Source organism: Sciurus carolinensis, chromosome 11 (assembly GCF_902686445.1).
Source record: "Sciurus carolinensis chromosome 11, mSciCar1.2, whole genome shotgun sequence".
Classification (NCBI taxonomy): Eukaryota; Metazoa; Chordata; class Mammalia; order Rodentia; family Sciuridae; genus Sciurus; species Sciurus carolinensis.
This window is the reverse complement of record NC_062223.1, coordinates 94,756,685-94,888,519: the sequence shown is the minus strand read 5'-3', so window position 1 is coordinate 94,888,519 and position 131,835 is coordinate 94,756,685. Positions and strand designations below refer to the sequence as shown.

General features: G+C 42.1%; 1 protein-coding gene across 10 annotated transcripts; it reads left to right on the top strand.

The window, feature by feature from the left end:
• Positions 1–67,564: 67,564 nt before the first annotated feature.
• Smco4 (single-pass membrane protein with coiled-coil domains 4) lies at positions 67,565–128,062 on the top strand. 10 transcript variants are annotated; one of them, XM_047517482.1, is made up of 3 exons: positions 67,565–67,691; positions 105,992–106,068; positions 127,384–128,062. In XM_047517482.1, the coding sequence occupies exon 3, from the start codon at positions 127,389–127,391 to the stop codon at positions 127,566–127,568; it is 180 nt and encodes a 59-aa protein (XP_047373438.1). In that variant the 5' UTR covers positions 67,565–67,691; positions 105,992–106,068; positions 127,384–127,388; the 3' UTR covers positions 127,569–128,062. The 10 variants fall into 10 exon arrangements, with proteins under 10 accessions (XP_047373438.1, XP_047373431.1, XP_047373437.1 ...); XM_047517475.1 differs by having other exon boundaries at positions 127,307–128,062; XM_047517481.1 differs by lacking the exon at positions 67,565–67,691 and adding an exon at positions 67,860–67,990.
• The last annotated feature ends 3,773 nt before the right edge of the window (positions 128,063–131,835 follow it).

Below are 131,835 nucleotides of genomic sequence, written 5' to 3'. Positions count from 1 at the left end.
ACACAATAAATATTTAAGAGGTACAGTGTGACATTCAATACATGTTTCTGATATATAGTGGTTGGATAAGGTAACTGATCTTTTTCTGTTTTTCCCCCAGGGTTCTCTAATACTGAGCTATTTACTCAGTACTTTCCATTCTTTATTTTGAGACAGAGTATTGCTAAGTTGTCAAAGCTGGCCTTGAACTTGCAATCCTTCTACCTCCCAAGTAGTTGTGGTTACAGCATGCACCACTACACATGCCTGAGAGTAACTGATTTTAAACATTAATCATCTCTCTGTGTTAAGAACATTCAAAATCCCCTCTACTAGCTATTTTGAAATATAAAATTGTTGTTAATCATAGCTATCCTCTCCCCCATCCTCTTCCCAGGCTCTGGAAACCATTGTTCTACTCTTTACTTCTACCAGTTCAACTTTTTAGCTTTTGGTGAGTATTTGCTCATTGTTTTCACCAATCCTATCTTTGAGAGGTAGAGATGTCACTATAGTAAGGCTTAAGGAACTAGTGCAACTTTGGATGCCTGGTTTTCAAATTGATCTTAAGTCACTTATTCAGGTCTAGTAACTGTCAGGATCAGATTGCAACTTGGGGAACCTCTTCTCTGATGAAAGAAATAAAGAAGCTTGGAGTATCCATGAGATGTGACAACCTGAGGCAGTTCCTTTGAAGAAAGTTTCACTGTGAATGAATGAATGTTCCTCATGATTAATATACATTTTGTGCATATAAAGAGAAAAAGATTGCTGAGGCAATGTTATAGATTCAAAAGAATAAAAGGAAAAAGGAACAGGGGCAAAACAAAGAAGGAAAGAAACAGATTGGAACAAGGGATGAGACCTCTACACAAGAGTAATACAGGTACTTAATCAGTCTACTTTTCATCTCAGAATAAATTCTTCAACCTCAAAGAAATAATGAACCAACCCAAAGGTGGAGAGGTCAGCCTGAACTGTCATAAGGCAAGTTCACAAGGCAAGTTACCTTTACTTAAAAACTCTCTTTTGAAGTTTAGTTTCATATATATGCATGAATGCATGTATTCCATGTATATGTGTACATATTCAGTTCTGTTTAGCTAATTTATCAGACATTTATTGAGTCTCACATTCTACTAGGCCTATTCTGTCAATGCAATTTATTAAAACTGTCTCTTACAATTAGTTTCAAAATCTATGGATATGCTCTCTCACTTGTCTCTCTCTCTTTCTCACACACACACACACACTCTCTCTCTCACACACACACTTTTTCATTAGTTTTAAATGACATTTATAAAGTACACCATTTCCTTCTGATCACTCGTTTTTCTTCTGCAAAATTGCAAAAGAAAAAAGTTAAGTCACACAAACAGTAAAGAGCAATTATAACAAAACTGGTTCAAGAAAATTTTGAAAATGGCTTGTTTGCTTTTCTTTGCCTTCACAAGATGTCCTTCCAGTAACAGCATCATTTAATTTACACATACATTGAGCACTGACTATCTGTCAGACACTGGAAAATCCGTTCTCAGACAGTATTTTGGTATCAATATTTATAAATTAATATGTGTGTGTGTGTAAACACCCTGTTATTTGTGAGGCTAGGGTCTAGTTTCTTGCCAATAAACAAGATAGATACAGTCTAAGGGTGTAGTCTGTAAGTCAATGTTGCTTTTCCTCTTGAAAATAGGGCATCTGTCTTGCAAGCAAATCTGTTATTTATATTTTCTCAGATATCAGAGTAAAAGCCTTTGTACCTAATTAAAGAATTCTAGGACAGGAAGAAGTGAAGCTTGGGGTAGGGTTTGGAGATGTGGACCATTTCCCTGCCTGGATGAAGGAGCTAGGGAGGAAAAGGCTTTGAGGGCTTTATTCCTGAAAGGGTTATTGTTCCTCTGCACATCACACTCTGTGTAACCCTTCTGCCATGGTTTCAACCAGGCCAAGGAACTTGCTGCCTTTCTCTTTCCATTATGCTTCTCTGGACTTCTATCCATTGAACTCCCGAGCTCCATCCAGAGTGTACCGTTCCCTGTTCATCTCCCTAGCCTTCTCCACACTGTACTCCCCAGACCTAGTGGGCCTGATTTCACTGGGTTGTGTCCTTTCCTATTGATTATAGGGCTGGTGCAAAAAGAGTACCTCAGAAACATCATGTTGTCACTTCTCCCTCTGTAACTTGGTGACCTTAAGCAAGTTACTGAATCATCTAAATTTATTCAGTTATAAAATGGGGTTAGTAACATCTGTCCCAAATATCTCTGTGATGATTATATATACGTGAGAAATTTTAAACTAATAATTAATGTTTATCAAGAACCTCTGGAATGCCAAATGCTTTCCTAAATACCTGACATGTATTCATATCAGCAAATCATCAAAAACAACTCTGTAGAGTACAACCCATCACTAATATTTTCCTTTTGTAGAGGAAAATAAGGTGGGGGCGGGGGAGGCAGAGACATAAGTAACCTGCCCGAAGTCTATGGTTGAGTGTTGGAATTGGATGTGGGATTCAATCTGCCCATCTGTAGATGTTATTGGCAGCCAGCATGGGTTCATTTTCTCTCTCTTCTCTGAGTGTTCTCTAGCATTTTCTTCCAGGCCACTGCCTTCCCCAATCAGCAATTCTTCTATTAGCCCCCACTGGACACCAACGTCACAGCACTGGCAGTTCTCTGCTGCAGGCTGAAGGCTCCCTTTAATTAAAGCTTGTGTTACTGCAGACAAAACCAGACAGGAGCCAACTTCTCAGGGACCCCCACTGCACCACATCAACCTGCTCACAGATCTACCCATCTGCAGAATGGTCTCTGAGCCTCTGGAAATCAAAAACTAAAGGGCACAGTGGCCTAGCATTCAGACTTCTCTCCCAGTTTGACCCCATTTCAGGTGAATCACTTACACAAACCTAAGGTAGTTTGATGAGGATTTCTAGGTTCTAGGTTTATTGTCTTTCCCGTTAGCTATTCTCAAGCCTTTGGAGGCCCATGGAGCAGAAGAGCAAAAGAAACTTATTCCACATAGCCTATTGAGAAGCAGCACTGGAGTAGGCAAATTTCAGCTCACTGTAGAGAAACGTTCTTTCTTTTTAAAAACAACAATGCACGTTTCCGTAAGTAGAGTGGGCCATTCTCTAAAGGACAAGTTCTCTGTCTCTGGAGCTGTTCAGGTCCAAAGAGGGCTTCTTGCGAAGGGTACTACAATGATGGAGCTAAACCTGAGAGCAACATGGACTTCTAAGTTTGAATCCGAGCAGCACCACTTACTAACAGTATACAGTGGACAAGTCCCTTAATCTTGCAGAATTTCCTCATGGTTAAATTGGAGAAAGGGCCTGTGTGTGAGAGGGTTAAATAATGCAACATCTGTACAGTCCATTGATTAGGGCTTGCACTTGGTAGGTGCTCAACAAGTGATGTCTACTTATTTAATTGACACCCTACAGGCCTTATCATATATCAGACACTGTTCCAAGTGCTTGGCAAATCTGACAATTCAATTCTCAGGACAGTACTGCTGTTATATATGGGTGGAACTTTGGTTGCAGTAGTTTCTATTCACTGGGAATCTATGGTCAAGCTTCTGTCCTTGACAATGCTCATAACGAATGAAGTTGGGCAACTGAACTGAATTGGTGCTTGATGAACTGTTGGACTATGTTAGCTACCAACTGTCCTGGTCCTAAGGGTCAGACATTAGGTTGATGCACCCTATAAGTCCCATACAGCTCACGCCCCATGAAAATGCCCCTAATCAAGCATTTCCCCTTTATAGATGTGTCCATTAGCAAATCCTCCCATTATCCTTGAAAGCATGCTCTGGCTGCCAGGAAAATGGTCTCCCTGTTTCTTCTCCTAGTTAATTGCTGCCAAATACTTAATGCATAAAGATCCATGTTAAGCTCTATATATGTCTGTGCACATATTCACACACATATATATGTATATACACATATTTGAGCAGAAAAGTGATAAGATACAGTTATGTTTGGATAAGTTATTAAATAAAAGTCCAACTTGATCTTGTGTAGACCCTTGCTTATTTACATAACTACTTTAATGTGTCTGGGATCTATTCATGTCCCTGAAGATCTCTTACTCCCCTCTCTCTGAACCCCTGCTAGAGCTATGTAAATAGCACAACTGAAGTTTTCCATGACAACAACTTCTCATTATTTAAAAGGAAAAAATTGCTTTATGATGAAAGGTGATAAAAACAAGATTGAGGTAAAGGGCAAGAATGATTATAAAACAGAAAATGAATATGGTATCTAAAGAACCAGATTGGGCTATAGATGCCAGGTCATTACAAGCTGGCAATTATATGTTAAAGCTTACACAATTTATCTGCATCTCTCACAAACTAACTTTTTGCAGGACCAAATTTCTGTGAATAAATGCATGCATTCTTTTATTTTCTTTCTTATGGGAGTTTTTAAACCACAAAAAAGTAGAGCCAAGAAGGAAGAAATGGACAAAAGGAGCATCATTCTTTCATTTATTCATATTATTATTCAATAATCATGCATTCAATTTTTATTATGGTTATTTGTGGTGTAAGGTAGGAAATATTTGGAAATTATAAAAACCAAACTCAAAAAAGGGTCAAGAAACAGACTTTACTAAAAAAAAAAAAAAAGTTGTTTTTTCAAGGAAAAATTGAAATTTTATCAGTCAATACTTTTAATTACATGAAGAGTTATTATCAACAATAGTAGTCAATTATTTTTCTTCATCAGGCAGAGAAAATGAAGAGACAGGCTTTATCTACGGCTAGAAGGGTTTAGAGGGTACAGTGCAACCTCATTCTAGAATTACTAAGAGTCCACGTGACTGGGCTGTATCAGCAAAGGACACAGTGTAGGCATGGTTAAGAGATAAAGGGCTCCTTGGCCTACTTTCTGTCAGTCTTTGTTACCTACCACACCCACACCCCCTCAACCTCAGTTCCAGGGAAACATTGTTGGATTATTGCTGTGATTACCTACTCCGCATTGCTGCAGTCTTTGCTTCCAGTCGAGCTGTCACTCAATAGCAACTTTCCAGGCCTTACAGGGGTCATGGAAAAAACGGCAAACTCTGTGCTAGAAGGCCGGGTTTGCAGGTCCTTTCTGCATATTGTTTTCCTCCTTTGAATCCTTGTTTCTCATCTGTAAAATGAACAAGTAGTCTTAATACTACTAACTACTAGTTCTCCAAACTTCAATGTAGATGAAAAACTTTTTCTGAGGGGGTGATTATTTAAAATCCAGATTTCTATCCCTTTCCCCACTTACATTTTGATTTAGTTAGTCTAGATGCAGTACAGGTCCCAAGATTCTTCATATTATTAGGATCACCTATATGAGTGATCCTAGGCTAGTGTATTAGTTTGCTAGGGCTTCTGTAACAATACCATAACAGGTTGAGTTGCACAAACAATACAAATTTATTTTCTTATTATTTTGGAAGCCAGAAGTCCAAGATCAAGGTGTGAACAGGTTTAGTTTCTTCTGAGGACTCTCTCCTTGGCTTGCAGATGGCCACCTTCTTGCCATGTCCTCACATGGTTCTCTCTCTCTGCATGGGCACACCCTGTGTCTCTCTGTATGTATTAATCTCCTCTTCTTATTAGAAAACCAGTCAGATTAGAATTCGGCCTTCCATAAGGCATCGTTTTAATTTAAGCAATTCTTTAAAGGTCCCATCTCCAAATTCTGAGTACTTGGAGTTAAGGCTTGAACACACAAATTTTAGGGGACACAATTTATTTCCTAATACCACATAATCTCTAAAATTCTATGACCAATGATGGCAAGAGCATACCTCTCTGCACACTAAACCATCTTTTTTGAGTCTTCTTGTAGAACTCTTGTAGTATAGCTAAGCTCCTATTTTATAGCAATTCTACTCTTCCAACCAGTTTCCAGTCTTAATCTGGTGACATTTGGCCTTGATATCCTATCCCTAATTGGTATTTCTCCCCTATCTAAAGTGCCTACCCCACCTTCACTCACCCCCACTCCCACTACCGATTTCAGAGCTGTTATAGCCTTCTTTATCTGTTTGTTTCTTGTCTTTCTCCCCTAACAGACTGTATCTTCCATAGATCAGCTAACCTATGTGGTATGACCTGTTCCCAGCACCCTGAACAGTGCTTGGTATACCGTAGGCATTCATTAACTATGAATGCATGCATAAATGAATGAACGAGTGATATGTGTTGAGATGACCCTAGAATTTGATTATTTTTTCATTCTTTATTTTTCTGCTGGGATGGCATTTAAGAGACTTCTCCCTAGCCAGAGTGAACAAGATATGTGGAAAACTGAACCACAGTGATATCTACCTAAAGGTCTGGGAGGGGTGAAATGATGCTCACCATCCTGTAAGTTTCTTCATCACCAATGCCCTGGACCTGGAAAACCTGAACTGTATTGCTCAGGGATAGGACAGGGACAGAAGGTGTTCATCAATCAGCCGAGAACAAATATCCACACTACACGTGGATCACTGCACGTGATCTGCAGGTGGTCAGCCTCAGTTCACAGTTAAAGTCTGGTGTGGCCATCAATCTTCTCGAAGGTGGTTAATAATTCCCATTTAGCCAGGTGTAGTGGCACATACCTGTAATCCCAGAGGCTCCAGAGGCTGAGGCAGGCGGAGCAGGAATTCGAAGCTAGTCTCAGCAATTTAGCTAGGCCCTCAGCAACTCAATGAGACCCTGTCTCTAAATAAAATACAAAAAAGGGCTGGGCTATCCCACTCTTTGACCTATACCCAAAGGACTTAAAATCAGCATACTACAGTGACGTAGCCACGTCAACGTTCATAGCTGCTCAATTCACAATAGCCAGATTGTGGAACCAACCTAGATACCCTTTGATAGATGAATGAATAAAGAAACTGTGGTATATATACACAATGGAATATTACTCAGCCATAAAAAAGAATAAAATTATGGCATTTGCAGGCAAATGGATGAATTTGGAGAATATCTTGCTAAGTGAGATAAACCAAACCCAAAAAACCAAAGGACAAATGATCTCGCTGATAAGCAGATGGGGTGGGAGGGAGGCAAGAATGGAGGAAAAAGAATAGAGGAAAAAGAGGGGTGGGAGGGGTTTGGGGAAGGAAATATAACAGAATGAGTCAAACATCATTGCCCTATGTAAATGTATGATTACACAAATGGTATGCCTCTACTTCATGTACAACCAGAGAAACAAGTTGTACCCCATTTGTTTACAATAAAAAAAAAAGAAAAAAAAAAAAAAGAACTGGGGATGTGGCTCAGTATTCGAGTGCCCCTGAGTTTAATCCCCAGTACCCCAAACAAAACAAAACAAAAAAACCTCCCATTTATAAACTTTGGGCCTGAAACATTTGCTAGAACAACAGAAGTGGCTAAGCCTTTTAATTTATTTAATTCCTTTAGGTTGGATGGAAAATGCTGAAATGTATCAATTAGAATGAATGATAGTATAGTAATAATAAACAAAAAGAAAAACATTAATAATACTTTAAATAGAGAAGTCTGATGTGCACTGAAATTATGAATTAAAAATCTCTAATTGTGTTGGATCTATGTACATGAACAACTATATTAAGACCATAGAAAGCTATTTCAAAATAGTTTCTATGTATATCTTCATTGAAGGTCATGGTCCCAGGCTGAGTTGTTTGCTTTTTCCTTATACTTATCAACTTTGAGAGTAAATATGTGTTTCATGACTGTTTTCTCTACTATATTGGTGGTTCCTTGAGAGCAATGATCATATTTTACTTAGTATTTTCTGCACCTGCTATATGGTCCTCAAAATTGTTTGTTGAAGGAATGACTGGCAAGAAGACTTAAATATTATTGACTAGCAAATATTTTCAAAATGTGTTAAGACAGATTAGACTGAAACTCATTAATTATTGTCATAATCATTCTAAATGGTTTTTGTTATATAATTTTTTTAAAACTGGATTTTAGTCTGAGGACAAAATTTATTATAATAGGAAGAAGGAAGCATGCAGAAGGGAAGAAATTATCCAGGGAGGAATGCTTGCAGGGCTCACCTCTGAGAATGACTTCCAAACTATCCTAAGTCAGAATCAGAAATGTAAATATACTGTAGAGGAGTCAAATACTTGTAAAACAATGGAAAGCATTTTAAAAATGATCTCATGGTCTCTGGATTATACACATTTTTGCTCCACTCAATAGTGTATTTAATAGTAAATTGACTCTAATTATTAATTCCAATAATGTCATTCACTGAAAGATCAGTTTATAATAGAGAATTATTTAGCCACCATGCTCCTGGGGCCAAGCCAAGCACCTGCCAGAAGAGCATGAGGGCTTATTATTAATTATCGCCCAATTGTTCCCCTCTCCCTTAGCAATAGGAACAACTTGCATTCCACATCTAATGAGGGAGGAGGGGTCTCCCTGTGTCCTCTCTGTGGCTCAGGGTCCTCCTAACTCAGAGACAGTCCTAGAGCCTTTCAGCAGGCAGCACAGTCCTGAAGCCTTCAGAGCCGACAGAAGCATGTGCCAATGGGGGGAACTGATAGAAATTTTCTGTGCAGAAGAAATGGTTCCCCTCTTCCTCAGTTATTTTTCCTTTTCCTGGCTCCCTTCCATCTCCAAACATGCTCATCTCTGCCCATTCTCAGGAGAGTCATACCTTAGCTCTACCACCTCTGGAGCTAATCTTTCTCATTGTGCTCACAAGCATTTTTTTTTTTAAAACACAGCTTGGGAAGAGAGAGAAAGGGCTACAAAGCATCCTTCAGTTTAATAGGGATTTTAAAATAAAATAGTTGGAAAATACATATAAAATCTACCATATAAACCATTTTAAAACACAATTTAGAGGCATTTAGCACATTCATAGTGTTGGGCAACCATTACCATTGTCTACTTCCAGAACATGTTCATCAGCCCAAAAGAAAACCCATGTCTATACCCTCCTGCCCCACCTGCTAGCAATCATGAATCTGCTGGTTGTCTCCATGGATTTGCCAACTCTGAATTTTCATATTTAGTCCTTTTGTGCTGGGCTTCTTTCAACTTAGATTGGTTTGTGCATTTTGTAGCATGTATCAATTCTTTGTTCTTTTTTATGACTCAATGATATTCCATTATATGGATATAACACCTTTTGTTTTTCAAGTAATGCACAAAGCAAACATTTTAAGGGTAGCCCCATGCATTATGTCTATTTTTAAGTCTAATGCCATTTGGTTTCTGCTCTAACAAGAGTAATAATCAGTACTGATGACAGCCTGTGGTTATGGAGAGTTCACCCTATTCTGGGCACTGTGCAGAGTGCTTTTCAAGCATAATTTCACTTAATCCTCCTGAAGCTTGTGAAGTGTGGTCTTACATCACACAGCCTGGTATAGAAGGGTCAGGGATGGAAATCCAGTCTGGACCAATGGGGTTAGCTAAGAACCTCACTCAGGTTGTTTTTGGGTTGAGAGAAAGACAGGTCCTGGGCTCCAGTGTTCACAAAAGCTGCCTATCAATGCCCTTTGATGCAAATTTTATTATTGTTATCAATCTGTACTTAAAGAAAGCGAGAATTGGAGAGTTTCCATGGCTTACTCAAGATCAAACAGCTAAAAAAGAGGAAGAAGCCAGAATTTGAAGCCAGTTCTGATGGAGTCCCGAGTCCATACCTTTAGTCACCACCTTTTACTAGGATAACATTAGGGAGGACATCTGTGACCTCTTCTCTTCTTCACAGATTTTCTTGTACTATTGTCCAAAGAGATATCTTACAATGTGACTCAGTATATGGTGCATGTATAAAGAGAAAAATTTCATGAAATTGTACTTAACCTTAATACCTGCAGTACACTTTTCTATTCTTATTTTGTTAAAAAAAAATACTGGTCAAGATTCACTAAATTGATTTCTAGCCAGTTGTCGCTCACAGTGTTAAAATCACAGCTGAAATCCACTTTCTGTTTTTATTTTACTCAATTTTTCTTTTTGACATTTGACACTCTTAGATGAGTCTGTGTGTCTTGAAACACAACCTATTTGCAGATCACTCTCTCTTAGGACCCCAGAATATTTCCAGCTTTCTTCCTGCATCTCAATCAAAATTTCTTGTATGTGCCTAAAGCATAAATGATTCAAAACTGAATTCATTGTTCTTGCCTCCCGTCCATCTATATAAGACTGTTCTTTCTTCACTAAGTTAATGACTTCCCTAGCTTCCCAGGTCCATAAAGAATTCTTGAAATGACACAGACTGAATAGACATTTTGAGAAGCACAAGAAGAGATGCTTAACATTACAAGTCATCTGATAAATAAAAATCAAAGCCACAATGAGCCACCTTTATATGTCCAAAGAATGTCCAAAGTTGGACAGGTTGACAATGCAAGTGTTAGTAAGAATACAGAGCAACTGGAATCCACATACACTGCTGGTAGAAGTATAAGATGGTACAACCACTTTGGAGAGTTGACTGGAACCTTCCTGTACAGTTAAATTCACACTTACATGTGCTCTAGCAATTCCACTCCTACCTATTTCCCCCATGAGAAATAAAAACATACCTACACAAAGACTTGTACATAAGTATTCATAACAACTTCATTCATAATAGTCCCAAATTGAAAACAACTACATCATCCATCCACAGGTGACTGAAAAAATAAAATATTGGTATATCCACATAGTAGAACATTACTGGACAATATAAAGGCACAGACTACTGATGTGGACAACAAAAATGGGTGAAATGTGTGGTGTGGTGGATCACAGATGTAATCCCAGAAGCTCAGGAGGCTGAGGCAGGAGGATTGCAAGTTCAAAGCTTACCTCAGCAATTTAGCTGAGGCCCTCAGCAACTCAGTGAGACCTGTCTCTAAACAAAATACAAAAAGGGACTGGGGATATGGCTCAGTGACTGAGTACCCACTACCAGTACCCAGAAAAAAAAAAAAAAGGTGACATATGCTGAGTGAAAGAAAGCAGGCACAAGGAGAGAGCATACTGTACAATCCTGTTAACATGAAATTTTAGAAAAGAAGAAATTAATTTATAGTGACGGAAAGCATATCAGTGGTTTTCTGGGTTGGGTGAGCTGGGGGAGTCTTTTTCTGACTGTTGAGAGCATAAGAGAACTTTCTAGATTATGGAAATATTCTACACCTTGGTTGTGGTTGCATGAGTATATACATTTGTAAAATTTATCAGACTGCATACTTCAAATGGATACATTTTAATTTTATATAAAGTATATCATTTTAAAATTGATTAAATGGGCCAAATGGGATTAGATTACAAGGTTCACTTTCTCCTTTCTGTCACTCCCTACAACACATACATTATCAAATTCTCCTAATTCGACTCCAGACATTTCTTCCAAATGACTCTACTCTTACACTCTCTCCTGCCTAGTCTGAGTTCAGGTCCTCAGTATCTCTCCACTGCGCCAACGTGAGTCTCTTGTCTTATTCCATTCTGCCACTCAACTCTACCTAACATTTTCCTTCTCAGAACTTCTAATCATATTCCGGCACTCCCTTGATGAAATACTTCCCTTAGCTGCCTTTTGTCAATAGGGTGATACAGATTCCTTCCTCCTACATACACATTTTTTCTTTTGGAAGAAGCAGGCACGTAGCCCAGCGTGCAGAGCCTTCTCCTAGATCAGTCCCTCTCAAGGTTCATCTGTAGTCACTTTGAACTTTGACAACTCCACACCTTTATTTATGCTGTACCCATCACCTGTTTTGCCCTTTTTTTCCACATTTCTATTTATTTCTTAAGATCTAACTTAGATGCTTCTTTTCTGTGAAGATTTTCCCAGTTATCCAAGAAGACACAGATGTCTCAGACCCTTTTAAGTAACCCCTACATGTTGTTGGCTGGTTATTACTTCATGTGTCTACGAAGTCTGTCTCCCTTCTAGATCATTTGCTTTGGTGATGCAGACTGTGCCATAGTCACACCTGGTCCTCTAACAACGCATTGGGTCTTAATAAACGCTTATTGAATCAAAAGAACAAGACAACTTCATTGCCATATTTCTATTAGTTAGTAAGTTGGCAACATAAATTCTCCCGTTAGAATTTTCTTCCTTTTTAAATGTCTTCATTAATTGTTGGTGGAACTTTATTTTATTTACTTATTTACATGTGGTACTGAGAATCGAACCCAGTGCCTCACATATGCTAGGCAAGTGCTCTACCACTAAACCACAACCCTAGCCCTTTTTTATATAAGTGCCTTTTTTGTACCACTTACAATTTTCTCACGGGATTGTGAACTTTAAAATGTTTTAAAGTTTAAAAGTATGCTTAAGCATCTAGAAAAGTATAGAGAATAATACGATAAATTTCTTGGTACCCATTCTTTTAAAATTTGAGCACTTTTGCTTTATTTGTTTCAGATGTTTTTTAAAAAGTAAATATAACATTTATAAATATAATTGAAGTCTTCTGGGTACCTCTTTCCAATACCATTCACTTTCTTTTCTTTCAGAGGAAATTGCTCAACTAAATTTGATGTTTATCATTTATGTGTATATTTTTGTAGCATGTATGTACGAATTTATAAACAATTGATGGTATTATTTTACATACTTTAAAACTTTATACAAGTAATATCATGCATATATTCAGCAATTTGTATTTTTTTTGTTCAACAATATATATTTAGATTTATCCTTGTCCGTGCATTTAACTCTTATTTAAAGAATGTAGGCATGCACGAGTGTTCAGTTAGATGCAGTCGACTCTGTAAGCAGAGAGCATGTTACATAATGCAGTCATGAGTCTTATTGTTTGTTTGTCACCACATTTTATCAGCATCCCTTTGGCCAGTGTACTGGCGACCACACTCCAATATAGCAGATGTTTCTGAAGAGACACTACAGCAATACATCAAGAATAACTGCTGGAAAATATCCTTCATAAGCTGTGGAGATGGACTAAATCTACAAATCTGACATTTACCCTGGGAAAATGTAAGTCTCAACATTTGGGTTAAAAAATGCCGAATCTTACATTTCAATAGCACAACTAGAATGAAGGAGATGTGTCTTAGAAGTAGAACATAAACAGAAAGCAGGGTGTTCAGTTAGCAAGGTTGTGAAAGGAAGCTCCAGGGGAAAACCACTGAGATGGGGACTCCAGAGCGAGAATGTTTGTGCTCATCTGGTCTGTGTGCATTACACCTGGAAGAAAGCCGTAGTGCCTAAGTAGAATTTGTTCGAAGGAAAGTAACAAGCATAGGTGAAGGAAAAGTATGTTTCACTTTGAGAAAAGAGGTAGAGGCCCACTAGGATCTTAACAGTTGATCACCATCAGAAGGGTATTGTGTGTGGCCTTAGACGGGGCTGGATCAATCCTGCTCCTCTCACTGAATTCCACCTCAAAACCATCTCTCACCCTGTCCTCCACGTTGGTAACCTGGGAGGGGTCCTCAACTCTCCCTCAAATTTTCCCCCTCCTTCCTACCTGATGATTTCCAGGTCCTGTCAGATTTGCCTTCTGAATGTTACCTTGCTTCATCATTCAACACCCTTTACCGCCTAGAAGCCGTTCCTCCTACGTGAGACATTCTCTTCTGTTGATTTCGTATGTGTGTATTTCCCTCCATTTCCTCCTACCTGAAGAATGCCAAAGCGGGGCTGGGGTTGTCGCTTAGTGGTACAGTGCTTGCCTAGCATGTGCGAGGCACTGGGTACGATTCTCAGCACCACATATAAAAAATAAAATAATAGACCCATCGACAACTAAAATATTTAAAAAAATAAAAGAATGTCAGGGTGCATCTAGATTTCATGGGGCCTGAAGCATTTTCAATTTGGGGGTTGTCTTTAAAATAATAAAAAAATTATGAATAAAAGGCCTTGAAGAAAACCTGTGTAAAGGAGACTTATTTTATGGCTAATCCAACCTCAAGATTTTTTAAATGCTTATCTTTTACCAAGTCACACAGTGGAATTTCTAAGGACACATCAAAGCCCGTTTCTGTTTGAATGCCATATACTCCCCTGGCTTTGAGGATTTCAAGTCCATCTTAATTGTTCATTTTTAACTGATGACTCCCGAGTTTATGTCTCCAGCTCTGATCTCTTTGGATACCATGTGCAGACAGGCAACTTGACGTGGATATTTCAAAGGCACTGTGAATTTCCTATGGCTGATTCATCACAACCTTTCCATCTGGTCCTCTTCAAGGGCTCCATCTTATCAATTGGCACCAGCATCCACCCAGTTCCAAAAGTTAGACACCTCGCACTGTTCTTTATACCTGCTTTCCCCCCAGTTTAATGTCCAATTCATTTTCAGTCCTGTCACATTCAACTTAAATAATCCCTTTTCTTTTCATTAATTTCATTACCATCTGTGTTAGCTTTTCACCACTAGGACAAAACACCTGAGAAAAACAACTTAAAGAAGGAGATATTTATTTTGGTTCACAGTTTCAGAGGTTTCAATCCATGATCAGCGGGCTTCATTGCTTTGTGCCTGAGGCAAGGCAGAAGATCATGGTGCAAGGGTATTATGTTAGTCAGTTTTGCATCACTGTGATCAAAATATCTGACAAGAACAACTTAGAGAGGAGGAAAAGTTTATTTGGGCTCATGGTTTCAGAGGTTCAGTCCATGGTAGGCTGACTCCATTACTTTGGGCCTCAGATGAGGCAGAGCATCATGGTGGGAGGGCAGAGGAAAACTGCTCACCTCATGGTGCCCTGGAAGCAGAGAAAGAAGGGGAAAGGGTGGCAGGAGAGAGGAATCCTTTTCAGGGCATGACCACCCTAACCCACCCCCTCCAGCTATGTCCCACCTGCCTACAGTTATCACCCAATGAGTCCATTCAAATTAGGATGGACTGATCAGTTATGGTTCTCATAATCTAATCATTTCAACTCTGAATATTCCCATATTAACACAGGAGGTTTGGGGGACACTTCCTACCCAAACCACAGTAGGCATGGTGGAGGGAGGAAAACTTCAACTCATTGCAGTCAGAAAGAGGGGTGGGGGAGAGAGAGAGAGAAAGAGAGAGAGAGAGACAGAGAATGACTAATAAGAGTTCCCAAGGGCATGCCACCAAAGACTGGCTCCCTTCAATTAGGTGCCACCTCCCACAGTTTCCACCACCTCCTAACTGTCCATTCAGCTATGACATGCCGGGGTCCAGCCCTAGCAGGAGTCCATGGGTTCCACACCGGTAAACGGGGCGCGGGGAGACAGCGTCGGCGATGGATGGAGAATGAAAGACACAGACTCTAGTTCTGGTGCAATCAATCCCACTTTATTCTGGGGAGGGCTGGGTTTATATACAGTTTTCTTCAGGCTATAATGGCAGTCTTGTGGTTAATATTAAAGAAGTTTTCAAAGCACAGGCAGAAATTGTTTTTAACAAGGAACAGAAAATTATGAGAAAACAGTAACCTTACAGATTATCCTTACCTATTCACAATTGTTTTAAAAATATCAAACTATTATTATCTAAACTCTATGTGACCTAAAACTATTCTTAATATTCTCGTGGTTAAAACAATAGACAAGTAATCTCATGTGACTATCTCTACTAGGTCCATCTGGTTAATATCTGAATTGCTGAGTTAAGGGGTACAGGAGGGCAGCGGTCTCAATTGTAATTGTGTACCAACGTTTATTATAGGGGTGACATATTCTTTGTAGGAAGGAAGGAATGTTATGAAACCTTATTCTCTTACCTCACCATCACACATGAACAAAACCATCGTTAAAATTTAACCAGCCTGTTGGAGACAAAGGCAGATCTACAACTATTTTCTCCAGAGGCTTTCAGGGACTCATTGCACGGTTGCAAAATTATTTTTAATTTTGTTAATGGTAAAGACCCATTGTTTTTCAGATTGTAGGTAATATTTTCTAGAATTTTTGTTGTATTCCCTTCATCCCCTTAAGCAATCCGTTCAGACTGAAATGAGTAATATATTATCAGAAAAACACAGCAGAGAAAACACCATGCTTTGGAGCAAAACATCCGGCAATTCCTTTTAGGATGAGCCTTTGCAATCATCCTCCAGAGGATCTTTGTCAAGCACTGGATGGAATTCCAGATGCCCCCGCAATGACAAATTAATTCATTGGTGAGGATGGAACCCTCATAATCCAATCACTTCCCCAAAACCCTATCTTTTAATACTGCTGCACTGGGGACCAAGCCTTCAATGCATGAGATTTTGGGGGACATTGCAGATCCAAACTATAACACCATCATTCCAGGCCAAGGTACTGTCACTTCTTGACTGGACTCCCATAGTAGTCTTTTTTTTTTTTTTTTTCCTCCAAGGTATTTTTATTTTAATTTAATTTTATTTTTTTAAAATTTATTTTTATTGTACACAAATGGGATACACGCTGTTTCTCTGTTTGTACATGAAGTAGAGGCACACCATTTGTGTAATCATACTTTTACATAGGATAATAGTGTTTGATTCATTCTGTTATTTTTTCCTTCCCCCCACCCCTCCTACCCCTCTTTTCCCTCTATACAGTTCTTTATTTTTATTTTTTTAAAAAATATTATTGTAGTTATTGAAGGACCTTTATTTTATTTATTCTTATGTGGTACTGAGGATCAAACCCAGTGCCTCACACCGGCTAGGCACTCACTCTACCATTGAACTACAGCCCCAGTCACCCTCCCACGTATTTTTAAAAAGTACTTTTTTTTTTGTCAATTTTTTATTATTGTATACAAATTGGATACATGTTGTTTCTCTATTTGTACATGGAGTCAAGGCATACCATTTGTGTAATCATACGTTTACATAGGGCAATGATATTTGATTCATTTTTTCCCTTCCCCCCACCCATCCCACCCCTCTTTTCCCTCTATACAGTCCTTCTTTCCTTCATTCTTACCACACTCCTTATCCCTAACCCTAAACTTAACCCTAACACTAAACCCTCCCACCCCCCATTATATGTCCTTATCTGCTTATCAGCAAGATCATTCGTCCTTTAGTTTTTTGAGATTGGCTTATCTCACTTAGCATGATATTCTCCAATTTCATCCATTTGCCTGCAAATGCCATAATTTTATCATTCTTCATTGCGGAGTAATATTCCATTGTATAAATATGCCACAGTTTCTTTATCCATTCATCAATTGAAGGACATCTAGGTTGGTTCCACAATCAGGCTATTGTGAACTGAGCAGCTATGAACACTGATGTGGCTGTATCTCTGTAATATGCTGATTTTAAGTCCTTTGGGTATAGGCCAAGGAGTGGGATAGCTGGGTCAAATAGTGGTTCCATTCCAAGCTTTCTAAGGAGTCTCCACACTGCTTTCCAGAGTGGCTGCACTAATTTGCAACCCCACCAGCAATGTAGGAGTGTTCCTTTTTCCCCACATCCTCGCCAACACCTATTGTTGCTTGTGTTCTTGATAATCACCATTCTAATTGGGGTGAGATGAAATCTTAGGGTAGTTTTGATTTGCATTTCCCTTATTACTAGGGATGTTGAACATTTTTTCATATATCTGTTGATTGCTTGTACATCTTCTTCTGTGAAGTCTGTTCATTTCCTTAGCCCATTTGTTGATTGGATTATTTATATTCTTGGTGTAGAGTTTTTTGAGTTCTTTATAGATTCTGGAAATTAGCGCTCTATCTGAAGTATGGTTGGCAAAGATATTCTCTCACTCTGTAGGCTCTCTCTTCACATTACTGAGTTTCCTTTGCTGAGAGAAAGCTTTTTAGTTTGAATCTATCCCAGTTGTTGATTCTTGCTTTTATTTCTTGTGCTATGGGAGTCCTGTTAAGGAAGTCTGATCCTAAGCCAACATGTTGAAGGTTTGGACCTACTTTTTCTTCTATAAGATGCAGGGTCTCTGGTCTGATTCTGAGGTCCTTGATCCATTTTGAGTTGAGTTTCTTGTAGGGTGAGAGATAGGGGTTTAATTTCATTCTGTTGCCTATGGTTTTCCAGTTTTCCCAGCACCATTTGTTGAAGAGGCTATCTTTTCTCCATTGCATATTTTTGGCCCCTTTGTCTAGTATGAGAAAATTGTATTTATTTGTGTTTGTGTCCATGTCCTCTATTCTGTACCATTGATCTACCTGTCTATTTTGGTACCAATACCATGCCGTTTTTGTTACTATTGCTTTGTAGTAGAGTTGAAGATCTGGTATTGCGATACCCCCTGCTTCGCTCTTTCTACTGAGGATTGCTTTAGCTATTCTGGGTTTCTTATTCTTCCAGATGAATTTCATAATTGCTTGCTCTATTTCTGCAAGGTACATCATTGGGATTTTAATTGGAATTGCATTGAATCTGTATAGCATTTTAGGTAGTATGGCCATTTGACAATATTAATTCTTCCTATCCAAGAACATGGGAAATCTTTCCATCTTCTAAGGTTTTCTTGAATTTCTTTCTTTAGTGTTCTGTAATTCTCATTGTAGAGGTCTTTCACCTCTTTTGTGAGATTGATTCCCAAATATTTTATTTTTTTCGATGTTATTATGAATGGGGTATTTTTCCTAATTTCTCTTTCTGAAGATTCATCACTTATGTATAAAAATGCATTGGATTTATGAGCATTGATCTTGTAACCTGCTACTTTACTGAATTCACTTATGAGTTCTAAAAGTTTTCTGGTGGAATTTCCAGGTTCCTCTAAATATATAATCATGTCATCAGTGAACAGGGATAGTTTGAGTTCTTCTTTTCCAATTCGTATCCCTTTAATTTCTTTGGTTTGTCTAATTGCTCTGGCTAGAGTCTCAAGGACGATGTTGAATAGAAGTGGTGAAAGAGGGCATTCCCTACCTTGTTCCAGTTTTTAGGGGGAATGCTTTCAGTTTTTCACCATTTAGAATGATATTAGCCATGGGCTTAGCGTAAATGGCCTTTATAATGTTAAGGAATGTTCCCACTGTCCCTATTTTTTCTAGTGTTTTGAGCATGAAGGGGTACTGTATTTTATCAAATGCTTTTTCTGCATCTATCGAAATAATCATGTGATTCTTGACTTTAAGTCTATTGATATGGTGAATGACATTTATTGATTTCCTGATGTTGAACCAACCTTGCATCCCTGGGATAAAACCCACTTGATCGTGGTGCACTATCTTTTTAATATATTTTTGTATGTGATTTGCTAAAATTTTGTTGAGAATTTTTGCGTCGATGTTCATTAAGGATATTGGTCTGAAATTTTCTTTCCTCGATGTGTCTCTGTCTGGTTTAGGTATCAGGGTGATATTGACTTCATAGAATGAGTTTGGGAGGGTTCCCTCCTCTTCTATTTCATTGAATACTTTGAGGAGTATGGGAATGAGCTCATCTTTAAAGGTTTTGTAGAACTCGGCTGAGAACCCATCTGGTTCCGGACTTTTCTTTGTTGGTAAGCTTTTGATGACCTCTTTTATTTCATTGCTTGAAATTGATTTATTTAAGTTGTGTATGTCCTCTTCGTTCAGTTTAGGTAATTCATATGTCTCTAAAAACTTGTTGATGTCTTCAAGGTTTTCTGTTTTGTTGGAGTATAGATTTTCAAAATAGCTTTTAATTATGTTTTGTATTTCACTCGTGTCTGTTGTGATATTTCCTTGTTCATTCCGAATTCTAGTAATTTGAGTTTTCTCCCTCTTTCTCTTTGTTAGTGTGGCTAAGGATTTATCAATTTTGTTTATTTTTTCAAAGAACCAACTGTTTATTTTGTTAATTTTTCCGATTGTTTCTTTTGTTTCAATTTCGTTGATTTCGGCTCTGATTTTAACTATTTCCTGTCTTCTACTACTTTTGGTGTTGGTCTGCTCTTCTTTTTCTAGGGCTTTGAACTGTAGTGTTAAGTCATTTATTTGTTGATTTCTACTTCTTTTGTTGAATGCGCCCCATGAAATAAATCTTCCTCTAAGTACTGCTTTCATAGTGTCCCAGAGATTTTGATATGACGTGTCTTTGTTCTTGTTTACTTCTAAGAATTTTTTTATTTCCCTCCTGATGTCTTCTGTTATCCATTCATCATAAAATAGTGTATTATTTAATCTCTAGGTATTGGAGAAGTTTCTGTTTTTTATTCTGTCATTTATTTCTAATTTCAATCCATTATGATCTGATAGAGTACAAGGTAGTATCTCTATCTTCTTGTATTTGCTAACAGTAGCTTTGTGGCATAAAATATGGTCTATTTTAGAGAAGGATCCATGTGCTGCTGAGAAGAAAGTGTATTCATTCTTTGTTGGATGGTATATTCTATATATGTCGGTGAAGTCTAAATTGTTGATTGTGTTATTGAGATCTATGGTTTCTTTATTCAATTTTTGTTTGGACGATCTATCCAGTGGTGAGAGAGGTGTGTTAAAATCGCCTAGTATTATTGTGTTGTGGTCTATTTGATTTCTGGAATTGAGAAGGATTTGTTTGACGTATGTGGATGAGCCAATGTTCGGGGCATAGATATTTATGATTGTTATGTCTTGCAGATTTATGCTTCCCTTAAGTAGCATGTAATGTGTTTCTTTATCCCTTCTGACTAGTTTTGACTTGAAGTCCACATTATCTGAAATGAGGATGGATACTCCAGCTTTTTTGCTGTGTCCGTGTGCATGGTATGTTTTTTCCCATCCTTTCACCTTTAGTCTATGGTTATCTCTTTCTATGAGATGAGTCTCTTGCAGGTAGCATATTGTTGGATCTTTCTTTTTAATCCAATCTGCCAGTCTATGTCTTTTGATTGATGAGTTCAGGCCATTAACATTCAGGGTTATTATTGTGATATGATTTGTATTCCCAGTCATTTGACTCATTTTTGTTTTTTGACATGATTTGGTTTCTCCTTTATTTGGCTATTCCTTTAGGCTAGTTCCTCCACTTGCTGATTTGTATCGTTGTTTTTCATCTCTTCCTCATGGAATATTTTACTGAGAATGTTCTGTAATGCTGGCTTTCTTTTTGTAAATTCCTTTAACTTTTGTTTATCATGGAAGGATCTTATTTCTTCGTCAAATCTGAATGTAAGTTTTGCTGGGTATAAGATTCTTGGTTGGCATTCGTTTTCTTTCAGGGCTTGGTAAATGTTGTTCCAGGCCCTTCTAGCTTTTCGGGTCTGGATTGAAAAATCTGCTGATACTTATTGGTTTCCCTCTGAATGTAATTTGATTCTTTTCTCTCACGGCCTTTAAAATTCTGTCTTTATTTTGTATGTTAGGTATTTTCATTATAATGTGCCTTGGTGTGGGTCTATTGTAATTTTGTATATTTGGAGTCCTATAAGCCTCTTGTACTTGGATTTCCATTTCGTTCTTCAGATTTGGGAAATTTTCTGATATTATTTCATTGAATAGATTGTTCATTCCTTTGGTTTGTTTCTCTAAGCCTTCCTCAATCCCAATAATTCTTAAATTTGGCCTTTTCATGATATACCATAATTCTTGTAGATTCTGTTCATGATTTCTTACCATCTTTTCTGTTTGGCCAACTTTGTTTTCAAGATTAAATATTTTTTCTTCAATGTCTGAGGTTCTGTCTTTCAGGTGTTCTATCCTATTGGTTATGCTTTCTATGGAGTTTTTAACTTGGTTTATTGTTTCCTTCATTTCAAGGATTTCTGGTTTTTTTTTTTCAATATCTCTAACTCTTTATTGAAATGATCTCTTGCTTCCCATATTTGGTCTTTTAACTGTTGATTGGTGCGATCATTTAATGCCCGCATTTGCTCTTTCACCTCCTCATTTGCTTCCATGAATGTTTTAATTATGTACATTCTGAACTCCCTTTCTGACATTTCTTCTGCTGTGCTGTCATTGGGTTTTATGTATATAGTATCTAGGTTTGTTTGGGACATTTTCTTCCCTTGTTTTCTCATATTGGTCAGATGTCAGTGGTACTCTGAGATATTGCAGATTTCCTCTATTGGCTTATAGTATCCCTGTAGATTTCCAGTGTATCACCTCCCAGCCTTCAGTAGCCTGAAGTCTTGGAGGAACTTGATAATGCAGTGCTTCTGAAGAAAGCTGCCCCTAGCCCCCTACTGGTTCCAGGGCTTGGAGCTGGCTCTGTGAGGAAAGGATCTCACTGGGGGGCCTACACCGCGCAGCTGGCCATGTGGGAGGAGCCCATCACCGGAGTGTGCAAGGCTACCTGGGGAAGACTCTAGCTGCCCTGCCCTGCTCTGATAAGCTGTCCCTATCCGGGCCTGCCGCCCAGGCCGAGCTTCACCCAGTGGGGGAGACTCACCCCGTGACTCTATTTTAGTCCAAGTCTCTTAATGCCTCCCCTTCTTGAGTCCTGGGTTCTGGAGCGACTGGAGATGCAGTCACCCTCTAGTCCACCATCTTGGATCGCCCCGTGGAAAGAGCCTGCGGCCGGAGTGGGCAGAGCCGCCTGGAGAAGTCTCTGGCTGCCCTGCCCTGATCCCAGAGGCTGCTTGCGGATCAAAGCTCTCCGTTAACTTGGGGACTTGTGGCTGGCTCTGTGTAGAAAGGCTCTCACTGGGCGGTCTGCTCTGAGAAGCTAGCCTTGAAAGGCGCCTCTCGCCGCAAGGGGCCGGGCTGCTTGGGGAAGTTCCTGGCTGTCCTGTCCTGGTCCCTGAAGCCGCTTGCGGGCCGGAGCATGCCGCACTGGCTCCGGGACTTGGAGCTGGTTCTGATCAGAAAGGCTCTCACTGGGGGGCCTGCTCCGAGAAGCTGGAGAAGCTGGCCGTGTGGGAGGGACCCACCGCCGGAGTGCACAGGGCTGCCTGTGGAAGACTCTAGCTGCCCTGCCCTGCTCCGATAAGCCACCTCTATCCGGGCCTGCCACCCAGGCCGAGCTTTACCAGGTGGGCGAGACTCACCCGTGGCTCTATATTAGTCCGAGTCTCTCAGTGCCTCCCCTTTTTGACTCCTGGGTTCTGGAGCAACTGGAGATGCAGTCACCCTCCTGTCTGCCATCTTGGATCACCCCTAAAAAGTATTTTTTGTTTGTTTTTATTCATATTGGATATTGAATCCAGGGAAGTTCTACCTCTGATTTACATCCTCAGTCCTTTTTTGTTGTTATCTTTTTAATTTTGAGACAAGGTCTTTCTGAGTTGTGAAGGTCTGGCTGAGTTGCTGAAGCTGGCCTCAAACTTGTGATCCTCCTGCCGTAGTCTCCCAAATTGCTGGGATTATAGGCATGTGCCTTTGCACCTTGTTTAAAGTATTTAAAGTTTTAAGAGCAGTTTTAGGTTAAAAGGAAAATGGGGCATGCTCCAGAGATTTCCCTATTGGACCCTCTTCCCCCAACATGCACACCCTTTCCATTATCAATATTCCCCATGAGAGTGATACATTTGTTATAATGGACCTACGGTTGGTTCATCATAATAACCCAAAGTTCATACTTTCATTAGGGGGCATTAGTGTTGTGTATGATGTGGTTTAGACAATATTTACCCAGTATTATAGTATATGGAATACTTTCACTGCCCTAAAAATATTCCATGCTCTGCCTATTCATTCCTATCTCCAGCCTCAACCCCTGGCAATCACTAATTTTTTACTATCTCTATGACTTTCCTAGAATTGTATATAGTTAAAATCACCCAGTATATAAAATTTACATATTGGTTTCTTTCACTTAGAAATATAAGTTGCTTCCATATTTTCCAGGGCTTGATAGCTCACTTCTTGCGTGCTAATTAATATCCCAACATGTGGGTGTACCACAACTTATTTACCCACTCATCTATTGAAGGACGTGTTTCTTCCAAGTCTTGACAATTATGAGAAGAATTTCTATAACCATTCCTGTGCAGTTTTTTGATATGGACATAGGTTTTCAACTTCTTTGGATAAATATCCAAAATATGATTATTGTACTGCATGGTAAGAATATGCTTCATTTTGTAAGAAACTGCCAGATTGTCTTCCAAAGTGACTGTACCATTTTACATCCTCACAAGCAATGAATGACACTTCCTTTGTTTGACATCCTCACCAGCATGTGATGTGGTGACTCACAATAGTCTCTTAATTGGTCTTTCTACAGATTACCTGACAGCCTCCCTCTCCCTTCTGTTCCCTACACTGTCATTAGGCCATCTTTCCAAAGGCATATCTGATCACATTATCTCCTGCTTAGGACACTCCAAAGGCACCTATTGCTCTTGGATATGGGTCAAATCTTTAGCTAGACCCTCATGCCCTGCCTGGTGTATCTCTACCCACTCTCAGATCTCTCTCTCCATGCCATTCTCTCTAGGACCCTTCCATAGCCCAATCGTTGCCTGGAAATCTCTTTCTCACCTTCCTTATTCCTGATTCTTCAATAGAGGACAGGTTCTTTTATTATTCATTCTTAAAGAATCCTGTTTCCCTCCTGAGTCTATTTATCCCTATTCAGTATTACATGTTCACTAGTGTGATCAATCTGTGCCTAGCTCTCCTCTGTCTCTGAGTTTCATGCATACTTGGACATGCATATTTGTGGTCGATTTTCATTGTGCCTGGACCTTACTCAGAGCAAGCCTTCAACTGGACTCAGCAAAAAATAGATCTTCAGGATGATGCAAATCTGGTTTCTAAGTCTTGGGTCAGAGACTCATTCATTCACTTTGAGTGAACAAGATTCGAGGATACTATAAATAAATTGCAGAGGAATGCACCCTTTGGGGCCAGGAAACATATCCCTCCCCAAAGGTTAGGACTTAGCAATTCATATTACCCTGTGTTGGAAGCCAGCTGGCTGCCTACATTTTGGAAAACATAGTGATACATTAACCCTCAAAGGCAAAGTCCAAGGGCACATCTTTGCTGCAAGAGCTGCCTGTCTGCCTGACTGCAGCTTTAATAGCCTATTCTCCAAATGTGTGCTGACGTCAGTGAGAGTTCCCTGTGCTCAGTGTGTCTGACTCAGCCTTCACAGTGCAATTTGGAGAGAATGATTTGGACTGAAGATTTCACCTGCTACCTGTTTGGGGACTTAAAATGAAATTCAACCTTTTCTGCTTTTTTGACCCTTATGTAATTTCTTTCATATGCTATCACATTTGTATTTTCTCCTATTCTAGATAAAAATCTAAATAGAGCTGAGACTAGGGAAGGGAAATAGAATCAAGCTCTTTTTAGTCTTTTGCCAAAGTTCCAAATTGGAACAGTTAAAGATACAAGAAGAAGTATCTTGTCACTTTAGGATACAACACGAAGCTGAAAGATTTAAAGTATTTTTTTTGTTATTAAAAATATTTTTCACCTTAAAAATAAAACGTGTTAGCCTAAAGATCCCAGAAAATCCTCATTAAGTGAATTAATCAGAGCATTGTATTATAATACAAGAAATATGCTGTTAATGGAAAAGAGTTTCTGCCAACCTTAGTTTCATACAGGATTTTTAAAGAACAAGTGCAAGATATTACAATGCCATTAGAAATGTTTGCAAAGGCCTCAGAATTAACTTCTTCCTTCTTAGTGCTCTCAAAGTGCCTTACACACACCTTGGCATGCTGCTTATCAGGCATCATGATAAATTGTTTGAGTGCCTCTGCAGAGATTATGAGCCCCTGCAAACCAGAGCACATTTTTTTCAGCTATCTGTGATAGGTTTGGCTTTGGTGGGCATATAGGAGATACAAAGAGAACACAAGAGTTGGAATCAGGGAGCTCTGTGCCAATCCTGCTGTCATATTTTCAGAATATAGGACCATGCAAATATTTAACCTCCTCAAGTCTCATTATTCTGTAAAATGGGGAATCACACCTGACAACATGGTGACTAAGGGAATGAAATGAAATATTTGTCCTACATGCAGTAGGTTCTCTCCAAGTTATTATCAAGAATCTGAGAGCTATTAGGTCCCTGGGGTCACATCCAGTCTCTGCCTTTTTGCCAGATGTGTGACCTTGGGCAAGTTACATGAGCACTCTTAGTCTTGACTTCTCACCTAAAAATGGAATAATAATATCTACATCTCAGATTTGTGGTGAGGAACAAATCTTAGACTTTTGGACCTTGTGGGCCCCAATCAAAGTTCTAGTGACTAATACAGGGTTGTCAACTTCTATTTTTCCAAGTACAAATATTTCAAATAAAAGAGATTGACATCCACCATCACTGTCAAAGAAAGTATTTAACACCAAAAAGTAGGAAAGACAAATTCCTTTAAATGGAAATGTCTTTAAAAGGAAAAAGATCTCCCACTGTCTTTATTGTAGTCTAATGAAAACTTTAACCTTGAGCTGGCACTAGTCAAAGGCCAGTCTTTGGAATACACTAATTATGAAGAGTAAATGAGGCAACATGTATAAATAGTCAAGTGTACAGCCTGGCATACAGAAAGTACTAAATAAATATTACTGGTTACTATTTTTTTGAGACAGGATCTCACTATATTTCTCAGGCTAGTCTCAAACTTCTGGGCTCAAGTGCTCCTCCTACATTAGTCTCCCTAGTAGCTAGGATTATAGGTATGCACCACCACATCTGGCTTAATATTATTTTTGTCATTACTTTGATAATTTACGTCATGAGTCAACTTTACTGGGCTAAAGAGTGCCCAAGATAGCTTGAAAAACATGATTTCTGAGTAACTCTATTTTGGGAAAGAATTAGTATTTGAATCAGTATACTAAAGAAGATTACCCTCACCCATGCAGGTGAGCATCATTTAATCTATAGATGGCCTGTGATTTAGTCAGCTTTCCATTGCTGTGACAAATACCTGAGATAAACAACTTAAAAGTTTATTTTAGCTCCTGGTTTCAGAGGTATCTGTGATGATTTGACCTTGTTGCTTTGGACCTGTGATGAAACTGTACATCATGGTAGGAATGTGTGGTGGAAGAAAGCTGCTTACTATGTGGAAGCTGGGAATCAAAGAGAGAGAAGAAGGGATTGGGTTCCTGATATGTTCTTCAAGTGCATGCTCTCAATGACCTATCGTCCTTGCACTAGGCCCCAATCCCTAAAGATTCCATCACCATGCACGTGACGGTGTAAGATCCAAACCATAACAGCCCGAATACAATGAAAAGGTGGAAGAAAGAAAATTTTGCTGTCTCTGCTTAAACTGAGACATCTGTCTACTCCTGTCTCGGACATTGACACATCCGGTTTGTGGGCCTTTGGACTAGAACTTATACCATCAGTTCCTTGGCTCTTGAGCCTTTGGACTTGGACTGAACTATATAGCAATGACTTTCTAGTTCTCAGGTTGGCAGAAAGTAGGTCATGAGACTTCTCACCTTCTCTACTGAGATGAGCCAATTCTGATGATAAATCTTCTCTCATCTATATCTGTACCTGCCTGTATCTCCGATTGGTTCTGTTTCTCTGGAGAACTCCTTCTAACACATTATCATAAATTAAACACTTAATTTGATAAATGAGTGAACTAAATGCCTGTTATATTTATAATCAGTAGAGCTGAGGACAAAAAAAGGTAATGATATGAGTAACTAACATCAGAAGCTTTGGGAATAAGAACATTACAGACAAATATTCACTGAGGGCTTCTTGTGCTTCAGGTGCTCCTTTAAACATTGTACATGCGTGATCTTTTTGGCACTTTGTAAAAATCCCATTTATCCCATTTTTACAGATAAGGCAGCTGAGGCACAGAGCAGTGATGATTTGCCCCAGGTGGCTAACTAGTAAGTGTTGAGGCTGGCATGCCAATCCAGGCAATCAGACTACTTCATTTGAACTTTAAGCACCATGATAGTCTTCCTCCCTATTATAAAGGTTAAATGTAAGATAAATTATAATTTAAATTAATACATACATATATATATATATATATGCACATTCATGGAAAAAAGAAGTAATAGGAAATTGAGAGGAAGAGCAATAGATCATATTGCTGAACTAGATTTGGGGCAGCATTAGAAATGAGTAGATAGTCCCATAATCATATCCAGTTTTCTATAAAAATGTGTTCTAGAAATGTGTCAGATAATGTTTAAGTTGAAGATTGAAGTGTCAAGGGCTAAGCACCCTTGGCTTATTTTCTGCTGGGCTTCAATGGTTGACTTTTCTGAACTGAGACACCTTGAGTTTGGAAAGAGTGAGGGATAGGAAGGAGAGGGAAGAAAGATTGTCTCTGTGTCTTTTTAGCATTTTAAATCCATGGTGTTACCAAGACTGCTAGAGAAAAAGCTGGGAGGGCACCAATTCCTGCTGGAATAGAGGTGAGAGTCAAGAAAGCAGGAGTAACCTGCTTGTCACCAAATTACCCAGGTAGAACACAGGTTAATGAACCAATATTCCCACAATGCAACCACTGCTTCATCACTCTGTACCAGTTCTATGGCAGAGGACAAGATCCAGCTCTGGAGATAGGCCTGTGCAGAATACACAATAAGAGGTCACATTTTCCCAAAGCCTGCCTGCCAGCAAGTAGCTAGTGCCCAGCTGAAATTGGCAGTAGAGGCCATCCAAACCTTCTTCCAGCTGAAAGCAGAGTGACTGGCTTCTTGGAGATGGTTCAGTCACAGCCATGCCTTGGATCATTCCCAAGCTGACACTCCAGCAGGGACCTGTGCAGGACCCAGACAAGGTCCCAGCTCTGCAGCAGGGTCTGCCAACACAAGTTGCTCTTTTGGAGACCAGAGACTTCTCTCTGCTGAGTTGAGGTTAAGCTCACAAGGTTTATAGGGTGCCAAAACACACCTACTTTCCATCATCTCACTATTAATCTTGTTTCTTATTAACCCAGACAAACATTTTGGCCTTGACACCAGTGCTACATTGATGTCCTCTTTGGGGTTTAAATAGTAGTGTTTTCTTTGTTCCAAGCACTGCTGTAAGCACTTAGGTGCATTATTTACTTCTCACAACTGCTCTTGGCAGAAAAGGAAAAGGAGTATAGAGAAATAAAGTAACTCTTCAATGTATACACAGAAGGAGTTCTTAGAGCTCAGGCTAAATCCGCAGTCCAAGAGCTTTGATCATCATTGTATCTCTCACTCATGACATTTGTGAAAAGAATTAAGTGTCATGTCTCTGCTTTCCTTCCAAATGGACTACAAGCTCCTTGAAGATAAGGAACAATTTCTTACCATGGAGTTTCTATAGTATTCATTCATACATTTGGAAAATGTTTATTGAACAACTGTTATGGCCAAGATTTATACTAAACATTTGCTAGTACACACACAAAAATCACTGTGATGCACAAAAAGCATAGCCTGCTCTATGGGAGCACATAATTCTATGAGACCAGGGAAGTCAATGATTTATTAGAAAATAACCAGATGGGCCTGGCTTGATGTAAGGTATTCTAGCAGTTATTGATAGACTACTAACATATTATTTGTTTATCCATATATTTGATTCTAAATGCAATTGGCAATAGCATGTTCTCCTAAAAAATACTTAAATTAATCCAATTGTAGGTGTGGGATAATAAAAACATATATATTTTGTCTTCATCCCTGGTTCCTGACAGAGTTCCTAAATCCCTTGGGATTTGCTGAGTGATTGGAGTGATAGGAGCATTTTTTGTTCAATTGAGGCAGCTGTTGGTGGGCCTCTTGATGGCTTCGGAATGGGGGTGGATCCACAGAAAGATCAAACCTTGATTAGAAACCTGAAATTTTCAGCTCTACTTCCCAACCTCTGGGGAGGGGGGTGGGGATGGAGATTAATAATCAGTATGCTTATGTAGTGACACCTCTATAGAAACTCCTAAATCATAGAGTCTGGAGAGCTTCCAGGTGGGTGAACACATGAAGGTGCTGGAAGGGTGTTACATCTGGAGAAGGCATGAAACTCTCTGCCTGCCTCCCTTGTCATACGTACCTCTCCCATTTGGTTGTTCCTGAGTTATAGTTGCTACAATAAATTGATCGTAGATGCCTTCTGGGTTCTATGTGTTATTTTAAAAAATTATCAATATGAGGAAGGGGTTGTGGGACCTCCTGATTTATAGCCTATCATTCAGAAGGAAGGGTGCCTGGGGACTTCTAACTGGTATCTGAGGTGGGGGCACTTTTGTGGGACAAAACCTCTAACTTCTGGAATCTGAGGCAATCTTCATGTGGTGTCAGAATTTATTGGAATTGTAGGACACCCCATTGTTGCCCTGGAGATTTAGAGACTTGGTCACTGGTGTTGGAGAACAACTCCATGAGGTTCTTGAGTGAGCAACATAAATTTGTCCACGACTTAAACGCAGCATCAGAAGATGTACAAACACCTTCTGTCAAAGTATGTAACAGACTCAAAAGCACATGGAACTTCTTTGTATGTGTGTTTGTATGTGTGGTACTGAGGATTAAACCCAGGGGTGTGCTACCAACCCTTGTCTCATTTTTGACAGGGTCTCTCCAAGTTGCTAAGACTGCTTTGAACTTGCATTTTTTTTTATTGTTGTTAAATTCTAAATTTCTTATCATGGGGTGTGGCATCCTGTATGATCTATTTTCTATCTTGGTGAACTGATATGCTAATAAAGATGATGGTGGTGGTGGACAGATAGCATTTGTTGAGCTTCCACTAAGCCCTTTAGATGCTGTCTCTCATTTAATCTTTATGACAACTCTATTTCACATCCTCCCTAATTTACACAGCAGCCACATCATGCTCCTTTCTATTTCAAATACTCCCAGAACCCTTTTCCCACTCTGAGTCTTTGTACTAAGGATGCTCTTGTTTCTGTCTCACCACACACGCGAGGGGAAGGGTTCCTGAAGGAGGAATAGGCTGGCTGCGAAATAAAAACTATGAAATTTATTTATCAGAAATGACAATAGAAGACAGAATTATCTTAAGAGCAGGGGCATGACTGAGTGAGCCATCCAGAAGGATCTGCTCTAACAAAGGAAGAAGCCTGAGTTTGCTTTATTTATAGCAGTACAGATCCAAAGGGTACCAGTAGGAACTTCTTCCATGAAAAACAGGTCGGGGATGGAGTTAAACAAGTCATTTGGCTCTAGCAGGTCACTCCCACATCCAGGGCTTGCATCTGAACTTTTACGGTGAACCAATGCAGAATAACCACATGACTCAGGCAATTCCTGAGACCAGATCCTCCTGTCTAATAGCTCAACCAAGCTTGGTTTGCATACAAGCCATGGATGGCTTCCTGAACTCCAATTCTTCTCTTGACTGGCTCATGTACATTCATCAGTTATCAGGTCTAACATCACCTCTTTGGAAATTCTGTCCTTGACCACCCAATCTAAGCAACTCCCTCCAGTTATGATATCCCTTCTTGCTGATGGGTTTGTGCCAAGAAGGATGTATTGGAGCCTTTCATGGTCACAATTATTAATTTTTTTAATGTTTCTTTATTTCCCCACCTACAATGTTTTGTAAGCTCTATCGTGACAGCTTCCTCACCACTTTCTTGCTCTCTATTTCATCACCAGTGCCTGGTGTGTATGTACCAAACAGGTGCTCAGCATGGATTTGGTAAAATAAATGTTAAGAATATATATTTTAAGAGTATACAGTAACAAATGCTAAAAAAAAAAAAACCCATACATTTCTTATGAATAGTGACCTGTGTCAGTATTTATAACTTAACAGGCCTGGTTTTCACATGGTCACTAGATGTGTGTACATTTGTCGGCTCAGTGATTATTAAAAAAAGAAGACAAAGTGAACCTCAGGGAAACATATCTGTGTTTTAGAGAAAGCTGGATGATAAGGTGAGCACTAGCTCATAGCTGAGAGCTGTGGGAGGAAGTTGTGCTGAGGCTGTCAGAAAGGCTGACGATTCAGGCAGCAGGTGATTTCTCTTAGATGCAGAATAGTTTGATGCTGGCTGGTGCTTGGGATAAAAAGGATGAGAAAGGAGGGGGGGGGAGTGGAGAGAGATGAGGTTGAAGGTTAGGCTGAAAAATGGTAGAAAAAGGCGGTGAATGCCACACTAACAAGGACAGAGTTTGTTCTGGAAGCAATGATGGCAGAAGTGGGGCAGGGCTTAGGAAATCAGAATGACTACATTAATGCCATACTGAAAAGGGAACAGAGATGGCGGGCATAAAACCCCTCTCCACTAGGAAGAATGAAGAGGATGTTGTGTGCTGATTTAATGCTCAACATGGTTGTTTAGTAATGTCAATCATTTAAAATATGCACATTGAAAATATAACACACCTTTCATGATTTGATTGAAGCACATTTGTTTTAGGTGGCCGCAGTGGTACGTGCTTCCTCAAACTTCAGCATGATTCTTTGCATACAGATAAGCATTGCATGTCCTAAAATGAAGGGTCATAGATACAAGTTTTAGGTAAATGACAGCACTAAGACCTAAAAGGTGCTATAGAGCAGGCCTGTGCCCTTATTCCTCATTTTCGCCTACATGGCCCTGCTTATTCCTCTGGGGGCTTCTTTGAGGTCCCTGTCTCTGCCATAGCTCCAAATATTTGTTCTTGCTGGTCCTTCAGTTCTCTGTGAAATCCTACCTGAAGACTAAAGCTCAATCTTGTGGTAATTAGTAGTGTGGACTCTATAAATCCAGGCTGCCTTGGTTGTTTGTGATTAGCCACAAGACTTTGTTAAGTCACGGAAATGTTCCACGCTTTAGTGTCCTCACTTGTAAATAATAAATAATAGTATCTATGATTTTATCTTAGTCTGATCAAGCTGCTATAACAAAGTATCATAGATTGGGTACCTTATAAACAATAGAAATTCCTTACTTATAGTTCTGGAGACTGGGAAGTTCAAGACCAAGGGGCTGGCAGATTCAGTATCTGAAGAGGGCATGCTTCTTCATAGATGACCATCTGCTCACTGTAAACCCAAATGACAGTTAGAATAAGAGTTTTTCCTGTGCCTTTTTTAGAAAGATACTAGTCCCATAAACATTCATGACCTAATCACTTCCCAAAGGCCCCACCTCCTCATAACATCACCTTGAGGATTAGGATTGCTGCAACTTAACCTTGGGGAGACACAAACAATTCAGGCCATAGCAAATACTGCTACCACAAATGATTGTTGCAAGGAACTAATGAGATAAAACAGTAAAGTTTAGGAACAGTCCCTGGTAAGTACCATGTTGCTATCTTCTCCATAGGTTTCTGAGGGTAGAGGGTGCAGGTCTTATCATCTTTGTAACTCCAGAGTCTGGCATAGTGCCTGGTGCACTATGGTCCTCAAAGGGTACAGTTGAATGAGAAGGTTATACAGATGAGGAAACTGAGGCTCAGAGAACTTACATGACATGCCCATGGTCCTATTGGAGCATACACTAAGGGCCTCTGACTTTTAGGCCAGTGTTCCTGTGTTGGCTATTGTATTGATTACACTTGAATTTGGAATACATTATTCTGCCTATGAACTGTTAGCAAAAAAGACTTGGTGCATATGAATTCACTTTTCATGAAGCCTTTTATGACACCTAGGAGAGGGACATTTACAGTTATAGAACATTAAAAAAAAATCCAAGTGTAAACTGAAATTACTGTGATTTAGGGAATGATAGGTGTTTTTTTTTCACAAGTTTTATATCATGTGAGTCATGCTATGGAATAATCTGAACAAAAGTTGTAAATAAACCTGAAGAATACTTATTTTTAAGATGGGACATGATGGTAGTATATGCCTATCTTTCAGTACAATAGTACTTGCAATACATGTAGTATTTATAATAGTTGAAATGTGAGATATTTATTTATGATATCTAATGGCATGAAACTCTGTAAAATGGAGGCATATCTATGTTTGGGGCTTTGATTCAGAACACTCAATTCCCTAAGCATATGCACTAGGGAGAGGTAAGGGTGAGGAAGGGACTGATTTCTTCCCTTAGAACTGAGACTTTTTTGCTCTCTACCTGTAGATAACTACCCTATCCTGCATTGGGCCCAGGTCTGATTTGAGGGGCCATTTAAGGAGTCTTGATTCATTGCAAGTTTGCATTGATGCTGGGTTTACCTGATCTGGGACCCAGTTCTAGTAGAGGTAACCAACCTGTTGATTGTTTCTTGAATGCCCTCCCTTTGTCAGGAAGTTACATACTTTATCTCATTTAATATTCATCATTTCACATATGATGAAACAAATGTCCAGAGAGGGTAAGGAATTTGATAAGCCACTCTGCCTTGTGAGTGGGAGAACCAGGATTAAAAACCTGATGCATGATGAAAACAACCCAAATGTCTATGAACTCATGAATGGATAAATAAAGTATATTTCCATGTAGTGGAATAGTATTCAGCCATTAAAGGAATAGAGTACTGAGACATGCTATAAATTAGGCTTCTTCAGAAAAAACAGAAAGAGAGAGAGAGAGAGAGAGAAACACAGAGAAGCATATAGATGGAGATTATATGCCATTGCTTGAGGAACCAGCTCAAGCAATCATAGAGGCTGAGAAATCCCAAGTTCTGCAGCTGGCAAGCTGGAGACCCATGAAAGTCAATGGTATAGTTCCAGTTGTAGTCCAAAAACCTAAGAACCTGGAGAGTTGAGAGATGATGGGATAATTTCTAGTCTGAATCTAAGGCAGGAGAAGACCAATGTCTCAGTTAGAAGACATTCAGACTAATTTTTGCTTGCTTGGCCTTTTTGTTCTGTTCAGGCCTTCAGTGATGAGACCCACCCACACTGGGGAAGACCATCTGCTTTCCTCCATTTACCATTAAAATGTTAATCTCATCCAGAAACACCCTCACAGACACACCCTCACATTTCGATTAACATTGGTATCCTGCGACCCTGTCAAGTTGACACATAAAATTAACCATCCTATGTCACAATATGGACAGAACTCAGAAACATCATGACAGACACAAAGATGCTCACGTGTTGTGTCAGAGGATGGCATATTGTATGAGTTTCTATAAACATGAAAAATCCAGAGTAGGCAGATGCACAAAAACGGTAAGCAGGTTAGTGGTTGCCAGGGGCTGGTGGGGAGGGAGGAATCGAGAGTGATTTCTTAATAGGTGTGGAGTTTGCATCTGGGGTAATGAAAATGTTCTGGAACTACAGAGTGGCAATGGTTGCACAGCACTGTGAGAGTACTTCCTGCCACTAAATTGTACATTTTAAATCGGATAAAATGATACATTTTATGATACATGTATTTATCACCATAAAAAATAACAAACAAATGAAAACCTGGTGCATCTATCTTTGAAGGCTTTGACTTTTCTCTTAGAGCAGGATGTATTTCTGCCTCGTTCTTGATTCTCAGTCCCTACCTCATACCTGGATGTCTCTATGAAGAAACTGCTCAGTCCCACAATCCCCCTGCTTGTTTTCTCAGACCAACTCCTCCACTTACCCTCTCACAAAGGCTGAGCTGGAGCTTTGTCCTACAGTGGGAACTGTGACTGGTGTCACTCATCTGTACTTCATGCCTGCTTATACCTCTTGACTGCTGTTCCTTCATCTTGCCTTTGGTTCCACTGGATGCCAGTCATTTTTCTAAACTCTCATCTTTTGACTGACATTGTAGGGACTGGATGTTCATGGTTTGGTGCTGGTTCCAGCTTGGGCTTGCCCCATCTCAGGGAGCTGGTTAGACTGACCTGTATCAAATATAGAACTTCTTTCTACTCACCTTCAATCCTTCCCTCTGTAGACACTTCCTTGCCATCCTACCCTACTCCTGACTTACTGCTCTTCTGACTGCCTATACCTGTCATGATGTTTCCAAAGTGACAACTAGTCTTCTGTAGAAATTGAAAAAAAGCAACTCATGATGGTCTTCCATGCCCTTCCACATTGGGGTCCATTTTCCCAGAAAACACATGGGCACTACTTACCCTACCCTAATTTACCTTCTCAACATGTGGTCAGATTGTTTATTCTATTTGGAATCTGTCTGTCTGTCTATCTATCTATCTATCTATCTATCTTTCTATCTATCTATATTGGCAGCTGAAGTGATATTTCCATTGTTTTCTGGAAGCTTAGCACCTCCTGAAAGCCTTTCTACATTTAGGGAAATTTGCACACTGGGAGTTCTGCCTTCCAAGGGCAAATGCCATAAACTCACGTTCCCAGTCTCCTTTACAACATGAGCACAGGGACATGACTTTTGCTTTGTCAAAAGACTGCCCCCCGGGGGAGCCACAGACTCAGAAGCAAGCTATGGTGAATGGAGTCCATTTTCTGGAGATGAAGGTGGAGTGTCTAATGCCTGATGGTGGCAACTGTTGCCTTCATGAAATGGGTAGATGGGATGGTTTAGCTGCTCAGTCTCTAAGTTTGGTTCTCTGCCCTTTTGGAGTTCCTATAAATTACCCAATATCCCAAAATTTTTACCCAAACTACCCAATATTTTTAAGCTTTATTGAAGTAAAAATAAAATACTAAGAAAAAATAGGGATAGTAGGAACATACCTCAACATTGTAAAAGCTATATATGTTAAACCCAAGGCCAACATAATTTTAAATAGAGAAAAACTGAAAGTGTTCCCTCTAAAAACTGGAACAAGGCAGGGATGCCCTCTTTCACCACTTTTTTTCACCATTGTCCTTGAAACTCTAGCCAGAGCAATTAGACAGAAGAAAGAAATTAAAGGGATAGAAATAGGAAAAAAAGAACTCAAACTATCACTATTTGCTGATGACATGATTCTATATTTAGAAGACCCAAAAAACTCCACCAGAAAACTTCTAGAACTAATAAATGAATTTAGCAAAGTAGCCAGATATAAAATGAAAGCCCATAAATCAATTGCATTCCTATACATCAGTGATGAATCAACTGAAAAAGAAATTAGGGAAACTATATAATTTGCAATAGCCTCAAAGAAAATAAAATATTTGTGAATCAATCTAATGAAAGAGGTGAAAAACCTCTATAATGGAAACTACAGAACACTAAAGAAAGAAATTGAAGAAGATCTTAGAAGGGAAAAGATCTCCTATATTCTTGGATAGGCAGAATCAACATTGTCAAAATGATCATACTACCAAAAGTGTTATATTCAATGTGATTTTTATTAAGGTTCCAATGACATTCTTCATAGAAATAGAACGAGCAGTCATGAAATTCATTTGGAAAAAGAAGAGACCCAGAATAGCCAAAGCAATCCTTAGCAAGAAAAGTGAACCAGGAATTATCACAATACCAGACCTTAAATTATACTACAGAGAGCTATAGTAACAAAAACAGCATGCTACTGGCACTAAAACAGACATGAAGATCAAAGGAACAGAACATAAGACACAGAGATATACCCACATAAACACAATTATCTCATACGAGACAAAGGCACCATAAACATACATTGGAGAAAAGATAGCCTCTTCAACAAATGGTGCAGGGGAAACTGGAAATCCATTTGTAGTAGAATGAACTTGAACCCCTATCTCTCATCCTGCACAAAACTCAACTCAAAGTGGATCAAGAACCTAAGCATGAGATCAGAGACCCTGTACCTAATAGAAGAAAAAGTAGACCCAAGTCTCCCTCATGTTGGCTTAGGACCAGTTTCCTCAATAAGACTCCTAAAGTACAAGGAGTAAAATCAAGAACCAATAAATGGGATGGTATCAAACTTAAACGCTTCTTCTCAGCAAAGGGAACAATCAAGAATTAAAATATATATTATTAAGAATACAAGCAACAATAGGTGCTGGTGAGGATGTGGGGAAAAAGGTACACTTATACATTGCTGGTGGGGTTGCAGATTGGTGCAGCCATTCTGGAAAGCAGTATGGAGATTATTCAGAAAACTTGGAATGGACCCACCATTTGACCCAGCTTTCCCACTCCTCGGTTTATACCCCCCAAAAACTTAAAATCAGCATAGTGTAGTGACCCAGACACATCAATGTTTATAGCAGCTCAACTCACAATAGCTAAACTATGGAACCAACCTAGATGCCCTTCAATAGATGAATGGACAAAGAAAATGTGGTATATATACACAATGGGATATTGTTCAGTCACAAAGAAGAATAAAATGATGACATTTGTAGGTAAGAGAATGGAATTGGAGAATATCATGCTAAGTGAAATAAGTCAATCCCAAAAAACCAAAGGCCAAATGATTTCTCTAATTAGTGGTTGATGATATATAACGGAGGCGGGAAAAGGTAAGGGAAGAATGGAAGAAGGATGTTGTGTAGATGGAAATGAGAGGTGGGGAGGATGTGGGGGAAGGAAAGATAATAGAATGAGACAACATCATTACCTATGGGGTACATGTATGAAGACACAAATAGTATGACTCTACTTCTTGTACAACCAGAGAAATGATAGTTATATTCCATTTGTGTACAATGAATAAAAATTAAAAAAAAAAGAATGTGAAGAGAGAGCCTACAGAATGGGAGAAAATCTTTACCACACAAACCTCAGATAGAGTATTAATCTCCAGGATATATAAAGAACTCAAAAAACTTAACACCAAAAAAAAAAAAAAAAAAAAAACCCAATCAATAAATGGGCAAAGGAACTGAACAAGCACTTCACAGAAGAAGAAATATGAATGGTCAATAAATACATGAAAAAATGTTCAACACCACTAGCCATTAGAAAAATGCAAATTAAAACTACACTGAGATTTCATCTTATTCCAGTCAGATTGGCAATTATCAAGAACACAAGTAACGATGTTGGCGAGGATGTGGGGAAAAAGGTTCACTCACACATTGCTAGTGGGACTGAAAATTGGTGCAACCACTGTGGAAAGCTGAATGGAGATTTCTCAGAAAACTTGGAATGGAACCACCATTCCCACTCCTTGGTTTATACCAAAAACCCTTAAAATCAACATGCTACAGTGATGCAGCCACATCAATATTTAGAGCAGCTGAATTCACAATAGCTAACCTATAGAACCAATCTAGGTGTCCTTTAACAGATGAATGGATAAAGAAAATGTGGTACACATACACAATGGAATATTACTCAGTCATAAAGAAGAATGAAATTATGGCATTTTCTGGTAAATGGATGAAACTGGAGAATATCATGCCAAGTGTAATAAGCCAGTCCCAGAAAACCAAAGACTGAATGCTTTCTCTGATATGTGAATGCTAACCCACAACAAGGGAGGTTGAGGAGAGGAAGAATAGAACCATTGGATTAGATAAAGGGGAATGAAGGGAAGTAAGTGGGGAGGGGAATAGGAAAGACAGTAGAATGAATGGGATATAACTTTTCTATCCTTGTGTATGCATATACAACCAGGGTAACTCCACATCATGTACAACCACAGGAATAGGATCCTAATTAGAATAAGTTATACTTCATATATGTAAAATATGACAAAATACACTCTACTGTCATGGATATCTGATAAGAACAAATAATCATTAAAAAATTTAATTTTTTAAAAAAAAAACAGAAAGAGAGATATCCAGAATAGGTAAATAGATAGAGATAGACATTAGATTAGTGGGTAAAATGTTTAGGGGAAAAGGGAAATGGGGAGCAAATACGAAATGGGGGGATTAACCTCTTAGTGGGTGCAGATTTCCTTCTGGAATGGTGAAAACGCTTTGGAATTCGAGGTGATGATGGTCCAGCACTGAGAGTACTAAATGCCACTGGATTGTACACTCTAAAAGGGTTAATTTTAATGTTCCAAGAATTTTATCTCAATAAAGCATAAATAATTTAAAAATTCATAACAAATTTTCATGAGAATTATTTAAGGACCCATTTAGGGGAATAAAGGGAAAATTTTTCCAAAGTTTAATGGTATTTTGTTTCCCTCTTTTCCCCTCAACCCACCCTCCCCCCAAGTTGCTCATGTACACTGCAATTTTAGATCACTTATGAAATTGCTAATGTGTACTTTAGCCTACACATTAAATTCTGGTTTGCACTTATGCATATTAAAACACACCACTAAATACTCATCTGACAAGCTATATTTTAAACCTCAAACTAGATTTTATTGTGCCTGGATGCATTTTTAATATACCTACTAAATTTCACCTGGACTGAAAGAATGGCTGACAATGATGATTGGAAGGGGGAAGGGAAAGAGGGGGAAGGAAGAGTCATCCCTATCCCACACATTCTGCCTCTGTTTGGGGGACCTACAGGATGGCAACCCAGCTGCCTGCTGGCTTTGGAGTGCTTTCAGGAAAAGATTCTAGACATGGTCTCACTGCCTTGAACAGGCTCCAAGAGATCACTGAGTGGCTTCCTGTTCTGGAACTTGCCCTACCAGGGACCTCAGCATACCCCATCAGCACCTCCAGTCCTCCACAGACTGGTCACAGCAGACTTGGTTACCTTCCTCAAGCTCCTCTCACATTTTCTCTATCCTTTCCTCTTTGCCAGGGTTTAAAATTCCATTTTCTGCTCACAAACCCTGGTAAGTTCACAGCCCAGGAAGGAAGAACCAGCATTTTGGGGAACCTGGGTAATACCAAGTTTGCATATCAAATATCCCATTTAACTTTATGGTGAACAGCGTTATAAGACATTGTATGGCCGTATGGGGATAAAGAAACCAGGGGCAGGGTCATATAAAGTCATACACGCCACTCTTTCCCAAACTTTTCTTATCATTTCTGTGTTATTCAGCCAGGCAGGCCCCTGCTCACTTCCCTTGATTGTGTCACACTGTTCACAAGGCGCCTCAGACTAAAATGCCTCTCCCTTGCACATTCCAAATCCATCCCTCCTTGTTCCTTAAGCTTTGGCTCAAATTACCTCTTCTCCAAAAAGTTTTCTCAGATTCCAGTTCCCTTTCCCTTCCCTCAGTGACCATTGACTACACCAGTACTCACTAAAGTGCAGGTTGAACCATGTGTCTGGCCTCCTCCATTGAACAATAAACTCCCTGGGGACAGGACTGCATTATATCCTTCTTTGTATTTACTGTGGTGCTCAGAAGGATCAAGAGCTAAAAACTGCTTGATTTTCTCATGAGCAGGAAACTGAATTTTTTCCCCCCAGGCCAAAGCATCAATCTTTTCCCATCTTCTGTATACCTCTTATTCCCCCAGTGATGTCTCATGGGGTCCCGGATATTCTGGCCAGCCTGCGCTAAGCAGGAGGCCTATCTCACTCAGGGCTTCTTCCCCACTACACCCACTCCTAGATGCAGCCAGCTTCCTTTGTAGCTAGAAGATGAAAAGGCTCTCCCCCACTTTACTTGTCTAATGATATCATCCTTTCCAGACAGAGACTTTGGGGAAAGCCATGGCAGGTAAAGTATAGCTGCTTATTCAGAAAATGAGCAGGTCCTGCCCGTCTCCAGATGTCCAATAGCTACTGAGGGGTTAGTATGTGGATTATGTTGGCAGGAAGAAGGGGTTTTGTGGCATTAGGCGCATCCAGGAAAGGTCAGGGTCCTTGGGATGGGATACACAGTTGAAAGGCAAAGCAGCCTGCATCGTGTGAGATCAGGGTTGCTGTAAGACCTGAAGCATTCCAACCCTTTAAGCTTGTAATTTCTTGCAATGGTTTCTTTTTCTTTCTTTTTGTGTACAAAATCTCTAATGGTTTAGTTCTTCTCTGTTCTGAATGATGTACTTGACTAATTTGCTACGATTTATGATTTTTTTTCTTTTTTTTTTGTTTTGTTTTTTAACCTCTTCTCCAACAACTTCCACAACTACCTTCTTTTTTCAGAAAAAGTATGTGAGAAGGAAGAAAACATGGATTAGTCGGTAAAATCTCTAGCCTTTGTTTTCTAAAATCTGCTGCCCTTGGAGACCTAAGGTCCCATGTCCTAGGTGTTCCCTTTAACCTAATAAAGGAGGTTTAGGGGAAGAGGAATTCTCTTAATAGCCTGAGTGTGTGGAGCAAAGTACTGAGGAGAATGGAGGATCCTACCAAGATGAGACAGATATTCGCAGGGCTAAGGCAGATAAGGAGGAGGCAGTAAGATTCTGAAGAACAATAGCTGTGAGGTCACATGCTCAAATGTCTCTAAAGAATCAGGAAGGTGCTATAAATGAATGCTGCTGGAGAGACAAAAGGGGGTAGTAGGGGCTAGGGACTGTGTCTGCCTGAGGTTGTAGGCCCTAGGTGCATTAATTTTGTTTTTTTTAAAAACGTCAATTCTCTGTTAGTCAAATAAACACATCCCTCGGTTTCATTCTATTCATTGTGGATCTCTGACTCTAGCTAGTTGAGATGGTCTTGTTAAAAGATTTGTGTACCTCAAACAAGAAATAAAAGCTACAGATAGACTCCAGCTCCAAAAGGACTCTGCGGACAGTGGAAAACTCTGAGAGTCGATTACCTAGAAAGAAGGGAGGCATCTCCTATGTCAGATGCTTAAAGAATGTGAAAGACCCAGAACTTGTAAACCATCCCTGGGCTTGGGAGCAGCACAGACAGTACAAGAATGACTTAAGCAGCCCTTTCTCAGCTACCAGATCAATGGGTAGTGAATTTGGTCATAATCAGAAAATAAGGAGGAGCTGTAGAGTTTGAGGTTTCTTGGTTATAGACAACCATTCCAAGTAGTTTTAGTAGAAAATAAAATTGACTAAAAGTATTGCAGATTTGCAGTTATAAGACAAATAAGTTCTGGAGGCCTAATGTACTGCACAGTGACTACAGTTAATAATAATGTACAAATACTTAAAATTTATTAAGTAGATTTTAAGTATTCTCACCACACACAAAAAAAAGTAACTGTAATATGATTGATATGTTCATAAGCTTGATTGTGGTAAACATATTACAATGCATACATTTATCAAAACATTATGTTTTATACCTTGAATGATGCAACTTTTATTAGTCTTTATTTAGTATATTTTTTATTTGTTCTTTTTAGTTATGCATGACAGTAGAATGTATTTTGACATATACATACACGGAGTACACAGTCCCATTCTGTGGTTGTACATGATGTGGAGTTACCCTGGCTGTGTATTCATATAAAGGATAGGAAAGTTATGTCCCATTCATTTTACTGTCTTTCCCATTCCCATACCTGCTCCTTTCCTCCCATTTCCGCCCCCCCGCCCCCGTCCAATTTGGTGAAGCTTTACTCCCCCCAACATCCCTCCCCCACCTATTGTGAATCAGCATCCAGAATACCAGAGAGAAAATTCAGTCTTTGGTTTTTTTGGGACTGGCTTAGCATGATATTTTCCAGTTTCATCCATTTACCAGTAAATGCCATAATTTCATTCTTCTTTATGGCTGACTGATATTGCATTGTGTACGTGTACCATATTTTCTTTATCCATTCATCTGTTGCAGGACACCTAGGTTGGTTCCATAGGCTAGCTATTGTGAATTCAGCTGCTCTAAACATTGATGTGGCTGCATCACTGTAGTATGTTGATTTTAAGGGTTTTTGGTATAAACCAAGGAGTGGGATAACTGAGTCAAATGGTGGTTCCATTCCAAGTTTTCTGAGAAATCTCCATACTGCTTTCCACAGTGGTTGCACCAATCTTCAATCCCACCAGCAATGTATGAGTGAACCTTCTTCCCCACATCCTCACCAACATTGATTGTTACTTGTATTCTTGATAATTGCCAATCTGACTGGAATGAGATGAAATCCCAGTGTAGTTTAAATTTGCATTTTTCTAATTGCTAGTAGTGTTGAACATTTTTTCATGTATTTGTTGACCATTCATATTTCTTCTTCTGTGCAGTGCTTGTAAAGTTCCTTTGCCCATTTATTGATTGGGTTTTTTTTGTTGTTGTTGTTAAGTTTTTTGAGTGCTTTTTTTTTTTAATTGTAAACAAATGGGATACATGTTGTTTCTCTGTTTGTACATGGAGTAAAGGCATACCATTTGTGTAATCATAAATTTACATAGGGTAATGTTGGTTGATTCATTCTGTTATTTTTCCCTTCCCCCACCCCTCCCACCCCTCTTTTCCCTCTATACAGTCCTTCCTTCCTCCATTCTTGCCCCCCTCCCTAACCCAAACTCTAACCCTAACACTAACCCCTCCCACTCCCCATTAGGTGTCATCATCCACTTATTAGCAATATCATTTGTCCTTTGGTTTTTTGAGATTGGCTTATCTCACTTAGCATGATATTCTCCAATTTCATCCATTTGCCTGCAAATGCCATAAATTTATCATTCTTTATGGCTGAGTAATATTCCATTGTATATATATACCACAGTTTCTTTATCCATTCATCAATTGAAGGACATCTAGATTGGTTCCACAATCTCACTATGGTGAATTGAGCAGCTATGAACATTGATGTGGCTGTATCTCTGTAGTATGCTGATTTTAAGTCCTTTGGGTATAGGCCAAGGAGTGGGATAGCTGGGTCAAATGGTGGTTCCATTCCAAGTTTTCTAAGGAATCTCCACACTGCTTTCCAGAGTGGCTGCACTAATTTGCAGCCCCACCAGCAATGTATGAGTGTACCTTTCTCCCCACATCCTCGCCAACACCTGTTGTTGCTTGTATTCTTGATAATCACCATTCTAATTGGGGTGAGATGGAATCTTAGGGTGGTTTTGATTTGCATTTCTCTTATTACTAGAGATGTTGAACATTTTTCCATATGTTTGTTGATTGCTTGTAGATCTTCTTCTATGAACTGTCTATTCATTTCCTTAGCCCATTTGTCGATTGGATTATTTGCATTCTTGGTGTAGAGTTTTTTGAGTTTCTTTATAGATTCTGGAGATTAGTGCTCTATCTGAAGTATGATTGGCAAAGATTTTCTCCCACTCTGTAGGCTCTTTCTTCGCATTGCTGATAGTTTCCTTTGCTGAGAGAAAGCTTTTTAGTTTGAATCTATCCCAGCTATTGATTCTTGCTTTTATTTCTTGTGCTATGGTATCGCGCTCCCTCTGCCCGCAGAGAGAGACACGACAAACGTCTGAAGCTTTGGAAGTTTATTGTGCACAGTCCCTCTCCTACACTTCTCTTACTCCTAGCTTCCGCGCACTCCCAGCTTCCCTTCTCTCAGCTTCTTCCAGCTTCTGCGCACTCCCAGCTTCCAGCTCAGCTTCAGCCTCCGCCTCCGCCGCTTCTTCCGCTTCTGCCGCTTCTGCCGCTTCTGCCTCTCTTCCGCTTCTGCCTCCTTACTCTCCCACCCACCAGGCTTATATACACTTCAACCAATCAGGGGAGAGTACACGAGATAAACGCGGACAGCTGCAAGCATAGGATAGGTACACGAGGGGGGCATGCTCTAGTCACATCGTTAACTAGCCAATCATTGGAATTCGCTGGTTGTTTACTGTATAGCTGGCCGCTTTTGGCTCAGCATCAGGCGCCATCTTGACCATGCCCAAGGCTGGGGGTCCTGGAAACCCCGACAGATCCCCCTTCTTTACTATTAAACTAAGGCTCGGGACCGTGTCTGTCTTAGGCTGAGTGGTCAGCATATGTCCTTACCCGTCATCAGAGCCTGCAGAGCATGCTGCAGCTCCTGTCTTAGGTTGGTACACAGCCACCTCCTTCATTACCCGTCTTTGACTACCGGTCCAGCATCAAGAGCCATACTAATGGGGGGCTGTCGGCCTTTAGGGCGGTCATGGCCTGATGAAAGATAATTTGATCTCTCTATTGGCTAGCTCGTAGATGCATGCCAAAACGAATGAAGAGAAGGAGGGCCAAGGCAGAGGAGTACCACCATAGCTCCTAAGCCTGCCCGCTGTTTGACAAATCTATAAACAGAAGAAAAACCATATAGCCATATTAAATACAGAAACAATATACATCCCAGTAGAGTTACAATACGGGCAACACAAAACAGCTCTCAGGGAATAAACGCATCCCAGTCCCAAAAGTTCTTGCAAGGTATCCACTTGTTCTTATAGTGAGTCCACTTTCTGATAGAGTCTCTATGGTCTGTAAGGCTGCAGCTGTATCTTCGACCAAATGATCGTTGTTATGGTTGTGTCAATGCTGCTACTGCAAGGACTGTGATGACAATGATCGCGGCTGTTGCAATGTCAAAGCCTCTCCTGCTTCTCGACAATAGCACTGGCAATTCTACATCTGCAACAGAAACTAGGACTGGTAGGAAGATAGAAATGTGCAAATTGCACGGGTGGCAAAAGAACCATTCCAGTATTGTGAGAGATAGCACACGGTTAGTGAACAGTTAAGAGGTGTTATTAGAAATGTTAGTTGGTAGAAACATAAAAGGGAGGAAATACACAAGCTGACGTGGGAGGAAAAGCAATATTACAGCTAGGGTCAGCAGAACGAGTTGCTCTACTCTGGGTCTGATTTGTAGTATGATTCCAACGGCAAAGTGCAGAAATTCCTCCTGTTAAAGCAAAGAAAGACTAGGGATATCCTTGTCACCAAAAACAGCACGACCTGAAAAATCATCAGTAGAATTGACAGGCTTGTAGAGGAATTGGTGAAAAACAAGAAAAAGAAGCATAAAAAATGTGTTAGTTAGAAGTGAAAAATATGGCCAGGCTAACAATGGCCCATAGGTTCCGGGTTTGCCTTTCCGTCTGAGTTTTTGTTATTGGAGGAAGGCTCAGACTCGCCATTGCGAGGAGGAGCAGCATCACTTGCATGCTGTAAAACTCTGATTAGCCTTTCTGGAATCCAGACTGGAGTCTGTTGATCCTGTAGGAAAATACAAACAGACCCTCGGACCCAACGAAGGACTGGATCCGGTCCTTTCCAACAACCTGTCAGGATATCTTTCCATTTTGCCCATACTTGAGGAGTATTATGGGGATTATAATGTCGATCAGCTGCAGAATGGCCGTCCCTATCCAGAGTTAAGAAATTTAGAATGAAAAGAACTAAATTAAGTTTATCTTTAGGAGACTTGTAGGAGGCTCCTATTCCCCCTTTTTGTTTATTTAGACAATTTTTTAAAGTAAGATGTGCTCTTTCCACAATGCCCTGTCCCTGAGGATTATAGGGGATGCCAGTGACTGATTGGATGTTAAATGTTTGTAAAAACAACCGGAAGCTTTTGGAAGTATAAGCAGGACCATTATCTGTTTTAATAACTTTAGGTATGCCCCAGCCAGCAAATGCTTGTAGGCAGTGTTGAATGACATCTTTCACCTTTTCTCCAGAATGAGCGGAAGCCATAATGACCCCTGAAGCAGTGTCTACTGACACATGTACATACTTAACAGTACCAAATTCAGAAATATGGGTTACATCCATCTGCCAAATATGACCAGGCAGCAGTCCCCTGGGGTTAACTCCAAAGGATTGTACTGGGATTAAAGGAGCACAATGTTGATAATTTTTTACTATTTGTCGAGCCATACATTTAGATATAGGAAATTTTCTGCTCAAAGTAGTGGAATTTACATGGAATTTTTCATGAAAGAGTTTTGCTTGTTCCTCTATGGAAAAGACAAAAATTGATTTGGTGGCCATATCTACCAAGTCATTAGCATTGGCCAAAGGTCCTGGTAAATTAGAATGAGCTCTAATATGTCCTACATAGAATAGATGTTTATGCTGTAGGATAAGGTTTTGTAGCGTAGTAAAATAAGAAGCTACCGTGGACATGGAAGAAATATGAGGTACCGTTTCAAGAACCTGTAAAGCGTTAACGATATATAAGCTATCAGATAGAAGATTGAATGGCTGATTATCTGCTAATTTAAAGGCTAATATTACAGCTGCAAGTTCAGTAACCTGTGCGGAGTTGGGTGGAACTATTATGGTGTGAAGTTGTTTACTGATAAGTACTGCACCTACTCCATTTTGGAGCCATCAGTAAAAATGGTTACACAGTCTTTAAGAGGCTGGACACTAGTCACTTTTGGAAAAACTATGGGAGTATTTTTACAGAATTGAATCCAGGGATGTTGGGGATAATGGTTATCGAACTGAGCTGAAGTGGAACAATATAATACTGACCAATCATCATCATTATTAATTAGCCATTTAATTTGCTGAGTGGAATAAGGAGTTATAATAATAGACGGATGGATTCCAAAAACAGTAATGCAAGATTCTATTCCCTTGAATATTACCTGAGCAATAGCTTGGGGATATGATTGCAATGTTTTAGCCAGAGAGCTAGGGAGATTTATACTTTGCAGAGGTCCTCCTTGCCAAACTATGCCAAAAGGGGTATGCTTCTCTGAAATTATGATTAAACTTAATGGTTGAGTAGGATCACAACGATCAATGTAACACTGCTGAAGTCTATTCTCTACTAGCTGTAAGGATATTCGTGCTTCGGGAGTAAGTTTCCTAGGGGAATTCAAGTCAGGATTACCTTTTAATATATCAAATAAAGGTTTTAATTCCCCTGTGGATAATTTTAAATAGGATCTGATCCAGTTAATGTCACCTAAGAGTTTCTGAAAATCGTTCAAGGTATTCAATTGATCTGTCCTGATGGTCAACCTTGTTGGTCTGACTGTAGTAGCAGTGAGCCTTGTACCCAGATATTCTTGGATCTCCTCTAATTGTAATTTTTCAGGAGCTATCGTTAGTCCTCTCTTTTCTAATGCTTGAGTTATAAATTGTAATGCTTCTAACAAAACTTCTTTTTCTGGATGGCAAATAAGTATGTCATCCATATAATGATAAATCAACAATCTCTTAAACTTTTGTCTAGTAGTTGTTAACGCTTTATCTACGTATATTTGACATATAGTAGGACTGTTAGCCATACCTTGAGGCAACACGGTCCATTCGAATCTCTGGTCAGGCTGAGTGTGATTAAGAGAGGGCAAAGTAAAAGCAAATCTCCAACAATCATTTTTGTGTAAGGGTATAGAGAAAAAGCAATCTTTTAAATCCAGAATAATAGTAGGCCAATTTTTTGGTAGTGCAGTGACAAGAGGGAGTCCACATTGGATGGGTCCCATAGGGTACATTTGTTCGTTTATGTCTCTTAAATCATGTAATAACCTCCATTTTTCTGATTTTTTCTTTGTTAAGAATATTGGAGTATTCCAAGGAGAGGTAGAATGTTGTAAGTGACCTGCTTGTACCTGCTCTTGTACTAACTTATGAGCTGCCTCTAGCTTCTCTTTTGTTAGGGGCCACTGTGGAATCCAGCGAGGCTTATCATCTTTCCATATTATAGGGATTGATGGTTTATCAGTGGCCCCTAGGAAAAACCCAATCCATGAAAATCATTTTTTGGTGGAAGTAAAGGCAGTGGTTGGGTAGATCCTTGACTATGTTTTCCTAATCCTTTTTTATCATCATAGTTCATATTTTGTAACATATTTCTTACAGGAGTCCCTTGGTAAGTCTGATCAGTGGTGAGTTTCATATCCATTTGCTGCAGGACGTCTCGTCCCCATAGGCTAATAGGAACATTACAGACATATGGCTGAAATATTCCTGTGTGTCCCTCTGTATCTTTCCACGATAATGAGGAAGCACTTTGATTGGGGCTTTCTGCTACTCCTAAGCCTCTCAAGCTCTGAGCTGCTGTGATCAATGGCCAGTGCTTTGGCCAGACCATTGCGCTAATAATACTTTTGTCTGCTCCCGTATCTAATAAACCTGTAAATTCCATATTTCCCACTTTTAATTTTAGGAGGGGCCTCTGTCCCATATCCATAGTAAGGTTTATTAAAGTGGTTCCTGTTGATCCAAAACCTCCTTGTCTTTTATTTGTATTTTCACTGGGCCACAAAGAATGTCGACTAGGCAATATAAGCATTTGTGCAATGCGATCCCCTGGAGAGATGACCGTAATTCCTTTTGGTGAAGAGACCAAGGCTTTTATTTGTCCGGTGAAATCAGGATCAATAACCCCTGGGTGTACTATAAGTCTTTTTAGTGTTGAGGAACCTCTACCTAGTAATAGTCCTACACTGTTCTGTGGGATTTTTTCATGCCAATCACTATCAATCATCTGCACCCCCATATCTGGGGTTAGTATGAGTCTGGAGGTGGCACAGATGTCCAATCCGGCACTTCCTGAGGTGGCTCTGCGCTCCCCTTCTCTGTGGGAGGATACCACCGTCGGGGAACTTGTTGAATTACCCCGTATATTTGTTGCGGGCCCCGGGGAGGGCCCTGTCTCCCGTTTTTTTGAAGTTTAGGATTCAACCCTAGGAAATTATCCTCCCTATCTCTAATAGGCTGACAGGCACTATTCCAATGACTTCCTCTTCTGCATCTTGGACATAGCCCTGGGGCATAAGGTGTAACAGATTTTACTATAGTTATCTCTTATCTTTTGTTAGGGCATTATCTCCTTGCTGCTGATTTTGTGCATCTATTGAAACGTATTGGCCTTCTCATCTCAACATTTCTATCGGGAAACCTTGCCACTGTGTTTCTGCAAGCAGTTTCAACAGCTATTTCTTGCTACTGAGCTTCTCCAATTAGACATTGTCCTCCAGATAACACTGCTCTGCATAGCTGTCTCCAATAGTCTTAACTGCCTCTTTAAAGTTTTTCTAATGGTTGATGGTATCTCCATTTGCTCCTCAAATACGGGCAGGTTCTACAAATTTTGAAGCTCTTTTTATTAGGCTTAGGTTTCTCCTACCTTTTCCCCTTGTTCTTAAGTTTTCACTACCACTTGGTTATTCCTTTTGGGGGTTCTTTATGTTAGACTTAGTTCCCTTTTTCCCCTTGTTCTTAGATTTTTTGAGCAATTATTTTCTAGGTCACCACCACTCAATTTTTCCTCACTTTATTCTTTTTAAGCGTTCTTTTCTGTTACTATTAGATCCTGTTCATGAAGATCCCCCTTGTGGCACACTGAGCAGCTTTTCTTACTTTACCTGTTTTTTCTTTTAATGGCGTTCCATGATTTTTTAATAGCTCCCTGAGGGGTTGCTCTATTCTGAATTTAGACGTTTCAGACCCCATTGTTACTAATTTGAATAGCTTTAGTTATGGCAGTTACAATAACAAACAGTGGCCTAGCTGCCAGGAGCAACGAGATTACTGAAAGGAAAACTATCAAGTGTGCATTAGCATTTTTATAGCGGCTTTTCACGTACTACCTACACCCTAATTGGACCGCTTCAAACGTGTTTCTACTTTCACTTTAATTAGACCGCGTTCCACACGTCAGGACCGCCGACGGCGCATCCCGATACCTTTTAACCCGCGTTCCACGCGTCAAGACTGCTGATGGCGTATCCCGATACCTTTTGACCCGCGTTCTACGCGTCAGGATCCCGATACCTTTTAACCCGCGTTCTACGCGTCAGGACCGCTGATGGCGCGTCCCGATACCTTTCAACCGGACCGCACTCCGCGTGTCCCCAGGACCGCTGATAGCGTATCCTGATACCCTTTAACTTTTTTATAACCGGTTTAACTTGTATACAAAAAAAAATTTTCAAATATCTTACCTTGTTTTCTTTTATAAGGCCTTCATCTTCCCTTCATGTCCCGGGTTTCGGCACCAGTTATCGCGCTCCCTCTGCCCGCAGAGAGAGACACGACAAACATCTGAAGCTTTGGAAGTTTATTATGTACAGTCCCTCTCCTACACTTCCCTCACTCCTAGCTTCCGCGCACTCCCAGCTTCTCTTCTCTCAGCTTCTCCCAGCTTCCGCGCACTCCCAGCTTCCAGCTCAGCTTCAGCCTCCGCCTCCGCCGCTTCTTCCGCTTCTGCCTCTCTTCCGCTTCTGCCTCCTTACTCTCCCACCCACCAGGCTTATATACACTTCAACCAATCAGGGGAGAGTACACGAGATAAACGCGGACAGCTGCAAGCATAGGATAGGTACACGAGGGGGGCATGCTCTAGTCACATCGTTAACTAGCCAATCATTGGAATTCGCTGGTTGTTTACTGTATAGCTGGCCGCTTTTGGCTCAGCGTCAGGCGCCATCTTGACCATGCCCAAGGCTGGGGGTCCGGGAAACCCAGACACTATGGGAGTCCTGTTGAGGAAGTCTGACCCTAAGCCAACAAGTTGAAGGTTTGGTCCTACTTTTTCTTCTATAAGATGCACGGTCTCTAGTCTGATTCCGAGGTCCTTAATCCATTTTGAGTTTAGTTTTGTGCATGGTGAGAGATATGGGTTTAGTTTAATTCTGTTGCATATAGATTTCCAATTCTCTCAGCACCATTTGTTGAAGAGGCTATCTTTTCTCCATTGCATATTTTTGACCCCTTTGTCTAGTATGAGAAAATTGTATTTATTTGGGTTTGTGTCCATGTCCTCTATTCTGTACCATTGATCCACCTTTCTATTTTGGTACCAATACCATGCCGTTTTTGTTACTATTGCTTTGTAGTAGAGTTGAAGATCTGGTATTGCAATACCCTCTGCTTCACTCTTTCTGCTAAGGATTGCTTTAGCTATTCTGGGTTTTTTATTCTTCCAGATGAATTTCATAATTGCTTGCTCTATTTTGGTAAGGTACGTCATTGGAATTTTAATTGGAATTGCATTGAATCTGTATAGCACTTTTGGTAGTATGGCCATTTTGACAATATTAATTCTTCCTATCCAAGAACATGGGAGATCTTTCCATCTTCTAAGGTTTTCTTTAATTTCCTTCTTTAGTGTTCTGTAGTTCTCATTGTAGAGGTCTTTCACCTCTTTTGTGAGATTGATTCCCAAATATTTTATTTTTTTCGATGCTCTTGTGAATGGGGTATTTTTCCTAATTTCTCTTTCTGAAGATTCATCACTTATGTATAAAAATGCATTGGATTTATGTGCATTGATCTTATATCCTGCTACTTAACTGAATTCACTTATGAGTTCTAAAAGTTTTCTGGTGGAATTTCCTGGTTCCTCTAAGTATATAATCATATCATCAGCAAACAGGGATAGTTTGAGTTCTTCTTTTCCTATTCGTATCCCTTTAATTTCTTTGGTTTGTCTAATTGCTCTGGCTAGAGTTTCAAGGACGATGTTGAATAGAAGTGGTGAAAGAGGGCATCCCTGCCTTGTTCCAGTTTTAAGGGGGAATGCTTTCAGTTTTTCACCATTTAGAATAATATTAGCCATGGGCTTAGCATAGATAGCCTTTACAATGTTAAGGAATGTTCCCACTATCCCTATTTTTTCTAGTGTTTTGAGCATGAAGGGGTGCTGTATTTTATCAAATGCTTTTTCTGCATCTATCGAAATAATCATGTGATTCTTGACTTTAAGTCTATTGATATGGTGAATTACATTTATTGATTTCCTGATGTTGAACCAACCTTGCATCCCTGGGATGAAACCCACTTGATTTTAATATGTTTTTGTATGCGATTTGCTAAAATTTTGTTGAGAATTTTTGCGTCGATGTTCATTAAGGATATTGGTCTGAAATTTTCTTTCCTCGATGTGTCTCTGTCTGGTTTAGGTATCAGGGTAATATTGGCTTCATAGAATGAGTTTGGGAGGGTTCCCTCCTCTTCTATTTTATGGAATACTTTGAGAAGTATTGGAATGAGCTCTTCTTTAAAGGTTTTGTAGAACTCTGCTGAGAGCCCATCTGGTCCCGGACTTTTCTTTGTTGGTAGGCTTTTGATGACTTCTTCTATTTCATTACTTGAAATTGGTCTATTTAAATTGTGTATGTCCTCCTCGTTCAGTTTAGGCAATTCATATGTCTCTAGAAACCTGTTGATGTCTTCAAAATTTTCTATTTTGTTGGAGTATAGATTTTCAAAATAACTTCTAATTATGTTTTTTATTTCATTCGTGTCTGTTGTGATATTTCCTTGTTCATTCTGAATTTTAGTGATTTGGGTTTTCTCTTGTCTTCTCTTTGTTAGTGTGGCTAAAGGTTTATCAATTTTGTTTATTTTTTCAAAGAACCAACTATTTATTTTGTCAATTTTTTGTATTGTTTCTTTTGTTTCAATTTCGTTGATTTCAGCTCTGAGTTTAACTATTTCCTGTCTTCTACTGCTTTTGGTGTTGGAATATTCTTCTTTTTCTAGGACTTTGAGCTATAGTGTTAGGTCGTTTATTTGTTGAGTTTTACTTCTTTTATTGAATTTGCTCCATGAAATAAATTTTCCTCTAAGTACTGCTTTCATAGTGTCCCAGAGATTTTGATATGATGTTTCTTTGTTCTCATTTACCGCTAAGAATTTTTTAATTTCCTTCCTAATATCTTCTGTTATTCATTCATCGTATAATAGCATATTGTTTAATCTCCAGGTGTTGGAGTAGTTTCTGTTTTTTACTCTTTCATTTATTTCTAACGTCAATCCATTATGATCTGACAGAATACAAGGTGGTGTCTCTATCTTCTTGTATTTGCTAACATTAGCTTTGTGGCATAATATATGGTCTATTTTAGAGAAGGATCCATGTGCTGCTGAGAAGAAAGTATATTTGCTCTTGGTTGGATGGTATATTCTATAAATGTCTGTTAAGTCTAAATTATTGATTGTGTTATTGAGATCTATGGTTTCTTTGTTCAATTTTTGTTTGGAAGATCTGTCCAGTGGTGAGAGAGGAGTGTTAAAATCACCTAGTATTATCGTGTTATGGTCTATTTGGTTTCTGAAATTGAGAAGGATTTGTTTGACATACATGGATGAGCCACTGTTTGGGGCATAAATGTTTATGATTGTTATATCTTGCTGATTTATGCTTCCCTTAAGCAGTATGAAAAGTCCTTCTTTATCCCTTCTGACTAACATTGGCTTGAAGTCCACATTATCTGAAATGAGGATGGATACTCCAGCTTTTTTGCTGTGTCCATGTGCATGGTATGTGTTCCCCCATCCTTTCACCTTTAGTCTATGGGTATCTCTTTCTATGAGGTGAGTCTCCTGCAGGCAACATATTGTTGGATCTTTCTTTTAATCCAATCTGCCAGTCTATGTCTTTTGATTGATGAATTCAGGCCATTAACATTCAGGGTTATTATTGAGATATGATTTGTATTCCCGGTCATTTGGTTCATTTTTATTTATTTATTTATTTTTATTTTTTTAAATTTTTTAAAAATTTAAATGGTTTTCTTCCTTTATTATATATATATATATATTTTATTTTATTGTAAGCAAATGGGATACATGTTGTTTCTCTGTTTGTACATGGCGTAAAAGCATACCATTTGTGTAATCATAAATTTACATAGAGTAATGCTGTTTGATTCATTTTGTTATGTTTTTCCCTTTCCCCCCACCCCTCCCACCCCTCTTTTCTCTCTATACAGTCCTTCCTTCCTCCATTCTTGCCTCCCTCCCTAACCCTAACTCTAACCCTAATACTAACCCCTCCCACCCCCCATTATGTGTCTTGGTTCATTTTTAAAATTTTATTTATTTATTTATTTTTTTGACAAGACTTGGTTCCTCCTTTATTTGACAGTTCCATTAGGTTAATTCCTCCCTTTGCTGATTTGCTTCTTTGTTTTTCATCTCTTCCTCAAGGAATATTTTGCTGAAAATGTTCTGTAATGCTGGTTTTCTTTTTGTAAATTCTTTTAGCTTTTGTTTATCATGGAAGGATTTTATTTCATTGTCAAGTTTGAAGGTAAGCTTTGCTGGGTATAAGATTCTTGGTTGGCACTCATTTTCTTTCAGAGCTTGAAAAATGTTGTTCCAGGCCCTTCTAGCTTTTCGGGTCTGGATTGAAAAATCTGCTGATATCCGTATTGGTTTCCCCCTGAATGTAATTTGGTTCTTTACTCTCACAGCCTTTAAAATTCTGTCTTTATTTTGTATGTTTGGTATTTTCATAATAATGTGCCTTGGTGTGGGTCTGTTGTAATTTTGTGTATTTGGAGTCCTAAAAGCCTCTTGAACTTGATTTTCCATTTCATTCTTCAGATTTGGGAAATTTTCTGAAATTATTTCATTGAATAGATTGCTCATTCCTTTGGTTTGTTTCTCTAAGCCTTCCTCAATCCCAATAATTCTTAAATTTGGCCTTTTCATGATATTCCATAGTTCTTGGAGATTCTGTTCATAATTTCTTACCATCTTCTCTGTTTGGTCAACTTTGTTTTCAAGGTTAAATATTTTGTCTTCAATATCTGAGGTTCTGTCTTCCAGGTGTTCTATCCTATTGGTTATGCTTTGTATGGAGTTCTTAATTTGGTTTATTGTTTCCTTCATTTCAAGGATTTCTGTTTGGTTTTTTTTCAATATCTCTAACTCTTTATTGAATTGATCTTTTGCTTCCTGTATTTGCTCTTTTAACTGTCGTTTGGTGTGATCAGTCCATGCCTGCATTTGCTCTTTCATCTCATCATTCAATGCCTGCATTTGCTCTTTCATCTCATCGTTTGCTTCCCTAATCATTTTAATTATGTACATTCTGAACTCCCTTTCTGTCATTTCTTCTGCCATGCTGTCGTTGGATTTTATTGATGTAACATCTAGATTTGTTTGGGACATTTTCTTCCCTTGTTTTCTCATATTGTTCAGGAATCAGTGGGTCATTAAGATATTGCAGATTTCCTCTATTGACTTATAATGTCCCTGAAGATTTCTATTATATTCCCTCTTAGCCTTCAGTAGCCTGAAGTCTTGGAGGAAGTTGATAATGCGGTGCTCCACAAGGAAGCTGCTGCTCTAGGGGTGGTGGCCTTCAGGTGGGGTATATTCCCTGCTAGTGGGCAGAGGTGCCTCCACTTGTTGAGCAATTGTCATCCAAAGGGAAACTAGGCTGCGGGCTGAGGCAAGGCCTGTTTGTGCCTGTGTCTCTGGTTTTACCGTCCTTGTTGGAAAACCTCACCCGGCAGGGAAGACTCACCCGGTGGGGAGGTCTAGCTGGTTAGTTCCCCTCCTAGAGGTTCCCCTCAATCTACAACTACCACCTAGGCTGGGCTGCCTTCCTCTGCAACGTTCCCAGGGGCTTGGACCTACCTCCTGGGCCTGGGAGCCTCACCCTTTGCAGACGAGTCTCCTTAGGCTGCCTCTCCTCAGAGAATCTGCCCGCAGTTCAGGAAACTTCGCTCCGCCCCTACACGTGTCTGTGTGCGGCTCTTCCATCAAGAAGCCGCCTAGGTCCTGGGACCCTACTCTGCACCTAATCACCTGGCTATGCGGCCCCTCCTCTGAGCAGCCACCTGGAGCCCCGTGCAGTCGCTCCGAGGTCCAGCGACCTGCTGCACGCCTCTTCATCCGGACAGCTGCCCAGTTTTCCGGTGCGGTCACTAGCAGTCCAAGCAACTCACTGTGCGCCTCCTCCTCCCACCAACCGCCCGTAGCCCTGGGCAGTCACTCCGAGTCCAAGGGACCTGCCACGCTCCTCCTCCTCCTCCGGGCAGCTCCCCAGTGTTCAGGAGCGGTTGCTCTGAGTCCAAACAGCTCACTGCGCAGCTCCTCCTCTGGGCAGCCACCTGGAGCCCCAGTGGTTGCTCCGAGTCCAAGTGCTGTGCTGAGCAGCCTCCTCTATGATGCTCCTAGTTGTGTGAGTTAACTGCTCCAGCGGGGGGAGGGGTGTCTCGTTGGGCAACTGTACTTCACAAAGTTCCCTGCATTCTGGGACTACCGCCCCATCCTGTACGCCTCCCCAATGGGAAAGACTCACCCGGCTGCTCTGAGTTAGTCCCAAGTCTCTCAATATCTCCTCTTTTGAATCCTGAGTCCTGGAGCAACATGAAATGCAGCCACCCTCTAGTCCGCCATCTTGAAAACCTCGAGTTCTTTATATATCCTGGAGATTAATGCTCTATCTGAGGTGCAGGTGGCAAAGATTTTCTCCCATTCTGTAGGCTCTCTCTTCACATTCTTGATTGTTCCCTTTGCTGAGAAGAAGCTTTTTAGTTTGATACCAACCCATGTATTGTTTCTTGATTTTACTTCTTGCACTTTAGGAGTCTTATTGAGGAACCTGGTCCTAAGCCAACATGAGGGAGACTCGGGCCTACTTTTTCTTCTATTAGGTGCAGGGTCTCTGGTCTCATGCTTAGGTTCTTGATCCATTTTGAGTTGAGTTTTGTGCAGGGTGAGAGATAGGGGTTCAAGTTCATTCTACTACAAATGGATTTCCAGTTTCCCCAGCACCATTTGTTGAATAGGCTATCTTTTCTCCAATGTATGTTTATGGTGCCTTTGTCTCGTATGAGATAATTGTGTTTATGTGGGTATGTCTCTCTGTCTTATGTTCTGTTCCATTGATCTTCCTGTCTGTTTTAGTGCCAGTAGCATGCTGTTTTTGTTACTATAGCTCTGTAGTATAATTTAAGGTCTGGTATTGTGATGCCTTCTGCTTCACTTTTCTTGCTAAGGATTGCTTCGGCTATTCTAGCTCTCTTCTTTTTCCAAATGAATTTCATGACTGCTCGTTCTATTTCTATGAAGAATGTCATTGGACTTTTAATAGGAATTGCATTAAATCTGTATAGTGCTTTTGGTAGTATAACCTTTTTCCCCTTGTCATATGGTATATATGTTTATTAGGAAATGCCTGTTACTTTTAAAACTTTTAAAGAATTCAGAGGTTCCCATGCTAGGAGTCAAAATAATAAGTAGTTGAAAGGAGAGGAGCTACCAAACAGAGCCTAACTTTGTAAAATCAGTATAGGCAGGATTAGGGGATGTAGTCCTACAAAGATTTTCTTAAAGGGGTTTTTAACCTTTTCATGTTATGGGTCCTTTGGCAGTCTGACGGAACTCTTAGACCTCCTCTCAGTATAATCTTTTGAATAGAATGAAGCATACATATTATAAAGGAAGTCAACTATGTTGAGATGCAGTTTTAAAATATTAAACTATTTGGGAATCAAATAATATATATGCTTCTTTATTAACATGTCAAATAATAAGATCTAGCTGTGGGTCTAATAATAATGTAATTTTAAACTAGCGAGAGGTGTAAATTATATTATGAGATATCTGCAGCACCATAATGTGATTTGCAAATATCTAATTTCTCTTAGTGGCAGATTCACAGGAATTGCTAATAATACTATGGTTCATTGCGTACATTCATAATTAAGGGAACATGAACAGAAGTTAGTTAAAATATCAATAAATTTTTTCCCCATCCAGGTTCACCCACAGAACCTTGTTAAGAACTTTAGCTCTGAGATCAATAGTTTCTAGCCCATTTTTCAACCATGGACCTCTTTGAGAATCTGAGACCATCTCACCAGAAAAATTCACTTTATCTACATGTATAAAACTGTGTCATGTTTGGCAACCCTCTGATAACCATCAGGAACTGTTTCCTCATCTATGGACTCAGGCTAAGAGTTCCATTTCTAGGTGTACCAACAGCCAATGGCACTGTCCCTCTTAGAATTCAATGTTTGTATGTCTGAGTAATCTAGCTTGGGTCAGGTGTCTGTCATTTCAGGAAAGAAAAGCTGGGCACCCTGAAGACATACCCAGTAGATTGTATCTAATAAGAATGATTAATTTCCCCAAAATAATTTGAGGAACTAGTATTAAAATATATGTGTGAACATGAAGTGAGTAGAAGAAAAATCAGTTTAAGTCTCATGAAAAATGGCAATAAGTACTAATTTTTTTCTTAATATTTGACACATTTTAATGTTTCTGAAATCAGGATATGGCTCTCAATACAGATGTTCTTGCTTTATGATATTCAACTTACATGATTCTTTTGACTTTATGATGGTGTGAAAGTGATATGCATTCAGTAGAAACCGTACTTTGGATTTTGAATTTTAATATTTTCCCAGGATAGCCATTGCATACAATACCCACTCTTGATGCTGGGCAACCACTGTTCCCAGTCAGTCATGTGATCAGATCACTGATACTCTGCAGTATACTGTGTTGCTAACTTATTATGCCCAGTATGTCATTTGTATTAAATGCACTTTTTTACTTATTACATAAATTATTTTTTTCTTTTTAATCATACATAACAGTAGAATTTTTTTTTTTTTTGGTGGTGGTGGTGCTGGGGATTGAACCTAGGGCCTTGTGCATGCTAGGCAAGCACTCTACCAACTGAACTATATCCCCAGCGAGTAGAATGTATTTTGACACATCAAACATACATGGAGTATAACTTCCCATTCATGTGGTTGTACCTGATGTGCAGTTAAAATGGTCATATATTCATATATGAACATAGGAAAGTTAAGTCCCATTCATTCTACTGTCTTTCCCATTCCCATGCCCCTTCCTTCCTCCCATGTCCCCTGTTCAATCTGGTGAACCTCCACTACCCACAACCACCCCCAACTGCCAATTGTGAGTCAGCATCTTCATATTAGAGAGAACATTTGCCTTTGGTTTTTTGGGATTGGCTTATTTCACTTAGCATGACAGTCTCCAGTTCTATCCACTTACAGACAAATGCCATAATTTCATTCTTTTTTAAGGGTAACATTCCATTATGTATATATATTACATTTTCTTTATCCATTAATCTATTGAAGGGCACCTAGGTTGGTTCCATAGCTTGGCTATTGTGAATTGAGCTGTTATAAATATTGATGTGACTGTGTCACTAAAGTATGCTGATTTGAAGTCCTTTGGGAATATGCTGAGGAGTGGGATAACTGAGTCAAATGGTGTTTCCATTCCAAGTTTTCTGAGCAATCTCCATACTGCTTTCCATAGTGGTTGCACCAATTTGCAGTCCTACCAGCAATACATGAGTGTATGTTTTCTCCCACATCCTTGCCAACATTAAATGCATTTTGACTTACAATATTTTCAGTGTACAATGGATATAGCAGGATATAATTCTACCATGGTTATATGATTCTCCATCAAGGAGAATTTGTATATATTTAAACAGTCCTTCCCCACCATCCCCAGAAGTAAGTTTTGATCAGTGTTGCATCTATAGTTGAGGAGACTCAGAACTTAGAACTAGGGCCTTCACTAATCAAAGTCATGCAAGATGAATTCCTTGAAGCTGCAGGGAGTGCTTCTATATCAGTGCCCTTCATGACATTTTCTTTACATTTCTGTGACTCTAGAAAACACTAACTTAGTCTAATTTGGTTTTTATTTCATATCCAATGTTGGATGCACTACTTCATGTTGAGATAAAATTAAATTCCATTAAATACATGTTTACTGAACAGTGGCTATGAGTCAGGCTCTCTTTAAGCCCTGTGAGTACTATAAAAGGAGAATGAGACAGAGTCACCTGCTCTCCAAGAGCTTAAAGGCTAGGTATGGATACTGCACATCACAGGAACCAGTAAAACACCTGGAGTACTAACACAAATGATACTCCCTTGGAGTGCTAACCTAAGTGCTGCAGCTGAAGGGAATAAAGGGTCACAGAGAACAGAGTGTGTGTTGGTAGAGAAGGAAACCCCTGTTGTAGAACTTGGGGAGCCCCTGTCCTGTTTCTGTATCTGTGGGAAAGCAAGCCCTAGATCCCCACTCTAATGTCCTTAGAAGTTGTGCTACTTGTCCTGGACAAGATTTTCCAAGAGATACTGAAGCCTTGGGAGAGGAGGACCATGTGTCCAGCAGCCTCTTCACTGGATTAACACCTGTTTATCTCTTTGTTTTTGCTTTGAGATCATGTCTAGAAAGGTCTTCCATGATGTCTCCATTTAAAAGCTAGTTTCCTTTATTAGACTTTTTTGTATACCCTGGCTCTTTTTCTTTGCACCCTTAACATGATTTGGAATTATGTGTTTATTTTCCCCTTCACTGATCTGTAAGCTTTTCTAGGGAGGGCAAGGACTGTCTTTTATGCTCACTTCTGTATCCATAAATTTCAATTTCCTGCATTATTAGGTGCTCAGTGAATATGTGTGAGGTGATTGACAAGCTAAGCACAGACTAAAAATTTTATTCCTTCCTGATGATGATGAAGCTCAGTTGGGGATAAGGACATGGTTGATAGGAAACACCTTTTGATGTGAAAAGTGTGACACACTAAAAGAACAAAGAGGGAAACAGCTGAGTCACTGATGAAGATTTTGTGTTATGCATTTGAAAGTTAAGATAATTAAAAAGTACTAATTTTTTAGTTTGGAAAATTTTTAGTTGGAAACTTAAAAACAGTAACAGACTATTTACAACCTATGGAAGAAAGATGGAACTCCCCTGCTCCATTCTAAGCATGCTCACAGTTCTACTTCTAATGGGACTCTGGGGAGTTGTCACGTTGGCATGGTCCTCCTTTCCCAAGTAAAAACTCTGAAATCCTGAAAGGAGTTAGATGAGCATGAAGGCAGGCAAGTTAGTCGTACTCTTCTTTCGCCTAAAATAGAAACTTAACATTTGCCAGCAGAGAGAACGTTGTGAAGAAATTAAGTTGAACACCAGAGTTCACTGGTGTTCTTGGCTTGAGAACAGGCGTGGCTGCTGGCAGCATGAATTGGGTATGAATTGCTTCCACCTTTAGCTGAAGACTTAAATTTCAGGAAGCCAGAGTCAGTGAGCATGAAGATCTTGGTTGAACTTTTCATGAGTGCCTGTGTACAAACGAAAGCAGAGATCTCAAAACTTCCTTATATGGAATTTCACAGCTTTGTTCAAATGGGTGCACTCACCTTTACTGTAAAATGAAAAAGTTATAATTTTATTCAAAGTCTTTGTTAAAAAAATGCATATAATATTACTACTGGTGAGAAAAAGACATTTTTATTATACTAGATTTTTATGCAGTGACTTTCTTCGTGAAACTCAGATTCTAGCTAAGTATATGAAGTGTGTAGGCAAGCTTCTGCACACTAAGTGTGCAGGGCTTAAAACCACAATACTATTCACATACAAGAAGCTGAAGAGTTTCCTCTCTCAGCTTAGAGAAGACACACTTCTAGACGAATCTTTCATAATGTTGGTGTCTGGGAATTTGTATAAAATTTAACTTCACTGCCACTAAGGATCACCTGTAACATTACTAAAGAGGTCAATTTAGTGTTTAAACTTGGCATTCAACCAGGCTTTGAGCATTCCAGTCACAGTTTCCCTCTTTGTAAAGCAAGGTTAAAACAATTCATCCTCTTAGAGTTAGGCAGCTCTCCTATGGTGACCTAAGGACTCTCACTGCCATAAGTGTACATACACGCACGTATGTGTACACGCACACACTCTTGGTGACCTACAAGACTTCAAGTTTAGGTTTTAAGGAAAGAGCCAAGGGGCCGCTTGTTCCTGACCCACAGCCCAGATGCAGTCCTAGGAGTTGTGAGAAATAGAAGTCTGGTGGTTCATTTTCAAAATCTAGTCTTCTGCCTTAATTGGATCCAGTTGTAGCCCTTCCCTTTTGCCAGTGCTAATTCTAAATTTAGTCAGTCACATAGATTATACTCCCCCCAACTCCTCCAATCAGAATCAGAGTGAAGGGCAGTGCTGCTTTCGGTTTCAGATATAAGCAGATGGACTGCCCACCCAGGTGTGATTGCTAACTGGATTCCTAGCTCACCTTTCGGCCAGAAGTAAAGGTTTGTCTTGCCCACTCGCTTTTGACCATGTGTTTGATTTCTTGAGGCACCTCATTATTTCTAACAGAGTGAGGTCTCTTTAGCCTAATGTGATGGCCAACTAGGTGTGAGGCAGGAAAGGAAACAGGCTGGGGCTATGTAACTGTGATCACAACAACAGCAACAACAATGGTTGATATACTGATGTTTACTGCTTCATCAGTTAACTTCCTGATAGACACACTTGCAGGGGTTGCCTGGATCTTTGAGATGGTAAAGTAATTTTTGAAGCTTTCAGGTTTCAAGGACCAGAAACATTAAAAACAAAACAACTCCTTTCCCCGGCAGGGGAAACAGATTGTCAAGTTTTTGTTTTGTATAAAAATGACCAAAACAAAAAACCCTGTTCACAATCTATCATGATTATAATACTTATTGATACCCAAAGTGAACACATTTAGCTTTATTGCTTATTACTCTCATTTGGGCCAAATGGTGAAGACCTCTCCAAGGACCCACAGCCATCAGTAGATGAGCCTGGGGCCTCTGCTATTGAGAATGGACTGCCAAGCATAAATGGAGGCCGAGGGAGCAGGTTTATGAACTTATACTGCTGACCTCAGCTCCTGGCATTGCAGCCAGAGCACGAACTCCATTTTAGTTTTGAGAGTTCCTACTTCTGCAAATGTTCTAGGCACACAGACTTCACCACTGTAGGTCTCCTTATCTCTTATTTAACTGCATATATAACTTAAACCTCAAGAATAGCACAGCATAGCAAGATGTGAATCATTTCTGATGCACAGCATGGTCTTTTCTTACTTTCCAGGGTGTGGGTCCTTGTTCTTTCCACAGCACCATATAGAAACCCAGCAGAGCAAACCCACAACCTATGCTCACCACATTTTCTTTGTCTTTTCTCTTTCAGTCTTACAAAGTTAATGTCATATGGATCAGGTCAGAAGGATTGTAAGGACTGTATTTATTCATTTTCTCACTTGTCGGTCTGTTTATTCATTTGATAAATATTCATTGAGAGTCTGTTATGCACCAGGCTCTGTGCTAGGTAGTGAAGATGTAGTATACAGCAGACAGGCACAGTCCCTTCTCTTAGGGAAAGAGAATTTGAAAGAAAACAACTAATACGAAAGTATGTAATTAGAATATGTGTTGAGAATAATGAAACAGTGAGTGTGATTTAGCAGTTCAGAAAAGCTGCCCTGAGAAGGTGACATTTATGGTAAGGCCCAAGAGGTTATGTTGTGGACATTTATTGTTTTTGTCATCCTCGGTCAACTTTCCTTTGGCCTGGTAGCAACATCATGGGGGCTTTCATTCAAATTGTTCCATTCTCCTTTGGCTGAGGCAGGGCTTGTGACTGAGCTAGGTCAAGGTATTTCCTTCCAGGGCTTGAAATCTGTAGCAGAGTGATGCAAGAACAGAAAACTGGAAAGAATTGTTTCCGTGGCAGAGGCTTGACAAGGTGTTTGTCTGTTCTCCTTAGATTCTGGATCCATCCTTATTGTTGACCTTCCTAAAATTTGTCTGAAGACATTGTGAGTTGCCTGTTTTTCAATTTTTTTTTCTATCCATACTATCCTCTGAATTACTTTCTATTGATTGCAACCAGAGAATTGGAGTGGGTCCTTACACTAGGATTTAGCAAAGTGAAGAGTTTGGGAAGAACATGTCAATAAAGGAAACAGTATATGCAAAGGGCTTGAAGTGGAGAATAGCTTGTTGGTTTGGGGAACAGAAAGTATAGACAGTAGGGAAGAGTGTCCTGAGGGATAGAGAGGAACTAATGCCTCTGCGGGAGCAAGGTACACCAGAACTCACAGGGTGTGAGGACATATTAAGAATTTGGATTTTATCCTAAATGCAAAGGAAAGTTGTAGACAAATTTTGGGTATGAGAAGAATATTTTAAAATATTTTAATAGCAAAAATGTCAAAAAGATAAATAGAGTAGTTCAACAATGTAAAGACCTTTGAATTGGTCATCCCAGTTTTGCTCTGAGCCAGATCAAGAATGCTAGAATTTGTAAGGCTCTTATCTCTCTTTGCCTCAGTTTTCTCATCTATAAAATGAGGTGGTTGGTTAGATGATTTCTTACTTCCTTTCCTTTTTGGATGTTTTGTGATCTATGGTGACACCTTGTCAATAATCTTAATTGTCATCAAAGAGTTTACAATAGAGTGGGAGACACACCCAACCTCCATGATACCTATTGTTGGTGTTCCAAGCAGGTATGTTTAAAGCTTCTGGTAGCTTGCATGCTGATTTTGCCACCCCACTATCATATCTGCTGCAAAAGAATTTTGAACTGTCCTAGGCTCAGTAACCAATTCAATGAAGAACTTTGAGAAAGCATTTACATAAAACGTGATGCTCTGCTAAGCTTAGATATAGTGACTTCCAACTGAATGCTTCATGACAGAAAAACACTAGCAATAATACCGATTCTTAGATGAATTTTACCAAGACATTGTAAGTGTAGAAATGCCTGTGAATGATGTATGTATTGGTATCTGTTGTATAAAAAACCACACCAACATTTAGTAACTTAAAATAACAATTTTTTTTTTCTTGAAAATTCTGGGGTTGGCTGGGTTATTTTTGGCTGCCTTGCCTGGGCTCACTCACGTGGCTGAATTTAGCTGGCAGGTTGCATAGCTGTGATAGCAAGTCTTTCTCTCCTTGGGGTCTTTCGTCTTTAGGGTGGTTGGGCCAGGTTTCTTCACTGCAGTCTCAGGGCAGCATTCCAAGAGAGCAAGAAGCAAGACACAAGTGCTCGGTTCATCAAATGGCCTATCTGCTTATGTCTCAGTGGCCAAAGCAAATACCAGGGTCAACATTGGCAGAGACCACACAAGGGCACCTTGGTAGGTATATGTCATTAGAAGCCATTATTGTAATAATGTGTGAACTTTCCCTCCTAGATTTGCATTGCAAGATATGCAACTTCAACTTAATTATGGCACTTTCACAAAGATAATATATAGGTTATTACTGGAATAAAGTAATATGGAGTCACCTTATTAAGGTATTGAATTCTTCATCAGTGACTTGGCTTGCCTCATAAAATTAGTAATTTTTTGCAGTGGCCTTTGGAAGTTTTGTACATAATACTTATAGGAAAATAGCATTACAATGATAATGGATTAAAGCAATTCATACTGTGATGCCACTACCTCAGTTTGGACTTTGAGGCTTACTAATTTCATATTAACCATATCCCATGTTCTTGCATCCCTTCCGTCCTAGTGTGGAGTACATTTATATGCATGCCTGTCTCATCCACTAGAGCTCAAACTTCTTTGAGGGCAAGGACTTAACCTCACTCATGATTATTTCCCTCAACTGTCTTCTACCTACAACACTAAATAGATACTCCTTAAATACTTGCTAAATAAACTAATCCATAATTGGATTAACCATGTATTTGTTCTGGGGAGTTCCCTCCTAGATCCCATTTATGATCCCATTCTTATGAGTGTTACAGTTGATGGGACTGAGGTGTAGAAAGCCCATAATGAATGAATGCACTGGGACTTCAGTCAGGGCCCCTCTGAGGAATGTCACTGCACTGCTGTGTGGACCAGGAAGAAGACTTCTTATAAAAGTGTGTTTGAGGGGCTGGGGAGATAGCTCAGTTGATAGGGTGCTTGCCTTGTAAGCACAAGGCCCTGGGTTCGATCCCCAGTACCCCCCCCCCCCCAAAAAAAAAGTGTGTTTGAAAGAATGTTAGAGGGACAGGAAGGAATCAGGAAGAGGCAGTACACAGCAAGAGCCCTCAATCTGTTTACTACCTTTGACATCAATAAAATAAGCACTTGTTGATTAAGAGATTGACCACAGAAGCCCCATTGGAAAATCTGGAGAAGTTGGTTCTACAGCTCTTAAAAACACCAAGACGTGTTCCTGGAGTGTGTGAGTGTGTGGGGGTAGGAGGACAGAAGAGGACTTGCTCCCAGGGCTGACCTTACTGGGTAGGTGACAATACTACCATACAAAGATTTTAAGGTTGTCCTCAGGTGAAAAGGTAACTACTATTATACATGTTCCTTTTTATTATTGCTAGATCAGTAATAAGTACCTCCATTTACATACTGTCATAGCATCTAGAGGGCTGTGTACATCCTTTTACAATGAATGATCTCAATTCTCACAATAACCCTATGAAGTAGGGTTTTTAAAATTCTTAACTTATAGGTGAGGTAATTGTGGTCCAGGGACATTAGCTTTCCTGAAACCGTCCAGCTTCTAAGTGGTTAATTTAAAACCTAAGTATGTTTGACTGAAGTTCTGAATAACATTTAGCTCTGGGCCTTGTGCAGCTTTGGTGCTAGTCTGAGACGGGGAACTGTGAAAGTCCCGTTTATTTAAACTGAGCACACATGTGCACGTGTAATTTACAAAAAACCACTCTAGGCCAGAATTTCTGACCGCTGGTAGCATAAAAACCTAGTTGGGCAGAGAGCTGTAAAACCTCTACTCCTTGACTCCCTCCACAAGTATTTATTGCGCACTTCGGTATTCCAGGCAGGGCGCTGACCTAGCCTCAGGAGAGAAAGCGGTGAGCACGCTTACACGTGGTGGTGCTCCCTTAACCACCCTCCTCCGCGATTTTGCTATCTCGTTGGGGAGGCATCCAAAGGAACAGAAAATACGTCTACGGGGAGCTGACTTCTGCACCAGCTGCGCGGGAGGAAGGGCGCCGAGCCGGCTGGGGTTGTCAAGGCAGGCTCCTCGGAGGCAGCGGCGGGCCGGGCGGCTCGCGGGTCAGTTCTCCCAGCCCCGAAGCCCCCGCTCAGCATTCAGCGTTGGGGGCGCGGCGGGGCTGGCGGAGCCGGCCGGGCGGGAGGGCGAGCGGGGCCAAGGCCCGGGCGGCGCGGGCGAGCGTTAGGGTTAGGGCGGGAGGATTCGGCTTCCCGGCGGCAGAGGGCGCCTGGCGCTGCGGTCCGGCACGCCGGAGCCGCCCGCGCGGGCGCCGAGAGGAGAGGCGAGGCGGGGAGCGCGAGCTGCGGCCACTGCCACGTATTCCCGGCAGTGGCGGCGGAGGTGGCGGCGCCCGCGGCAGGTGGGCAGGGGGCGGCGTGGGCGCGAGGACGGCGGTGGGGCGGACGGGCGGCGCGGGGCACCCGGCGCCCGGCGGGGTGCGGCGCCGGGACAGCTCGGTTCCCGCCACGCCGGCTCCGCCTCCACGGCGGGCTGCCGACCGAGGCCCGGGAGCCGAGCGGGTCCCGAGCGCAACTCGCGCCGGCGGGGCGGGCGGCGGCGGGGAAGCGTGCTCCGGCTTTCGGCGCGGCTCGGACGCGGCATCCCTGCTGCTTCGGAGCCGAGGCCGGAAAAGTTGGGGCGGACCGCGAGCCTGCGTGGGCCGGGCGGGAAGTGCGGGTGCGGAGCGGTCGGGAGGGCCCCGTTTGGGAAGGCGGGAGACATGGGGCCCCTGCGGGCGCCGGGAGGGATTGCGGCAGGTGTCCGGCTGGGGGCCCAGTCGGTCGTGGGGACGGAGGGAGGCCCCAGAGCAGGGCGAGCCTTGGGGCTGGCGGACCTGCGACGAGCTGGCAGCGCAAACGGGGTTTATCTCCTACCGGGCTGGGCCGGGGGCAGACTCGGAGGGAGGCGGCAGGCCCAGAGTTGGGGACGCCTATGGAGTGCAAAGACCAGAGAGTTCCAGTATGGGTGGGCGGGGACGGAGCTGAGCGTGGCTTCCTCTGCGGTCGGGGTCAAGTGCCGCCCTTCCCATCTGCCAAATTCACCTCTGAGACTGCACAGCTTTTGCCCTGGGGAAGTTGAGGAGGGACAGCTGAGTGGATGATAGATTTAGGGGCGTTCCAAGGTGAGTAGGATTAAGCTGCATGAAATCATAACTATCTGAAAAAAGCTCCTCTCTCTTCGCGTACCCACCCACTCCATTCCCTGTCCATTTACTGCCCACGTCCAGGCTCCAGGGTTGGGGTAGCAGCTGCCAAAGCCCAGGACACATCTGCTCACAGGCTTGTGGGTAGAAGACATGGCCTTTATTCTCTAGCTGAGGCTGGTTATTTCAGAAACAGGTGGTTCTGGAGAGGCTGGATGCCTTATTAGAACAACCTGTGTGGTGCCCCTTGACAACGGAGATGACTCATGTTGGTTGTTTTTTTTCCTCCCAAATAAACTTTGTATTCAAGACACCAGTATACCAGGTCATTTGCATCGGTGGTGCAGCTGGAGACTCAGACTGAGGCTCTCTTGAGCCCTTGTTTGAGCTTAGATGTGTTTCCAAGTAGTATGACCTTGGATGAGCCACTTGCCCTCTCTGAACCTCAGTTTTATGAGTGAAATGGGATATGAAAAGAGAGAATCTGATGGAAACTGAAGTCTTTTTGCTTGTGAGACCAGAGTAGCCACACACAGTAAACCTCAGTCTGTCCTTACAAGGAAATTGGGAAACATTTAAAAGAAAACAGATGAGGAGCAATAATCAAAAAGCAAAACAGGAAGCTAATAATAATTGGGTACTAGTTTTACATTGTGAATACTATTCTCATGTAGGCAGTTGATGTAGGTTGGTGCAGTTGGCTATCTTTGTCATAAAGTTGCTTTGTTTAGAAAATATTTACATATATCACCTGTGGACCTGAATTTTTTTCTTTTTTTTAAACTTTCAAGCCTGGAGTGGATGCTCAGTTGGATTGGTCTCCACAGGCCAAGAACACCTCCAGGACCTCTCATTCCCATAATATAGATTTCCTTCTGTCTGATTGATGCTAGGATCCTGTGTCACCACACTTCTGCATCTTTTCCATTCTGATTTGGGAAGTGAGCTGATGCCTACTGCATCTGGCATTTCTGAATTAACCTGGTTTCTTTTCAAGTGAATGTAGTAAATAGGCAAGCAATGCATTAGATGCAGCATATTAAAAAATAGCTTGAATCAACAATATGTATCCTCTCCACCCCACCCGTGTTCCCCACATTCCCTGGGCAACCTCATAAGAAATGCTTTGGATGTTTAGGGCTATCACAGAATTAAAATGACTGCAGCTAAACAGCACAGTTAATGGTCAAGTCATGGTTCTGGAAGATGGGGAGGATTTTTTGTATTTTATCAGCTGAATGCTCTTCTGTTAGTAGCTTTCAAAATCCATATTGGGTTTGACCACATTATTTTTTGGGAGGTGGCATACTGGGAATTGAAGTCAGGGATGCTTTTTATTTTATATTTTTTATCTCCAGCCCTTTTTTATTTTGTATTTTGAGAAAGGGCTGCTAAGTTGTAAGGCCTTGGCTAAGTTGCTGAGGCTGGCCTGGAACTTAATGATTGCAGTCCTCCTGCTTCAGACTCCTGAGTTGCTGGGATTATAGGCATCTACCACTGTACCTGGCAACCACATCATTTTCAGTAATCCTTTTTTTGTTTTTTTCCTTGTTGAAAGCTAAGTTAGTGGTTATTCCTGAATTTGAGGGAGTGATAAAATGAAACGATATCTTTTCCAACAAGTAAATATTAATTGTTGGGTCTCTAAAATATCTATATTTTAGAATGTGAATGTGTTTAATTTCCTTTAACCAGTAAGAATTGCGTTGCTAATAATAGTTACCATTTGAGCCCCTGCCATGTATTAGGCCCTGTGAAGTAAGAATGAGCATCAGTTTACAGGTGAAAAAAGCCAGGTGAGGGCAAAACTCTGTGTTGCAGCAGGTTTGTAAAAGTTACTGATGATTTTTGAATCCAAGCAGAATTTTGTAATGGTGGTAAAGGAATTCTTGACTTTCCTCTAGGAAATTAAATTAAATCATGTATGTGGAAAGAAACATATAAATTGTAAAGTAGTCTCTAATGCAGGCACTGTAACATAAGCACCAGTGGACACCAGAAGTAGAGTGAGAAGTGGTCTAGGGTGTCTGGCGGACCTAGATGTAAATCCTGAGTCCGTTGCCTTGACCTCTTTGAGCTTGGTTTCTTCGTGTGTAAAACTAGGGTAATATCAGCTTCCTTATGTAAGATAAATGTGTGAATTGCAGTGGGTGCTCAATAAAGGTTGGCTATTCCTTTGTCTCAATGGCTCGCATTCCAGATAATGGGATTGATCAAGTTTTCCAGTAGGAGTTATCCTCAGGGGAGAAAGGCTTTTAAGTACATTTTTGTCCTTATAAATAATTCTTTCAGCTTTTGTCCCCCCTCCGCTCCCCAGTGTATACACTAAATATCCTAGGACCCACAATCATCTCATCCAAAGAGAAATTGAATGAAGCCAGAAGTCAGAATGAATAGGTCTTTGGCAGAAAGTTAATGAATTTAGCTAGTTGCTCATGGTCTTCTCTTTTTGTTTCGTGGACTTCTCTCCTTTTTTTTATTCATTTGTTGGACAGGGAAAATAGACTGAATTTGGGGAGTTTGGGCCTGGGGGGCACTGGAAGGCCACAGGAAGAGCTGTAGTGGGTTGGAGAGGGGCAGGAGAGAGATGGAAGAGTTCACTGTGGTTGATGGTAGAAGCTGAAAGTTTGGCATGGAGAAAATTTGTTGGATATAGGATTTAACCAAATATAAGGCCAGTTTCCACCGAGTCCCAAGTAAGATTCTCTTGTGGGACTTTGAGGGTTTTGTGCTCCAGGCAGAGTTTGACTCGTGGCAGCATCATAAATGAGTTTCTATAGTAAGTTGTGTGCTGAAGAGGAAATTAAATTCCAAGAGGGTGTTTGTTGTGACTGATGCCAGAATTTCTCTGAGAATTTCATTAAGATTCAGTCAGTTTATAAAAGTACTTCTTAGTTCTCTGAAGATATTAATTAAGAAATAGTTTTTAAAAAATAGAAGTCTCCTTTGTGAGCCTTTGAAATGTCATCTTCCTAAATCTTTGGAACAAATGAAGTCCAAAATATCACAGAGATTTATATTTTAAAATCATTTTCTCCCAAAAGTGATGTTTTCTTACTCTTTTCCTCCTTTCACATTGTTTTGATAATGAATTAATTTTGGTCTCATTCACATTTTGACAACCTTGTTTTTATGTTTTTAGAGTGTGCATGTGCCTTCGTTGCTCTTGGATTAATTCTCGTTCATTCATCATGAAGAGGTGGTATAGCATGGTGGGGAAGGAGCACCCGCTGAGCCAGCTGGGGACCAAGTGGTAGGATTGAACACTCTTGGAGAGCTAGGCTCTTCACAACTTGACTTAACCTTACAGCAGGTCTGAGAGGGCGCTTGTTATTCCCTGTGTACAGATGTAGAAATGGGACAGAAAGTGTCCAGCAAGTGGTTAATCTTAGAGTTGGCTGTGATCAGTGGGATGCCATAGCCTGTGCTTCCATCCATGCTGGAAAGGCTGGCAGGGGCTTTGCTCTGCCCGGGATAGGCCTCCTGTCCTGTAGGTTGGGAGCTTCATTAAGTGAGAAGGTCAGGTCTGAATTCTGGAAAAATTGCTCAGTGGGCTATGGGGAGTGTGAAGTGAAGCAAGTGGAAAATAGAAGAGGGAGGAATGTATTAAAGTACTCAGCTCCAGAGACCAGGAGGCCCTGAATGTAAGACATGAAAACCCTGTCAGTGATGCTGGGGCACAGGAGACATGTTGGAATTAGAAGAGCTCAGTCTCTTTGGATATTGGGGATGAGAGAGGGAGGAATCATATCTGAGATTATCCCTGTCTGACCTTTCTCTTTGCAGTTCTGAGCCCCCAGGGCTAGGTGCTGAAACTACTAACTCCTTACAGAGAGAACAATCTCTGCAGCAACTAGAATCTCCTTTGGTCTCTGCTAATAGCTAGAGACAGGTGTCTAAATCCATCCTGAAAGGGCCTTGCCCTCTCTGTGCCTACCCCATGGCCTTATCATTTCTGCCATCCCAAATGCTTCCCAGAGGATGAAATTTGGGCTCTTGGTACCCCATTTAAGGAGATACTGGTTTGAGCATTCAAATTTCAAGTGAAAAGTGTCAAAGATAAGAAGCTATCAAAGGAAGAAGATTCCCTGGGGTGTGGTTTGCACTCCATTGTTCCCCGTTGACCTAGGGACACACAACATGTTTCGTCCTCAGTTCTGGCTATTCCTAAGACCTGACCTGGCCTAGATGGGGTTGACTTGGAAAGGAGTGATGGTGGATGAGTGGCAGTCCCAGAGCAGGAGTTGACGTCACCTTCCCCCAAAGACTGCAGTGGAGCTCAGTGGACCAGAGCCTAGGGAGATGGTTGACTGGTATTCTCATTTTCAGCACACTGTCACCATGTCAGGTATATACTGTTCTTGTGCCCTTTCCCCCATCAGTGCTAGACTCAATAGTAAACTTGCTTTTGGAATTCCTTTTCCAGATTGCATAATACCCCTGCCCTTTAGATAGTTTGTTCTGGCTCTAATCTGGCTGGAGATCAGTTGATCAGGTTCTGGCTTTATCAGGGCTGCATTCTTTGTGAGGAGGCAGCTGAGTTATCTGTGTTGGACCTCACTGCTTCCCAGTATCATCAGTCACAGCCTGTCTTGCAGGTGAGTCCCTACATAGACTGTTCACCCACTTTCTGCTTGATGCTTACTTATTCTTTTCCCTGGGAAAGGCGACTTCTCTTCCTTCTTCTAAGGTCACCTAGCCTCCTCACTGTGGACTATTAGGACATCCATCGAGTTTGTCTGATATGTTAGGAGCACTTGCCAGACACAACACGTTTTAATGAAAGAAGAGTGTTCTTGCCTGTGGATATTATCTATCGTGCCTATCTCTTAAATATTAAGTCCTAAGCAAAGCCTCTTTGCTGTTTTTCTTTTGTGCCTAATGGTATGTACGTGGGGGATATGTGTTTGTTTTAATTATTACTGGGAAACAAAAAAGATATTTCTCAAATGTTCAGATCTACAGCAGTACCACTGCTCTGGCAAGCAGAAAGAATAAATATATATTTAGACAGGATACCATTGATTTATCTTGCTTTTTTTCCGTGTTGTTGCTGTTTTGTTGGCAGAACCATCTGATTTGTATACTGGTGCAGTTTGTATTTCAGTAGTGAGTGTGAAAAGATTCCTGGGCTGCTTGCCGAAGTGAAAGGACTCGGATGAGTGGGCTTGGGGGCTGCCAGTCTTGGCTCTCCCTGCCATCTCAGGAGCCCGGTACATCATGCCTTTGTTGGGCAGGTGGAGTTTAGCCAGGCCTTCTCTTTGGCTTTGCCTTGGAGCAGCTCCGTTGGTGGCAGTGGGAGGCCTCTGCTCTGCTGTGGGGAAAGGAAATTTTCTTTAACCCTGGTTTTGGCTCTTTTCTCGTTCTGTTGGGGGTGAGAGAGAGAAAGGCCACAGAACTGGTAAGTTTGGGGGACAACAGGTTCAGGGTAGGACAGGCCTGCAGCTCCTATAGAACTTTTGCCAAAGTTTTCCCTGCATCCCATGTTTCCCTCCTTCCCTGTTGATGCCCTCCAGTCTGCCCTCTGTGGCATGGAAACTGGACTTTGTCAGCCTTGAGTCAACCCTAGAGTGTGGCATGGAAGCCTGTTCATGTTGGTGCTGCAGTTTCATGTCAGCATAGCTGTTTTGGTGGTGGTGTTTATAATTGACTCAGTGTTTTTTTAAATTATATAGACAATACCTGATATGTTCTGCTCAGTACCCCACCCTCTCAGCCACATAGTGTAGAAGTACATTGAGACATGTCAAGCCCCTTTCTCCCTGCGTGCCTCCCCGCCAGGTTCTCAGGGGTAAACAACTTCAGCTGCATGCATATCCTGAAACTGTCAGCCTGTATAGACACACATGCTTGTGATTTTTTTTATAAGCCTAAATCTGACATATATTTTTCACTATTGATTTTTTTCACATAATGTATATATTGGAGATTTTTCATGTATGTTCTCAATAGAGACCTCTGTTCTCTATTTTGTCTTTTATTTGTCTATAATATATAGGTATATCATAATTAATGAATTGACTTCCTGTTGATGAACTTTAAACTAATTCATTTTGCTATTTTATCTTCATACACACATGTCAGAGTGCATGTGTTCCTCTAGGAGTAGAATTCATTTAAAATGTTGTAGCAGTATCCATGCTGTGTTCTCCAGGGTTGTACTGGTTTAAACTACCAAAACTATGAGGTTACCCATTTCCCCATTGGGTGCCATTCTATTAAGTGAAAGAAATAATCCTGTTCAGTAGGCGTGTCAGTGATCACTCATGAAATTGTGGCACTCACTGTTCAGCCTCTGGAGCTTGGTGGTGAGATCTCAGTCCTGAGTGGGCAGGTCCACAGTAACTGTGGAACTGAGCTCACCAGGACCTTGGCTCTGCTCAGCATGGTGTAAGCATCATGCTGCTAGAAACAAGTGCTGCTGGTTGCATGCATGGTCTCTCCAGTTTCCTTGGAGGTTAGGTACAATAATAGAACAGTTGAATTTTGGTGTAATATGCCATACATAGTACTCTGAACCTCTTCTGTGGGGAAGCAGGCATGTTAAGTATCAGTTGAAACCAGTCTGTCCTGTACTGCTGAGATAGGGATCTGAGATGGGGCGCTGAGAGGTGCTGGGAAGCCTGATGCTGTAGCTTCTGGGAAAGCCTCTGGGAATGCCTTTGGGAATGTGGTGAGGCAAGATTCCCTGTTGAGTAGGTCTTTCCTTCCAGCTGTGCAGCCATCATTTCCCCCCACTGCTGGCTTCAGTGGGAAAATCCTGACAGTTTGCCCCTTATCATGCTTTGGGGGGAAGTAGTGGTTTCTTGGAAGGCGTTTGGGGACCTGACCAGTAGCTGGTAGAGGAAATATGTGGAAGCCTGCACAGATAGGCCCATCCCAGGACTCTCTTTGCAGGCCAAGTTGCCCAGTGGACTTTGGGAAGCTTGGCCTGTGGAACAACAGTGTCATTCACCTATCGTCAAGTGGGGAACAGAGAGGAGTGTGGTGGAGGTCATTGGGTGGAGAAGAGACTTCAGAGTGGAGCTGTGTTGGATCTCAGCTCCTACCCGCCCTACATGGCTATGGAACTTGAGCAAAGTTATTTTATTTCTGTGATTTTGTTTCTGTGGGCCTCAGTCTTCTTGTCTGGAATACAGCAATACTAATAGTGTCTACCTCACAGGGTGATTGTGAGATTGTGAGGATTAAGAGTAATGTTTATAAAACTCTTAGCACTACCTAGTAAGTACTCAGTAATTTTAAGTAACTACTTGGATTTGTGTTCCTTTATCCTTAAAAAACAATTCGTACATAAATACACGTGTGTGTGTGTGTGTGTGTGTGTGTGTGTATGTATATATATATATTTTTTGGTTAAACTGGGGATTGGACCCAGGAGTGTTTTACCAGTGACTACATCCCCAAATGTTTAAAAAAAATTCTACTTTGAGACAAGGTCTCACTAAGTTGCCCATGCGGAATTCAAACATGTGATCCTCCTTCATCAGCCTCTCAAGTAACTGGAATTATAGGCATGTGCCACCATACCCGGCTAATAAATGTTTTAAATGGATGACTACATGTTATATTTGCTAAGTATAAATATGGGCATAGGGTAACATTGAGGAGGGGAGGTCAGGAGATTAAGTCACCTGGAGATAGATGAAGGTAGGAGTTTTGGAAATAAAGGGGTGAAGGTGGGAGGTTTGGCAGGGAGCCTTTGGTGAGGCAGGAAAGTAAGTTTGGATGTTCCCTCTACACTGTTCCTGGTTTGAACCTCATCCTCAGTGCACACCAAGGCCCCAAATGCAAAGGCCTTGTCACATTATTAGGTGGACTGCGTGCTTGGGGTTCCTAGTAGGATGTCCTCCATTTGTTTTGAAGCAACTGAGTGAGACCCTAAAAGGCCAAGTGCATGCCCCAAAACACAAGCTGTAGGACAGAGTGGAAGTGAGCCCAGGTCTGGGGCTCTAGGGAGTTGAGACTCTTTTCCTTCTCCATGCTGCCACCCGTTACCCATTTCCAGATGTGACTAAGGAGACCTACAAGGTATTAGGCATGCTACTTATTCCTCCAGGGGCCTTATGAAATGAGGCCATTGAAGTGCAGAGAGGGAAGTAGATGATCATCCAGTGTGAGACAGCTCTGGGATTCCCACTCAGGCCTGCTTGCCTCCAAACTCATGTTCTTGTGTTCCCAACAGTGCAGGCCTCAAGTTCATGTCCATGATTGGTTTCATTCTCATGGTCACCTGTATTTGCACTGCTCTGTGTGTGCATGCAAGCTTGTATATGATGGCAAATTTATTTGCTGATGGTTTACCCAAACCAACTTTCTGAGGTTTGCAGGTTGAATGTGGACAAGGCTGTACCTAAGGTCTGCAGAGTAAACTAGAATTTTAGAGACCAGATAGAGAAAAGGAAACCTTGTTCTGGGAGCTGACCTTACTGGATGAACTTGTGGTTTGCAGGCCTGGGGGATGTAGAGCATCCAGTGAGGCTGCAGCGGGACCTGAATAGATTGCAAGACTGTGGATAGGTCTGTGACACAAATCTGGATAATATATTTGAAGATTAACTATACAAATGGGATAATAGTGGCCTGTGGTGTGAGAGAGATTTCAGCATAGTGTGTGATATGTGCCGAAGTTGCTGCCCTGAGTGGCAGTCAGCAGGATGGAGACTTCACCCTGGCTCTGGAGATCTGAGAGGGTTCTCAGAAGCAGCATAAATTAGAACAAACCTCACTTGCCTCTTAGAGAGGAGATAGATTCGACTCAGGCTTTAATCCATGCTGCACTTAGCAGATAAGGACACCAAGACCCCACAGGTGAGGTACCTTGCTCATTGAGGGCCAAGCCTGGATCCCGCCCCACCACACAATTTGTATGTGCTTAGTTACTGCCTGCAGCAGTTCTGGCGTGGCACTCGGTGAAAGAACCAGGTACCAATTCAGTTCTTGACCTGGCTCTTCTGTGAATGAAGTTAGAACATTAGCCTCTCTGTTTTGCCCTCTGTAGGTTGAGTGTTGCACCCCTGCCTCCCCTTTTTATCTTTATTTGCCTAGAATTCATTCAGCCATTATTTCCTGAGTGTCTCAGGTGTCATTTACCATTCATGGTGCTGGGAATTCTTCACTGAATGAAAGAAACCCAAATCCCATTTTTGTAGAACCTGTATTCTGGTGAGGATGATAGAGACTGAGAATTACAGTACGTGGTATGTATGTATATTAGTTTCCTACACCTGCTATAATAAAATACCAGAAACAGTGGCTTCAGCAACAGAAATTTGTTCTACCACAGTTCTGGAGGCATAGAGGGGAATCTGTTCCATGCCCTTCTTGGCTTCTGTGGTTACTGGCCCCCATCACGTCCCAGCCTGTGGCAACACAGCTCTCATTTCTGCCTCTCGCCTTGTGTTACATTACCTGGGGTTCCTCCACATCTGTGTATTAGGGTTTTCCAGAGATATAGAACTAATAGGAGATTAGTGCAACAGTATGACCTTGTTGTATTGGGGTTCTCCAGAGAAGCAGAACCAGTTGAGGTGTGCAAATATATAGAGAGATTAACTATAAAGTGTTGGCTCACGTAATTGTGGTGGCTGAGAAGTAATAAGAGCTGCAAGCTGGAGACATAGCAGAGCTAATGGTATAAATTCCAATCTACATCCAAAGACCTGAAATCAGGAGAGGCAATGGTGTAAGTTTCAGTCTGAAGTCTGGCAGTCTTGAGACCCTAGAAGAGCTAGTATTTTAGTTTAAGTCCAAAGGCAGGAAATGACCAATGTGCCAGCGTAAGCAGTCAGTTAGTAGGGTTCCTTCTTACCTAGCCTGTTGGTTCTGTTCAGATATTTATTTGATTGATGAGGACTGCCCACATTAGGGAGGACAGTCTGCTTTACTCAAGTTTACCAATTAAAATATCCATGTCATCCAGAAAAACCCTCATAAACACAGAATAATGTTTGGCCAAATGTCTGGGCACCTGTGGGCTAGTCAAATTGACATAAAATTCACCATCGCACTCAACAAACTGTTTGCACAGATCATATTTCCAAATAGGGTCCCATTCTGAAGTTCCAGGGAGATGTGTTTTGGGACCCTTTACCCCAGGCAGTGTATGAGAGTGTGTGATTACTGTAGAGCAGGGGCAGTGCCTGGGTGGACGGGAGGTGGGATGCTGAGGGGTGGCCAGGGAAGGCCCTGTGGAGAAGGCAGTGCTTGAACTTCAGTCTGGAGTGGGGGAGCTGGAGTATGGAGGAAGAGGAACAGCAAATGCAGAGGCCCAGGGTGTGTGTGTGCACCTCCAGATGGCTTAGGGACAGTGCGGTAGAAGTGCAGTGTGGGTGTGCTGTGGGGAAGTCATGATGTAAAGTCCCAGAGGTTGGGATTACGTGAGGGGACTGAGGATCAAGGAGGTCCTTGCCTGTGTTCATGAAGACTTTGACCTTTGCTCTAGTGGGATGGGAGCCACTCGTTGCTGTGAGTACAAGTGAAAGCAGGATAGGAGGTATGAGCCAGCTCATGACTGTTTCTAGGTTTATAAAAGTTGTTGGTGTTCTGTTCACCCTTGATCCACCACACACTCGCTCCTTCTAATGCCTTTTTACTCACTCCTCTCCCCACACATAAACCAGATGCATGAAGAGTATGAACAGAGGGTAGATAGGCTGCCAGGTGGAGGGCTGCCTGGGGTCTCTAGTGGCCACCCTGCCATGAGCTGCAGAGCCTCTTTATCTATGGTGGTGGTGAGGTCCTTTTCCCTCCAGCCCTGGGCCTGCCTGTTGAACACAGTGCTTGTGATTTAGGTGGTCATCACTGTGGGCAGATTTAGAAAATGCTGAGGTCAGTGTGTAAGCTCAGTGAGTTCTGCTTCCTGATACTTCTGTGTGAAGTCACTGTGCTGTGGAAAGAGTTGAATCAGCTTCCTTGGTCAGTGGGCCATGTTTGGCCTTGAAAATACAGTGCAGGGAGGAGAGGTCACAAGGACCTGAGGGGAGAGAGTGAAGTGTGGTACACAGGCCTGGGGCCCTCACCACCACCCACTTTGTAACTGGCCTGCAGAGTCTTCACACTTTGTTCTTGCTTGTCCTAGAAACACTTGTGCCTGCAAACTAACAGACACCAACAAGAAGGAACTCCAGGTGGAGGCTTGCCCTCAGTGTACCTGACATGGGGACTGAGACAATGCTGGGTCAGTTTGATTGCTGAGGGAATCATAACTTCAGATTCCTTGGCCTAGAGCTGAAGGGAAATCACCTTATCCAGTTGACGTGGGATTTCCTCTTTGAGCCTCCAAAGGAAAGGACCTGGAGCTGTGTAATGAGGGCTCCAGAGAGCTGGGCCAAAGGTGGGCCAGCTTTTCCACCTCCTAAGGACTGAGCCGCCCACTTTGGGAGGTTATCTGGTGGCGCTGTGGCCCCTCTGGAGAGCATCGCTTTAGAATATAATTATGTGTAAGCAGAGATGGAAATAGAATTGCCCTGTGCCAGGAGCAGCTGCAGTATTTCGGGAGTTGCCTTTGGGTCGACACACAGTCTTTTTCTTCCTTTCTTCCAAGCAAAACACCCATACAAAGCCAAAGTTGTGAAGGCTATTCCTAGCTGGAAGTGAACATTGCAGATTCATTCTGTGAGAGAGTGATTCCTTCTGCAGAGTTATTTTTGGGGTGCTTCCCCAAACACATCAAAAGAACTTCCGTAGAGGAACTGCATTTAAATTGCATAGCCTTTCTCTGCCAGAGCCACTTGGAAGTTCTGACTTGGATGACATCCCTCGGATGTATGGTATCTGGCTTTGTTTTTTTGTTACAGTTGGAGCAGAGAGGCCTTGCCCAAGAGTAGGAACCAGATGAAGCACCAAGTGTTCCCACAAAAAGCTTCTTCATCCTCTGCACAGGGGTGGCTTTTGTCTCTGTAGATGTATCCCAGGCACTTAATACCAAAATACTTGTTGACAGGCAAGGTCATATTGGATGTAGGCCCTGACATCTTTGCTGCATGCTATGATTTAGCTTTTAGACTGCAGATTGGGGATGGAATGTTAAATTCTGGCCTCATCATTGCTGCCTTGGGGGAAGTCACTTGCCTTCCTGGGCCTCAGTTGTCTCATCTTTAACCTGGGGGTGAATGAATGACTGGAATGAGTAACTCCTTTCTTTGTGTCTTTCCCACCCACTCTGGGCAGCCCCTTTGCCCTGGCTCCCTGATCAGTGGGAACACCTTGAAAGCAGGACTGTTCTAGGCAGAGGGAGCATGAATTCTTTGTTTCAACCAGCCTGACACAAGCTCATGGCCTTCAGTTCCAGCGCTTCTTTTTGGCCTTCCTGTTTGGCCAGACATCCAGATTTCTTTGTGGGTAAAAGATGACGGGGAAAAGAGGAGCAGGTGCAGAGGATTTGGCTAAATCTCCACTCCAGCCCTGGAGGCGGGTGTCTCCAGTTGCTCAACGTGATCTCCTTGTTCTTCTCTCAAGTTTCACATGACTTTCTCTCCTTGTCTTAAACAAAGGCTCTTTATTTCTGGATGTTTTTATGAGGATTGCTTTTGCAATTACAAGTAAAACAGAAAAGAATGGATCCTGATTATAAAATTGTATGTACATTAGAGTCTGAATTTGTTAAGAAATATATGTACATAGGAAAAACACTATAAAAATCATATTTGGTTATCTCTGGATTTGGTATTTTAGGAAATTGTATCTATACTTTTTGACATTTTCTACATTGAACATCTATTTTCTTTATAATGAAAATGATTAAAATTACTGTTAATAACAAATAGCTACTACTGGAATTTAGTATGTGCCTGACACTAAAATAATGTGTCTTTACAGTCTTACTTAATCCTGTTATGAATGGGTGAGATAATTTTTAAAAATACGAATGTTAAATCTAATTTTTGTTATCATGGTAAAATATATTCAACATAAAACTTTGTGACCATTTTCAAGTGTATAGTTCTGTGGCATCAAGTACATATGCTATAAGATACTTCTAAAATTCCTTATTTTTTGGTCCTGGGGCTTGAACTTGGGCACTCAACCACTGAGCCACATCTTCACTGAGTTGCTTGGTGCCTTGCTGTTGCTGAGGCTGACTTCGAACTTGCTATCCTTATGTCTCAGCATCCTGAGCTGCTGGGATTATAGGCATGCGCCACTGTGCCTGGCTAAATTCCTTATTTTATAAACAAAGAAACTGCAACTTAGAAAAGCAAATTACTTGCTGTGTTGGCATCCTGTCATTATGACAGAATACCTGTGATAAATCAACTTAAAGGGAGGAAAGATTTTTTTTGGCTCATGGTTTTGGAGGTTTCAGTTCGTGGTCCACTGGCCCTGTGCCTTTGGACCTGTGGTGAGGCAGTAGATCATGGTGGCAGGCTGCTCACCTTGTGGCAACTGGAAAACAAAGAGTGAGACAAGTAGGGTCTTTGGTCCCAGTATCCCCTTTCAAGGGCATGCCCCCAATGATCTAATTGCCTTTCACTTGGCCGTATCTCTAAAGATTCCACCACCTCCCAATAGTGCCACGGGCTGGGAACCAAGCCTTCAACACACAAGCCTTTAGGATACATTCAAGATCCAAACTATAGCAGAGACTGGGTTTGGGTTTGAAACTGACAGATATGCAGAAGGACCTCTGGACTGTCTGGTTTGTGGCTATTGGAGTCCATGATTTTTTCCTTTCCCTGCCTGCCACTGAGTGTAGAAAGGCACTCACTGATATGTGTGTCTCCCTTGAAACTTGTAAGGGTTGAGTTTTGTGTATTTGTCAGGGAGGTGTGATCAGCCTAGCATGGGATGTGTGGCTTACAGGAGCCACCTGTTGATGGATAGCAAGGTTGATGGTTTATGTGCTTTGGTCTTCGTGAAGAAGGTTGAAGTGTGTGGGCTGCTGTGCTGGGAAGGGTGTGTGCTAGAATTCTGTCTGGTAGGTGCCTGCAGCCTAGTAGAGAGCAGTAGCTTAGAGCTCAGATACATGACTTGTTCAGGTCTGAGTGCACCGTAGTGGGTGATTCTGGAGAATGAACCTTGAACTTGGAGTTAGAAGGTCTGTGCTTCAGTCTTGATTTTACTGTGTGGCAGATGTGCTTTGGACTCAATTTCCTCATGTCTAAGTATGTGATAAAAGTGCCTGTTGTGCCTGCCTCCTGTGATGGTGGTGATGATTAAATGTCCTCGTGTGTGGGAAGACTGCTAAGTAAGTGACAGGGCACTCAAGGAAGTTCTGTGATGCGAGTTTTAAGTGTGTAATGGAGATGGGGTTGTCTGGGGCTGACCCCAGAGATCTGAGAAGGATGGCTTTAGATTTGAAGAGCGGCAGTTTGTTTTGCTGTCAGCTTGCTTCTTCTGCTGCTGTGAGACTGGTGAGGAAGTGTCCACCATCCACCTAGTATTGTGCTACCCAGTACTGAACATTTTGGATGTTACTGATATTTGTCCCAGCCAAATTCCTTGTATTCATTCTCCCCATGACTCACATTTCCTTACTGAAATGAACTGTGATTTAGATCATTTTGTAGCTTCACAGTGATTGAAAGCATGCAGTGACATTCTTTGGCCTTGTCTGTCTGCTTTGTCTTTACAGCAAATACCTGTCTGTTCTTTTCTCAAATCTCAAGTATCCAAGCGTGTGAGTGGGCCAGAAGGAGCTCAGCTTCATACTGGACCCATTTTGTGCAAGACACTGTAGAATATCAAGATAAAGAACTGTCAAAGACAACTCCCCTCCCCCCATTTCATAGGGAAGATATGCAGTTTTGAGGCTTAGGGATAGGTAATTATAGTCCTTGGTCCACATGGAAGGAGGTGCATGTTGGAAACAGAAGTGAGCTCTTGGCACCACCTCTGTGACTTTTTGCTTCTTTTACAAAGGTTTTCGTGCTTGAATCAGTGCTTGATTTTGTGTTTTGAATCAGTTGTCTTCAAGTGGGGTTTCTGTCTAGCTACCCTGAGACAGTTTTCGAGTCATTGCTGTTGCAGGACATTTTTCATCTAACAGGAAGGCTGGGGTCTGCATAGGGCTTTGCCAAAATCTGTCTCTGTCCATTTGGTTTTGGCTTTGAGAGTGGTACTCGAAGACTAAGTAGTCACAGATATCTATTTTTGAACTGATTGTGGTTGGACTGCTTGGACATTTAATTTCCGGATCAAATCCTGATGGCCTGGTTTGCCCAGGCGGTTGGCTGCAAGCACCTCTGGTTGGCAGTGAGTATATTTATAAAGTGTGAAGAGTCAGGTGAGTAGACATTCCATTTCTGCTTTCCTCCAGGGCAGCAGCTGCCGGAAGTGGGAGTGTTTTTCCACTCTGCTTTCCTGAGTTTTCTTAAAGTTGTTGACCTCATTAATTGCACGAAACCATTTCCTTTCAAGGAATCAAGTTTCTATCTAAAGTAAGTTTGTCTCTGCTGTAAGTCAGAGTTGTTGATTTACTGCATGCTGGGCCTTTTGTGCAGATTATCTCATGTAATCTTCACAACAACCCTAAAAAGTTAGTGCTGTTTTCTCCACTTTACAGAGGAAGAAACCGAGGATCAAAGTGGTGTAGTCATTTGCCCACAGACCCAGAGTGTAAGTAGCAGGACCTGAGATTGGAACCTGGGTGCTTCTGACCAGAATTTGTCCTTTGCACCACAGCCTGGGGAAGTAGATGTCCTGTCTGGGAACAGGGAGCTCAGCGGAGCTTCTTGGCCCATTTGACCTTCCCCTCAGGAGAGGCCAGCTGTGGGTGCTGGGGACATAAGACCCCCAGAGGCAGGGACAGATAACCTCTGTGTGGACCTGGAGTCATGTTTTAGGCTGATACTCTAGAGTGGCTGAATCATAGGACTCTCAGTTTTCATTCTGTTGGATTTTTCTCCTGTTTTACTGTTTTTCTCTCTGTCCCCATCCAAGACCCTGGGAGGGTTCATGGAGGTGGTGAGATCCATGAGACTACATCAGTGGTGATGGCATTGATTAACTGTCTCCTGTGTGCACAGCCATTGACCTAACCATTCCCTCTCTTCCATGTTCCATGTTCTTCTACGTGTTTGGGGAGTAAACATGAGTTTGTGTGCTTAGTCCTCCACAGCTTTCCCCCAAGCTGCTTACAGAGTACTGGCAGGAATGCTGCTGCTCAAGGTCATTTATATTTGTTGGCGTGCCCAGTCTCTTGGCAGTTTGCCAGGTATCCTCATTTGGCGCTCCCAGAGAGCCACCACCATCCCCATTTTACAGACAGGGATTTTTAAGGGAAGTCACAGACCTGACACTCTTCGGTAGCATATTTTTTTCACGTTATAGTTTCCCCTGGAAGTTTCCTGAAAAACATCTGAGGAGGTGTTTGTTTAACTCAGCTTGTACAGAGGGTGAAAGAACGCCTCTTCAGAGCCGTCTGCTGCCTGTGGGGTTCTCTGTCAGGAGTGCCTGGGTCCATCCTGGGTCCTCTCTGGGTATTTCCTGACTTCGTGAACTGGAGTTGACTCCTTAACCTTGCTGAGTCTGTATCCCATAAATTGCAGATAGTAATACTATCTGAAAGAGGCTGTAGTAAGATATAAATAAGACAGCATATATAAGATCACCCAGGACTTAATTAATGGGTTACTATTTGTCATTTATTTTTCAGTCAGCATGACTTGGAAAAAGCACAGATCTCAGTACTGAAGTTGAGGCCTGAGAAACTCCCCACTTCTAGGGTCAGTGGCAACTGACCTCCCCTGCAAACCTTCCCCCAAACAAGAGGGAGGAACCCTTAGTTCAGGTAGAATCTTTCCGAGATTTTCCATTCTTTTTGGTCTTAGGAGGAGTTGGAGCTCTAAGGAAATCCATGTTAACTCCTGTGGCTTCTCAGAAATGCCCAGGCCATTGGTTTAAAAATAAGATTTTGGAAATAGAGGTATTTTATTTGTGCACATTGGACACATCTGCACCTTCAGTGCATGCAGCTTCACTGATTATACAGCTGTCTGGAGGCAACTTTTTTTTCTTTTCTTAAGGTGACTTTTAAAGGCCTCTTGGCCTCCCCTCTCAAAGACCCCCACTCAAGCATCTAGTAGATTCAGACTTATGTTTTCAACCACCCAATGAGAAGTCTTTTTCTCCCTCTGATCTCCCTCCTTCCCTCTTTAGTTTTTATAAGTTTGAGTTAGATAAGTATAGGGGCAGTTCCTGAGGAGCCAGGAGAGGGACCTGTGAGTTTGATCATTGGGGATTCCAATTATGTGTCTATTTGCTATGTGAGCTTGAGCAATTATCTTTACTTCAGGCATTGAGGAACTTACAGTTTGTGAGGAATATTGGTTTGCAGATATGCTTGTGTGACTATTGCTGAGGTTACAGACAATGATTCTTTTCTTCAGAGGTTGAGTCTTGGCATAGTGGTGGTGGTGGTAATGGTGACTTTTAAGTCTTAATGCATTATGGACTAGAAATTTGCAAACTGTGTTTTCTCCTGCTAATAGGATTACAAATAGGATTAAGAACTGGGTTTCCCAGTGTGAGGTGCTTTCTCCTTGAGCTCCCAGATTTATACCACCTGGGGTGGTTGATTTCAGTTACCTGCATATCATTTACCTGGTGCTGGGAGTCACTTGGGGCTAGGGATGCTGACTGTGCTCCTCTGGCCTGCTGCTGCCACAAAGCCAAACTTGTCTCCCTTCCCTGCATCAAGTCCATAGCCTCTCCATTGAGAAGCATGGAACCCATCTGTCTTCTCTTTCTTTACCATTCCTTTGTCTTTAACCCAGTGCCGGGTACTCAGCTGCTTGGTTGGTCTGTTGAGAACTTGTTATTATTTCCCCTTCAGACTTGGAAGAACAGTCAGAACCATGTTAAGAACTGTTTGCAGAACACTGGTCCCACAAGGAAATGAGAGCGTGGTCTTGTCCTTGCTTTATGAATGAGGAAAGCAGGACACTGGAGTTTACAAAATACCACCCCCAAAATATGGCACTGTGGACTTCCAACTGAGGGCACTGGGGAAATAGCAAAGGCAGGGAGGGGCTTTCTCTGAACTTCCCTTATCTGCCTGAAGACAGATCCTACAAAAAGAACTCAAATGTTATGAATCACCCACCCCCCCCTTGGATCTCAGCAACCAGGGAAGATTAAACTTGCCTCACAGAAGAGGGGACTCACAGAGAGGGAACTGGAGATTAACACCATGCCCAGACAGACTTTGTCACAGGCTACCACCCATTCATCTTTCCTCGAAATCATTTTGTTCTGCCCTAAGTTGCCTGCATGCCTCCTCCCCTCCTCCCTGTGAAGAGGGAATATAAGCTTCTAGATCTCCCTGAGTTTTCAAGTATGCACTATTCTTTCATATGATGTCCTGTGCACTAAGTAAATTTATAACTTTTCTCCTGTTAATCTACTTATGGACAGCTTATTTCATAGACTCAGACTCTTGGAGGACGGAGAGTTTTTTTTCCCTATAGTACCAAGTGTGTGTGTGTGATAGTTAAGGCCTTGGGCTGTGAAGTTCAAGAATCCTGGGTTTGAATTCTGTGTGTGCAGTGTCCCAATAGTGTGACTTTGGGTAACTTCCTCCATCGTTTAACTAGATATAAAAATGGCACCTACCTCGGATGTATTGTGAGCATTAGGCGAGCTAAGTTCTTTAACTTGGTGTCTGATATCTGATAAGCAGCCAGTAAGTGTTATGTACTGCTCTTGGTTTTATGATTAATATTAAGAGGGAATAAGTGACTCATTGGGTCCCAGCTGGAGCCAGGACCCCTGCAGGAGGCCCCTTCTAGAGCTCCAGCTCTGTGATGCTTGTTGATGATCTTGAACCACACTGGTAGCTGGGACCTGTGACTTGGTTGTGGCAGCAAAAGGAAGTGGATGTTGCAGCAGCACAAGTGTGTGCATGTAGGAAAATGTCCTGAGTTTGTAATTTAGAGAAAACAAAGATTCTTCCATAGACAGGAAAATGGGGCTAATCACAGTGGACTTGGAGAATGTATGGCTTTTCTTAGCAAAGTCAGTGCTCTTTATTTCATCAAAAAAGCAACAGTGTCTGAAACCCAAAGGTAGCAATGTATGTGCTTAAACTGGTGGTTTTTTGTATAACCCAGTGATATTTTAGTGTAAGTTCCAAGATGCAGGAAATACTGACTTCTACAATCTTCTACTGGGCCTAGCAGCACCACTGTGTACTCAGAATTAATCTCTTAAAAATATGTGACTTGTTGAAGGTGCATGACACTGGACAAAATCCCAAAGGGACTGGATTTTGGTATTAGCCCCTGATTTTCAGGTCTGGGACTTTTTATTTCTGTTGTTCAGGCTGGAGAGTCATAAGCTTTCTTTTTTCCCAAAGTTATAATAATTTTGTTCTTTAGATCCTTAAGTGCTGATTGTTTTTGTTATTTTGGGAGAAAATGGTTTTAGACACTAAAAATTACCTAACAATAGAAAGTTTCTGGCTTATACGTCAGTTGGAAATATGACCTTCTCCCTTGTTTGGAAGCAGCATAGTTTAGGGACAGTTGAGTATAATGGTTAAGAGAATATACTTTTAGCCAGACTTAGGTTCCTGCCCTGTCTGTGCTTCCAACAAGATGTATGACTTTGGGCAAACTCTTTAAGCTCTCTGTGTTCTATCTGTAAAGTGAGCTAAAAATAATATTATTACGTTATAGGTTGTTGAGAGAAGTAAACTGGGCAACATGTAAAACCCTCCATGTAGCGAGCATCTTTACTCTTTAGCAAATAGAAGCTATTACTGTCATCATTGTCAGTATCAGTGAAAGGCCTTCCAGGAGACAGGATTCTGGACCTGGCTTTGCCATTGTTGACAGTTGCCTTGGGTATGTCACAGAACCTCTCTGACTCTCAGTATTTTTTGAAACGAGGGAGTTGCCCAGATAACTTCAGATGTGGTCTGTTTCAGTCTGCCCTCCATGTTCCTTGTCAGGCTCTCTAGAGGGGATGCTGCCTGCTAGGATTGAGGAACTCTTTCTCCAGTAGCTACTCTGCTAGGTATTGGTCCTGATAACCCTTGTTTTTTCCCCCTTTATTTTATATTCTTAATGTCTTTCCCTTTTTCTGGCTCTGCCACAAGACTCTCATGGTTTTTTTTTTTTTTTTTTTTTTTTTTTCTTTCTTCAAGTGTGTCTCAGACTGAAGGTTGGTCTGCCTGTTGGATTGGAGTCAAGACTCAACCTGACTGGGCCACCATGTGCGATGTTGCAAATAAGGTTGATCCCATCACCGTTTTGCTGTTGGCTTTCAGATTGTATCTGTTTTTATGCGCCCTGGCCCTCTGAGGCTGACCAGGAACACCCCCTCAGGAGGAAAGAGTGGCTTTTGTGATCCATAATAATCTGCCTTCTTGTTTGGTTTCCTTCCTGACCTTAGGTTCAGCTTGAACTTTAAAGAGCTTACCAGAGCTAATCTCAGTGTCATTTTATATTTGCACAGGCTTCTTTGTTAGCCCCGACTTTTGCCAGAAGTGGAGCTGTGGCATTAGGCGTTCGTCTCTGGCCAACTGTTGATGTTTCAGGCTTATCTTCGGGTTCTCCAGGACAGACAGGCACAATGAATTAATTGAGCTGTTTCAGTCCACTTCTACCTAACTGAATACCTACCCAGTGAGTGCTGCAGCTCACCTGCTGGTTGGTTACCTGATTTGCCAGCCGCCCCATCCTGTCAGCATCTCGCTCCCATCAGCAGACTCAGTCTTGTCATTCATAGTTGGTTTGCTGTGCTTTCCAGAGAGCTGAATTAAAGATGCCAGCATATCCTCTTTCTGTGCAGTCCCTCTGCACTGCCATCTTGCTGCTGCCAGTCAGGATCACTGGTGACTCTAAGCTTCATAAAAACTACTGAAAGACCAGGTGCATAACGAGGGCACGTGCATTTTCAGGGTTGGTTCTCTCTCACTTTTCTTTCCTTGGTGTCAGGCTAAGTTTCTAGCCAGTTGGTCTTAAAGTACCAGTGACGGTTATACCTGTTTAGAAACGCTCTTTCAAGGCTTGGGACCCAAGATGGTGTGTATTTTTTTAATGACTGCTGACATTTTTTGACTTTAGGGACTTAACATGTCTGTCTCTAAAGAGAAAAATGAGAAGGAGGGCAAGGGAGTCCTGCCTTCCCTGACCACAGAAGGCTGTCCTTATTCATGGTCTGTGCTTGTCCTCTCAACTGTTTTCTTTGGTTGAAAAGTCTCACCACCAGCCTCTTGGCTCCTAGTAGAGCCCTGGCTAGGTGCGATTTGTTGTTAAAAATATCCTGGGGATATAGCAACTCATGTTAATTATTCCAAGGAATTGCTTGTTTTAAATTTCTCTTGGCCTTTTAAAAAAGTGGTATACTATTTGTGTTCCTTCTGCTCAGGTTTGAATATATTAAAAAATGGAGTGAGACTAGAAAAAAAAATGTTTTAACTACTTTGACTTCACTGTGGTTTTGTATTTTGCTTTCAGTTTCCTTTTGATGTTTCCTGGTGGAATTAGAAATTTTCAAAATATTTTAAAGGGCCATGGCTTCCCAAAATGTTAAACATAGAATTACCATCGGACCCAACAATTCCATCTTAGCTATGTACTCAAAAGAACTGAAAAGAGGGACCCAGGTCTTCATAAATGAATATTCATAACAGCACTGTTTACAATAGCCAAAAAGTAGAAGCAACACATATTTCCATGGTTGAATACATGGATATACAAAATGTGGTATATCCATATTTATAGCCATAAAAATAAATGAAGTACAGATAATGTGTCACAGTGTGGTAAACCTTGGAAACATGCTGTCAGTGAGAAGCCAAATGCAAGAGGCCACATATGTATCATTCCATTGTATAAGAAATATCCAGAACTGGTACTTCATGCCATAGAGACAGAAAGCAAACGGGTGGCTCCGGGGGTTGGGAGAAGAGAGGGTGGGGCCTGACTGCTTTTGGGATGATGCACCCCGTAGAACAACATGTGCAGCATGGTTGCAGCCTGTGAACACCTAAATGCCCCTGAACTGTACACTTCAAGGTGGGTAACATGTGAGTTTTTACTTCAGCTCAAACGACTCAGAGGGGCAGCCATATATGTTCTTGCCAAGGAAAGGTTTTAAAGTGACACCACGTGGGAATTGCTCCCTGGTGAGGCCCTCGAATGTGGGTATGAGAAAGGAGGGCGGAGTCCATTGGCCAGGGTTAGAATCTCGGCCTGTCACTCAGCCATGGTGGGTAAGTGAGCCCCCTGCATGTGGCCTCACCACTCTGTCTGCTTCCTCTTCTGTAAAGAGGGCTTAGAAGCAGGTTTTCCCTTTTAGGGTTGCTGTGAGAATCAGATGAGATAATGGATATAAAATGCTGAGCGCACTGGAAGTGCTTAATAATTATTAACCTTTATCTCAGGTCTGTGGAAGGATAGAATGAAGTGGATTCCGGGAAGGAGGCAAAATTCTGGAACCGGAGAAATGGGGATTGATGTCAGCCTCTAGGTTTAGGTTTGACCTTTGAGAAAAGGATAAAAACATCCTGTCCTCCAGACTCCTTTCAGAAGTCACCATAACCATGTGCAGCCAGTGAAACTCGTGAGGGCCGACTCCTACCAACTACAGCAGAGTACGCAGAAACACTGGGGAGCGTGCCTGGTGGATGGCGAGGGCTCTGGAAGTGAATACACTGAAGAAGAAAACGTGGCGCATTCTGGCAGTCTTAGGCGCCTGGGGTGGGGCCCCTGCCCACTTCTCTCTGAGCCGCCTGCTCTGCACCAGGTGGTCTTGTCATCTGGAGCTATCTGAGTCAGCATTGGGCACACCCTGAGATGCACCTACTTCTTCTCTTAGCCTCCTGGTACTTGGAGGGCGTTGAGCTACTGGGTTCACCTTCGTGGGCTTGTTGTGTGTTTCTGATTCCTACTTTTGTCCTTGGAAGAAATGACCTCATCATCCCCTGGGCCCAGGTGGACCTTGCAGCTGAGTAGAGGACTGAGTCAACCTGGACCTCAGGTGCAGCTTCATCCTTCAGCCGCAGGGGAGGAGGGCAGGTGGTGAGGGAGGAAAGCCCGGCTGACCCCATCAGAAGGAAATAGTTTTTATTGCTTCTCAGCTCACAGTTATGGAGTAGGGATACTAATTTTAGGATACTACTTGGTGTAAATGGCTTGTTGATCTCTCTTTCCTAATTCTGTTTGCACTAAACATCCTTACTGCTAAATTAGCACCTTATCACATACTTGTGGTTCTTTACTGTTGTTGCTTTTCAGTTTAGTGCCCAAATAATGTTGACTGGTGTAGAAAGATCACTGGACTTGAGGTCTGAAGAGCAGGGCTTAGCAGTTATAGGACTTTACTTACTTAATCTGCCTAACTAACCCCTTCCTTCTTTTGGGGCTAGCAGCCCCTCTTCTTCAGAGGCACTCCCTGCCCACACCCCATCTACTCCTGGGGCCTACCTGGAATGGGTTTTGGTCCCTGTGTTCCAGGTCCACTGGGCTGGCCAGGGCTCTTTCTGGGGAAAAAAAAAAAAAATTAAGTGAAAGGAAGAATTAATTATGAGGACTTGATGTCTCAAGAGAATCCAAGGCAGTAATTGTGACCGTGTAATAAATAGGATGTTAAAATAGGGCCTTTCCCCGCTTCTGTTTCTATAGAGACAGCAGGACATGGATATTCTATACCAAAGTGAATGTGAAACAGCCTCTGTGTAGAAATTGCAGAGGCAAAGCACAGAGCAGGATTTGGACCCCACACCAGATCAAAGATATTAAAGGGATCTGACCTTGGAGGCGGGAGGATTTGATGCAGAGAGCTGCTGTGTGTCCTGTTGTTCTGCCATCTTATAGGCCCAGGGTGGGAGGCTCAGAGGCCTGGAAGACAGTGTTTCAAGCCTTGTCCCTGGACTGTTGAACTCGAAGCCAAGGGCCTTTTCTTTGGGCTGGTGGAGCTGCAGTGACCTTGGAATGCTGCCTGTGGGGAAAGCTGGCCTGTGTGGGTTGGAGGAAGCTGCCACCTTCACCTGGGACACCCCCCCCCCGCCCCACAGCTTTTGTCATCGCAGAGTTCCTCTTTTGCCTCCGCTAAACAGAGATGTTTTCTTCCCATAACTTAGAACCACCGGTCCAAAGTGATAGGCATCTTGACCCCTGAATTTTCTTTCTTGTGGCTTTTCTCATGTGCACAGTGGGTTATCTGAACTTGTCTCACAGATACTGACATGACCAAATGAAATCATGTGCATGAAAGCTTGGGGGCCCATGACATGGGAGTCAGGGAGGCTGTCAGAGTTTTGTGATTATTTCATCATCAACCACCTGACACTAAAGTTTTGATGATCCTGAACTCCATTGGTTTTCTTACTGCAAATTAAATATAACTTCAGAAACAAATGCTGTTAGCACCTTTTTTTTTTTTCTTTTTAAATCGCAGAGTTGCTCGAATTGGCTTGTATATTTGCAGGAAATGAATGAATGGCTTTTGATAAATTATTACCTTCCCCAGCCTAAAAAAAGGCTTTTTCTGAGTTGAGTCTTAATTATGTCCTGGGGAGCAGAGAGTGCTGCCTGTGCATCAGATGGGCTGTTCTTCACGTTTCCATGACAGGGATAATGGTACTAAAATTTTACAATAATTGCACATTTATCTGACTTTGGAGTTCAGTAGCTTTGGGTTTGAAGGCCAGTGTTGCCACTTACTAAATTGTGTTGTCTTTGAGTCTTGTCCTGTCACCTATAAAGTGGGAATGACTGGGAATTACAGGAAATGATGTATTTAAAGTCCTTAGCTATGTCTGGTAGGGAGTAGGTGGTGAACCAATGCATGTTTATAAAAAATGGTAGTTTTAGAAACATTTGCAACTGAAGGATGTGAGTCTAGAAATTATGAATCTGAGTTTAGCATTTAAAGCCAAAAATGAATTAGTATAAAAACAAATTAATCAACTACTATTGGATACTGCCTCAGTGTACAGGGTGAGAGTAGAGCAAAATAACAACATATGTAATACCATTTCTGTCTACCAGAGAAATAAATCACACACATAGAGAAAGAAGAGGTAACATGCAGCACTGGGCATTGGAAAGTATTGGGAGCAGGGAGGCTTCCTGGAGGCATGGAGCTGATGGAAAATGTAGCAAGGGAAGCAATGTTTAGAATGAAACACTTAGGGTGCTCTGTGGAAGGTACCACATTGTGTGTGTGTGGGTCCTAATTTTTCTTGGTTTTGTCATTATCTTCTTGATTCCATACCAGGTCTTCTTAGTGTTTTCTGGTTATTATGATGAAAATCCATGCCCATTACACATCCCAGAGTGTATTTTCTTTGCAGACTCATTTTCACTGTGGACCATTGGCTTTTTGTTGACCCACAGTCTTAAAATGATCAGAATTCTCCTAACAGATTCTACTTATTTTCACCTTGTTTTAATTTTCTGCACAGGGAATGGCTTTCTTGGGGGTTTTGTCTTGTTGACAATGTCTTGTCTCAGCCATTCATCCAGCAGGTGTTTGTTGAGCACCTACTATAGGCAGCATGCAGGGCATTAGGAAACCTGGGGAATAGAAAGATCAGTGAGACAGTTGGTCCCTGCTCTGCAGCAGCTCCGTTACTAGAGGAAACATATGGGCAGACAGATTCTAATTAAGTGTGATTAGTTCCTTATATTTATCAGATAAGGAAAACCATTCTGCGGGAGCCCCAAGTCCCTGAATCCTCCATGGGCCACTTGCCTCTGCTCGGTTCACAAGTCTCTCACCCCATCAAGCAGTCTGAACACAAGCATTTTTTGTTAGTAACTAGAGTTGCAATGTGAAATCTCTGTATAGTGTCCTGCTTGGGAAAGTGCTGAAGGTTCCTTTTGTCACCTGCTCTAAATCCTCCTCCGGGCAGAAAATCTAGATTGAAAGAGAAAGTCTAATCTTCCTTTCCTCCCACAAACTAAATATATTCTTTCTCCCAGGATCCCCATTTCAAAAATGGTACTGCCACCAACCCAGAGAACCAAGAGCCTCTTTGCTGCTTTCCTCTCCCTCACCCCCACATCTGGGTGGTCACCAGTCCTATCAGCATGGACCTGGGTGATGTCAGTGGCTGCCCTCTGCTGCCTCCCCATTTGTCATTGCTCTGCTGTAGGTTGTGACCATCATTACTGGATTCTGAAATTAATTTGGAGGGTCTTTTCCAGCATTTCAGAAATATAGAAAGAAAAAGAAATAGATTGGAAAACAGAGTATGGTGCATGCAGAAGGTTGAGTTTTATTTTGTCATACTTGTATATAATAATAGTTTTACAAGAAAGGGTGTTACAAGAAAGGCTAGTTTTACAAGAAAGGCTGGGGAGATAGCTCAGTTGGTAGAGTGCTTGCCTCGCAAGCACAAGGCCCTGGGTTCAATCCCCAGCACCGCAAAAAAAAAAAAAAAAAAAAAAAAAAGAGAAAAAGAAAGGGTGTTATCTATATTGACTTATTTATCCCGACAACAGTGTGTATAGTAGGTCCCATTATTATTATCAGTGTTTTAGGCAACCGAGAGGGAGGTTGGAAAGCTGCTTCCAGGTTGTAGAGAAGGCCAGGGTTCCTCGCTGGGTTGCTGCTTGCCTGTGTGTACTTGTGTGTACAAGACTGTGAGTACTTGTGTGTACAGACCCAAGACTTCAAAGTAAAGGGTCTTACTAACAGGTTGTGACTGAAAAAAACAAAAAACAATCCTGTTTGACAGACCTTTGTGCATGCCTTTTATGCCCTGTATACCTCTACACTGTAGCCACAGTAAACTTTTAAACATGTAAATCAAATTATATCTTCCTCCAGTGGGATCTTCAAAGACTGTGCTCTTAGAAGCGTATGAAAGTGTGAAATTGGGGTTCCAAGGCCCTGTGCAATCTGGTCCTTGCCTGCCTCTCAGCTCTTCTCTGTTGACTACCTTTCTGCCCCCTGGCCTTTTAGCTCCTCAGTATCCTAGACTTTGAAAGACCTCAGGACCTTACATATGCTCCCATGACCTCTCAGACATAGGCCGTTCATAGCCTTCCTCCAGAATGCCTTGTACTGCAAGGTCACAGCACTCACAACAGCCAAAAGCAAATAGTTTCCTATTAACTTAATGTCTGTCAGAGGGCAGAGGGGGCAGGGAAACAGGCCAGCTCCCATCCCTAGCCTCCAGGGCAGCATCTGGAGTATCAGTATATACTAGGTATTCCATTAGCTATAGGAAATGAAAAAAGAAAAAAAAATCTTATTTTTGGCCAAATTGATTATTTTTGTCAAAATGTTCCTTACTCTCCTTTTTTTCCTGTCTCATCTATTGGCTACCATTATTTCTTTGGTTATAATCTTTTGTATTTTTTTTTTATATTGGATTTTTTTTCTTTAAATCTATTGGATTCCCAATCTTCCACCTGGATGCAGATCTGCTGGCCTACATCTGTTGGGCAGGCCCTCAGTCCCTGTCAGGTGGGCAGTGTGGTCTAGTAGGAGTCCTGGCCTCAGATAAAGAGAACAATTCAGCCATGAGACACCTTCCTGGTAACTATGCAGGTCTCCTTCCTGGCTAATGGTGACAGGGCACGTGAGAGGCACCTGGCATAGCAGTCTTGGCTGTTCAGGAAGTTGTTTTTTTTTTTTTTTTAACTTTTGTTGGTTCTCCTTGTGCTTGACAGTGTGTCTTTATGATGCATGCTACTTGGCACCAGAGAGGCCAAGGAGACCCAGGCCTTGATTGGTCCATGACATGTGTAGCCCCGGGTCAAAGCCATTCAAATTCCTTTTCCAATTTAATGTTCAAGTATTGGTGACTTTTAAAACCTTGACATTTGACTTTGTCGAGCTTTCCGGCCTAGGTTATTGCACTTAGAACTCAAGTTCTGCTTTGGCCCCAAAGTGGTAACTGCAGTGATATCAATAACAACCTTTGTTTATTGATCATCTGCCCTATGCTGGGCCTGTGCTCAGTGTCCATGATGCAGTGGCTCTGCTCCCACCAACCTGTGAAGTAGGTGGGGGGACTCTAGCCCCCACCATTTTGCAGAAGGGGAAACTGAGGTCCCATGAATTTGAGAAAGTTGCCAAGGGTTTCTGTTTAGAATTCCCTGTAGGACTCCTTTCTCAGTTTAGTTACAACTACCCTATTAATGGCTTTTTTGACTTAGAAAATAATGAGTGTAAGCTCCTTGAGAGCCAGTTTTAATAATTGTCTCTAGTCTCCTCTGTTTGCTCCATGTTCTTGATTGGTGTAATCACTTTTCCTGGTGAGATACTAGCTCAAGAGGTCCACTTCCCTCTGGAGAGGTTTTTTGCTTTGTCTTTCCCACCTCCAGTGGTGGGAGTTTGTGCAGATTGGCTAGAATTCAGGACATTGCTGATTTCCTCTCCTTGCTACTTTTTATTTCTAAATGCTTCTGTTTGTCTTCTCTGGCTGCATTCATCTTCACTTTTTACTGCTGTTGTTTATTGCTCTTTGCTGGCTCCTATATTTTTATTTTCCAGACTTGCTTGAAATGCATCTTGATTTTGTCATCTTTACATGTTTAAAGCCCTGCACTTTGTTACTGATGATTTCCCTCATCTTGCAGAAATTCATTTGGTTGCAAGTCTTTTTGCAAGATCCTGCCTTTCTTCTTTCTTCCACCATTAAATTTTAATATTTTGTGCTCTCTTATAGAAATTTGTACTTCATTTCTAAGGTTGTAATAATGAACCTACACAATAGTGCCCTACAATTTGACTTCTCATCATACTTACTTGTTTTTAGAATTACATGTTCACAGAGTGGGGGGCACTTTTGTAGTATCCTTGCTTTTTAAAGAAAATCCTTCTATAGCACTTTGGTAGTCGGCACCATTTTGTCTTTTGTAAGATAATTTCTGAACCACCCCATCACGGCGTCAGAGATTATTGGGGTCCCTCTCCCTTCTGCCTCTTACCTCACCTCCACCACTCCCTGCTGCCTATTACACTAAACCAGTGGCTCTTAACACTGGGTTTTACAACTCCTATACTTAAGTCTTAAAAATCAGACCAAAGAGTTTTCATTTATGTGAATTATATCTAAGAACACTTATTGTATAAGAAAGTAAAGTTGAAAAGATTTTAAATTTTTATTAAATTAGTTTAACAATCATAAACCCATTAACATGATGTGAATAACATTTTTTAATGAAAAACAACTATTTCCAAAGTACATTTAGTGAGAAGAGTGACATTGTGTTCCTTTTTTTTCAGCTCTCTTTACTGTCTGTCTTAATGGAAGACAGCTGGGGTCTCATAAATGCCTTTGCTTTCATTCTGCTGCAGTGTGTGTGTTGGTTAAACAACATGCAAAAAAATCCAGCCTGACAAAGATAGATAGTTGAAAAAGGGAGGATTTCTTTTTTAAATAATCTTTTCAGTTAATCGAGGGCAGTCTTTAAAACTACATCAGAACTTGACAACAGTAGTTTCTCAAAGTTTTGTTGCAGTTTGTTCATCTGAAATGAAATACATAGACTGTTCTCTGGTAAGTTGTCCACTGGTCTATATTGCACTTTAAAGGATCTTTTATGCCTCATTTTGTCATAGTATGTGTTAGTCATTTGGAAAATATTAAAATATCACATTTAATATCAATTTAGAAATATATCAGAATATCACCTGTCATTACCATTCTTTCCGCAACACCTTTAAGTATTGGGAAGCTCTGAAACTCACAGTGATGGATACAAAGTTTCCAACATTTTACTTTCTCTTTGAAAATTCACATTTCACCTTTAACAACGGATGTCACAAGTTTTCCTAGAAGTAGCAGGTTCACTTTATTCATTTGTTGAGAGTGTCTATAAATACTCATATCTGAATAACCATCCTTTTTCTGTCAGTCATCTTTCACGTAAGGATGGTGTTCCCTGAGAAATGGTGGCTCCTGCAGCCTGCGGCTGAGTCACAGCAGTGCTCTTTCTTCCCGGCAACTTGCAACTGAAGAGCTTGATGAATGCTTGCCATTTGTCATGCAGGATGCCAAGAGAACGTATATTGGAGAGTTGATAGTGAAATTAAGAATTTTTTACAAAATTAATAATTTTTGCTGCTTCATAGAGGATATTCTTAGCTGAAATTGACATTAAAAACGAAAACAAAAAATGAACTTCAAGTGTGTGTTAGTGGAAAATACTAGTCAGTACTAATACAGTCGATGCCACCAGCAGTTTTACCCACTGTTGTTTTTGCACCATTAGTTCAAATGTCAACATACTTGAAGATAGTTTTGACCTTGCAGGATTCTCAGAAAGGGTTGTGGACCATACTTTGAAAACCACTGGGTAAGACCAAGCTGCTCCTTATTTGTCTGCACATATTGCATTCTCTTGCTTCTCCTATCTTGGCTTCATGCCAATGGAACACATCTTCACCACCACCTCTGTCTCTGTGTGTATACATATGTATGCATGTTTATATACATGTATGCATCTGTGTATTCGTGAATGTGTCACCTCATCTAACATTGGTTATAATCCTGTCTGCAGTGATCTCTTCCAATAGACTGAGCCAGGTTTCATATTTATCTTGGTGGCAGGAACACTGAGTACCATGACTGGCACAGGTAGTCACTTGTTCTGTGTTAGTTATCTTTTATCATCATTTTCATTGTGTGGGCTTAATAAGGACTTAAAAATTACCTTTGGAACAGACGAAGAACTCGGGTTAGTATTCCCATGGTTTCCTTAGAACTGGTTTTCTGTGATTTCAGCAAGTGTTAAGCATAAAAGAATTTGGGAATGCTCAAACAGGTTCCTAATTGAAGGATTTTCCAGATTCTTTATTGTATAGTGTGCACTGAAAATCCTTACAAGGGGTAGGAGGCTACAAAATAAAGCATTTCCCAAGCTGAATGATTTGTGAACCTTCTTTTTATAGCATCACTCACAGGATTAGGGTCTTTAGCATTTTCTTTGGGAAATACTCATGCCTCCTGGTTTTTCCATTTTAACAGATGAAATTAACTGTCCGTGTTCATTCTTGCATTAAATCTATACCTCAGCTATTTGATGAGTACCTTTTAAGATAGGTATTGCTAGGTGTGGGAATACAATGGCAAGTGAAAAAAAGTCAGGGAAATAAATGTTAACACTCTTTGTATGAAGTGGGTGTTTAAGTGGGAGATTCCAATATTCGTTAACTAATTACTGAAATTACAAGTGTTCTGAGAATGGTTTGTAGGAAGGAACATGGCGCTACATCATTTGTTTTTTGATTGGCTCATTTTTGAAGCTCTCCAGGCTTAAGTCTTCCTCTCAGCACTAATGCTGGTACCCTTGTGGTTGAAATGACTGATGAAGATCAGTGAGATGGTCGGCGGTTGCCCAACTCTACCATCCTTGAGTGTAGCATTGATGATAGGTTTTAAAATGTGAGACAATCTCCATATAGTGTGTGGCACATAGTAGATGCTGTATACATTGGTTGGCAAAGTGAAGAATACATAAATGTGCTTAGAAAACCTGGGGCTGTAGGGCATACCCTGTATAATAGTCTGATCACCCCTAACTTCCGGTGCTGCACTGGGTGGACTGAAACCACAGTGTGTATATCATGCCTGTCTGTTCTGACCTGGCCCCACGTTGGAAGGAAACCATGACCTCCATGTAAAGAAACACACTACACATACCCTGCTTTCTAGTTTGGTCTAGTACTACCCACATTTTGGGGAAAATGTTAATACTATTTATATGAATAGATAAAATCAAAGAACATGATGTTAATATAGTAAAATTGGCCTTTGGTCTTATGAGTGCCTGGGACAGATGATAGCAGGAGAGTTTTGCAATAGAATAGGCTTGGAGTCAGGAATTTTGTAAGGTTAGGATCATGTGTAATTTGATGTTTGATTCTGTGAAGTCACCTACAGAGAAATCAAACATTTACATGTTTATTCACTGGTGCTCTTGGTTCTCGGTGTATGGCCATAGACTTTGGGCTGGATGAGCTCTGGGAACACATAAGAATCCCCTCTCCCCACTACCACATATAGTCAGATAGGTAGGAAGACATTTACCATCTCAGGTTATCTTCTTGCTTTAAAGCCTGAAACTCCCTCAGCCTCATTATGCCCTGCCAGAGTCTGAAAACTAATAGGCTTTTGAGAGACCAAGGGGTGAGTGGAGTCACTTAGAAAAAAGTAAGCATCTGGGTTGCTGATTTTTTTCAGGTGTTGCTTGAGATCAAATTAAAACAATTATTAGGGAGTTTTGGATCTCTTGATTTCTAATTTTTGTGATTGAGTTAGGGTACCAGAAATATCTTGAATTGCTAATTTTTTTTAAAAAAACTTTCTTTTCTTTGTAAAATAATTCACACTAATTATAGAAATTTGGAAAAATATCAAAAGGCATAATGCTGAAAATTACCCATAATTTGACTATTCAGAGATAATCACTGCAAACATTTTGTTGTATTTGCATATATTTTTACAGCATAATTAAGATCATTGTGTATAAATTCTGATTTCTACTTTTTCCATTTAACTTATGAATATTTTCTCCTGCATTGAAAGCAATGTGGCACAGGGGCTTGTATGAATTTCCTGTAGCTTCTGCAACAAATTTTCATAAACTGAGTGCCTTAAAACAACAGAAATTATTCCCTTGCAATCCTAGAGACCAGACATCCAAAATCAAGGTGTAGGCAGGACTGTGCTCTCTTTAGAGGCTCTAGGAAAGAATTCATTCCTTTCCCTCCCAGCTTTGGAGAGTTGCTGGCATTCTTTGGCATGTCATCCATCACTCCAGTCTCTGCCTCTGTGTTCATATCACTTTTGTGTGCGTGTGTGAGGGAAGGAAGGGGTAAAAAACCAAATCTACCTTTTTTTACGAGGACACTTGCACTTAGAACCCAACCAGATAATCAAGGGTATCTCTCCATCTCAAGGTTATTAACTTAATCGCATCTTTGAAGAGCATTTTTTCGTATAAAGTAGTATTTGCAGGTTTCAGGTTGAGGACCTGATGTCTCTGAGATCATTATTCAACCTGCCACAAAGTTTAAGAGCATACACTCTGGAGTTAGACTGTATGGGCTCAAATTCCAGTGCCCGCTGGACTCAGTGGCAAACACCTGTAATCCCAGCAGCTTGGGAGACTGAGGCAAGAGAATCACAAGTTCAAAACCAGCCTCAGCAATTTATCAAGGCCCTAAGCAACTTAGTGAGATCTTGTCTCAAAACCAAAAAAGGACTGGGAATTTGGTTCAATAGTTCTTTGGTATTAAAAAAAAAAAAAAAATTCCAGTGCCATCTCTTAGGAGCACAGGATGACCTTGAGCAAGTGTCATAAGTGTTTTGCTACTTCCAATTTTTCTGATCTGCGAAGTGGGAATAAAAACAGGATTTAAAGAGTATGTATACATATCCACATGTCTGTGTGTGTGTGTACATACATATACACACATATATATCTTTCTTAAAATGTTTAGTGCCTGGTCAACATAAGGATTGGCCAATATGATTCTGGTTATTGTCTTTTAAAAAATTTTTTTTGTAATTTGTGATTTTAACGACTGCATAAAATTCTGTTTATGAATCTACCATAATTTAATCATGTCCTCTTTTTGACAAAATCTCTTTTCAGCTTTTTATGTCATCTATGAGGCTGCCATGGATATCTTTGAGCATTCAGTTTTGTTCCATTTTGGATTCTTTCTCTAGTGTAGAGTTCTGGAAATGGAATCACAGTGTCCAAGGGTGTGTACAAGTTGAAGCCATTTAATAAGAATGTGCTAAGTCAGTTCCAGCAGGACTGTGCCTGTTTCATTTTTATCAGCAGTTAGTGAGGAGAGGGCCAGTTTCACTGTGGCCGTGGCTGTTAGTGAGAGTTATTTAAACATTCCCAGGTATTTGACATAGTCTGCCCTGTGAGGCTGAAATGTAACATGGCACAGGGGCTCCAAACAGTGGCTCCTTCAGCAAGGAGGATTCTGGAAGGCCGGAAAACTTGTAATGAGAAAGGAAATCCTTGTTTTGTCAGATCTCCAAATGCCTTCTCCATTCTGTTCTGAAGCTGGAAACTTCCCAAGTGTTTTTGAGGCTGGGGGTGGGATGTTGGGGGAGAGGATGTGTTAGTAGCAAAGCAATACTAGATACACAAGGATTTCAATATATAACTTTGTTTCTATTTTCAAACTTTGCATATTTAAAATTCTAAGTGTTTGATGGGATGAGGGAGGCACACATGACCCAAAAACAGTTCGATTTAATCACTTTATAACTAAAGCCACGTGAGGCACAGAAGGGTGGAGTGGGAGATGGCAGCCCCTTTATTGCCTGCTGGGAGACCAGACCTGCCCCTGGTAGCCTGCCTTCCTTCCCTGGGGTGCCCATTGCAGTCTGTCCTGCCTAGCCCTGGCCTCTGGGTGGGACAGGAAAACAGGGATCCACAGTATGTATCTACAGTGTGTCTGCTTACAGGGACCCACATCAGAGGCCCACTGCTGTTCAGGATATGTTTTAGTCAGCTTTTTCACTGCTGTGACTAAATGATCTGACCAGCACAATTATGAGAAGGGAAGGTTTATTTGAGGGCTCACTGTTTCAGCGGTCTTAGTCTGTAGAAAGCTGGCTCCATTCCTTGAGTTCCAGGTTTGGCAGAACATCATGGAGCAAGAGTGTGACAGAGGAAAGCAGCTTGCATTATGTGGAAACAGAGAGAGACACTCCACTCTCCAGATACAAAAAATAAACCCCACAGTCACACACTACCACTTCAGGGATTAATTTACTGATTAGGTTAAGACTCTTACAACCCAGTTTCTACTCTAAACCTTCCTGAGTTATCTCACAAGTGAGCTTTTGGGGGATACCTCACATCAAAACTGTAACAGACTATCTGGAAATCAGGGTGGTGATTTTATTTTCTCCAGTGGCGAATTGATATGAATGTACAGTATATACAAAGGGCAGCTTTTCACATCTGAATTCAGTAATACCGAGATCAGTACTGGGTTTAAAAGATATATTCATGTCCTGATTCCTGGAATCTATAAATGCTACCATAATTGCAAAAAAAAAAAAAAAAAAAAAAAAAAAAAGTTTTGCAGGTGTTTAATAAGGATCTTGAGACGAGATCATCTTAGGTGCCATCATGAGGTTGAGGCAAGGGTCACTTTACATAGAAGGCAATGCGTAGGTGAGGAAGAGATGGGAATTTTGCAGCTCCAGAAGCTGGCAAGGACAGGGGTGGGGAGCAGATTCTCCCCAGAGCTTCCAGAGAGCATGGTATTACCTATTTGGATTTCAAACTTCTAGTCCCCAGAACTGTGAGAGGGTAAATTCTGCTGTTTTAACTACTCATTTGGTGGTAGTTTGTTTTGACAGCCTCAGGAAACTTGCACACCATCTATGTCAAGTTCAAAACAGTTCCACAGACTGTGTGTGTAACTGGGTAGCCATACCATATTGCTGTTAAATCTTAATTTCTGCCCTTGTCATGAACCAGCAACAAAGAATTGGTGAATGGCACTGGTTTGAGACCACCCTTTGAGTTCTACCAGTTTACTCTCTCCCCCTTGTTTTATGGCTGAGGAAACTGAGAGGCCCAGAGAGAGGCATGGTAGCACTGCTGTTGGAGCAGCAGGTACCTTTGTTGCTTGGATGGATGGATAGAGCTGGGTCTGGATGACCACACAGCAGAACTGCCCTTAGGCTTGTTCTGTGGGCCAGCTGGTGTCCCTGTTACTGTTCTCTACCCTGCTCAGTGAAAACGGAAGCTCTAGTGAGCCCCTGGAGCTCACTACTCAGGAGACCAGAAACCAGGGCAAGCTTTTGGAGTCTTAGATGCAGCAAGGGAGCCAGTGGAAGCAGCAGAAAAGTACCCTTTCAAGCGGGGAGGTCACTCATGGCTTGCTATGCATTTATTTTTCCAGCACACTGCTTTGGTCTTTGTGGTTGGGGTCATATCTTTTCTTTGGAGGCCAATTTTAAACTTTCTATTTACTGAATGGTAATTAGCTCTGAGAGAATAGGGACTAGACTACTGGCATGTTGACTTCTTAGACTACTCAATTAAGGTTCAGACTCCTTAACTTGGCATTCATGTTGACTCTCTTCTCTTTTTCCAGCCCTGCCTCCCAAGCCTCTTTTTTATGTACCTTAATCTCTGCATCTCAGCCAAGTCATTGCTCCCTAACCAGGGACTAAGAGAGTGAGGTTCTTGATGCCTCAGAGGTGAATTCATGATTGACTAACTGAAGAACTAATGGAAAAATATGGTGAGGTGATAGAGGTTGCCCATATATCTTTGACATTCCTGACGGGAACATGTTTACATTCACTAAAAAAGAACTCAAAGGCAGCACAAACACCCAGTACCAATCACGTGGCTAGAGTCATGTTAGATTGTCCAGCCCAGTTGAGCTGCCCAGAGGACTGTGGCCATCTAAGCAAACAAGGCAAGACCAGAAGAAGAACTGCCCAGCTGAACTAGCACTAAATGACCACCAACCAGTGCTAAGTGAAATGTTTATTGTTTAAGACAAAAAAAAATCATGAATGAAGGAGGAAGAAGAAGAGGAAGTGCAGTAAACCAAGACTTTTGAGTTGTCACACTTCTCATTTTAGTAATGATGGGCATTGTACCATGACTCAGTTGTTCCTTGCTTGCTGTAGACATGTTGCAGATTCTGCGACCTTTGTATTTTAATGAAAAATTCTCACTTTTTACTTTGTTACAGATAATACCCGTATCATGAGTCTTTTTCTCCTTGGATCTGGACCTGCATCTTAACGTTTCTTGTCACTCGGATTTATGAATTACTGTGCTGGGTCTCACATCTCTCTCCTCTTCTCCCAGGTCTTATGGGACAGTAGCTTAGAGACCTATGGCACTTTCTCTCATCTCTTATTTTTTGCAAGGCTTTATTCCAGAAGTCTCTATTATTCCTTCACCCTTCACTTTTGTCTCTTTTTTGAGACCTAACTCTGGATCTCTCATTTTAAAATCGGTGGTTGTTGGTGCAGGAAAGAGACGTGCTGTCTTGCTAGTTTAAGTTTGGGGATGGTTTGCTGTAGAATCTCAGGAATGCCGGGAACAGAACTTGACCTGCTTGCTGGGAACTGGAGCAAGAAGGCCCTTCTAATTCAGGGGCTGCATAGTTCTCATCCTGTCTTTTGGGGACAGGGTGGCTGACAGTGGTGACAGGTGTTCATTCCCTGCCGGTTTCCTGGGGAGGGCAGCCATGTGACTACCCTCTTGGCATGAGGAAGGGTTCCAAAAAAGGAATCTATGAAGGGGTAGCTCCTACCCATGCACCTGTTAACCACTTCTTCTAATTTCTCAACAGGAATAATTCAAGGCATCTTTACTGGAAATCATTTTGTGGAAATTATTGAAACAGCCATTCCTGAATTTGAAGACAAGGTAAAAATTCTCTTATAAGGGAAATTCATCTTTGGGGAGATGTTACTGTCCCTGTCATTCCTGAAATGAGCCCTGTTGTATATGTAATATTTTACCTCTTCTCTCTGACCAATTTCCTATTTATGCTCCAAGACCTTTTCAAGTGCCTCCTCAGCCTGCCTCTGTGTCCTCTGACTGCTGTCAAATGGGGGTTGCATGGGGAGGGGTCTTGTGGTGGGGTTCTGGTCTTGCTGTGGCTGCTCCTCTCTGCTGCATGGCAGTCCTTTTACCTCCAAATTGAGCCTCCGTGCTACTTTAGTCAGTGAACAGTTGCATTTTTACCCACCTTCCTGCACCAAAACCTTTGAGTTAAATGAACTAGTCACCAGATTCCATTTCTTGGACTGTTCATGCACCTACTAAACATCCCAAAGAAGATCCTAATATACTTAATCAGTTTTCTTGGTCACCATTCTCTCAGAAGTCTTGTCCTTCCTGCCCCAAGGTAACTGCATTTGTCTCTCTACATTGGTAGAATGCTTTCCCTTTTGCAAGCTGTTTATACACGCATCAACAGATTTTCTTCTACCAAATATTTGATCACTTCTCATTTTCAGAGTCAGGAAACAAGCTCAGCTTAGTCTCTTACTTATGGCCATGAGCCAATGTGAACTGAATTCGGTTTTTCCTTCTTATGTGCCATCTTGATTCTTCTCTCTGGAAACTGTGGCAAATTACTGGTGCTATAAAACCTGGGAGCTGTGTCCCTCACCCACCTCAGCGTTCCTTTTAAGGATAGAATCTTGACCTTCTGTTGAGAAATGCAGCATAACTGGTGTTTCCCATACCTCCAACCAGGCAACTTTCTTGCATAAGCAGGCATATTCCTCCTGGAGACCTTCTAGTCAATGTTGAAAGTGTTTTTTTTATTTTTGTTTTTTCTGTGACGGTTTACTTGAATGCAGGAAGTTTAGTTTATTTAAATGCAGCATTGTCTTACTCTCTGAGTAAACTGAAAGATACTAAACAAGGGTTCAATCAACTTACTCTACCTGTATCTAATGATAAGGCACCCCACCTTGAGCTGGCACGATGTCAGGATGTTCAAGCACTAGGAGAGAATGATGGAAAGAATCCTCAGTGAGGACCGGTGCCCATCACTCCACCTGACTCCTCTGTGTCGTGTGGTACTTTTTATTCTTTCAAAGCAGTAAGCAAATGTGGCTATCACTTGGACACCACAAGCTTACTGTGTCTAAGTTTTGACTCTTGCTCATCTACCATTAGCTCCTTTCTAGTCCTCCTCCCTCCCCTCCATCTCATTAAGGTATGCAGTTGTTAATTCACTTCTCAGTCTCTAACTTGGGAGTTAAGTGTTAATAGCCACCTTTCTCTTCCTTCAAATCATCAAGTCCTAACAATGCTTCTCCCAAAGTGGATCTTGAATTCATCCACTGCCCTCCCACCTCCCAGCCAGCACCATGATTCACCTACGTTACCACCAAGGCCTTTTAACTGGTGGTAACCTAGTTAATCATTAAAAATACTTGTCATATGGTTTCACTCCATTTGGTTTACTCAAGACCTGTCAGTGATCTCCTCCTGTGCTTGGGTGAAGCCCATGTGCCCTGCAGGGCCTGTGAAGAGGATCTCATGGTCTGGCTCCAGCCCAGCTGTGGACTCCACAGCTCTCTTGGTGTCATGTTGTTGTAGCTTCAAGACACTTCCCCTTCATTCTTGACTCCCTTGGAAGAGTGCAATGACTTTGATTTTCCAAATGCAGTAAATAGCCATCAGACTCTTAAAGGTGTACTTAGAGTGGATATTGTATTCTGGTGTGTAGAACAGGGAGCAGATTATTCCTTTAAATTCCAGAGTATCAACTCCTAGAACTCAGGTGGACTGCAATTTCATTTGGGACTTTAATAAATTAATAACAAATATGTAACCAAGTAAAATCCCAAGTAGTCCCTTGCCTAAATATTTTCACATAAAATTGTTCAACATCTTAGCTCAAGAAATCATGAAAGAAATTTGGTTCTAGGCTGCTGGTAGAAAAGAGTGATTCTACAGAGGAAAGGGAAGAAGAAACAAAGCTTAAAACTTACCATACAGCTTTCGTTCTAACACATTTCATCTATCCAGAAACCTGAGCTTTCCTCTTGTGCTTGTTTGAAGAGGTGTGCATGCACAAGCACACATCTACTAAGTGAACTTGGTTAATGACACTTCCTCCCTCTCCAGACCTTCTGTTCAAGGTAATTAATGGGAAAATGGATTTTTGTGTACCATGACCTCAAATTAAGATAACTTTTCTGTGATCTTGAAATATTTTAGGTTCTGATTTGGACTCCCTGATGAGTTACAGTAAAGATTGTAATGGAAATATTAGACAAGGTGATCTTGTATTCTTTGTGTGGTGATGAGTGTGGTCCAGATTCTGACAGGTGCACAGAAGCTCAGAGGTGGGCCCCTCACTCACCTTGGGGAGTAAAGTCCTGTGACCCTTGAGATGGGTCTTAGCAAAGAGTTTGCCAAACGGGAGGCATTGGGAAAGAAGTACACATTGGCATTTCAGACAGTGGTGTAGATGGGTGCCTGGGGAGCTTAGCCAGAGCATGACATGCCCAGAAACTGTGAGGAGGAGGGTGGTGGGGTATGTGGCAGGAGGCATGCGGGGAGGATAGTAAGCACTAAACCATGGGCAGGTGCCAGATTGTGTGGGACTTTCTTTGGAGACCAGGTTGAACAAAGGGTTTTGTTTTTTATTCCACAGGCAGAAAAGCACCCTATAGAATTTTATGCTAGCCAGTTACTAGATCAGATTTGTCTTTTAGAATAGGGATTCTGTAGACATGAAGGGTACTCCTTAAGACCTCCTGAAGGGTGGCGATCCTATTCTCATTATCCTGTCAGTCTTTTTATCACTTCTTATGGATGTAACACTCAAAATTCTAGACTCCCAAGTATAAGACATGACTGCAGGCTAGCTACCAGTAATCATAAAGATGTGAAGTTACTGAAATGTGATTGGTGTTGTTAGTGCCCTGCTGGAGTTTCTGGATGACTCTATTCTGTATTCCTATGGGAGGCCAGGGCCTTGCTGTGCTTAGCAGTGATGTGTGCCTGGTCCCTCTTAGCATGGACACTCTGACTTTGAGTTCTTCAGATCTTGAACAGCATGCTATCAGGGCAGTGTCAGCAGGGCAGTGAAATTTGTGACAGTTTGTAATGGCTGGGAATCTAGATGTTTAGTTATCAATTACTTTTAACTTGGCTTTCTCATTAGCTTAACATGATTTGATTGGTTGTTAACACTGCAGTGTAGAGTAATGTGTATGTTTGCCAGGGATATTTTTTGGCTAAAGTGTTTCCGGTAACTAGACTTTTTAAGGTATGAGGTTTAGATGAGTCATCCATACCCATTTGCTAAAGAAGAGGTATACAGCTCCCACCTCTGCTTCTACAGTGATTTTCCATTTCTTACCACACAGCTTTTTAATGGTGATAAGGGAAAATGCGTGGGATGGGCAAGTTGTGGTGTCCTTTACTCTGCCTCCACGGACATTGGTTTTAGGATTTAGAGATGTTTACATCACTTGGAGCTTGAGAAAGTTGGTAAGCTTAGACTGGAAACACAGGGTAGGAGGCTGTTGCAGAAATCTTTATGAACAAAGATGAGAGCTGAACTAGGGGCTGTGGGGATGGAGAGGAGAGGGGACATGTTTGAGGGAGTGTTAGGACCAGGAGAAAGTAGGGAGTGGCAGGGAAGGGAAGGGCCCGGAAACCCCAGACTTCTTTCTTCAGCAGTGATAGTGAGAGGAACAGGCTTGAATCAGTGAGCAAGTGCGTAAAGCAGGCCAGGGTGGAATGACTCGGAAGTAGGTAAACGGTAAGTGAACGTGTGGCTTGTTCTCCCACTGTGCATCGACAGAAGTGTGACCACGTGAGGTGTGGTTAGGAGTGAGTTGGACTCATCACGTGCAGGGCCTTGAAGGCCAGGCCACATCGGCACAGTGTTGTTTTAGCAAGGGAGACCTATGGAGGCTTGAAGGCTCTTTAGTTAGAGCACCAACATCGGAGCTTGGTTTCAGTGAGACTCTTCTTTCTGGAGATTGAGGGATGGCGAGGCTGAAGGCATCGGGTGAGGGTCAATGGGGATTCGGTGGTGGCAGAGGACACACAGGCAGGTGTGTGTGGTATCTGTGCAGTCTTGGTTTATTTGGGTATGATGTGATACATATTATAGAACTGTACATAGGGAAATGATCCGCCCAGCTTAGCTAGGAGTGGGTGGGGTGGCGGGGGAAAGGTGGAGTCCAAGTCGATGTGGCAGCAGGGCTGACCTGGGTTAACGGTGGTGCCTTGGTGGTGTGTATGGACTGAGGTCACTGCTGACCTTGAAGTCTGTGGGGTCTTGGGTGAATAAATGGTGAGATCAATAAGCCTGTCTGCAGTGCTCAAAAGCCTTCTTGTTCTCTGCTCTCTGCCCAAATCGTCTTCACTGTGTAGTTTATGTTAGCTTTAAGTCCAGCAAAAGAGAGGGAGTTTAAAGTAAAGATCACATCACTTTGTTAGTGACAGACTAACTTCAAAAGCTCAAGATTGTTGTCCGATGGGGTCATCTTCCTTTCCCTAAACAAAAGTCCACTCTCAGGAGACTCTAGAGGACATCGACATACTGCCATGTAAATATTTGATAGAAGCTTAGCTGTGTTTTGCTGAATATTTGAATTTTGTTGGGAATCAAAGGCCTGTAGTGACGTGTGAATGATATACTTTGGGACGTTAGCAGTGGGTTTGCAGAATGGCTTTTGGGCTGATCATCTCAGCCGTTCACCTCCTCCTCTTGCTAAGCACAGGTTTGCTCCAGTTGCTCTGGCCCTTCTTGCTGTTCCTTGAAACCTCTCTTGGCCTTTGCCCTCCCTGGCACCCTCTTCCCCTCATTCTCCCCCCTGTGCCCTCCTTCCCTCTGGGCCTCTGCTCTCTGTATTGCGGCACATCCCTACTGTACTGTCTCACCCTGCTGTGTCTTTCTTCATGGCATTTGCTCCTTGACATTTTGCACATTTATTTATTGTCTGTCTCCATCACTGAAGTGAGATTCATGAGATCAGGAACATTGTTCGGTCATTATTCCTTCTTCACCTCCCTAGCACATTGAGGAGGTTCCCTTGTATCTGGTGAATAATGAATGATCCAAACAGGCCATTCGATTAATCAGTCTGTATATTCACAACAGCTAATCGGTGTGTGGCATGTGGTAGGTGCTCAGGAAGTACCTGAATGATTGAACTGGTGAGTGAGTGAATCTGTGAACGATTAGTCCCTACCCCTTGGTGCTCAGCAGGCATTAATTGAAGAAATGAATGGATGGGAGTCCTTCCCCTAGTCAGCGTCGACCCCAGTGTTTTCATTAGAGGAAGGCCCAGACGTGTGTGGTCTTTGGTGCATGTGATTGCTTTTCCTGTTTGGTAAATTCAGTCAGCCCCTCGTTCTTCCTCTCAGTGCGTCTGTCATCAGCCAGGCTCTGTGATTAACTTACTATAATTTAGCTTGGGGATGAATTTTTCATTTTAAAGATGCTATAAACAACTGGTGCTTGTGATATCTTGATTGTTAATGCAGTTCACTCCTAAAAGAACATGAGGGCTGTTTCCATGTCTGGGAGGAAGGGACTGCTAGCCCATGCCTGGCCAAGAAACACTAAGACAGGCTGACAAGTTCTGGCAAAGTTGCATTTTCCTAGCTCAGGGGTGCACCATAAGGCACCGGCGTGGGGGCAGAGCCACAGGGTGAGTGTGGTACATCTTCCTCAAAGGTCACATTTTACCCAAAGATTTGGAGGAAATGACATTTAAAGAGCATTAAAACAAATATGGGTATTTGTTGGAAGAGAATTCAGCAGAGCTTGGTAGTTGTGAGCAGGCTGTAGAACCAGACTGCCTGGGTTTGACTCTGCCCCACCCGCTACTTGCTTTGTGGTCCTGGGCCAGTTACATGACTGCACCTCTGGGATGGGAGCCTGTTGACAGTGGAACCAGCAGCACCAGGATGTCAGGGATCAGTGAGAGCCACGGATGACTTCATCACAGTGTGTGCACGTTATACATAAACAAAGCTTATGTTCTATATGATTACTTGACATTTTAAGATAACACAGAAGACTGATGAATTTTTATTCTTATGCTGGCTGTGCCTCAGACCTGGCCTCTGGAGAAGGGCAGTCACTCGCCTCTGCATATTTTAGGTGGAAGTTAGAGAAGCTTTGCCTTCAATAGACACAGTGAACACAGCTGAGTGGCTTGCATGCTTCATGAATTCTTCTCTCAGCCTTGCCTTAGTCTTGATCTGCCAGAGTTGAGCTGTCATTAGTGAAAGGATAAATGCTTACTTAAAGTGCCTGCTGTCCTAAAGTACCTGACCGAATAGCAGATGAAGGTGAGGGCATCTATAGGTTTGGATAAAGAATTGCCATCTAAGGAATGACAGGGTTTAGAAGAGCTTGTAACTTCCTAGGCATATTCACGCATTACTACCATTACATCCCTGTAACAGTTTATTCATTAAGGCAGCAAAGACTGTCAGTGGTAAGAGACATCAGCTCTGGGGTCCATCTCTTTTATCTAACTTTTGAATTTCATCTATGGCATCCCATTCATCTTCACAACTCTGCTTGGTTTCTTCAGAGACCAAGAGCTCTCTGCCTCAGAGGTAGTCCAGTCTAGCTCCCTGTAACTTCTAACTCTTGGTTCGAGGTCTGTCTGCTAAAGCCACAACTAAATCCAGTACTTCTTCAACATGTGACTCATACTCCTTGTGATATGCAGACCTCTGAACTTAATGTTTCCACAGCTTCACCCAGGCCCTGTGATCCAACCATCAAGTGTATTAATCAGTGAGATGCAGTCCTCACTGTAGCAGATCTTCATAGCCCTTCATTTAAATTCTGAGTCACATTTCATTGGATGATGGTAAAATATCTTTTACCAGCATTTTTTGTGTTTGTGTGTGTGTGTGTGTTTATCTGTCATTTCTATTGGTTTTTAAATTTTTTAATGTTTTTACTAGTGCATTATAGTAACATATAATATTGAGGTTCATTTTGATATGCATGCATGGAAAATAATTTGCTCCATTTCAGTCTCTAATACTGCCTCTTTCCCTCCCCTCCTCCATTTCCCCACTCTCCTTCCTCAACTCTACTGGTCTTGCTTCTATTTATTCATAGTTTTTTAAAAATTAGTATGTTATAGATATACATAAAGGTGAAATTCACTGTGGTATATTCCTATATGTTCATAGCATAATTTGGTCAGTTTCAGTCCACCTTTCTCCCTTTTCCCATCCCTTCACCCATTCCCTATCCCTTTCCTCTGCTGCACTGATCTTCCTTCTATTTTCATGAATCCCTTCCCCCACCCCTTTGGCCTAGCTTATGAGAGAAAATATATGAAAGAAAACAATCAATTCTTGACTTTATACGTCTGGCTTATTTCACTTAGCATGATATTCTCCAGTTCTGTCCATTTACCAGCCATAATTTCATTCCTCTTTATAGCTGATTAAAACTCCATTGTGTATTTACCACATATTGTTTATCCATTTATCTGTTGACCTGCACCTGGACTGGGTTTTTGTTTTTTGTTTTTAAACAGAATAAAACAAAATAGCAGAGTGTATAAGGGAACATTTTGTAAATTTTTTATTTCTATTTATGTTGTGTTTGCTATTAACTGCATAACTGTTTCAAAAGCTGTTGTTGGACTGGGAATATAGCTCAGTGGTAGAGTGCTTGAAGCCCTGGATTTGATCCCACTATGAAGAAGAAAAAGAAGAAGGAAAAAAAAAAGCCATTGTTTCAGAACCTGTTACAGAATTTCAAGCCACTTCCTTCTTATGTAGTCATTATCTGTGCTTTCTATGATTTAATTGCTTCAAGTCAACCAGTTGAAAACAAAGTTGTTATTCACCAGATAGCTCTGAGTCTAGAAATATTCTCAAAAGCAGGAAAGGATCTGATTATAAGTTGGCCTGAAAAATGTGACTAATTTGAACTGAAAAGGGAGGGATGGGGCTTGGAGGAAGCTGTAGGATTGGGAATTCAGTTTTCTGATCCTGAACTCTGTGTGTTGGGGACCAGACGGCTGTGGAGAGGGGAGAGAATGCCTGAAAGGAGTCACTTGAGTTCTTTGACTATCAGCAGGGTCTCTTTCTTCCATTGAAGCTCTTCCTTCACTTAGCTTCCAAGATATGATGTTAGGTCTTTTGCCGTCACCATCGTCTTCCTCTCTCCTTGTCCTACTGGCCTGGGTCAGTGTAAACCCCAACCCCTCCCCACCTGCACCTGTATGATTAGCCGCCTTGCTTTAAGATGTGTGGCCCTACCCTCAGGTGGTCCTGTGCTGTGGACCACACACACAGCCCTCTAGGGCATTCATGTTCCCACCTGGACAGCTATTCCTTGACTCATCTCTTTTCAGACTTCCAGCATCTCCCGGCCTCCTAAGCTGGTGATCTTCTTCCTATTGTTGTTTTTTTATATGCAATTATTTTGCCATTACTCCCTATAGTGATGATGATGATGATGATGATGGTAGCTAATGCTTACATTGTACATAACATGTTGCAGATTTTGTTCTCATGTATCAGGGAACCTGTTTTGCAGGTGAGAAATCTGAGGCACACAAAGATTAAGTGACCTGCTTGCGGTTACGGAGCTGATTAATGAAGAATGGGGGTTCTGGCCCAGGCACTCTGCCTCTGACTCCTCACTGTGCTCTTGTTTGCTGAGTCTTGAGAAGCGTTACTTGCCCCTGGTCTCCAGTCTCTCTGCTCCCCTGCCCCATCCACCAGCACTGCTCTCAAAGTTGCTGAGGTACTGCCTGTGGCCAGATTGAATGGTCTGTTCCTTGTATTAAAACTTCCTTCATTTAGCCTCCAGGACACCATGCTTTTCCTGGTTTCTTCCTCATACCTCCTGTACTGGTTACTCTTGACTTCCCAAGGGTTGAACATTGGATAGTACCAGGTCTCGGTCCTCAGAGACCCTGTCTGCAGTCAGTCACCACCTATTGGCCATCCATGTCCACATCACCTGTGGTCCTGAATCCAGTGTAGCGCTCCCTGAACTGCAGGCACAGGCTTCTAGCTCATTGTCTCCACACACTTGTTAATAGACCCTCACACCTGGCAGGTCCAAGCTCCTGCTTTCCCCACGCCCCAGCCACCTCCTTCTGCCAACCTCAGCTCTAGGCTTCGTTTCCTCAGGCCAGAGTCTAGGTTGTTTTCTCTTTTTACACTCCATTTCCATTCTGTGTAGCTTCCTCTTTCGATGTGCACTCAGGGCTGGCCCTCTTTTCACGGCATCTGCCCCTACTCTGCACCAAGCCCCCTCATCTCACCTGAGGAGGTCATTAGCATCTCCGCTGAGTTCTTGCCTCAGTCCTTGACACTTGCAGTCAGTTGTCCACTCAGGGATCTTATAAAATGTAAGCATCCAGTGACCCCATGTTGTCCTCTGCCTGCTCCCCCTCTGACTTCTCATCCCCTCCCTTCCCTCCTCTCCAGCCTGGCTTTGTAACTGCTAGGGATGCCCCACCAAGGGCCCTGCCTGCCGACCTGCCTGGAAGGTCTTCCCAGGAATCTGCACAGCTCATTTCCTCACACCCTTCCAGTCTCTGGTCCTGTGCTGGGGGTTGAACCCAGGCAGGGCCTTGTGCTTGCAAGGCAATCAGTTAACTTTTAAGTGTGCAGCCTCCACACTTCACGGTACCATCCAGTAAGCAGTCTGTTTGTTAATTGTGTCTCCCTACATTCCCTGTGAATGAAGAAAGCTTCCTTACATAAAGGAACACTTTTACCATTTGGTTCACAGCTGCATCCTCAACATTATCCCTGATGTTCTGCACATACCAAAAAATATTTGAATGATAGGTAGGTATTTTTATTCCTGTTTTACAACAGAGTAATTGAAAGTCTAAGAGGCCAGGTTCATTGGCCAGGGTCACAGACGTTAGAATAACCAGGATGGACCCTGACCTGTGTTTAATTGCTCCATGCACTGATTTTTCTTGTTAAGTAAGGACAGTAGGCAACACACACAGTTCCTGTGAGGATGAAATGAATAATGCACAGAAAAGCACTTTGCAAACCCCAGTGTGCCAAAGAAATGTTACTTATCTAATTTATTGAGAACCCTAGTCTCTCATGTCCATTATTCAGCAACTCACCCAAAAGTCCTTTTGTGTTCTTGGATTTTTTTTAGAAATAGCTGATACTGCCATTGCCAAAGTATGTATTTTCTTCTTCCTCCTGCCCTTGGTGTGAGGAGTATGTGTGTGCCTCTGTCTGTAGCTCTGATCCCAGCACACCCAACACACACACTGACTGGCAGGTCTAGAGAGCTTCTCAGACCTCTGTGGCCTGTCAGCAGCAGGGGCAGTGGAGCTAGCATCTGCCTGGCTGTGGTCGTTTGTTCCTGGGGAGGGCACTTATGCTATCAGCAGGTGCTTAGCGAGTGTCAGGAGTCCCATCTTGCACAGCTCTCCTGGCAGTCTGCCTACCCCCTGTCCCCACTCTGCAGCAGAGTGGAGTGAAGTGATCACAGGCCCATTATGGCTAAATACCAGGGACATAAAATGAAGCAAGCACACTTGATGAACTGCAGAGCTGCTGCTCTCAAGAGTGGATTTATGTCTCCCTGAACCCGGGGCAGCTTCCCTGGGCTGGTCACATAAAGCATAGAGCAGTTTGGCCCTTCTCGTGTTTCATGTTGCAGTAACGACACAGCTACAAGAAGAGATGGCAGAGATCTCCCCACATCTACCTTCTTGTTGTTGATTCATTTGTGTTCCTGAAATTGAAGTAGGAGAAAAATGCAGCAATTTTCTTAGGTAGCATCTTAAACTGTCATTTCTAATCACAGGAGAGCTTTGGCACTTAGGGGAATAACATTGAGAAGAGGCCAGCAGTCTGCCCCCTGAGTCTGGTTACTGTACTCACATTGATTGTGCACTGGGATGTAATTGATGAACCACAGGGACTTAACATGGACTCTAGGCCAGGTCAAGCTGTTCTTGGCAGGCACTTCTCCAACAGCCTGTGATGTCTTTGGCTCCCTCAATGCTGTTGGCCTGGACAGTGTAGGGGTGGGCAGAGAGAGCTGCACTTCTCCTGGGTGTCTTCAGAGCAGCCATGCCCACACTGAAAATTTAGGCAGGATGCAGCACATCCTTTAACTCAGGATGATTGCCTGGCCTGGGGCATTCATGCAGCAATACCTTCCAGGAATCAGGACAAGCCTGACTTAAGGGACTGGCTTTATCTGTTGCCAAGTGACACAAGCCTGTGGTCCCTCTCACACTTCCTGTGTTCTCAGCCTCTGGAGCTAATGGGCAGGAATGTGCTGTCCCTTAGTCTATAGACTTTGTAGGGGTCTCCCCAGCTACTTGGAAGCAACTGCGTGGAGTGGGAGCAGCATAACTTCTGAGCCAGACAGAGCTGGGCCAGAAGCACAGCTGCACCTATGATTACCTGGGCCTGCAGCTCTACAGTCTGTTTCTTCACCTTCACGATGGGGATCAGGGCTGCTGTGGGGCTCATGTGTTTGTAGGGGGTTTTAGTCAGAACTGACAGGTAGTGAGCACTCAGGAAGCAGTAGCTACTGTTCTTAGTGGTGGAGTGGTTTGGAGCCACCGTAGAGTCACACAGAGAAAATGGGTGACCTTTGGAATCAGGGCTGAGTTCAAATCCTCATTCGTTGTTCATTCATTAAATACTTAATGCATGCTTATTATGCGTTTTCATTGGAGCTGAGATTGTGTTGGTTCCCAAACAGTGTTTGATCTTGGGAAAATCAGTGTACTTCTCTGAATCTCAGTTTCATCATGTAAAATAGGTGCAATAATATTGCTCTTGTATGGAATCAATATTGTGTTAGGAATTAAAATGTATTTATTTATAAGTGGTACCTAGTTTATTATTATAGATTTTCTTTTCTAACTTTGTGGTCAGTTGCTTAAAATGAACTGCTTGTCTTAAACTAGTACAGCTTTGATCCTCAATGCAGCAGATATTTGTCGAGCACCTGTTATGTGAAGGCCATCCTGTCAGCCCCACAGGAATATTGTTACAAGCAGGACACACTTGCAGTCCCCAAGAAGTGGGAGTTAGAGGCTCAGCTAGTTAGGCAGTGGTCTTCAGTCAGTGCGGCAGTAAAGGCATAAACTGAGTCCTGAGATATCGCTGAAGGGGGAACCATTGCTTCTGCTTGGGGAGACTTGAGAAGGCCATGCACAGGGTCAGTCCTGGATGAGAGAAAATGCCAGATAGATAATGATTCACAGGGAGAGGTGTTCCAACAGAGGTGCTGTATCAGCAGAGGCACAGGTGCATGTGCAGGGAGTACCAGTGTGTTGGTAGTGGTGGGTCACTCAGAGTGTGATGACTTGGAAGGAGCCAGTGGGGCTGGACTATGTAGACTCAGGGAGGTCTTACCATTGTGGCTTTAACCCAAGATTTGGAAAGCTTACAAGAGGGCCAAAATGTGGTGCTCCTTATTGCATGGGGCCAGCGCAGTGCTGTCCAGAAAAAGTGTAATGCAGGCCATACATGGAATTTAAAATTTTTCCAGTAGCCACATTAAAACAGTGAAAACAGTTTAAATTAATTTAAATATATTTTACATAATTCCATATGTTCAAAATATTGTTCCCACATGTAATCTGTATAAAAATCTTATAATAAGATATTTTACATTCTTTATTTTGGTGCTGAGCCTTCAAAAGCTGGTGTGTATTTTATACAACAGCACAGCTCATTTTGGCTCACAGCCACATTGCAAATGCTCAGCAGCCACATATGGCGAGTGGCCACCATATTGGCAGCGCAGAATTAGCAGGTCTGGGATAGTGGGAGTTGGGAAAGAGCTACATAATCCTGAGCCTTTAATCAGTATCCTGAACCAATCTTCTCCCACCAAACCCTGGAACACATCTGCCAAACAGCTGATTGGTAACTCACCAAAAAGAAGACTGGGAGATTGTATCACCCATGAGTTATATGGTTCTAGGGGGGAAAAGAAAGTAGTACTTCCTGGTATTTCTCAATCTCCTCTCCACAGGACTACTCTCTCTGGATAGCAAGTTTCTGTGTGCCATTTATTGCACAATTGGTATGGCTTGTTGATGCCATATGTTATTTCTGATTTTTTAGTAACTCTATAATACAGGGATTTTTTTTTCCTTCCTATTTACAGAGAAAGACAGGACATTTAGTACTTTGCTGAAAGTCATATAGCTAGATGTGGCAGAGCTGAGACTCAAACCTGTTTTCAATCCATGTTCTTACCTCTCCTCCTGACTGTCTCCCTAATAGGATCCAATGCACATAGAAAAAGACTGTAAAGCAGTAATCAGAGAAAAATCATGAACTTAAAAATTTCTGTGTTAAAGGATGTATGTGAACCCCTCTTCCTGTAGCCTTCTGGTCTCCTGCCCCCATGCAACTGGAATGTTTCACTGCTGACCAGTTGCCATGGGCTCACATTGATGGGGGTGGGGCATAGTGGGTGAAGTTTCATTAGAACCAGCTGGAACTCCAGTGTTTATGAAGTTTCCGTTTCCCTGGTTAGCGGGGCTAGAGGCAGGGGGTGACTGGACTGTGCTCACAGCCATAACACTAGAACTCAGCTGGTGGCTTCGGCTTCCATCCTGTTCCAGCTGCTTACTGAGAGGAAGCCAGACAGAGCCGTGGGAATTTCTCTCTTTATTTCCTCTGTGCAAGGGACTGGTAAGCAATGAAGTGGCCCTGTGATGGACAAAGGGCAGGAAGATGTGTGGGGCATACCCAGAAGGTTGGTGACTGCAAGCTTCAGGGCCAGACAAGTATGAATTTGACCTTTGGTTCAGCCACTCCCTTATTTTGTGACAGTGTTGGGGGTTTGGATTCCTCATGGTGAAGCTGCAGTGGTCTTTTTAGTAGGGCTGTGTTCAGACTAAGATACAAAGGTCCACTGGAGCCAGCTCACATTGAAAGAGAAATATGCCACAGTAACCTGAGGAGAGAAGCCTTTCTAGAACTTGGCCTTATAGGGACTGGTCTAAACAGTTAAGAGTAGAGTTGAAAGGTAAGCTTGGAATTCAGCTCTCTGCCTCTCATCTCCTCTCACCTGGCTTACCTGCTGTCCTCTGCCTGTGGCACTGAATGGCTTCCCCAAATGCCTGCATTTTCACCATCTCCAAATTGGAAAGAAGTACATGGAAGGACTTAGGCATATCTCTTCTTGCTTATCAACTTCGGTATCTTTTCCTGTTTCTTAGATTCTTGAAATTGAGGCCAGTTGGCCCAGCTTTTTAAGGCACACCACCCATTTCCAGAATCTGCATGAGGCAGCCCTGGCCTAGGAGAGGCCATGTGGTCCAGTTAGGAAGGCCAGAGCCTATGGAGAAGTGGTCCTCAGTCTGCTCAGGGGTGGGGCGTGGGCAGTAAGGATAGAAGAATGTCAGCCTCAAGGACTAGTTCCTCTGAGTTTCCTATCCCTCCCTGCAAGATGATTACTTTGTGTTCCCTTTCCTCAGGGCTGCCTCCCATCCCCCAGACTGAGCTGAAGCCCTCAACTATTTCATTAAAAAAGAAAAATTGAAGCCTCTGTTTCTCTCCCTACTGTCACGCTTCCCCCACAGCCCCCCGCCTTGTACTTGGGTGCGCCTTTCCTCTCTCCCAGTCATAACTGTCCATTCGTGTTCTCACCCTGCTCCTACAGGCACCACCTTACATTCCCAGCAGCAAGGTTTTCTCCTATTCTATTAAACCCCTCATATATCCTCTGGTTTCTCTTATTACTTAAAGTCAGGAAACCCCTTTTGGCCACTGATGTTCTTCCAGCAGAACTTCAAGCCAGCTGTCTGCCCTGTGCTGCTCAAGGTGCTGGCCTGCTAACCAGTTACCACAAGTTGCCCAGTAGTAAGGTGCCAGCGCCGCAATGGGAGTCAGCCGTGGCCAAGCAAAGTCAGCTGACTGTTTTCCATGGCAAGACTTTCTCTACGAGAAGCGGCATGTTCACTTACATTCTGGCTCAAGCTCCTTTCTTCCAGAGAAGCAGCAGGCTGCAGGCTGCACTCAGTGGTGTGTCTGAACCCTCCCTTTAACTCACTGGAAGCCCCTGTGGCAGGCTTCACTTTGCCGAGTCCAGGAGGTGCTGCTTTTTCTTCATTTTAGTTGACTTTTTGGCAGTGTCCCTCTTGACTGTCTCAGTTCCCTTGACACCACATTCCGTTTATCTGATTTACTTGCCTCTTCTCCAACTCTCCTTTGCTTGGTGTCTTTCCCACCTGCTAAGTTTGGATCTGAAACATCCCCCAGAGTCTCATGTCCTGAAAGTGTGGTTGGTCTCAATGCAGCAAGGTTCAGAGGTGGGGTTTTTTTAGGCAGTGATGAGATTGTGAGGACTCTGATCTCACTACTTGATGGATCCATCCACTGAGCCGAATGGACTACTGGAAAGTAGGACCTAGTTGGAGGAAGTAGGTCTCTGGGAGTGTGCCTGAAGGGGTTTATCGTCTCCCTGGACCCTTCTTCTCTGTTTTCTGGCTCTCAGTAGCTATGCGACTTTTCTCCATCATGTCCACCCCAAAGAAATGGAGCCAGCTGACCATGGACTCAAACCTCTGAAACTGTGAGCCAAAATAAAAATTTTTCTCCTCTAAATTGTTCTTGTTCAGGTATTTTGATCACAGTGACAAAAAACAATGCACCAGCTGACCTATAGCTATTAGGATGCCGGCAGGCACGGCTTAGCCCTGGGCCCCTTTCTTACTGTAGTCATCTTACCTAACCCAACAGCTGGTGACTTCCAAATATGGATCTTCAGCTTAGTCCCAGGTCTTGACTCGCTTTCAGCTGCCTCCTAGGTATTTCCATGGTGATCTCCAGTAGGCATCTTCATATGGACAGGTGTGAACAGAGCACTTATTGTTCTTTCTCAAATCGACTCTCCACCTCCCCATGTCCCATTCTTTCATTTCATGAGATGGGGTTACTACCCATCCAGGGGCTCAAGCTCTTGATGCTTGACCACTGTCCCATTCATCACTGAGGCCTACAGTTATACCTTCAGCATATAACTTCATCCTCTGTCAGCACGGACTCTCCCACTAGACTGCTCCCGAGTCTTCCCTTTTATTCCCCTAGGGTGAACTTGCCACTGACCAGCCAGAGGGAGCTCCCTGCACCTCCCTATATGAAGCCCTTGAATCCCTTGTACTGCTGCTTTTAGAATGAAGTCACACTCCTCACCATGGCCTGCAGGTTTCTGGAGGACTTGGTTCCATGTCACCTCTGTCCTTTTCTTCATTCCTCACTCCTGCAGTAAGCCAGCCCCTTCCTGGCACTCTTGCAGCTTCTGTCCTGGCTGGTCCCTTTGTCACAGGCTCTTTCTTCTCAGGTGTCCTTTCAGAGATGCTTTCCCTTGCTGCTTCCCGCTCCTCAGGTGAGCTTGAGCAGGGAGGCTACCCACCACAGCCTGATGCAGAACCCAGGCTTTGGACTGTTTGTCCTTTAAGACCTGACCATCCCCAGCAACTCAAGACTTTTCCCAAGTCTCTGGGAACTTGTGAATGCATCTCACAAATGTCACAAGCTGGTCATTGTGGAGGCTGGTGCCTTTGAATGTCAGCTGCACGTGTGTGGGAGGATGCAGACAGCAGCTGAGGGAGCAGGATGAAAGTGAGGCCAGCACTATTAGCCAGAGCGGCCAGGTGCTTGTTAACACTGGGCCATGGTGTTGCCTGCCAGTCTGCAAGGCCCTATGGAGATAGCTGTAGGGCTGACAGGCCATTAGCTCCACAGGGAAATGGCCATGAGTCAGAGTGCTGCTAATGGCTTGTTGCTTTTCAAACAATTTTATGAGGCTGTGTCAGGAAGAGAATGGCCTATGGGATGCTGTCCCTTGCTCAGTTAGAAGCCATGGGTTCTATGTACAGACAAGGTGACTGTGGAGAAGACATTTTCCCTCTTTTGCCCTTGGTTTCTTTCTCTCTACAGTGGGGATCCTAAAGCTTGTTCATCTAACTCACAGGACGTTTGGGGCAAGTTCCAGTGGTGCCTTCTCTGTGCCACACCCCACAGTCCTATTAGGATGGGCACCACCATATGACCCCTCCCAGGTGGTAGCCAAGGCGTATAGAAGCTCTGAAGGCTCTCCTAGGCTACAGGCGGGTAATTGGTGGCGATGTCTCAGCCAGCCTGTGCTGCCTCCCTGCAGGCAGGCACAGCTCAATGTATGTATGCATTTTCTTTTCAGATCTTCACAGTCATCCTTTAAGATAGAAGTTGTTCTCATGTTCAGATGATGACATTGAGGCTGAGTAAAGTCAAGTGACTTGCCCGGAGCCATTTAGCTAATAAGTGGTACATCTGGTCTTGAATTCAAGTGGGTCTGAAAGTTCTTTGAAAGATATGAAAAGGAGAATTGGTTCAGTGAGGAGTTCTTACACCTACACTGTAGGCCTTAAGGAAGAGAAGAGGTTTATTTGGGCTCATGGATTTAGACCATGATTAGGTGAACCCACTTTTTCTAGGCCTGAGTGGGGTGGGTGTAGCATATCATGGCAACAACAGTGCAAGGCATAGCAAAACAGGTGACCTCCTGATGGGGGAGCAAATGAAAGAGGAAGGGGCTGGGGTCCCAATATCCCAGTCAAAGGCATGCCCCCAGTAACCTGAAGACCTCCATCTTAGTTCTCCCTCTTAAAGGTTTCGGCATCTCCCATTAACACTACAGGCTGGGGCTCAAGCCTTTAATACAAGGACCTTTGGAAGACATTCCACATCAATCTTCAGTATTCTGTTCCTGCCCCGCGAGGCTTAAGTTTATTTCACAATGGTCCATCTCTAAGAGTCCCCTAAGTCTTATTATAGCATTACCCAGAAGACCACCTCCATAGTCTCCTCTGAAAGGCAAACTCTTAGCTATGAGCCCCAGTAAAAAAAAGCAAAAAGAAAGTTAGATACCAGATAAATATGCCTATTCAAGAAGGAACAGAAAAATATCAAGAAGGGATTGGACCAAAATAAGACTGAAACCCACCAAGGGTAAACATGGAATTCTGTCTCCAGGTCCCGCCTCTGAGGGCACACTGTGGTGGGATATTGACTCCCCAGGTCTAGGGAACCCTCCCCCTTCAGCTTTGCTTGTTGCTGTCCACATGGCCACTCTTTTGGGCTGGTTTGTGCACTACTTCCTTCCTCAGTAGGTGTTCCTTGTTCCTGCCATCTTTAATTTAATGGGGTCTCTATTGCAGCTTTGGCTTCACTCATTGATCTGTGTTTTAGTCAGCTTTTGCATTGCAGTGACCAAAAGACCTAACAAGAACTACTTAAAGGAAGAAAAGTTTATCTTGACTCATGGTTTCAGAAGTTCAGTCGATGGTTGGCCAAGTTCATAGCTGTGGGCCCGAGGTAAGGCAGAAGAACATCATGGCAAAAGGGCATGGCAGGGGAAAGCAGCTCAGGACTTGATAACCAGGATGCAGAGAACTCTGCTCACCATTGACACAATATGTACCCCAAAGGCATGCCCCATGCCTCTGCGACCTACCCTCCTCCAGCCATACCCTGCCTGCCTATAGTTACCACCCAGTTAATCCATATCAGTGGACTAATCCACAGGTCAGATTGCATCACACTCATAATCTTTCCATCTCTGAACATTCCGCATTGTCTCACACATGAGCTTTTGGGGACACTTTATATCTAAACCATAACACCCTCTGAGGGATAACTGCCGAACACTGACCCTGCCACATGCTGCCTGACCTACTAGGCTTTGAAATCTCTGTGGAAGTCTCCATAATCCCATCACACTTGCATTCTGCATGCCTGCAAAGCCAGCATCATGTTGGCTATGCTAAGGTTTCATGCCAGCAGGATCTGCACCTGGCACAGCTTAAACCAGGCTGTGGCAGCTTCTGAGTGCCTTGATGGCTGAATACTGGGTGATTCCCAAGGTGTTCCTGGACAAGCAGGGCTTCCCCAGGGCTCTCTTCTCAGAAAATGACCCTAGAAAGTCTTTGAAACAAATCTCCATTTCTACACCTTTGAGCCTGTGATGGCTGCTACCTTGCTGATTCTGAGATGCCCTCCAAGCATCTTTTCTGTTGTACTGGTGCAAAGCACTTAACTTCTTTTTAATGGTGCTAATCTCTTTAGCAATCAGGTCCTCCTTGGCTGTACCTTTAAATGGGCACCTTTTCTGGCCAACCTATGAATTTTTTAGGTCTTTTTGCTCTTCTTCTCTCTGTTCCCAGTTATCACTATATGTTTGGTTAAAAGAAGCCAGTAATAACCATGCTGGTGCCTGAATGCTGTGCTGCCTTGACATTTCTTCTGCCAGATTAGTTTCCTTTAAGGTCTGCCTTCCACAAAGTCTCAGGTCATGGACAAAATCTAGTCAGAGTCTTGGTCCATCGTGTAATAGGGATTGCCTCTAGTTTAGCTTCCTATAGAATACTCATTCCCAGCAGAACCCTCATCAACATAGCCTTTCTCTCCACATTCTTATCAGCATTCTGATCCCCTGCACCTTCACTAGAATGACCCACTGGGTTCTATTTACAGCATTCTAGGCTTTCCCTAGCCTGCTTCTCCAAACTTTTCCAAATTCATCCTGCAAACCAGTTCCAAAGGTTCCTCTACATCATCTCAGGTATGTTGACCACCACCCTACTTCTCAGTACCAATTTTCTGTCTTAGTCACTGTAACAGATGTCTTAGGTAAACATCTTCTCTTTATAAGATGATTATTTTGGAAGTTGTTCATGATCAGCTGTACTCAGTGCTTTTAGGCCTTGAGGTGGGAGGTGGGGAGCACAACTGGTCGCTTCCTGGCAGGGAAGCAAGAGAGGATGAGGACTAGGTAGGGATCCCATAGTTACCTTCAAGGGTACCTGAAGACCCCCACTAGGCCCCACCTCTTAAAGGTTCATACACCTCCCAATAGTACCATGGGCTAGGGAGAAGGCATTCCAGATCCAAACTATAGTGTATGTGTGTGTGCACACGTGTGCACTTTCTCATATTAATTTTTTTCTGATGGAAATTGTACATTTGCCCAAGTGGTGCTGCCCTAAACTTTAATATTTGCTTTTGGTTGGCATTACATCATCCTAGCACAATAATGTTAGTCATCTCACTGTAAGATATTCTGCCTGATTGTGGATGGGACACAAAAATATTGAAGGGTCTATATGGGACCAAAGGAGTGGTAGGAGACTAGGATTCCATATAAGAAAACAGGAAGACATCCAGAAGACCTTTCCTGACTCAAAGTCAGCATTCTGCCACCTAACATGGTCACTCAAGTGTAAATGTCATCTTTCTCATCTAGATGATAAGCTACCCACTCCCCTGACCCCTGAGCACCTCCACAAAATCACAGAATTTACCACAAGAGAATCATAAGATGAATAGGTGGTGAATCACAGGCTCAGCCAGTCCCCCTCCTTTGTTGGTCAGACCCATCTTCCACTCTGCGTGCAACACATTGTGCACCCTGCAGTGTGAGCTCTGGGAGGACAGAACCCAGTCCCCAGCTCCATCCTGAGCTCCTAAAAAGTGCCCAGCACATAGAAGGTGCTTAAGAGGGTTTGGATGATGAAGTCAAGGAATCAACGAAGGGGGACATCAGTTGTTTTTGTGCTCAGAGCCCCACATAGTCTCTGTTGTGTTTGCACCTGTCACAGCTTTTTCACTGCTATGACCAAAAGACCTGACAAGAAAAATTTTTGAGGAGGAAAAGTTTATTTGGGGGCTCAGAGATTCAGAGGTCTTGGTTCATAGACAACTGGCTCCTTTCCTCCGGGCTCAAGGTGAAGCTGAACATCAGGGCAGAAGACTGTGGCAGAGGAAAGCAGTTCAAGACATCACACCAGAAAGCAGAGAGAGAGCTCTGCTCAAGGAAAAAATGTAAACCCCAAAGGCATGCCCCAAGGACCCATCTCCTTCAGCTCTACCCTACCTGCCTATAGTTACCACTCAGTTAATTCCATCAGGGGATTAATTCACTGATTGGGATAAGGCTTTCACAACCCAATCATTTCTCTAAACCTTCCTGTATCATGTCAGACGTGAACTTTTGGGGGACACCTAACATCCAGACCATAACAAGTGGCAAGTGTTTTTCTTACCACATTTGCCTTTAACATTGTGATTTCTTTTTTCTTTCACTATTTGTTCTTGATCATAGTTGTTCTCCCTACAGGAAGTCCCCCATCTTGACTACAGGAGTGTGGACTTTTCTCCACGGCCTCTCTGGACACACTGTCTTGCATCCTCTAGGAAAGATGCGGCAACTCAAAGGGAAACCCAAGAAGGAGACGTCGAAGGACAAGAAGGAACGGAAGCAGGCCATGCAAGAGGCCCGACAGCAGATCACCACGGTGGTGCTGCCCACGCTGGCCGTGGTGGTGCTCCTGATCGTGGTGTTCGTGTATGTGGCCACACGCCCCACCATCACCGAGTGAGCGCCTGGCTGCAGAGGACTCCGTGGGCAGGGAGGGGGAAGCAAATGCAAAATGGCTTTCATGTGCAGAGATGTTACTGCTGCTGAGCTCTGAGCAGGAACACCCTGCTTCTCTGGTCTTTGACTTGATTAAAGTTTCTCCACTTTTCTTGGGAGGGAATAGGGAACGTTTTATCAGTAAACGTGCCATACACCTTATGGTCCACTTCATGTGCCTTTCAGACTTCAAAGCAGTGTGTGTGTGTGTGTGTGTGTGTGTGTGTGTGTGTGTGTGTTTCTCTCATAAATCGATATGTAGCTCCACCTGGTAAGAGGAGGACTTTGGGTCATGAAGCAGCTGGAATCAGTGCTCACCTCATTCCCATTGTTTGGAACATGCCTCCTACACGTGTTCACAATTTCCAAAGGGACTGTATGTCTTCTCTGTGCTTAATGTGATTTGAATATGTTGATTCAAAGTGAAATATTTATTTTTTGAATAAAGGAGATAATAGCCTTAAACAGGATGTTTCTCTTGTTTGCCAGAAGGCACTGGCGCCTGTGGGGTTCCTTTCCTGGACTTTGCCCCTTTCTCCACTTCCCTCTCTCCCTGGAGGCTCTCTCTACCTCCTGCTTTACTCCCTACCCTTCAGCACTTCCAGGAAAATGATGCTCTTCAGCTAGATGATTTTGAAATTGAGGAGGGAGTCTTGAGAGGGGCAGAAAGTGAGCGTTAATTGACTTGTTTTAGCAAAGTGAGAGTTCTAATTGGAATATGACCTCAAGTGCTTTTACACCAGTTAGCCTTTCCCACTTAAATACTGTATTTGCAAACAGCAACACAAAGCAGTGCTGGCAGTAAAGGTCAGGCTTGGTTTTGTTCTTAGTTGAAAGGATGCAAATTGTTGGCATTCCAACTGAGTTTCCAATGCAAATTGGCCGGGCTGGATGTGTTGCCTCATTTTATTCTAGCAGCATGGTTCATGAGGTCTTGGTTCCTGATGGAGCAGCCTCTTTGGAAGTCAGATTCATGGTAACTGTTCTGAGGGTGTCTCTTTGCTCTGTCATTGCTGATTACAGAGAGATTTGTGCATGAGAGAAGTGCTTTTCTAATCTCAGTGGCTGCATGACTTGCTCACTGATGACACAGGCTGTTACTGGAGATTTGGGGCCTCTTGGAGTGAGTCTCTCAGGAAGGGGAAAGGAAGGATTCCAGCAGATGTTCAGAGATCCTGAGACAGGGCAAGGCCGACAGAGCTCTGAAAATATTCATTAAATGCAGGGGCTGCTAGCATAAAGTTCCTCTTAGGTTTCTTTTTTCCTCCCCCTTATATAGTTCTATTTTGAGTCTCTGTACTTGTTGGTCTGGGAAAGACTGAAAGTCACTACCCCAAAGACCTGCTGATGCAGAGACTGGAGGGATGCACCTGCTGCCATTTTCCAGGCTGCTGGCTGGCCCCTCTTCCCAGGATGGAAGCTGTGAGGACAGAGCCAGGACAACCTATCCACCAGTAGAAAGAGCCTGGTCTGCATGTTTTTGTAGTTGCCTGATCTGCATTTGGTTCTCAACCTACCACTCAGAATTGTGCTTACTTAACCCCACTGAGCCTCAGTTTCCCTGCCTGAATAGCTGCTAGAGTCACTTTTAGGGAGGTGAGTCATGTAGTAGAAATGAGGTTCGAGAGCAAACCTGGGTTTTTATGTAGATTTTACTGTTGAAATTTCTAAATCTACTTCATTGTGTGAAAGTGAAGTATCTTGGTTCATAGGATTGCTGAGAGGATTAAATTGAAGCAGACACCAAGTCTGGTGCCTGGATATTGTTACTTCATAAATAATAATAGTATCTTAGCACTTGTCTTAACTCATTTATTTTTCACACAACCCTATGAGGTAGGTACTATTAGCACTCAGTTTTACAAATAAGTGCTAATGATGCAGGACAGAAAACTTGACCTGTCATACAGTTACAGGTGTTTTTTGTTTGTTTCTTAAGTTTTTGTTATAGAAAATTTCTAACACAAACAAAAATAGAATATACAATATACCTCATGTCCTCACTGACAGCTTCTGCAAATACCAACACATGGCCACCCCGCTATATGTCTGATACTCCCACACAGGACATTCTGTAGGCACAGACGTGGTATTCTCTTGAGGCCAAACAGGAGATGGGGTTTAAACCAGCCAGTCTAGCTCCAGAGGCCGTTCTCTTTATCAGAAAAGTCTGTTGCTTTTCAATAAATGAGGATTTCCTTCTCTCTACGCTCCTAGTAAAGAAACCTTTACTGCCCAGATGTGTTTGACCTTCCTTACCTGGTAACAGTCACAGTGAACAACCTCAGATGCATCTTTAGACAAGTTTGGCCTTCCTTCCTGGTAACTAACATGGGGCACAGTCTGCTCTGTGGCTTGGAGAAGAGGAAACTTGTCCTTGTAGCCATTGAGGAGAAAACTCTGTTTTGTGGGCTCCTTAAAACATTTCAGTGTTCTTGGCTTAGAGATTTTGAATAGGATTTGAAGAGAGCATGAGTTTTTTGAAGCAAAGACGTTTAGAACTCACTTTCTAGCCAAATAACCTTAATCGGGCCCCATAAACTGAGCTGCAGGTGCCCTACATCTATCAAGTAAGGTTAATTTTACCATCTAGAGGATGTTGGGATGATAAATGGAAATGTGGAAAGGGCATAGTAGTGCGCCTAGTACATTGTAGGTGCTCAGTCAATGGCCATTTCCTTCTTTCTTGCCACTGTGTTCAAAATCTCACAGAACATAAACGTAGACCTGCTGCCCAAGGCTTTACTTGGCAGAGTAACATAATACTACACTGTATAATAGATCCGTTAGGTGCTTTTGAGTCTTTCTTTCATCACTGTTTTCCTCTTTCTTGTCCTTCGGGAGACCTAGTAGATTTGAACTAGATTTTCAGAAGGCAATTGCTAGGCAGACTTGGTGAAGGCAGGCTGAAAATGGACTTTTAAAGTTAACACAACTTTGATGTGAGCTGCCACCTGGCAGGAATGAGATGCCAATTTACTGTGGACTTGCTGGGTGGAATTTTAACAATCCTCAAGGTAAATAGTACTCTCATGTGGGTGCAGTAGGTAATGATTTGAGACACTAGCTTCCAAATTATTCCCAGTTATTCAGTGGTTTCAAGGCAAAACGGAATGATTTATTAGGAGTTTCACAGAAACTCATGCTGGGGTTTGTGCAGTAGGATTTGGGACTCTTGGCTTTCAGAGTCCTCATTACTGAGGTTAACATTTCTTGAGCATATTCCAAAAGAGAACTTGGGTTGGAAACAGAAATAGAAACCATTGTCATTGCTTTAGAAAGTGTTGTTCAATATATTTTTAAAAAATCATAATTCTAAGATGTGTGCTTATTTGCTTATTCTCTGGCCAACCCAAATCTTTGTGATTCATCATTGTAGTCACTTGGGGTATGAGCCTTGGTGTGAAGAATCCAGACCCAGTCTGCCTGTTAGTGTGACATTGGTCAGTCTTCTCCTGTGAGAATCTAGTCCAACATACCCATAAGAGCTCTTGTATCTCAGAGAATCTGTGAATGCAGAGTTAACAAAGAATGGATGGCCTGTGTAGAGCTCAGAGAACCAGCAGCTCCTGGGAACAGGAAATCTGAGGATCTGAGTCTGAATCCAAGACAGCAGAGTTCAGTTTGACAGGCTCTGAGGCCACCAGTTATAATTCCTTCTCTGTTAGCTCAAAGGTAGAGGAGCATGCACCCACCCGTCTTTCATATATCCTTCATGAGGTCATAGGAAGAAAATCTGCACCCAGACTCATCTGTAAATTGGAGATGCCAGCACTTACTGTCTGTTGTTGGGAAAATCAAATATGATTGTCCTTCTCTCCCCAAAGAATCTTATTATTTACTTACTAGAGGTAGGAAAATAAGTAAACCTCTTGAAATTGTAGCTCTTAGACTTCTTTGAAGAAGTCTACTGTCATATTTATGTGTACTTCCTACAGCTCTGCCTTGACACATCTTGTGTGTCTCCTGATCATGTGCCTAAGAATCAATGAAGTTTCTTTTTTCAGGAACACGTCCAATTCTGTGTTCTCAGCAGTATTTGCCACAGACTATTGCTTTAACATTAGAAACAAGATTCAGAATCTTTGGATCAGGGAAAATATGAGTAGCTTCTCCTAAATCCTGGAATATAGGCACTAGAACTGAAGAAGGGTTTACACGTCCTTTGGGATCTTGTCCCTGTATGCATGTGCTTCAAATATCAGGCAGAGCAGCTGTGCACATGAGGTTTG

Bases quoted from the DNA above. Each gene is read 5' to 3' on its own strand.
- Smco4 (XM_047517482.1), top strand. From the start codon at position 127,389: ATGCGGCAACTCAAAGGGAAACCCAAGAAGGAGACGTCGAAGGACAAG.